Raw genomic sequence first — 144,179 nt, 5'->3', positions numbered from 1 at the left:
GGGTGCTACGTGCACATCGAGGCTGCTGCGGCCAACAGCCCCTCAGCATGCCGTTGAACGCTTGTTCCCCTTCCGCCGGGGGCACCGAGCTTCCCTCCAGTGCCTCCCACCACCCGCCCTGCAGCAGCAGCACACAGGTGCCAGCACATGCCTGCACCTGGTTTCCCTTGCATCACTTCGCCAGAACCTTCCCCACCTGCACCTTTCTCGCCGTTAGACTGGGCAGGGTGCACAGTGGCGTCTCCCTGCATTTCTCACTTCCAGTGACCTTGAGAAAGTTCTCCCTTTTGCACTCGATGTTTGTCAGTTTGCTGGCGCTGCTTTTTTTACAAGTCCCTGTAAACGTAGTGGCTGAACACGACACACATTTATTCTGCTACAGCCTCGGGATAGGTCAGGAGGGGCTTCCTCTGGACGTTCTGCAGAGAATTTGCGTCCTTGTCTCTCCAGCATCTAGACGCACCGCACTCCTGGGCTGGTAGCCTTGTGCCTCTGATCCTGTTCCTGTCCTCAAATCTTGTTTTCTGACTCTACCTCCTGCTTACAAAGACCCTCGTGATCATGCCGAATCCACCCAGATAATCCAGGATGACCTCAGGGTCCTGAACATAATCACATCTGCAAAGGACCTGTGGCCACACGTGGTACCATGTTCACAAATTCCTGAGATTAGGACCTGGATATCCCTGGGTCGGGGAGGTCATCACTCTGCCTGCCAGAAACGCCTTTCGTATGATTTGTCAGTTTTTCTGTCAGGTTTTCTGCCTTTTTCTTGATGATTTGCAGAAGCCCTCTGTGTGTTTTAACATAACACGATCCTGGTTATTTGATGAAATACTGCAGATACATTCTCTCTGCACGGCGTAGGTTCGTGAACCCTGTCTGCGGTGAACATAAACTATTCACATGGACTTTAGATTCTTTTTTTCAACGTCGTGGACTGTGCTTTGGGAGTCTCGTTTCCCCACCTACAAAGATCCTTACTAAGATTATTCTAGCTTCATTTTTAACATTTAAGAATTAAGTTACCTGGAGTCCACCTTTGTGTAAACACTCTGACATAGTTACTGGTTCTTCGTTTGTCCATGCAATGATTTTCTCACCTGGAGTGAGGACAGCAGTGGGGCTTCAGGGACTTCTGCAGGGCCCTCCTCCTGCCCGGCAGCCCGGCTGACACCACAGTGCTGGCATGGCCCACGGCCACCTCGCAGCCCACCTGGCCGCCGTGCCTCTCGTGGTGGAAAGGAGGGAACTGGCTGCACCGCTGCTTCTGCCCTGCGGGAGGATGTGTCTGTGTCTGGGACATGCCTCTTGGGATAGTCACTGGGCTCCTCCGGCCAATGCTCCCTTCCATTACGCAGACACCCAAAGCTCACGGAATAGTAGTGATACATAAAGACCACTGAACTCTTCCCAGACAAGCAAGTGAATGATATTTTCTCCACTTGGCATGGACCAGGATGTGCTCCCCCTAATACAAATGGGTAAATAGGTAAATGGGGTAAATAGGAGCCACAGGCTACTGAGAACCTGCAGGAACAAGAGAAACTGTAAAACAGGGCACAGTTTCCCTTTAGTAAAGGAATGCTACATTTGTAAAGAGAATTTCCATTTGTGCAAGTTGTTTCTCTGCTTTAACGAGGACTCTGGACGACCTTCCAGGAGGGAGACTCGGGTGAAATCCGCAGAGCGAGCCCATTGAGCACCGTGTCCCCTGCCTCTCCAGGCCAGCCTCCCCAGTTGCCACTCTTGCCTCTATTTGAGCTACGATGGCATGCATGCCCGAGCTGTAAGGGCTGCTCTGAGCACCTCATCCTGTGGGCATGCAGGACGCCTGTTGACAGACTGGTTTTCTTCTCTCACCCTGTGTCCTGCCAGTCTGACAGGCGCCCAGCCACAGGGCCTGAGATGGGTAGACGAAAAAGACCCCTCTTCCCCCATGAGATCTCTGTGGGGCCGGGTTGCCTGTTCTGTGCATGTGCCATGGTGCACACGGTCTGCGAGCTGCCCGGCCTCTGGCCTCGGGGTGCAGGCAGGTCAGCGCCAGGGAGGCTCCTGTGATGGCCCCCTCACTCCCTGACCTGTGAGGCAGTCTTTGAAAACCCAAGTGAAATAAATCTGCCTTATTTGCCAAGTACCGTATTTCCTATGGAAGAAAGTAGCTTTAAAAATCAGATCCCAAGGGCAGCCCGGGTGGCTCAGCGGTCTAGTGCCCCCTTCAGCTCAGGCTGTGATCCTGGAGTCCCGGGATCGGGCTCCCTGCGTGGAGCCTGCTTCTCCCTCTGCCTGTGTCTCTGCCTCTCTGTGTGTGTGTGTGTGTCTCATGAATAAATAAATAAAATATTTTAAAAAATCATTTAAAAAAATCAGATCCCAAATGACAGGGGCCCAGGAGGGTATGTCTACCTGTCGTGGTCCAGGCTGGACTGCAGGTCAGTGACCGGGAGATTCTGGAGTGCATTGGAGACATTTTACATCTTCTCTTTTCCCGTCCTCTGGCTTATTCTAACCTTTTAGCACAGCATTTAAAATAGGGTGGGCGGGGCAGCCTGGGTGGCTCAGCGGTTTAGCACTGCCTTTAGCCCAGGGCCTGATCCTGGAGACCCAGGATCAAGTCCCATGTCAGGATCCCTGCATGGAGCCTGCTTCTCCCTCTGCTTGTGTTTTTGCCCTTCTCTCTGCATCTCTCTGTGTCTCATGGATAAATAAATAAAATGTTTTTTAATAATAAATTTATTTTTTATTGGTGTTCAATTTGCCAACATACAGAATAACACCCAGTGCTCATCCCATCAAGTGCCCCCCTCAGTGCCCGTCACCCATTCACCCCCAACCCCCGCCCACCTCCCCTTCCACCACCCCTAGTTCGTTTCCCAGAGTTAGGAGTCTTTATGTTCTGTCTCCCTTTCTGATATTTCCTACCCATTTCTTCTCCCTTCCCTTATATTCCCTTTCACTATTATTAATATTCCCCAAATGAATGAGAACATATAATGTTTGTCCTTCTCCGATTGACTTACTTCACTCAGCATAATACCCTCCAGTTCCATCCACGTTGAAGCAAATGGTGGGTATTTGTCGTTTCTAATGGCTGAGGAATATTCCATTGTATACATAGACCACATCTTCTTTATCCATTCATCTTTTGATGGACACTGAGGCTCCTTCCACAGTTTGGCTATTGTGGCCATTGCTGCTAGAAACATCGGGGTGCAGGGAAAATTGGACATCCACATGCAGAAGAATGAAACTAGACCACTCTCTTTCACCATACACAAAGATAAACTCAAAATGGTTGAAAGATCTAAATGTGAGACAAGATTCCATCAAAATCCTAGAGGAGAACACAGGCAACACCCTTTTTGAACTCGGCCACAGTAACTTCTTACAAGATACATCCATGAAGGCAAAAGAAACAAAAGCAAAAATGAACTATTGGGACTTCATCAAGATAAGAAGCTTTTGCACAGCAAAGGATACAGTCAACAAAACTCAAAGACAACCTACAGAATGGGAGAAGATATTTGCAAATGACCTATCAGATAAAGGGCTAGTTTCCAAGATCTGTAAAGAACTTCTTAAACTCAACAGCAAAGAAACAAACAATCCAATCGTGAAATGGGCAAAAGACATGAACAGAAATCTCACAGAGGAAGACATAGACATGGCCAACACGCACATGAGAAAATGCTCCACATCACTTGCCATCAGGGAAATACAAATCAAAACCACAATGAGATACCACCTCACACCAGTGAGAATGGGGAAAACTAACAAAACAGGAAATCACAAATGTTGGAGAGGATGTGGAGAAAGGGGAACCCTCCTGCACTGTTGGTGGGAATGTGAACTGGTGCAGCCACTCTGGAAAACTGTGTGGAAGCTCCTCAAAGAGTTAAAAATAGACCTGCCCTACGACCCAGCAATTGCACTGCTGGGGATTTACCCCAAAGATATAGATGCAGTGAAACGCCGGGACACCTGCACACCTAAATAAATAAAATCTTAATAAACAAATAAAACAGGCTGGGTGCTCAACAAACATTACCGACCAGTTTGACAGCCCAGGTAGGGGAGAAGTGTAGGACTCAAGGGGAAGCCTTTGAGGTGGTTCATACATTCTGACATCCGTGGGCAATGAGAATTGGCAATGGCAGGGTGAGTGGGAGGGAACAGGAATAGAACAGAAATGGGGAAGTCATTTCTTATAGACTCACGCAGGACCAGCTGGGGCACACTACCCCCCAGACCCCCCCGGCCGCCCGAGTGATATCCATCAGCTTCTCACGAGGTCCTCTCTGCGAAGTAACAGTGCAGTGGAATTACACAGAAGGACAACAGGGCAGATGACAAGATTCAAAGCAGGTGTGTACCATCCTCGCTGAGGAGATGCCAGGGGTGGGGGCAGAGGGGCTTTGATTTTAAGGAGACAGGGGGCAGGTTTGTGGAGTGTGTCAGGTGTGGGGGAAGTACATACAGCAAACAGTGCTCAGCTATGAGGAGGTGACACAGCTGAGACCCCTGCAGGCATGGTCCTCCCCAGGCCGGCCCTGTGCAGTGGCTGCTAGGGAAGGGCTAGCAGCTGGTGGAGGGGCCTGGGGGGGTTGCTGTCAGCAGTGGTGGGGAGGCTGGCGGCCGGGGAGGGGGCACAGCTGATGGGTGGGAAGGGTGCAGGCCGCCAAAGGAAACCTGGGAAGCAATACCTCCCCTGGTGGAGGCAGGAGCCCAGGGTACGGCCCCATTGGGACGGCTTGCAGGTCAGGAGAGCTGAGGAAGGTTGTTGGCGGACGTGGAGGAAGGAGGTCTTGGGGAGAAGCAGCTGGGGGGCTTCGGTCTTGTGTTTTCCTTACATCATGTTGCTTCCATTCGGGAAAGATGCTGAGACCTCGTTGCACCTTCCCCCTAGTCCTCACCAACTTCTATTTACACAGTTGTGACTTAATGATAAATTTATTTTTAATGAAGTTGTAAACTTGAAAAAACAACCGTCTTTAGGATTTGGTGGGGGAGTTTCCAGACAAGGGGTTTTTCTGTCATCCTTGAGAATTCCCGTCACCTCCCAGCCTCACTGGGTCCATTCAGGCTGCCCGCGGTGCCCCACCACTGCCTCCTTGGAGACGTGCCAGCTCAGCGTCGGGGCTGACGACTGTGGGATATTGAACAGGATTGTCCTCAGCCAACGAACCTCCCCCACTACCCCAGGGCAGGCGGTCCCACTGCCCAGAGCGTGGGGTGTCTGCGAGCTTGCAGAAAGGGTGCCCATGAGGCAGTGGGATGCACCTGCTTCTAGCAAGGTGGGAGGCACCTGCCTCCCAGTGTGGAACCCCCTCCCCGCCCCGAGTGCAGAAGGTCCTATACCTGCTGTGGACACAACCAGGGTGCCTGGGGCAGGACAGGCAGGGCCACCCACTTACTCAGCGCCCGCTGCAGCAGGGGAGGCAGCCGGGCTCACCTGCAATTGGCAGACACTGACCAGCAGACAGAGGACTGGGACCTCTGCTATGGGAAAGGGCAGGGCCAGGGAGTGCAGGGTGCCCTGATGTAGGCCGTGGGCACAGAAAGCCGTGCCTGGGCCAGTGAGGACAGTTGTCCTCACAACTAGCTCTGGGGACACCTGTGGCTTCCGATGGTGGGGCCTAAGTTAGCAGTGGGGACAAACTAGGGACGCTGTCAGTTATTGATCAGTTGGGCCAACTGTCATAGGGTCAGTGTGGGATTTCCTGGGTGGATCACTAGGGATACAGGTATGACTTCCAGCACACTGGGCCCTGGGGATGGTGACCGTGGGGAGCAGGGCTGGGTCCCCAGGGTGGGTGACTATGGGGGACAGGGATGGGCCCCAGGGCTGAGGGGCAGGGTCTCTCCCCAGCCTGGAGTGACTACTGGCCTATCCCCTCTGTATCTCCTTCTGCTCTGTGTTCTTGCAGGCAGTGCCTCCAGGAAGACATAGCACTCTGCTCACATGTCTGCATTTGTGTGTGTGTGTGTGTTTAATTTCAATTTGCCGACATATAATCTAACACCCAGTGCTCATCCCATCACATCCCCTCCTTAATGTCCATCACCAGTGACCCCATCCCCCACCTCCCCTCCAGAGACCCTCAGTTTGTTTCCTAGAGTTAATAGTCTCTCATGGTTTATCTCCCTCTCTGATGACTTGCCATTCAGTTTCCATTCCTTCCCCTATGATCCTCTATGCTGTTTTTTAATTTCCACATGAGTGAGATCATATGATAATTGTCTTTCTCTATTGACTCATTTCACTCAGCATAATACCCCCCAGTTCCATCCATGTTGCTCTAAATGGTAAGTAGTCATCCTTTCTGGAGGCTGAGTAATATTCCATTGTGTATATATATCACATCTTCTTTATCATTCATCTGTCGAAGGACATCGTGGCTCCTTCCACAGTTTGGCTGTTGTGGACACTGTTGCTATGAACACGCCTGCATTTTCAAGCCCCGGAGAGAAAGCCGGAGAGGCCAGGCCATGGACATCACAAAACCACCGCATGGAAAGACACAGCCGTCCTTCTCGTTAACACCCTCCTCCAGGTCTCAGGATATGAGCCACAGCAACAATCCATTCTTTAAGATAAAGCCGGAGGCTCCGACTGACCAGTGTCTCTATCCTCACCAATTTCTTCGAGAGGACTTCCCGAAGCGATTTCATACCAAGTGCCAATCTTGGGGACCTGTTCCAAGCAGACTCCCCTGCACATGACGGGGTGGTTCTCCAGGGAAATGCTGGGGCTGCCCTGATGATGGTGTGACAGGGCGCATCTGGCGTGGGGGCTCCCCGAGTGGCCCTGTGCCCTGCAGGTGGGAGAGTGTGGGGTCAGTCCCCAGGGCCAGGCCCTGGCTCTGATGTTAGTGAAACAATAGCCGAGGTCTAACACGCAGATGTGACTATGTTTGAGGGAACATGAAAATCAGGCCTAGTTGGAGTTTACAGCCTGCATCCTCAACATCACCTTTGTGAGTAAAAGATTTACCCAAACGTTTATAAAATAACCCAAATCCTGTTACAGATCAAACAGCCCTCCCTCCTGTGCTCTGCAGGGCAAGAGCTTTCCCTGAGCCAGACTGCAAGAGTGGCAGGTAAGCCGAGGTCCAAAAAACCCTAATTCCAGAGATCACCTCTTGCACCAACATGTCTGAAAGTCAACATTTTGTGTCCTTCTCCTAGAGAAATGTCTCACTCACTTGCCAACCAAAGCATTTCTGAATGAAAAAAAGTAATGTTTTCACACAAAATTAGCATTTCAAATGGTAATTTAAAAACGTCCCAAAAATAGGCCTGTGGATTTTATACTCACTCTGAGGATACAAGTATGTTTTCTGAAGGCTCAAGCTCACTTGTGTCATGGGGTCACATTAACAGTGGAAATGAGAGCACAACAACTCTGCCTGGAAGAGTCCTCCTCTGAAAGGCATAGATGGGCAACTGTTCCCAAGGAGGCCATTGGCGGGTGGCAGGAGCGTGGAGGCTGAGAGCAGGGCCTCCTGGGAATGGTCCCCAGTGGACGGATTGTCCAGGCTGGAGCCAGGCAGAGAGAGGGACCAGCCTTGATCCCGACCCGTGTCCCACTGTGCAGAAGGCGCACAGTGTGCTCAGTGACTTTGTACGAGGCATCTTCTAGAGAAAAGGTGTTTGTGATGTATTTTGAGGCCCTGAGACACAAAATAGAAGGAAGATTGGACATTGCAATTAAAAGGCTGTTTCAGCTGGTGGCCCGTACCTGTCGGAGACACTCAGTGGTTTACCTGAGCTGAGCTCCACCGTAAGACCCATAGGAAAGCCATAGAAACACAAATACACACCCTCCTTTGCTTTCAGCTTCTTGTTAACTTGGGCAGTTCCAGGAGGTAAAACCTTCTGTCCTGCAGAACCCCAAGTATGGCCACCCTGTGTCTGCACTGCCCTGGGCTGCACCGGCCGGGCTGGCCACCTCTGAGCTCAGTGCAGGTGATCATGCGTTGTCTCATTCTGTTTGTGCAGATCGGCCTCTCCTACCAGACTGGGAACCTGAGGATGCTGATGCTCCCATGAAGTTGATCTCCCTGCTTCCCAACACCAGACTCCCTGCTTCTCTCCTGGTGCACCAGATTCTCACACACGTTCACACCAGCATGTCTGTGTCTGGGGTTTCTTTGGCATGCAGGTTTTTTCTTTTAATTTTAGGTTGAACTGAGTCAGAAACATTGTCAAGGCTTCAGCAAAAGGCCGTTTCCAAAGCCATGCAGTGTGTAGAACTACTGGGTAAGGGTGGATCTTCAGAAAGATTTTAATCTCTTCCATAAGCTCAAGAAAATCTCGGTAAAACTTGGCCATTGCTGACCTGTTACATTACTACTCGGTAAGGCAAGTGCAAATATTCAATTTCTATTTCAGGCAAAATGGCATGCAGGTTTTTAATTGGCTTATCAAACTCAGGGACCATTAATGTCAAGAATGGTCCTCTGTAAAAATGAGTGGGAAATATCAGAGAGGGAGACAGAACATGAGAGACTCCTAACTCTGGGAAACGATCAAGGGGTGGTAGAAAGGGAGATGGGCAGGGGGTGGGGGTGACTGGGTGACGGGCACTGAGGGGGGCACTTGATGGGATGAGCACTGGGTGTTATGCTATATGTTGGCAAATTGAACTCCAATAAAAAATTAAAAAATAAAAACAATTCAATAAAAAAAAGAAAGAAAGAAAGAACGGTCCTCTGTTGTCATCCTTCCACATAAAGCTCCTGGAACGTGGGCCTGGACTCACTACACCCGTCACTAGGGCCACCCCCACTCCCGGCTGGGAGCTCACAGGTCCCCACGTGGTTCTGAGGCACACCAGCCTGGTAAGCACCGCTCTGTCCTGTCTGCCTTCTCCAGATAAAACACTAAGACCCACACAGGTACCCCGGCCACCTGCAAGTCCTGTGGCCCTTGATGACCAGGACCTTCTAATGCCCACACCAAGTAACCTAGGATAACATTCAGGAAAGCCCACACTCAGAGAATGACAGGCAGGAATTTGTAAGGTGACTGCACCATCAGGGCGTTAAATAAAGCCTTCCTGATGATCTGCTATATAATGTATTTATTAGTGCCATGGGCTGTGTTTTTGTTTTTGTTTTTGTTTTTTTTCATGGGCTGTGTTTTTAAAAAGAAAACATCGCCAATGATGTCTCTGACCTGCTGGGTTTGTGTGTTTAGGGTTCTAGGACAGATTCTTTTTTTTTTTTTTTAAACATATTTTTTTTAATTTTTATTTATTTATGATAGTCACAGAGAGAGAGAGAGAGGCAGAGACACAGGCAGAGGGAGAAGCAGGCTCCATGCACCAGGAGCCCGACATGGGACTCGATCCCGGGTCTCCAGGACCAAAGGCAGGCGCCAAACCGCTGCGCCACCCAGGGATCCCTCTAGGACAGATTCTTTAGTTCACAAGGAACAAAATGCTGTTTGGCCTTCAAGCCTGTTTCCAAGGTCTGGCGACGGGACCTATTCTCTGAAAGGACAGCCCAAGGACAGCAAAGATGACTCTATCTGGCACCCCGGCAAACCATGGATTTGTTTTCAAACGGGAACTCTGTGCCACACCCCGACTGGTCTCTTTATCTCAGTGGGTAAATTTTGCCTCCCAAAAGGTGGAATGTTTCGACCTTCCTGTCCTCCCGTGGAGATCAAGCCCTCTCGCCAGCACGGAGGTGTTGTAAAGCCCTGGTTGTGCTTTGTGACACAGGTCTTCCGCGAACCGTGTTCAGTAGACGAGCGTGACCACAGTGACCTCTGCTCTTCCTTCTTCTCAGCCGATCCTGCCTCGGAGAAATAACTCCTGCCTGTTGTCAAACCTGTGGGCACCAGCTTGCCCGTGGTTAGTCCCTGAGCTCATCATGTGGGATTCCTGGCTAATCTGTGCCGAGGATCAGCACCCCGAAGGCGCCCCTGTGGCCCCGTGTCCATCCCTCTCACATGGACCTTGACGTGCTTTAACTTAAGGGACCGAATTTAGCTCCAGAACAAGCTGGGAGAGTGTGTGCAAAACTGAGTTAGGGAGGAAATTTGCGGGGAGACCAGGAGAGAAGGCCGCTGAGTTGGGGTGAGCGACCTGCAGAGAACTGCAAGCTGTGAGCAAGACCTTGCATGGCAGGTGCATCCTGCCCTGACGACAGAGGTGCAGGGAGACGTCTCAGGAGGCCTCCTGGAAGGGGTCTGTGTGGCCCACAGTGCTGGACGACAATGAGTAACGGGAACCCCTGCCATGGGAAGGAGGAGGCTGGCCCAGCTCCTCAGGCTCCCAAGGGCCAGGCTGTGGGCTGGCGGGGGGTCTGCCTGTGGGAGGCGGGAGGGAGGGGGACCCCCCAGAGCACCGAGGGACATTGTGAGCTTGTAGCCCTGCTAGAGATGCAGATGGGCTCCAGGGGGAGGAGCGGACCCCGCAGGGCCTTGGGAAGCCCTACGGTTTCAAACCACAGAACCTTGTGGAACTAGGGCCTGTGCCTCCTGCATTTGAAGTGCCAAGGTGCTCAGCTCGGTTATTAAGTTATTGCAAATTGAATGATGTCTAGCGGCTTTGGGCTCTTCAGAGTCTACCAACTGGCCTACTCTAAACGAGCATTATTCTGGTAAGCAGAGAAAAATAAATAATTTTTTTTAAAGATGGTGAGTATTTTAACACCAATACAGTAAATGTATCACTATTAAGCTGAATGAGAAGGAACAAGGAAATTGTAGACGACTTTCAAAAGCACGGTGGTAAAAAGGAGAAGGAAGAAAGGAAGGAAGCAAAGGAAGGAGGGAAGGAAGGAAGAATGCCGCCCAGACAGGGCCAAGCCGGGAAATGCAGAACGGAAGGAGCGGGCGGAGGCCGTGTGGACGGGCTTCGGCTTCCGGACGTCCCCTGCCAGAGCTTTCTGAGCAGGCTCTGAGGCCGCCGGGGTCACCGCTTTCTCCGAGTTTGGAATTTGCACAGAGTAGGAAGGTCAGCAGCCCCTGTCGATGGCTCTAATTATTATCCTGCTGTTTTTCTTCTTTAAAAAGATTTTTTAAAAAAATATGTAACATCTTTAAAAAATGACACATCCAATGGTGAGATGGGATTCACTCATGGGTCCGGGGAAGCCGGCGCTGCGGACCGTCAAGTCTACCTGGTTCTTCCACACAGGACGTCGTGGACACAGTGCAGAGGGGTGTTTCCTGCACTGCGGGGTGCGTCAGTGTGTGTGTGTGTGTGTGTGTGTGTGTGTGCACGTGTGTGTGGGGTGTGCATGTGTAAGTCAAGGTGGGCAGAAGGCCCTGTACGTGTAAAAGCTGCCCCAGCTCCATCACCCTGCCCTGGGTGAGCCCTCGCAGAAAGTGTCCCCATTTCAGCTTGAAGGAGGTCAGGACACACACCCCAAAAGTTGCTGCTTGACGACTTTGAGCAGAAGGCATTGGAAAAGCAGCTGGCACCTGGAGAGGCTTTCCCTGAATGTCCCTCCTCTGCCTGAGGACAGACCCCCCACAGGAACCAGTTGTGACCAATCACCTCCCTGGAGTCTGACCCACCCCAGGCTTTGTCACAGAAGGCCACACTTCCCCAGTGCTCTCCCCAGGGCCCTGCGTCTCCTAAAGTCGTAACTCTCCCAGAAAGCCCCCCAACCTCACCCCCAGTGAAGCCAAGGCCCCAAACCACTCTGCAGTCCAGGGTCGTGAACACATGCCCCTCTTCTCCTGTCACCCTTCCTGTCTCAGGGTCCCAAGCTCTAGAGCCCAGGAGGGTGTGGAGTGGGAGGGCCTTCCTCCCCTACAACTTCCTAAGACCCCAAAAAACGGTGGCCAGCAGTTCTAATGCCTGCCCCCCCAGGCCCTACCCTTCTCTGCCCATCTAAGGACAGTGTGCAGGCTCTGGGGCAGCTTTTACTGACTGGTGCCCACTGTCAGGACGGGTGGAAGCAGCAGGATTCCCACTGCCCTCTAGGGGATGCCCCCACTGCCCTGCTGCCTGACAGGGGCTGCCCCAGAGAAGGAACAAGACCAATTCTGGGAGACTTGGTGCAGATGCAGAGCTTACAGCTTGCTGCGGGCGTGGCCCAGACAGCGGGTGGTGGGGTGGGAGGTGTCTGCGGGGAGGGGGACCAGAGGCCAGGACAGCCCACATCCCGCATCCTGACCCGCCCCGCTCCGCTCCCCGCAGGCCTGCCCCAGCTCCATCTCCTGCTTGTTCTGATCTGGGTGTGGATGTGGATGCTCAGGATGATCCTTCAGCAGGTCCTTGGATGCTGGCACTAGGGCCCCAGCGCCTAACTGTGCACCAGGCACGACTCCGAGGTCCCCCCAGCTACCCAAGAGGTAGCACCCAGGGTTACTCCAGTCCTACTTATGCATGAGGGACCCTCATCACAGAGCCAGCAGCTGGTGAAGCTGCCTCCCCAGGTGGGCTGCTTGGCTTACCTCCGCTCTCTTGTCTGCCACAGCAGCTTATTTAAAAATGCATGTTTCTGAGTTTCCGTTTTTTAAAAATGTATACATATAACTAAATACAGAATAACCTTTTTAAATGATTGTAATTTAAAAAGGAATAAGGGATGCCTAGGTGGCTCAGTGGTTGAGAGTCTGCCTTCGGCTCAGGGCTTGATCCCAGAGTCCAGGGATCAGATCCTACATCGGGCTCCCTGCATAGAGCCTGCTTCTCCTCCCTTTGCCTATGTCTCTGCCTCTCTCTCTCTCTCTCTCTGTTTCTGTGCGTGTCTCTCGTGAATGAATAAAATCTTTTTAAAAAATTAAAAATAAAAATAAAAAAGATTAATATGGCTCCTGTTAGGTAAGATGTGGGCGATGATTCAGATGAGGCACCAGGCACATATGTGCTTTGGAAGCAAAGCCTCTGTGGTCAGCAAGGGCACCTCACCCTCTTCTTGGCACTGTCGTGTGTTATTACGCTCCCAACATCTCCTTTCCAGGAGTGACAAGAGGCGCTGGCCTTGGGTCTGGTGACAGAAGGGGCACACTTACTGAGCTTAGGTGACCATCCAGGCAGCCTGGAGGGAGGCGGCTTGGGGGCCAAGGGGTCAAGGCCCCTGTGCCCTCACACTTACTTTTGGGATAGGAGGGTGATCTCCCCTCTAACAGAGGCTGTGTCCCCATCCCTTGGCCCCTCTGAGACATGTGTGCTGAAGGTGGGAGGGGCTCCATTTGCATGACCACTGTGGGGGTCCAAGGCCCACACACCGAGAGGGAAGTAGAGTGTGTACCCCAGGAGCAGGTGGGGGAAGGAAGACACGAGGAGGAAGTGTTGGTGGCTGATGGCTCTGTCAGACCAACCTCACAGGCTTCTCGCTGAGGGCTGAGGGCTAGCCAGGCCATCAGATTCACCTGGGGGTGGTGAGGCATCTGCTGGGACACAGGATGGGGTCCCCCAGAGACCAGGCAACACAGGCCCCACAGGGCCGACGCTAAAGGTCAGACATTGAAGGGTGAGACCTGGGAGGAGCCTCACTGCTCAGGGCTTGTGTTACAGGAGCACCAAGTCTGACCCAGGTCAGTAGGAGCAGGTGCTTTACAATATGCGTTCCCGTGGTTTGCCCAAAGTCACAGGCTTAGTAAATCAAGGGCAAAGTTATTTCTATTTGCAAGGGATTTTTTTAACCCGAAAAACAGAACAGTGCCAAATCAGAAAACAAATTTCACATAAACACATATGTGTTTGTGATATTTTTGGTGTACATTATGTTTAATTGCAGGAATGTGAGTTTTTATATATTTGTCATCACTAGGTATATATTTGGATATAATTGCTGAGGTCACTGGAGGGTTTTTTTACCTGAAACATAAGAAATAAATCAGAACAAATCAATCATTTGAGCCTGTTGTCAATTTTCTCTGTGCAAATTCTTTATAGAGATTTCTTAAAAATTCAAAACAGCAAATGCTCTGTGAACATATTGCATATGTAATTCATGGATATACAGTATATGATGTATATGTATTGTAAAAACTTCCGTCACTACAAAAATGGGATCTCATCACTCAGTCCCGCAGCATCCTCCCCAGACATGACAGTGTGAAGTTCCCACCTTTACTGTCAGTTCCCACCTTTACTCCTACTCACACTGTTAGAAATAGTGGACCAAGCAGAGAGTATTTGTTTGGCATGGACTTTGTTCTCAGCCCTGTGCTAGGAACAGATGTATGGGAGCTAGAGACGGTGTGACGGGGACAGACCGTTATTTTAATTTGTACCCGAAGTGAAGGAGCTGGGAGCACAGGCTGGCAGGCAAGCCTGCATCGCGGCTCCTGGGCCTCTGAGGACTGCATCCAAGACAGGAAACACGGCCCACTTCGATGGAAAACAGGATTTCCAAGTCGAGAGGACTGGCAGTCTGCTACCATCTCCGGCCTGGTCTAGGAACTCAGTCTCTCCTGAGGCAGCTCCTTTAGTCTCCAAATAATTTTGGTTGCCAGAAAGTTTTCTCATTTAAAATTAATTTTGCCAGAATAACATCTCACCAAATTGAGCCTTCAGACGAGAATGGCAACTTTGACCGCTGATGGATTTTCAGGGGCTCTCTCAGCTCTTCCTCCTAAGGAGGGCTCAGTGCATGGAAGGTTCCTAACCACATCTCTCTGGATACAGAAATGAATTCTTGTGTGTAAAGCTGTCTTTTCGTGACCCAGGATTGTGTGAAGTGCACCACTTAGAAAGTCTAATAGCATGACTTAATTGTATAAACATCATAAGGGAGTGAGTAAGTGGCCCAGGGGTCAGATTGCCAAAGGAGGTGGAGAGTGCTGCTCAGAGGTCCAGGATGCCCAAAGCTCCACACAGATGATGGCCACCTGTGATAAGCACAGAAGATGACCACCACAGAAGATGGCACTCCTCTTGCCTGCTGCTCAGGCCTCCTGGCCTTCCACCTCCTGCCACCCTGGAGATCCCGCCCTGCTTGCTCTCCTAGAAATAACTGCAAGTGCCGCTTAAACTATTCTGGAATGTAGCCTTTTGATCTATTAAGTCTGGCCTTCTCTGTGAGACCTTCCTGGATATGCAGGGGGTTACAGTGTCACAATGATTTTAAAAGCACCGAAACGTGGTTATAGCAAACTGAAAGGAAACCAGCAGTCTGAGCACAGGCCCCAGCCCCTCCTGCATGAATAAAAGGATCTGTGTTATTTGTTGAAGTGTTCTCAGTTGGTTTTCCATGTTTTGTTTGTAGTGTCCTTGAAAGCGCTGTGTTTGGATCCTGGCTTTGTTTTGTAACCTCTGCTTGATGGTGTTTGACTTTTCTCAGTGTTGTGTTTGCACTGTGTTTATTTTGACAGGCCCCCATGGGACCGTGGGTGCAAACTCGCACGGTGTCCGTAGTACATGCCATCACCTCTGCCACATTGTCTATGTATGGCTGTTTCTTAAGACTTTCCAACCCGAAGGCCAAGCCTGTTTGACCTGGTTTGAAAAGGTGTGTGTACATATAAATTTTTAACATTCTTATATGTTCCCAGGAAGAAGTTCTTAAATTTAATCCCTACTGGTTATTCTTTAGTAAGTGTTCTGTGCTCTCACATGATTTTGTAATATTTGTGCTTGGTGACCCCAGAGATATTTGGGAGTGGGTGGAGTAGGTATGTGCATGACTGTTTATCTCATGATCCTGGTGACCTACTGAGAATGTAAAGTGAGGATCTGTGGGTTTGTTGCCACATGGTCTCACTTTCCAGGTAGCTGGCTACTATTTAAAATTTGGCTTATCCTGCTCAGCACCTCAGCCCTTTCCAGACCTCAGCCACTAACCCTGTAAGGACCCCGTGCCTATCTCCAGTGGGTCTGTTCTTAAGGCTCTTGTAGACCTTTCCCAAAGACAAACTCAGATCTGCTTTTCATCTTAAATGTTCCGCTGCTAATCACTACTGGAAAAACCCCAAAAGTACCCTTGATTATTATTATTATTATTTGTAGTAAAGTTACAAACCTTAAGAAAGTGTTTACAAAAGCCTAGGATTCTGGATTCCTTTTATAAAATATATTTTTAAATTACTCAAATAATACACGAATCTATATTTGGTGTGAAAATATAGGCAATATTGTAGTGCATAGAGTAAAAAGTTTCCCTACACAATATTGTAGTGCATAGAGTAAAAAGTTTCCCTACACAAATTAAGTTTCCCTACACAAATTTAGGAGAGTTTACACATTAGACTTCTGATAGCTATTCACAAAAAGATCAAATTTGCCTCTCAAAGTTTGAACCAGGAACACCTGGGTGGCTCAGCAGTTGAGCATCCGCCTTAGGCTCAGGGTATGGTCTCCAGGATCAAGTCATGCATTGGGCTCCCTGCAGGGTGCCTGCTTCTCCCTCTGCCTCTGTCTCAGCCTTTCTCACTGTGTCTCTCATGAATAAATAAATAAAATCTTTAAAAAAAATTAAATTTTAAAAAGTTTGTACCATTTACACTGTTGCCAGTAGCTGATGAGGGCTTCCTTACACTGTTCCCAACACTAGGTATGTCTTTATCAGTGTTTGTTCTACCCACTTTGACAGGCGGGGATCTTCTTATATTAAGTTTTAAATGTTAATTCCAGGGCAGCCCCGGTGGCTTAGCGGTTTGGCGCTGCCTTTGACCCAGGGCGTGATCCTGGAGACCCAGGATGGAGTCCCGGGTCCGGCTTCCTGTGCGTGGAGCCTGATTCTCCCTCTGTGTCTCTGCCTCTCTCATGAATAAATAAATAAAATATTTTTTTAAATAAATAAATGTTAATTCCAGTATAGTTAACATACTATTATGTTAGTTTCAAGAATACAATGTAGTGGCTCAACAATGCGGTGCTCCCCTTCATCCCTTCCCCTACTCCACCCATCCCCCACCCACCTCCCTCTGGTGACCATCTGATTGTTCTGTTCGCTAGAGCTAACGTTGGTTTTTTGAGTTGCCATTTTTCTTTTGTTGTTTTTTTTTCCCCCTCTTAATTCCACATCATATGGCATTTGTCCTTCTCTGATTTTACGTAGCATCCATTGCTAGGTGGATATCTTATTTTGGATTTCCCTGATCACAACCGGATTTGAGTATCTTTCTGTATTTCATGGTTTGGCTCTTTTCAGAGACAGGAATGCAAGTCACTTTGTACTCTGGAATGTGTGAAGAGTCTCTCCTACTTCTGACTTTCGGTAGAGGCAAGAGATCCTCTGCTTCCAGGTAGGTCCCCTGACGGTCCAGGCTGGGGCCCAGGCCAGTGATCGTAACCCGGTCTTAGCTTAGCTCAATCGCCTGTAACCTACACCACGTGTGGCACACGCACACATCTTGTCTGTCAATGGTCAAAAGGGGCTGAAAATCCTCTAGGTGCTCAGGCCCCAGAACCGCAGCGGGGCCTCGACGGGCTTCTGCAGGGCGAGGGGCCCGGAGCGGTCCTCCAAGGCCTGTGCACGGCCCAGGGTGACTGCGGCTCGCGTGACTCCGACCCGGCGGCTCTGGCCGTCCTGCTGCTTTCCCTGGACCTCCTCCACCATGGATCCTCCCAAAGCTGCCCCTGCCCTGTGGGGGCCTGCGTCTGGACACCGCCATCCGCCTCTGGGGGCCGAGGGCACAGCCCCAGCGCCAGGCTCCCGGTCCCGGGGCCCGCGCACACCTGCGGCCGCGCACACCTGTCCCCCCGCACACCTGCCGGAGCCGGGGTCCGGGGTCCGGGGTCCAGGGGGGAAGGCAGGCCGGTCGGCCGGACGCCGGGCGCCCCCACGCCCCGGGTCCCCCGCAGCCCCGGCCCCTCGAGCCCCGCCGCAGCCCCGGCCCAGGCCTCCCGCAGGGGTCGCAGCAGCCCGCGCGCCGCCTTCCCTCTCGGGGCGGGAGCCCGGCGGGCAGAGGGCAGTGGGCATGCGCACTGCGCCCGCCCCGCGTCCGGCGGCCGTTGCCATGGCGACCGCAGCCTGGCCACCCCGGCTCCGCCCCCGCGCCGCCGCCAGCCGACCTGGCCGCGCCCCGCGCCCGGGGTGAGGGGTCGGCCCGGGTCCTAGGGCGGGTCCGGGGTGAGGCGGGGCCCCGGGAGGAGGGGCGGCCCGGCGCGGGGGTCCTGGGGTAAGGGGTCACCTCGGGGTGCGGAGGGCTCCAGGGGGAGGGGGTCCCAGGTGTGAGGGGGAGCGAGGGAGGGGGCGGTGCGGGGTGGGGAGTCCCGGGGGGAGAGGGTCCGCTTGCAGGGGGTCAGCCCGGGAGGCGGTGGCCGAGGGTGAGCGGTGGCCGGGGGTTGGGGGCCGGGATGGGGGCAATGAAGGTGAGGGGCGGGGGGCAGTTCGGGGTGACCGGGTCGCCGCAGGGGGGGCCGGGGTGAGCCCCTGGGGGGCGGCGGCCGGGAGGGGCGGGGTCTCGGGAGGGGGCGGGGCCGCGGCGGGGCCGGGGTGGGGGGGAGCGCGGGCCCGGGGGCGGGGCGGGTCGGGCCGGGTCGGGGTCCCGGGCGGGGAGGGGGCGGCCGCCCTGGGTCGGGGGCTGTCCGGGGGCGCGGGGCGGGGTGCGGCTGCGGGGCTTGGGGAGGCCGGGCGGGGTGGGCCTGCCCCCGCCCCCGCCCCCGCCCCCGCCCCCCCGGCCCCGCCCCGCCCTGCCCCACTGGCCGCGTCCCGGTCCCGCAGGAGCCGCAGCCCTGAGCGTCCGCGCGCTGCGGGCCGGCCGAGGAGGGGCGCGCCTGGACGCACGGACCCCGGAGCCGCCCCGGAGCATGTGGAAGCTGAGCCGGAGCCGGGTGCTCTTGGACGAGCCCCCCGAGGAGGAGGACGGCCTGCAGGGGGGGGGGCCGCCCGCCGCCGCCGCCGCCGCGGCCGCGCAGGTAGGGGAGGCCGGGCCGGGCCGGGCGGGGGAGGGGGAGGGGGAGGGGAGGGGGCCGGGGCGGCGCTCCCGGACGGGCACGCACAGGTGGCGCTGCGCAGGTGGGGCCCGGGCCGCGCCGCTGGGGTCCGCGCGGACCCTCCAAGTTCCCGGGCGCTGAGCCCACGTCCTCGGCGACCCCCCAGCTCGGGAGCCCGGGGCAGCGCCTCGCATGCTGGCCGGCTGGCCTTCCTGCCCGAGTGGACCTGCCCGCCGGGGCTGGGGGGCGCCGGGGAGCTGGGGGGGGCGCCGAGGGCCTGCCCGCGACCTGAGCGAGCGCTCGCAGACCGCAGGCTTGTTGGCATGAGTATTTCCTGTCCTTAAACCTTTGTCTGCAGGAAGAAGGCAGGTGTCCTTCGTACGGAGAAGGGGAAGAGCTGGGAGATATGCTTGGAATGCTCAGAATTTTTTAATTAAAAAGGATCCCAGGTGGAGCCTGCGTGCGGCGCATATGTGCACCCCTCCCCCTGTCCAGTGCAGGGTTCTTTTTCTCGCCCTATGAAATTTAGGTCAAAACTCAGCTCCTTTTTTTTTTTTTTTTTTTAAATGACGTGGGTCATAAAATTTCTTTTTTGTTGTTGTTAAATGTTTGGAAAGCCCTGCCGCTGCGCAGACTTTTAGGCAGTGAGTGATGACCGGTTATCTTTTGTGCGGAGGTCGTTGGGTCCCCACCTTGCAGCCTGCGGGAGTCCATCCCGGAGGCGGCCCTGGCTAACCCTGAACCGGGGCTGCGTCCCACCGGCCTGTCCCGGGGCCTCGGGGACTCGGGGACGGTGTCAGCGCACATCCTGCCTATAACTTCTGTAACCCCGAAACCTGCGGACTGCCCCATCCCCATCCCCATCCCCATCGGCAGCTCTTGAGCCTACCGTTGGGGACTTCTGTGTTGTTTGCGCCAGTGGGATTATTTAGCACCTACATCATTGTTACCGGTCAAAGACCAGAAGTGTTGTTTCTGGAGGAACTCTCAAAATGTAACTCAATCCTTGCTGTGTTCTGCTTCCATGTCTCTTAATGAGTCCTAAAACCCCATTTTCTTTCTTCTTACAGGATTGTCATCTTACTTAGCTCACAGTGTATTTTTTTTCCTATTTTAATAGACTTCATTCTTTAGGTACCCCGCAAAGTTGAATGGAAAAGACAGAGCTCCCCCACACTCCGTGTCCCTGCACATCCACAGCCCCCGGCCACTGTCAACCTCCTGTTTGTTGTAGTCCGTGGCCTGCCATCATCCGGGAGTCCACCTGATGCACACTGGCGTTTACTCTTGGAGTGGTTCTTCCCATGGATTTTGACAATGTAATATGAGATACATCCACCATCAGAGTACCCCACAGGATAATTTCACTACCCTAAAAACCTCCTTGTTCTCCTGACTCATCCTCTACCTTGTGTCCATGGTGTCATCTCTTCCGGAAGGTCATAGAGTTAGAATCCTACAGGATGGCCTTCTCAGACTGGCTTCTCTTGTTTAGCAATATGTGTTCGCAGTTCCTCTGTCTCTTCTTGGCTTGAGAGCTCTTCTTTTTAGCCCTGACATTTCGTTGTCTGATAGTACCACATATCCACCCCCTGCAGAAGGGTGTCGTGGTCATTTCCAGGTTTGGGCCCTTAGGAATGAGGCTGCTTGCTGTAAATACCTTCGTGCAGGTATTTGTGTGGACATCAGGTTTCAACTCGGTTAAACGCCCAAGAGGGACCGCTGTCCCCAGGGTAAGAAGTGGTTGAGTTTTGTGAGAAACTGCCACTGTCTGTGTCCAGCCAGAGGTGAGTGCGAGTCTCTGCCAGTCCCTCCTTGGCCTCGCCAGCACTCACTGTGCTCAGCGCCCTGGATGGGGCCTCTGATGGGCACACAGTGGGGTCTGGTGGCTTCTCTTTCCCTGACGGTGCGGCATGTGGGGCAACAGTCCTTTATCAGAGATGTCTCTGAAATATTTTCTCCTAGTCCGTGGTCTGACTTCTTCTCCTGCCAGTGTCTTTCACATAGCAGAAGTTTAAAAAGTTTAATTTTATTACTGCATTTTGGAAGTTTTTGATTTAAATGTAGTCCAGGTTGTCAGTTGTTTTTTGTTTTTTGTTTTTTTCATGGATTGTGTTTTTTGTGTAGTATCTCAGAAGTCATGGCTGTGCCCAGAGCCATTGGGGTTTTGTCCTGTGTTTTCTTCTGGGAGTGAGATGGGCTGTGCTTTTTGGGTTACTTTGTTAAGGGTGTGTGTGGCTTAGTGTGGAAACGCTTTGCTGTAGTAACTGTGATGGGTTAGTCATACTCCACATTGAGTTAATCCTGCAGGAGTGAAAAAAAAAAATCCTGCAGGAGGGTTCCTTCTTATCCCAAAGCCAGTTCTTCTTAGAGTTAAATTTTAAAATTCATGACAAGTCTACTGTAAAACTTCTGCCTACAAAATTTTATTTTAAAGTTAAAAGAAGTGGGAGTTAACAGTGGGGAGGGATTGGTGGATCTGTTCAGGCCAGCAGACTCATTAGCTTTGTCTCCAGAAAGTCAGCGGCTGGGGGTGGGGGGGTGGGGGTGGTGCTGCCCTGCTCTAGGACCCCATTCGGTTGGCATTCCTGTCTGCCGGTCTGTTTCCCTGGAAATCCGGTCACATGGCTATAATCTGTGTTTTGTTTAAAAAGAAAAAAGTAGCTTAATGCTAAGTTTGAATAAGTTTGAGATGTGAGGTGTGCAAGGTCGGTTCTGGGATATAGGTAGCACTGAGCTGTTACCACGGTAGTTGTAACACCGAGGACAACCGCAGCTGCTCCTCTGCTGTTGGTCCCTGTTGTCATGAACAGGCACTTGATTGTATTAAAATCTAACAATAAGGTTTGTAAAGTGAATCAGTCACGGCAGTAGTTTAAGAGGCAAGTTTTCATGAGTCTCATGTTTATTTAAAAAACATGTTCTGCACATAGTAGTAGATTTTCGGATGTTAAATGTTAGCTTTATTTACTTATTTATTTATTATTTTTTATTTTTTTTAAATGTTAGCTTTAAATTCTTCCCACTTTCCGGTAGGAAGTCTTGTTGCTGTGTTGTATAGCGACCCGTGAGAAATATTTATGCACATACGTAAACGTATGTTCAAAATCATACATCTGCTCTCTGACTACAAGCTTCTCTGCATCCTAAATTGTCCCCTCAATAATATGTGTATTACTGGACCACTTTCTCAGTACTGTGGCCGAAAAGAATTTCAATTTTAAGGCTGCATAATATGAAATGTCAGAATTTAATGGGGTCTCTTCTGATGGATATTGAGGTTGCTGAGCCTTTTTAAAAACATCTACCTGTCAGTTTGATGCGTAGCAGAGAGGGAGGTTCAGAGAGGCTCCCCTAAAGGCTGTTGATATGGTTCTTTAGCTACCTTGAGCTGGACTGTAAAGGGCCTTAGCTAGCTTTAAATGAATGCCTGTATTTTATTTTAAAGATTTTATTTTTTAAAAAATGAAGATTTTATTTTTAAGTCATCTCTATACCCAGCGTGGGGCTTGAACTCACAACCCTGAGATCAAGAGTCACACGCTGCACAGACTGAGCCAGTCAGATGCCCCTAAATTAATATTATTGCCTTTAAAAACAAACCTCAGAGAATGTTTGCAATATTTTCATGTTAATAATTTTAGGAGGGGATGCACCAGGGGATGCTCAGTCAGTAAAGCGTCTGCCTTCTACTCAGGTCATGATCCCGGGTCCTGGGATGGCGCCCCATGTCAGGCTCCCTGCTCAGTGCAGAGTCTGCTTTTCCCTCTGCCCCTCCCTGCTGCTCATGCTCTCTCTCTCATAGAAATAAATAAAATCTTTAAACAAAAATTTTTGAAGAGGTTCACAAATATTCTACATGAAGGTATTCCCCCTCTTCCTGCCCCTAAATCAGAGAACATTCTAGCTGTTTTTTAACCTGCTTTGGAGATAGGAAGAACTAAGGGCTGGCAAATCTTAGTTTCATTGACACTAAAGTCATCTCTTGTGATGGTAGGAAGGCTCTTTGAAGCTTGCTGTGATGGAGTTTGGGAAGAAAATAACCTAGGTAGTTGCGAGTTCTCTGAACCCCTTGTTCAAAAGATACGTGCTGTGGGGGATGGAAGGTGTATTGGGAAGAGGTGAGCTTTTAGTACAGAACGTGGGCTTTACCAACCGTTAAACACTTGCAATCATACTGATCTATGAAGAGCTTCTTTCTTGTGTATGTGGTATATGCTTGTGTGGGTAGATTGACTTCTTAGGGAGTAATCCCCTGTTGATGACCTTTAGGAGGTTTACTTCTAATCCGTTTCTGTTATGACATGGAACGAAAGTCACTTCACTTGTCTGAGGGTAAATTTCTAGAAGTGAAGCTAGTTATCTCAGGGAAGGGGAAGAGGAGTCAGAGCTGGGGAAAGGTAAATCAGTCCTCCCCCTTCGATTCAGTTAACTCATCACAGAGTTTGAGGATACTCTTACTTTGGTGCTACCTAACAACAACAAAAAAAACAAAAATTTTCTAGTAGATGCATTAAAAAATTTTTTAAAGGTGAAATTAGTTTCAGTGCAGTTTTCTAAACCAAAGTATTAATTATATTAATATGTAAGCAATATAAAAATTTGTGTGGGGCACCTGGGCGGCTCAGTTGGTGAAGCGTCCGGCTCTTGATTTTGGCTCAGGTCATGCGTGATCTCAGGGTCGTGGGATCGAGTCCCCCTCTGTGCTCAGTGGGGAATCTGCTTGAGGACTGCTTTCTCCCTCTGGTTCTCCCCCACTTGCCTACATGCTCACTCTCTCACACGTGTGCTCTCTCAAATAAATAAATCTTTAAAAAAATTTTGTGAATAAGATATTTTTTCCCATACTAAGTCTTTGAAATCCGGTGTATGTTTTACATTGATCAGCATGTCTCAATTTGGATGTTAGCATTTCATCAAAAATACTTGATAAATATTTAGATGTTATAAAATTTGCAGTTAAAAACATAGATTGTCTTATCCAAACACACTTAAAACTTTTCCAGTAACTGAGTTGAGTATATTTTTATTTTATTTTATTTTATTTTTTTGAGTTGAGTGTGTTTTTAGATTGACATTTAGATCACTAGAAATGCAGTTCCTCAGTTGTGCTAGCCTGTGCAGCTAGGGTTGTGAGTGGACAGCACAGCTCCCAAATTCGCCCACATTCAGAGGACCCTGGCCTACAGGGCCAACAGGTTCTGGTGCTTGCTGGCCCCTGGGGCCTCCCAGTACTTAGCCAGGCAGGTCCTGAGGCCGAGGCCCTGTCCCTTAGCACATTGAGTGATGTGAGGACAAATGATTTGGGCTTGGTGTCAGGCCCCCTGGGCCCTGGCCTACTACTGTGTATGATGTTCACCTAGAAATGCTAGTGTTAAGCATTTAGGTGAAAACTGTTACTTCTCTAAGAGTTTAAAGTCCTAATTGATAAGCTTTACTTTCACTGTTTTTTACTAGAGTTTAAGGTAGCATGACTTAGAATATTCTTGAATAACCCCCACTCCGTGTCCCAGTGGCATTGGGCTGTGTGGGTTTCAGCACGAGATGAGATGGGAGGGACCGAGCAGAGTGCCTGTTGGCTGCATCTCCCTGCGCCCAGCCCTTCCTCAGATAGGGGACCCCACAGCTAAGTCGCGGGGAACAAAGACCCAGTGGGGAGCATGGCCTTTGCCTTACATCTGGGTTTGGGGTTAAAGTGGGTTGTAGGGGCTAATCAACCCCAGTTTTAGGAATAAAAACCAAAGACTGAAGGTCAGGAGGGCTCTCACCTGTTACTTAAGAACGAATCCAGGTCCAGACTTGGGGCAGCCACAAGAACTTGGTGGCCTTTGCTGATTTCCTATCTGTCCGCGGCAGGCGGATTGTTTTGCTTGCGTTTCATCACACATCGAGTGTGGCCTTAGGGGTGTGGGTAGTCAGAAACCTGAGTTTTCACCCCCGAAAGTCTTCTCACCTGTGCTTATCCAGATGCTGAGGACAGGAGGACCCAGGTGGCGGGGCAGAAGCAAGGTAAGCACACACGGAGGTGGGCTTTTCACGTCCCAGGGTGCTAATGCGTGTTCTGTAAGGGAAGAAAACTGGGTTAGCTTCGAGTCTTGTAGGTGGGAGTACGGTACTCTGGATGAATTCCTTACTGTCTAACCTCAGTGGCTGAGAGTAATTGCTTCTAGTGTTTGGAAGCTATTTTGAATCCTCTTGTGGGTGCTTGTTGTGGTATGCAGGAAGTGGAATACTTAATAGAGATGTTTTTAGAAATAGGTGACTGTCTCAGTTTGGGGGATAAATGCCAGCTCCTGCCATGTGCCGGGTACTGTGCTGAGCACTGTACGTGCATTATTGCCAATCCCCACGGTAACCCTGTGACGGGGCGCACTCAGTCCTTGTGCCTCCCCGATTCGGGACTTACTCACCTGTAGGGGGAACCTCACGTGAGCCGCCCTGGCCTAGATGGTGACCCGTGCACCTGCTCCTGGCCCCGCCGTCTCAGCCCAGCTTGCACACCACTCGACAAGCCCCGTCTCCGCAGCCTTGCTGGCGCCTGTTTGCAGTCGTTTTGTACCTTGTATTGGTGAATTTGCCGTTGTGAACGGCCCCCAAGCGGAGCGTGGAAGTGCTGCCCAGTGTTCCTTGGGGCGGGAAGGCTGTCGTGGGCCTTACGGAGAAAACACTCATGAAACAAGCTTTGTTCAGGTGCAAGTTCAGTGCTAATGAATCAGTCCGCATGAAGTAAGTGTCCGCTTACAGAACACACACAAACAAGGTTATGTGTTAGTTGATTGATGGAAATGTGACCAGAGGCGCACAGAAACCTGACCCTATCTTTCTCCTAAGAACAGTGATTCAGGAGTTGTAATTCAGTGCTCAAGGCCACTTTTACTACAGCGCTACCTCCAACAATGACAATTGACAGTATTTGACATTCAGGGAATTCAGGGAGGCTAAAACCTCGTGTAAAGTTGTGTAGTCACAAACAGAAATTTGAACCCAGGTTTCTCTGGGGTGTATTTATATATGTGTAGAAGGGTGTGTGTGTGTATGTGTACATATATACTATATATAGTATACAGATGTATATACTATACATATATATATAAGTATATACACACACACACTTTTTTCTAAGTAGGCCCCACACCCAGAGTGGGGCTGGAACTCACGACTCTACCGAGCCAGCCACGTGCTCAGAGTGTATGTTTTTTACTACACTGTGTCTCTTATTTGGTTACCATAAACTTGTGATGCCATTTTTTTTTTCATTTTCCAAATATCGATATTTTATATAAAGAAACACTTTAGGGTTTCAGTGATGAATGCCTTAGGGAAACAGTGGTGACGCTGCTCTGGCTCCTGTCCCTGCATATAGCACAGCTTGCTTTTGTGGTACCTAAGTTTTGTACCACTTGAGTGTTCATAGAAGTCCTCCGTGGGTGGTAAGCCGTCCTCTGGTGAGTTAGCAGGTGAGAAGCGTAGGCCATGGTGAGAAAAGAGCTGTCATGTGGACTCTCCTCTTCTTTGTACACCACTTTCTTTTTACTTATTTGAGGAGGAACAGCTAGAATTTAAAGTGGCTCTTGAGGAAGGATATCGCGAAAGGCACAGCAAATGCGGTTGAACTGGCAGGAGAAGTTTGTATGGTGGAGATCTGGGAAATCCCCATTAAGGAGTTCAGATTTTGCCTTTTAGGTAAATATTAAAGATTTATGATGTACAGGGAATACTTGTCTAAGGAGGAGGGACTAGAGGCAAATGCAGGTAAAACAGGTTGGATTCTGGTGTGGCTGCCCGGATGTGAAAGGAGAGCCGGAGTAGTCAGGCCGGAAGAAGTGAGCTTGCCCAGGTGCGTCACGGGAGTCTGTGCCTTGGGAGGTGAAGGTCGAGGCCTGAGGGGTGACTGGAGAGATCAGGACCAAGATGTCACCTCTAAGAGCAACAGGGAAGTCCGAGGGCAACGTGGCTTTAGGAGCAGTAGGATGACACCTCTGACTGCCAACTGAAGCGCCTAGTGGGTGACGTGGTGAGGGCGGACACGCTGAAATGCTCATCACTTATAGCACGATCAGGACTCTGCAGGGACCGGCTCTCCACTTCAGAACTCGTAATTTGATTGATAAATTCACCGGAACCAGGGAAAAGCAGTACATAGCAAGGCGTGTTGACAAAGTCCTTGTCAGATCCGGGTCTCAGTTGTGTCACCAAGCTTGTGAAGTGAGGCAAATAGCTATTCTGCATCCTAAACCTTGTTACTGTAAAGGGCCAGAGAATAAATAGTTGAAGTTTTTCTGTGGCCACATGGTCTCTGTCATCTGTCACTACAGCTTTGCAGTTGTAGCTGACAAACAGCCATAGAGTGTATGTAAATGAATGAGCTTGGGTGTTCCAATAAAACTTTATTTACAAAAACAACTGGGTCAGTCTGCAGACCATTATTTGCTAATCTCTACTTTATTTTTATTTTCATTTTATTGATGTATAGTTGATATAAAATATTATATTAGTTTCAGGTGTACAGCATACTGATTCAGCATTTCTGTATATTGTGGCATGATCACTGCTCTAAATCTGGCCACCCTGTGTCACCATACCAAGTTGTACGGTGTTACTGACTATATTCCCTGTGCTGTACATCACACCCTCTTGTCTTAATATTTTATAATTGGAAGTTTATACCTCTTCTTCCCTCCCCATTTGTCCCATGGCAACCGACAGATTGTTGTCTGTATCTATGAGTCTGTTTCTATTTGCTCATTCTTTTTTCTTTTTTTCCTTTTTTTTTTTTTTTTTTTTTAGATTCCAAATAGAAGTAAAATCATATGGTCTTTTTCTGACTTATTTCACTTAGCATAATATGCTGTAGGTCCATCCATGTTGCTGGAAATGACAAGATTTCATTCCTTTTTTATAGCTGAGTGATACTCCATTGTGTGTATGCGAGTACACCCACATCACATCTTCTTACGCATTCATTCATTCATCAGTGTAGACTTGGGTTGCCTCCGTATCTCGGCCATCGTAAATAATGCCACAGTGAACATCAGGTACATGTGTCTTGTTAGAGGTACGTTATATTTATATCAATAAACGTATTTATTCATTATTATTCATTATAAAGGATAAAACTCAGAAACACCCACGGGGAAGAGATGAGTGGGCAAGGTGTAGGGAGAGGGGTTCAGAGCTTCCGTGCCCTCTCTGGGCATGCCATCTTCCTAGCAGGTGGATATGATCACCAACCTGGAAGCTCCCCAGACCCTGTCATTTAGGAGGTTTTATGGAGGTTCCATTACCAAGCATGATAGATTAAATCACTGGCCAGTTTCCAGGGCTTTCCCTCCTGTCGGTCAGGGGAGGGGATGGTGGCTGGTTTTCTGGTGACCAGTCCTATCTAGCCCCCTCCCCAGCCATATCATTAGCATACAAAAGGCTGTAAATTCCAAGGGTTTTAAAAGCTTGTGCCAGGAAACCAGGACAAAGACCAAATATTTTTTACTCTGCCACACCCAGTATTTGATATAAATATGTATGAATTTCAAATTAGACATTTTATCAAGATCGGTAAATGATTTAAGAAATTTAAAAAATAATAAAATGTCTGTATTTCTCTTTGTTTTTCCCCCTCTTGCTTTTATGCCTAGAAAGGCATTTCCTTCCCTGAGATCAAATTCTTTTAGTTCCTTTATGGCTTCATTTAAAAGGAATAACTCTTTCATCGGGGTGGTATTTATTTTGCTGTCCACTGTATAAATAAGGATTTAACTTTTTTCCCCCTCAAAATAGATTACCAGTTATTTTAAATCCATTAAAAAATTATTCTTTTATCCTCTTTTTGATGCCACTTCATTGTGTACTGAAATCACTATAGGTTGGGGTCTGTTCTCTGGAGTTCTGTGTGTTCTTGGCCTCTTCCTACAGTGCTGTGCTGCGTTTACTAACTGGGGCTCCGAGGTACCTATTATTAGACTTGAAAATGTCTGTCCTTCCCTGTTCACTTTTTAACTGGTGTGTCATTGAGCCGGGTTTCTATTCTTTTTTGTTTTTAATAGGCTTTATTTATGGGAAGGGGGGGGATTGCAGTTTTAGATTCAGAACAGAACTGAGGGGAAGGTGCAGGCATTTCCAACAGGCTGCACCCTGCCAGCCTCCCCACCATCACCATCCCCACTGATCCAATGAACCTGTGTGGACATGTCGTCATCACCCAGAGCCCACGATCTACATCAGGGTCACTCCTGGCAGTGCACGCTCTGTGGGTTTGGATGTGTGTGTGATGATGTTGTCCACCACTGTGGTACCATATAAAGTAGTCTCACTGCCCTAAACCCTCTATGCTCTGCCTGTTTCTCTCCTATCCCTAGCCTCTGGGAACCATTCATCCAACTGCCTCTGTAGTGTTACCTTTTCCAGAATGCGGTCTAGTTGGAATCATGCCATGTGTCGTTTTTCAGATTGATTTCTTTCACTTAGTGTCAGATTGACACTCCTCCATATCTTTTCATGGCTTGAAGGCTCCTTTCTTTTTAGTGTCTGGATAGACCACAGTTTATTTATCAGCTCAGCAACTGAAGGGCATCTTGATTTGCTTCCAAGTTTTAGAAATTATGAATGAAGCTGTTATAAACACTCATGTGCAGGTTTTTGAGTGGAGATAAGTTTTTGACTTGTTTGGGTAAATATTAAGGAGTGCAGCTGCTGGATTGTAGGGTGAGAGTCTTTAGTTTTGTAAGAAGCCGCTACACTGTCTTCTAAAGCGACTGTACCATTCTGCATTCCCACCAGCAGTGAGCGAGAGCTGTTGGTGCACATCTCCACCTGCGCTTGGTGTTAGGAAATGTTCTCCGTTTTGACGGGTCTAACTGTTGTACAGTGGTATGTCATTGTAATTTGCAGTTCCCTGATGACATATGATATTTTTATTTATTTATTTATTTATTCATGAGAGACACAGACTGAGAGAGAGGCAGAGATACAGGCAGAGGGAAAAGCAGGCTCCTCACAGGGAGCCCGATGTGGGACTCCATCCCGGATCCCAGGATCACAACCAGAGCCGAAGGCAGGCACCCAACTGCTGAGCCTCCCAGGCATCCCGACATACGATATTGGCCATCTTATGCTTATTCACCGTCTGTAGATCCATAGTTAGTGTGTAATATTTTCATTGAAATAAATGTGCCGTGTGTCCTCTACTGTTGATGAGCACACCAGCCCCGCTAAGACTGGATGCCAGTTAGCGCTGCCTTCTTTATTACTTCTGTTCGCACACGGAAGTGGGAACCGGTCTTGTTTTTGTATGAGAAATAGGAATTTACCTTTTTAGTTTTGCTCTGTATATCTTCTTTGATGAGATGTTTGTTCAAGTCTTTTGCCCATTTTTAAATTGGGTTTTCAATTTTTTCTTATTGACTTTTAAGAGTTCTTTGTATGTTTTGGACAATAGTCCTTTGTCAGGTATGTCTTTTGTGAGTATTTTCTTTCAGTCTGTGGATTTTCCTCTCCTTCTCCTGAATTTTATCTCTGTTCTTGTGTCCTGCCCTCCTGGGGGCCATGGCGCGGTGCTGGTGTTGGCAGTAGCTGACTGTGTCTCAGGAGACCTGGGGGAGCGCAGTGGCCTGGATCTGGGTCTTCTGGGGCCACCACAGATCTCGTCCTCCATCCCACCGCGAAGTCACCCTACCAGGCCGGCAGAGTAGTGTAGGAAGAAATAATGTTTTTCACTGTCATCTGCCATTTCCAAAGGTGATTTTATCATCATCATTTACTCAAGTCTTCTTTTTAATATAATTGGTTAAGAGTATATGCAACTTTTTAAAAATATTTTTTAATGTTTTTTTGAATGGCTTTTTCCCTGTTGTCTTTAATTGTAATAAAGCTACTTTTTCTATTTAGCCATTTCCTTAGGTCTAATGGTTCTTCACTTGATGCTTTTCCATTTTTTCATTATATAGTCTCAATAATAATAATTGTAATTCTGTTTCCAGTAGTTTTAACACATTTCTGCTTTATGCCTTATACTGATTAGAACTTAGAGAATAATACTGAGTAAATAATGCTAGAGGGCTGTTACATGTTCCTTCTGACTTCCCTGGGCTATGCTGGCTAGCATGTCACTTACTTTAAACATGCTAATATATATGCTGCCTTGATAATAGTGACACTAGTAGTTCAATTCAGAGAGAGATTTCATAGTATTACAGATACAGTTTTTGTTTTGTTTTGTTTTGTTTTACTGTCCCAGGGATTGGTTAGTGAGTATTTAAAAACCCTAGAAAGTGTATGTCAGAGAAAATGCTTAGAGTGAAGATGAATTGGGGAGGGAGCAGTGCTGTCACTGGTCAGAGGTCACTGCCCTTGGGTTCCTGAACTTCAGGCTGAGGACAGGTCCCACCATGCTTCCAAGCGGCTAATTTTGGCCCTGAAGCCTGACCTGCATTCCCAGGATTGATGGTGTCTTTACTCAGACCTATTAGCTAAAGCATAATAAATTCTGAATTGTAAACTTCTCCCTTTTCTAGATTTTTGTTTCTGGGTAAATTCCATCAAGTTTCAGTCCATTCATTTTACAAAACGACAAACTTCATTTTCAGGTCACTCTTCCCCCTTAGGAATGAACTCCGTCCTGCCCCCTGGTGTCAGCTACAAAGGGGAGGGTGGGAGCAGGCTGCGGGGCCACGATGTCTGGCTCCCTGAGCCTGTGCTCTCAGGTAACACGCTTCCCCTGCTCTTTGGGGCCTACCAGTCGCCCTACCCTTGGTGCTCCAAGGAGAGTGCTGAATAAGGAACGGAGTTGATTGGGGAGGGGAGGAGAAAGGGCTTAAGGGTCCATTTTACTGATATATTCCATCAATCATGGTGTGGCTTTGTAGCTAAGTGGGATTCTTCATATGTCCACACATTTGGGCTAACGTACTGTTTTCCTGGAGTCAACACATTTGTCAGAGGCAACTTGATCTCAGGATTGGGACAGAGAAGGTTGATCTAGAGCAACAATGATTTTGGCAACCTCTAGCTCCCCAGTGTCCTAGTTGTATGTGATCTACAGAAGCACTGGAGCCCTCCTGCTCCTGGTGTGTCATGGGCATGTATGTGGGATCCAGAGCAGCCTTGGGGGGCCTCCCGCCCCTGGTGTGTCATGGGAGAGTGCGTGTGGGATCCAGAGCAGCCTTGGGGGGCCTCCCACCCCTGGTGTATCATGGGAGAGTACGTGTGGGATCCAGAGAGGCCTTGGGGGCCTTCCCGCTCCTAGTGTGTCATGGGAGTGTGTGTGGGATCCAGAGAGGCCTTGGGGGCCTTCCTGCTCCTAGTGTGTCATGGGAGTGTGTGTGGTATCCAGAGAGGCCCTGGGGGCCTTCCCGCTCCTAGTGTGTCATGGGAGTGTGTGTGGGATCCAGAGAGGCCCTGGGGGCCTTCCCGCTCCTAGTGTGTCATGGGAGTGTGTGTGGGATCCAGAGAGGCCCTGGGGGCCTTCCCGCTCCTAGTGTGTCATGGGAGTGTGTGTGGGATCCAGAGAGGCCTTGGGGGCCTCTCGCTCCTCGTGTGTCATGGGAGTGTGTGTGGGATCCAGAGAGGCCCTGGGGGCCTTCCTGCTCCTAGTGTGTCATGGGAGTGTGTGTGGGATCCAGAGAGGCCTTGGGGGCCTCTCGCTCCTCGTGTGTCATGGGAGTGTGTGTGGGATCCAGAGAGGCCCTGGGGGCCTCCCGCTCCTCGTGTGTCATGGGAGTGTGTATGGGATCCAAAGAGGCCTTAGGGGCCTCCCGTTTCTCCGTCACTCTTGCAGCATTTTGTATGCAGCTAGTTCTCTGTATTAAATCTCGTATTTAGAACAAATAGTGTTTCATGTTAATTGTGTGGAAGCTTTGTAGGCACTGTATGTGCTGGTGACCATGATGGGAACATATATAACAGTAATGGTGATTGACACTCTTGCTCAGGCATTAATACATGAATAAAATGAGTAATACATACGTGATATGATTATGAACTATTTGCTGTTGTAAGATTGCTCTTAGGAGTCTGCTTTTGAGCTATGAGCAGATATTTCAGGCATTCTGCTCCTAGAATTTGACTGCTGGTCGTAGAGGTGAGATCTCTCTGGACCTGAGTTTGATATCATCCTCTCACAGCATTTTGCAAATAGAACGGTCTCTTTTTTCCCTTTTAAACAGCTTTCTTGAAATATCATTCACATAGTATTCAATTCATCCACTTAAAGTGTACAACTAATGGTTTGATATATTCGTAGATGTGTACAATCTGTCAGTTTTAGGACAGAATTTTTGTGACCTCAAAAAGAAACCCCATCCTGAAGCTATGCAGTCTACTATTTCCCCTCCCCATGCAGCTCTAAGCAACCATTAATCTAATTTTGTATCACAAAGATTTCAGTCTATTTTTCTGGGCTTTTTCCTGACCTATTTCACTTAACTTAATTTTTTAAAGATTCAATCATATTGTGCATTTATCAATACTTCATTCTTTTTTATCGCTAAATAATATTCTGTTCTATCAATATACCACAAATATTTGAGCTGCTTCCACTTGTGGCTATTATGATGTAAACATTTGTGTAAAAGATTTTGTGTGGACCTATGTTTTTATTTTTGGTGGGTGTATATCTAGGAGTGCAGTTGCTGGGTGCCGTTAAGAGTGGATATTTGTATCTGCCCCCTCCCCTAGATTCATATGTTAAATCCTAATCCCCAGTGCCATGGTGTTAGGAGCTGAGTCCTTTGGGACATGGGTAGGTTATAAGAACCCTCCTGCATGGGCTTAAGTGCCTTTATAGAAGAGACCCTAAAGAGCTCCCTTGCCTCTTTCTGACATGTGAGGACACAGTTCTAAGACCACCATCAGTGAGCCCTCAGCAGACACAGAACCCATTGCTACCTTGATCTTGGACTTCCAGACTCCAAAACTTGGAGAACACATGCCTGTTATTTATAAGCCACCTATCTCTAATATTCTTTTATAGCAGCTTGGTGAACAAAGCTGGGTCATACGGTAGCTCTGTGTTTAGTCATAAGAACCTGCTGGACTGTTTTCTATGGGTGCCACACGCCCACCAGCAATGAATGAGGGTCTGATTTCTCATCCTTGTGGCTTCAAAGTAGCATGTCATTCTGGTTTTGATTTGTATTTTCCTGATGTATTGAGTATCATTTCATGTACTTGTTGCCTCTGTACAACTTTCTGGACAGGTGGTTATTTTGGTGCTTTGCTCATTTTTAAAAATTGGGTTTTCTTTTCATTATTGAATTTTAAAGTTCTTCATATGTTCTAGATTTGAGTTCCTTATCTGATAGTATGATTTGCCAATATTTTCTCCCATTTTGTGGTTGTCCTCACTTTCTTGATGGTGTCCTTAGAGGCACAATTTTAAAAAATTATGATGAACTCCAGGTTATCTGTTTTTCTTTTGTTGCTTCTGGCTTTCGTATATTATCTAGGAATCCTTTTCCAAATCCAACGTCTTAAAGGTTTGCCCCCTATGTTTCCTTTTAAGTGTCTTATAATTTTAGCTCTTACATTCAGACCTTTGATCCATTTTGAGTTAATATGTATATGTGGTGTGAGGTAAGGGTCCAGTTTCATTCTTTTGCATGTGGCTCTAGCAGTCCCAGCATCGTTTGTTGAAAAGACTGTTCTTTTCCTATTTGATTGTCTTCACCCCCTTCAAGGAAATCAGTTGGACTTAGATATATGGGTTTGTTTCTGGATTCTAATTCTCTTCATCTATTTATTTATTCATGTGCCAGTCCCACACTTGTCTTGATTGCCATTGCTTTGCAGTAAGTTCTTTTTTTAAAATAAATTTTTTAGTGTAGTTGACACAAATTGTTACATTCATTTCAGGTGTACAGCATTGTGATTCAAGTGTGCTCACAAGTGTGTCTACCCTCTGTCACAATACAGCACTATTACAACAGCACTGACTGTATTCCCTCCGCTGCGCCTTTCATCCCCGGGATTTTTTCATCCCATCCCTGAAAGCCTGCACCTCCCACTCCCTTTCACTCATTCTGCCCATCCCCTTTTCCCTCTGGTATTTATATGTGCTTTTCGTAGTAAGTTTTTTTTTGTGTGAGTTGAGTCCTACTTTTTTTGAAAAGATTGTTTTGACTATTGGAATCTCTTGTGATTCCATACAAATTTTAGAATCGCTTTATCATTTTCTACAAAGGAGTCAGATAGGATTGTGATAAGGGGTTGAATTGAACCTATAGATCAGTTTGGGGACGTTGCTATCTTGACAGTGTTATGTCTTCTGAACATGATATGAATTTCTGTTTATTCAAATCTTTTAAAACTTTATTTCAATAATATTTTGTAGTTTTCAGGGAAGAAATTTTCAACTTTTGTAAATATTCCATTTAATGTGTTTGTCAATGAAGTTTTTTTATTTCTTTTTTGATTGATCATTGCTGGTGTATAGGAACACAAATGATTTTTGTATATTGACCATGTATTCTCTCAACTTGTTGAACTTATTATAGTTCTAATATGTTTTTGGTGGATTCCTTAAGATTTTCCATGTAAAATATGATGTTATTAAAATACAGATAGTTGTACCTTTCCTTTCAAATATGGTTGCTTTTTATTGTATTTTTTCTGGTTGCTGGGCTGGCTCCTTCATCACAGTGTTAATTAGAAGTAGTGAGATAGGAATACTTGTCTCGTTCTTGATCTCAGGGAAGAAGCTTTCAATATTTAACCACTTAGTATGATACTAGCTATGGGATTTCAAACTGAGGAAGTTCTTTAAAAAAAAAAAAATCATTGGGACGCCTGGGTAGCTTAATGGTTTAGTGCCGCCTCCAGCCCAGGGTGTGATCCTGGAGTCCCGGGATCGAGTCCCACATCAGGCTCCCTGCATGGAGCCTGCTTCTCCCTCTGCTTGTGTCTCTGCCTCTCATACTCTCTGTGTCTCTCGTGAATAAATAATTAAAATCTTTAAAAAAAAAAATTGATTAAAAAAAATAGCACAAAACATAAACCAAACACTTAAAACTTATTGCTACCATACTTAGAGCCTACAGTGACAGTTTTATTATAACTCTATATGCAAATTGTACTTGAAACTTGAATGGACTACTTTCAATTTATATGTTTAAATAACATGAGATAGTAGGTCAGAACAACAGACTTTGCACTAATGACCATACATAAAAGTGTGTCTTAAAAACACTTAAATAATTTCTGGTTAGGAAAGTTACATGTGCTCAAGATAGGGTTTATATAAAATTTTTACACACATATATAAGGAAAAAAGTAGAAATAATTTATAACACTCTACCAGGGGAACATTCTCCTCTCTTGCTAGTGTGTTGAATGTTTTTATCATGAAAGGGTGTTGGATTTTATCAGATGCTTTTTCTTATCTATTGAGATAATTATATAATTTTTGTTTTTTATTTTCTGGTAATGATTTTATTATATTGATTTTCATATGTTGAACCAACCTTATATTCCTGGGATAATTCCTACTGAGCCATGATCCATAATTCTTTTTAATGCATTTACATGTAATAGTATTGTTGCTATATCCAGTTGATATCTGCCATTTTACAGTTTGTTTTCTGTGTCTCATGTCTATTTCACTTCTCTAATTGCATTGTGTATATTTTCTCATGGAACATTTTCATTTCTTCTTATTCACTGTCTGTAGTTTTCTTTTTATCTGTATCTCCAATATGGTTTTTCTCCCACCAACTTCATTAATGCTGTTATTGGCAAATAATGATACATGCATTATGTCTGTGTATGTTATAGGCCCAACATTATGTTGTATACATATTGTATGCATTCTTTTTTATGAAAGGTGTGAGAAGAAAGAAAAATAGGCACTTATGCTATGTTTTATGTATAATTAAATAATTATCCTACCTGTGCTCTGTTTTTTTTTTTTTTTAAAGATTTTATTTATTTATTCATAGACACAGAGAGAGAGAGAGGCAGAGACACAGGCAGAGGGAGAAGCAGGCTCCATGCAGGGAGCCCGACGTGGGACTCGATCCCGGGTCTCCAGAATCACACCTCAGGCTGCAGGCGGCACCAAACTGCTGCGCCACCAGGGCTGCCCCAGTGCTCTGTTTTTTTTCATGTGGATTTCCTTACTGTACGTGTTATTTGCTTTCAGCTCGAAGGACTTCCTTTACTGTTTCTTGTAAGGCAACACAGTCTTGCAAACTTGTTTGGTTTATTTCATCTTTCTTTTTGAAAGATAGCTTTGTTGGGTAGAAGATTTTTATTTGACAGTTTTTTGTGGAACTCTTTGAATATATTATCCTGCTTAAGGCCTCCATTGTTTTTTCTAAGAGGTCATCTTACTAGAGTTTCCTTGGTAAGTGACTAATCACTTTTTTCTTGCGTTTTCAAGATTTTCTCCTGTCTTTGTGTGGGGTAATAAAAAAATATATATCTGGTCTTTGCCCCTGATTCCTAGCATGGAGGCTGTATAATCCTTGGATTTCCTCAATGTTAGGAGTTTTTGTTATGCTAATAAAGTGACTGAAGATGAGAGTTATCAGAAAGGGCAAGTTTGTGAGTAGAGGCTGGAGATTGAGTTCTGACTTCTAGCCACTGATTTAATTTTTATGCCCATGTGATAAAACTCCGATAAGAACGTTGAGCACCCTGATGACTCCTGGGGAGTGATGAGCTGGCCCTGACTCCTTAGAGGAGGCCCAGGAGGCTCAGCATTGCCTTCCGGGCCTCCTCCTCTGTGTCTCGTCACCTCACTGGCAATGGTATTGCCCAGTTGTTTGTCTTATACAGCTGTAGTCTTAAAGTGTAGTGATCTCCTTCCTTCTGTGAGTTTTTCTTTCAGTTATTGAACCTGAAGGCATTGTGGGAGCCCCTGAATTTATCCCTGTTGAGTCAGAAGTATCCCTGGCCCTGGATGCCTGAAGTCAGGTCATTCCTGAAAAGGACTGAGCCTTCACTGTGGAGTCTGAGACGAACCCTGAACTGTATTATGGTGAACCAGCTGGTGGTGAAACAGAACACTCTGACTTTGTTTTAGTATGTGTTGTGTTTGTGGATCTCTGTGTTCATCCTAGTGTAGTTTGTTAAGCTTCCTGGATGTATAGATTTTTGGTGTTTGGTGAATTTGGGAAATTTTGTGTTGTTTCTTTGGAATCTCCTTACTAATTTCTTTCTCCTGCCTGAGGTTTCTGTTCTGTATGTGTTAGTATCACACATTTCTCTTAGGCTCTTTATTTCTCTTCATTCTTGTTCTCTCTGGTTTTGGGCTTGCATAATCTATTATCCATCTTCAAGATAGATAATTCTTCATTTTCCAAATTAAGACCTACTGCTGAGACCCTCCAGTACATTTTTATTTCATTCATTATACTTCTCAACGTCAGAATTTCCATCTGGTTCTTTTTGATATGTCTGCCTCTTCAGTGGTGTTTTGTATGTGGTGCAATGCTGCCATCAGACCTTTATTTTCTTCTTGTGGTGTTTCCTTTAGTGCTATTAAAACATATTTATAATGGCTATTTTGTTGTGTTGTTGTTGTTAAATCCAACATCAGGGTCTCTCACAGGCATTTTGTGTTGTTTACTTTTCTTCCGATGTATGGGTCATATATGCTTTTTTTTTTTTTTTGGCTGCTTCAAAATTTTTTGTTGGAAAATGGATGTTGTATTTTATCTTTTAAAACTGAGGAATAATTAACATAATATATTGGTTTCAGGTGTACAGTGTGATGATTTGACATCTGTATATATTGAAAAATGATCACTACAGTATATACACAGTTACAAAATGCTTTCTTCTTGTGGTGAGAACCAAAGAATATACAACAAACAGTATTATTAACTACTGTCACTGTGCTGTACGTTACATCTCCATGACTTATTTTGTAGCTGAACATTTTCCTGTCTATCTTTTGACCACCTTCATTCATTTTGCACCCCCATCCCCAGCCCTGGCAGTCACCCATCTAGTCTCTGTATCTAGGAGCTTGTTGTATGTGTGTTTGTTAAGATTACACATACAAGGGAGATCCTAAGATGTTTGTCTTTCTATCTGACTTATTTCACTTTCACTCAGCATAATGCCATCAGGGTGCATCCATGTTGTTGTAAACGACAAGATTTCCTATTTTATGGCTAAGTAATATCCATTATTTACACACACAGACACACCTCGTTATACCATTAATCTTCTGTTGGACACTTATGTTGTTTCCATGTCTCGGGTGCTGTGAATAATGCTGCAGTGAACATGGGAGTACAGATACAGGAGATACTACAAAAGTTGCATTTTTTTCATTTCCTTTGTATAAATACCCAGAAGTGGAATTACTGGATCATATGGCAGCTCTATAACTTTCTGAGGACCCTTCGTACTGTTTTCCCGCTGCACCAGCTTGCATTCACACCAGCAGTGCATGAGGGTTCCTTTTCCTCCGCATCCTCCCCGTCACTTGTGATCTCTTATCTTTTGGATATCAGCCTTGAACAAGTGTGAGGTGGGATCTCATTGTGGTTTTGATTTGCATTTCCCTGATGAGTGATGTGGAGCATCTTTTCATGTGTCTATGGGCCGTCTGGATGTCCTCTTTGGAGAAATGTCTATTCAGATCCTCTGCCCATTTTTTTATTTGGATTGTTTGATTTGTGGCTGTTGGGTTGTATGAGTTCTTTCATATCTTTTAGATATTGCCCTTTATCAGGTAGCAGATCTGCAAACATTTTCTCCCATTTGGGAAGCTGCCTTTCCATTTTGCTATTAGTTCCCTTTGCTGTGCAGAAGCTTTTTAACTTGATATAGTCCTGCTTGTTGATGTTTGCTCAGGTCAGGATTGCTTTGGCAATTTGGGGTCTTTTGTGGTTCCATGCAGATTTTGGGATTGTTCTATTTTTGTGAAGATACTGGACATTTAAAATACTTGTGGTAGCAACTCTGGCTACTATCCTTCTCTTCTACTCTGGTTACTGCTACTATTTTTACTTCTTTGAGGAGTAGCTGGATTGTTTAGGGATGAGTGTCATGCCCCCCCCCCGCCCCCCCCCCCCCCAGTGTTAAATGTCTCAGGGAGTCCAGCTGTGGGCATGCCCACATCACCTGGGATGGGGAGGGACCATTCCCTCTCTTTCTGACAACATCTGGCTGTTAAACTCCACTAATTGCCAGCTGATTGCTCTTGTTATTTTCAAAATATGCTGGGTATGAATTTCTCTACAAACCAGTCACACTGGCTCCTTAGAGGAAATCATTTCTGAGGCTTCTATTTGATAATGGCTCTGAGTCTAAGGGGCCCCTTCTGAGTTTATTCTTAGTTCTTTTCTGCAAGCTAGCTAGGTCAGTCTAGCATGTATCAACCTCCCTGGCTCTTGAGAGCACCCTTACGTATAAATTTCTCCGTGCTCTGTTGCAAATGAAGTCAATCCCTTTGGGAAGTGAGTCTTTTTCTTCCATAGCTACAAATGCTGCTGCTGTTGCTGCTTATAGCTCTGTCTTATGTCCTGCTTCTCCCCCAGGTGAAATCTCTGAGCCAGGGCTCTAGAGATGGAGGTGGAGACCATAGCAGGCTTCTCTCCGAGTGGTTCCCTTATCCTAGGAGCCTAGTGCTTGATGAGCTGCGCAGATACCTGGGGTCCTCTCAGTTTGCTTCTCCCTGTGTGTGCAACTACCTTTTAAGTTCATTTTTATAGCAGTAACGTAGAACACTGCTGTGATTTATAAACCATAATTACAGCTTTGGTTTGAGTTTCACACATGTTTCTTTTGGCATCTTTATACTATTTGGAATTCTTCTAATTTGACATTTAGTATAGTTAGGTTCTTACTATTATTTTGGTAGTATGATTGCAAATGTAAATTTTAGTATCATTAGTGATTATATGATTATATGATTAGCTTCTCATCCAGCTGTGGAACAGGGGACTAGAATTTAAAAGTTTTGGCAGGATTATGGACCCTCCTTTTACTTGCATCCATAAACTGACCTACATAATAGATAAGAAAATAAGAAAGCCCAGGGAGCAAAAGGACGATGGTATTTCGTTTGACCATTTTGCTTTTTCTGAGCATTCCTCCTTCAGTAGATCTAGATGCTGCTGTGGGTCACGCTGCCCCTCTTGCTGCTCTGAGAGTTGTACTGCCTCCAGGAGTGGGGTGAAGGCCTTTGGTGGGTAGGGTGCCTGGGAGTGCTGTGCTGCTCACGATACTCCATGCAGTCCAGGGACGTGCAGAGAACGGCAGGGGTGGCACTGTCAGAGGCAGGGAGGAAGGAGAACCAGTGCCCTGCCTGCTGTAGAAGGTAGACGTCGGTGAGATGTGTCCGTTGGTGCCACGTGCCAGGCTGAGCACAGGGGACTCCTGGAGTCTTGGGTTCCTATATTGACAGTATCCCTCTGCCCTGCCCCACGCGACAGTGGAGAAGGGCCCTGGAAGGGGAAGGGCAGGAGGAAGAGAGGAGCCCGCACCCACCTGTCTGGGCTGCTAGGTTTGTGTGGACCTTGGCCGCGGCTTCCCGTTCTGGGCGAAGCTGCCAGCACTGCTACAGGCTCACCTGGTGAGGCCCGAGCCTTTGAGGGCTGTTTGTTGGAGGGTGTTTACACTTTGTTTCTTGATTTGTGTGCTGTTGTGCACAAGTCTGGCCTTTGAGAATAATCATTTTTTTTCTTTTATTCTCAGCCTAAACCTCCTTGAAGTATTCATGATCTGATCACGTTGGGTTTTATCTGCTTTTATATATTCTCACTGCTGAGATCAAGGAGGAATTCAGAGACTTTATTGGAAGTAGGTGGGATTTTTCCACTAGTTTCAGGAAACATAGCAGTTAAATTCCGTCTGTCTGAAATATTTCTAGTAAAAAGAAATCTCCATATTTTGGATTTTGGTTTACAAAATAATGGATCACTTTTCTTCATTGGGATTGCTTTTCCTAGTTCCTTACAAGCAGAAGAGAAGTTTTAAGCATCTTTGTTTTCGTCTGTTCTGCCTGCTGTAACAAAATACCAAGGGCTGGGTGGCTTAAACCACAGAAATTAATTCTCACAGTTAAATTCGTGTCTCCCGGTTGTGGCGACGGTCTCTTCCAGGCTGCAGACCTCTTGCTGTGGCTGTGTCCTCACGTGGCAGTACGTCTCTATTCTTAGGGCACCAGCCCCGTGGTGGCAGCTCCACCCTCATGAACTCCTGCCTCCCGAGGGCTCCACATCTGAACACCACCCCCATGGGGGTCAGGGGCCCAACACCTGAAGGTTGCAGACCATAGCACCATTCGTCACTGTGAACAACCGCGCTCCTCCTCCTGAGAGGCCCTCCACCCCTGGGTTTTATAGGAGGACGGGCATAAGGACCCTGGGCCAGTGAGTGCCCAGCAACAGGTGTGCGTGGGTTTGTGCAGAACATCTTGTGCCCTTGCTGAATTCGTGGCTCTCAGCACCTGTTGAACAAAAGAGTATTTGTTCCAAGGAAGGCCACAGCCAGGCTACTTTACAGCTGTGGGCCCATTTGCTCGGTGGGCAGGCGCTCCACGTGCATTAGTTCCCGTGTTTGGCATACGCAGTTACATCACGTTAGGATTTATATTGTACATAAATTGACTATTACTCTTCATTTAAGAAGGTTAATTTTCATTTCCACAAAACACTTTGCTAAACAATTAGACGTGGGAAATAAAAATCCCCTCTTCCGCACTCTCCAGATTCTCCTTGCTCTCAGGAGGTAATTACCACTGTCAGTGAAGTAGGTATTATACAGGACATAAGGGAGAAGTTCCTAGGGATGGGAAGTGATTTAAAAATGCTGCTTCAAAGCTCTGAATGAATTATTACTAAATTTAGGTTCCAAAATGTGCATTAACACAGAAGACAAGTTCATTTGTCTTAATGATTGTCTTGTCACTGTCTTCAAGCACCAGTTTTTGTGTGTTAGAGTTTAAACGGTACCAAGATCTTTAGGTTGATTGTTCTAAAATGTGAATGGTAGTATACAAAGTGGGTTAGCTCAGAGTGTAGACTGGCTACACTGAAGGGATTGACAGGTCACCTGTGGCTAAAGAGGTGACCTCTTCCTCCTGACAGCATGTGGGTATTAAACACAGTGTGTGGGTTGGTTTGGGACTCTCTGCAGGGCCCCCGATGCACTTCTCTGAGCACGACGTAAACTAGATGCCCTCAGCTTACTGAAGAGCTCTCAGCTCACTTGTAAATATATATATTAGGGACTCTGTTTTCTCTCACATTTTTCTGGCTTCAGGACTCAGTAAAACACACTTTTCTGGCTTCAGGACTCAGTAAACACGTCATTGCTGTATCCCAAGGTTAAATGAGAGAAAGAGAACTAAGAAAACAAGGACCATGTTGCCCCTAGTGCAGCGTCTCAGCCTGTCAAAGGGAGTGTGAGGAGTGTGAGGAGCCCCACTGTGCGTGCTCGCAACCCAGGCCCTGGGTGTTATACGGAGATTGGGAGAACGGAGATTGGGAGAACGTCTTCTGGCAGCTGAGGGGCAGGGCCCAGGGCAGAATAGGAAAGCTGTTTAAATGACCAGAAGGTCAGCGGACAACAAAGATGCCTTTGAGCTCTGAAGGCCACACGGTGTCTCTTAGGAGCCTTTGTTTTTATCTCTACCAGATACATGAAACTTGCACAGATAACCTGATATGGCTGGGCTGAGACCTAGTCCCTGTCTCAGGTCACCATCGTCTCCTGTAAACAAGAAGATACTTTCTGTATTCAGAAGACTCTTGCTTTTCCCATTGTTTTACCCATTTTTCTACTTGGCTGTTTTTATTTTATTTTATTTTATTTATTTATTTATTTATTTATTTATTTATTTATTTATTTATATTTTTAAGTTGAAGTCTTTGGAATTTTGTATAAGTTTTAATTTTAATTCTAGCATACTTAACATGCAGTATAATATCCTTTCGGTTGTGCAATGGAGTGACTCAAGACTTCCACACAACAGCCAGTGCTCATCCACACAACAGTCACTCTGCTTAATCTCCCTGTTTCCCGCATCCCCCCATCCTGCTCCCCTCTGGAAACCATCAGTGTGTTCTCTGTAGTTAAGAGTCTGTTTCTTGCTTTGCTCCCCCACCCCCTCTTTTTTTCCCCTTTCCTCATTTGTTTCTTAAACTCCACATATGAATGAAATCATATGGTATTTGTCTTTCTCTGACTGACTTATTTTACTTAACATAATACTCTTTAGCTCCATCCATGTTGTTATAAATGGCAAGATTTCATTCTTTTTTATTGTAGGATAATCTTCCTTTGGGTATACAGAACACATCTTTATCCATTCATCTGTCCATGGACACTTGTGCAGCTTCCATAGCTTGGCTATTGTAACTAATGCTGTAATAAACATAGGGGTGCATGTATCCTTTCTGATTTTTACATTTTTAAAATATGTATTTATTTGAGAGAAGGAGAGAGCATGAGCGGCAGCAGGGGAGGAGCAGAGGGAGAGAGAGAAGCAGACGCCCCACTGAGCAGGGGCCCCAATATGCAGCTCCATCCCAGGACACTGGGATCATGACCTGAGCCAAAGGCAGGCGCTTAACTGACTGAGCCACCCAGGCATCCCATGTATCCCTTTGAATTAGTGTTTCTGTAACCTTTAGGTAAATACCCAGCAGTGTAATTGCTGGGTCAAAGGGTAGCTCTATTTTTAACTTTTTGAGGAACCTCCATATTATTTTCTATGGTAGCTACACCAGCTGCATTCCTACCAACGGTGTAAGAGGGTTCCCCTTTCTCCACATCCTTGCCCACATCTGTTGTTTCCTGTGTTGTTAATTTTAGCCATTCTCTCAGATGTGAGGTAGTATCTCATTGTGGTTTCCCTGATGATGAGTGATGTGGAACATCTCATGTGTTTGTTGGCCATCTGTATATTTTCTTTGTAAAAATGTCTGTTTATGTCTTCTGCCCATTAAAAAAAAAAAAAAGATTTATTTATTTTAGAGAACAAGCACTTGTGCATGTGGGGGGAGGGCCAGAGGGAGAGAATCTCCAGCAGACTATGTAGAAATGTCTATTCATGTCTTCTGCCCATTTTTTTAAAAGACCCCATTTATTTATTTATGAAAGACACAGAGAGGCAGAGACATGGGCAGAGGGAGAAGCAGGCTCCGTGAAGGGAGCCCAATGCGGGACTCGATCCCAGGACCCCAGGATCACGCCCTGGGCTGAAGGCAGCACCAAACTGCTGAGCCACCCAGGCTGCCCTCTTCTGTCCATTTTTTAATCAGATTGTTGGAGTGTTGACTTGTAGAAGTTCTTCATATGGTTGAATACTAACCCTTTATCTGTTATTTGCAAATATCCTCTCCCATTCTGTAGGTTGCCTTTTAGTTTTGTTGACTGTTGCCTTCATTGTGCAGAAGCTTTTTATTTTGACGTAGTCCCAATAGTTTATTTTTGCTTTTGTTTCTCTTGCCTCAGGAGACATAGCTAGAAAAAAAAATTGCTATGGCTGATGTCAGAGAAATTATTGCCTGTGCTTTCTACAAGGACTTTTATGGTTTGGGGTCTAACATTTAGGTCTTTAATCCATTTTGAGTTTATTTTTGTGTATGGGGAAAGCAAATGGTCCAGTTCCATTCTTCTGCATGTGGCTGTTCAATTTTCCCAGCATCACTTGTTGAAGAGACTATCTTTTTCCCGTTGGATATTCTTTCCTGCTTTGTTGAAGATTAGTTGACCATATAGTTGTGTTAGTTGTGTTCAATTCTGGTTTTCTATCCTGTTTCATGGATCTATGTGTTTTTGTGCCAGTACTGTACTGTCTTGATGATCACAGCTTTGTAATACAGCTTCAAGTCCAGAACTGTGATGTCTCCAACTTTGGTTTTCTTTTCCAGGATTGCTTTGGCTGTTTGGGGCCTTTTCTGGTTCCATACAAGTTTTAGGATTGTTTGATAGGGATTGCATTAATTCCATAGATTGCTTTGGGTAGTATAGACATTTTAACAGTATTTGTTCTTCTAATTTGTGAGCACAGAATGTCTTTGCATTTCTTTGTGTCATTTTTTTTCTTTCATCAGTGTTTTATAGTTTTCAGAGTAAAAGCCTTTCCCCTCTTTGGTTAGGTTTATTCCTAGGCATCTTATTATTTTTGATGCAATTGTAAATAGGATTATTTTCTTAATTTCTCTTTCTGCGGCTTCATTATTGGTATATAGAAATGCAACAGATTTCTATATGTTGATTTTGTGTCCTGCAACTTAACTGAATTCATTTTATTAGTTCCAGCAATTTTTTTTGTTGGAGTCTTGCATATACAAAACAGGTTTCGTATATGTAGTATCATGTCATCTGCCAATACTGAAAGTTTACTTCTTCCTTTGGCTTCAATTTAGATGCCTTTTATTTTTTCCTGTTGTCTAATTTCTGTGGCTAGGAGAGGTCAGTGGATTTTTTATCATTATATATGGCAGTTGTCCCAGTATTTTTGCTTATTTTTTGTTTTTCAGATTCAAAAAGAACTCTTAAGTTAAAATTGAATCAAGCAGTTCTCCACTTGTTCCCTCCCCACCATGATTTCTGCTCTCCAGAATTTATCACTTTTAATATTTTAAGCTATTTCTCAAGATCTCTGACTCCCATGTTTCCAAGGTCAGTGTTCAATCTACATTTTGTGGAGTCAGTTCTGTAGAGACCGGCACACTCTTGTGTATAAACAGATTCCTCCCTGCTCTGGCATTTTAAAGCTGAGCACTCGGAGGACGAGCTCCTGTAGCAGCAGAGACGTCTTTCATGGGCTGGGAAGTGGCTCTCTTCTCTTGTTGTGGTTTCTTGCTTTGATAATGTTAGCTGTGACACGACATTCTAGATGCAGTTGTTTTCCTTAGCCTGTCCTGTTCTGGCCTCCGCTGCTGCCCAGGGGCATGCTGGCTGTGCGAGCTCTTGCCGAGCTCCTGGAACCGTCTTGCTCAGCAGCCGCCCCGCGTGTGCCTCTGTGCTTCCCGTTAGCGTGCTGTCCTGTTGTCACCATGTACGCCTGGGTTTGGAAAGAGGTTTTGTCTGAACCAGGGGTGCTGCTCCACGTCTGCTTTCAATCCGGGAACGTTCTCCACCATTCTGCGAAACTTGTATCAGATGCGGTAGGTAGTATCTTGACCCTGTCTCTCAGTTTATGTTTTCATTTTTCCTGTTCGGAGCGTTTCTCTCTCGCACTTCGCGCTCCCATCTGACTTGGCATCTCTTCAGTAACACCTGGTCCCTTCACTGTGGCCTCTTCCCTGTCTTCCCTGCTGTCCTGTCCCTCCACGGCCCTCCCGTGGCACCTGCTCTGGGGCTCCGTCCCGTACAAGGCGCTGGCACCTGCCGGTTCCATGGACGGCGCGATGCAACCAGTTTTCTCCAGGATTGCCCATTTCTCAAGAACTTCAGTGTCTAAATATAAGACTGTCGAGAGCTCTCTAACTTAGAACAGCGTGAAGAATGATTAGGCTTTCTAGATTACACCGTAACCGGAAGCCTCGGCGGGGTCCAGCTCTCTCCGGAGCCTGTTCCCACGTGGGGCGCTCGGGGCTTGGAAAGGAGGCTGCGGGGTACCTGCGGCTGGTGCTGCGCGGGGCCAGGCCCTTCGGGGGGAACCCTGGACTCGTGTGTGCAGCCCACAGGCAACGAAGGGGACGGGCGTGCTCCCTAATTCACGCGCACGAATCACTCGCACCAAGTCACACGCTGGCTCGCACACCTCACACCTCACACCTCGTGAGATAAACTGTGACACTGGCCTTGAACGCCGTCACCACATAATTAGAACAGCATTTTCCTAACACAACATGGGGATACCTGGACTAACAAAGATTTTCAGTTTTCTCCCCTGACATGAATTTAAATACCTTTCAAAAGTACACACATTAAATTACTTTTATTAAGCATTGACATTACACCACATCTGGACTAGACCCGTGCCTGCAGTTACGTGGCATCAATGGAACCGACCAGAACGCTGGGCTGTGGACGTCGTCTCCAGGGGCCCTGCGTTCCTTTCTGTTTTTCATGGGTACCATTGAAACGCTGTGGCTCCTTCACCACCACTCAGCTTCGATGTGGTTTTTCTTGCTGTGGTAAAAATTTGTGGGTTTTTTTGATTTAAAGTTTGTATTTATTTATTTGAGAGAGAGACTGAGCAGGGGGAGGCGCAGAGGGAGAGGGAGGAGCAGATGTCCTGCTGAGCAGGGAGCCCAACATGGGGCTGGATCCCAGGACCCTGGGATCATGACCTGAGCTGAAGGCAGACACTTAACCGACTGAGCCCCCCAGGTGCCCCTAAAATGTGTGTTTTGATTATGCTTTGGACCTAGAGTTGCAGCACGGCAGCCTGGGCTACGGAAGCCATGGCTTTGTCAGTTCTGTCAACAGAAGCTTCTGGGTTGCCCATGATGCTGGTGAAGCTGAGATGAGAAATTTGCATGGGCTGCATTTAGATAATTGAAACACTTAAAGCCAGAATTTTATATTTGAGGAAAAACAGAAGAAAATGCAAATGACACTGTTTGGTTTTCAAGTAACTTTGGGACATTTTGTTTAAAATTTTAAGATGATGAGTTGTAAGATTGAAGTCTGAGGATGGTGCTTCAAGAAGTTTCATTTGGTTGCATGAGGGCCTGTTTCCTGGAGCAAAGACCTGGAGTTTGCAGGCTCACGGGCTCTGTGTTTTGTGCAAAGGAGACACAGCTGGTAGGCAGCAGTGGGCGTCAGTGGAGGGGCCTGATCACACGTGCTTTGAAATAGCCACACGACGTTCAGTTAACACCATTATCTCATGTAGAGAAACGTGGTTTTTCTGCTCATGACAAGAACTTTTAGGATCTACTGACCATTTCAGATGTGTCGGCAGCAAAGCTGGCTGTGGTCCTTGTGCCACGCCTTCCGTCCCAGCACTGGTTTCTCTTCTCGCCGGAAGCCTGTACCTTTTGACACCCTCCATCCAATTTCACTGCCCTAACAAGTGCGATCTTAGAGTATTCGTCTTTCTCTAACTTATTTCACTTAGATAATCCCTTCAAGATCCATCCATGTCACAAATGGCAGGATTCCCCTCTTGTTTATGGCCAAATAATCTGTTGTGTGTGTGTAGCACATTTTCTTTCTGGTCAGTGGACACTGAGGTTGTTCCCTTATCTTGGATCTTGTGAATAATGCTTCCCTGAAAGTGGGGGTGCAGGTACTTCTTTGACTTAGGGTTTGTGTCCCTGGAATCAGTCCCAGGAGTGGGGTTGCTGGATCACATGGTAGCTCCATTTTTAACTCCTTGAGGAGCCTCCACACTGTTCTCCAGAGTGGCTTGCATTCCCACCAACAGTGTTAATTGGGTTCCCCTTTCTCCACAGCCTCACCAACACCTGTGGTTTCCTATTTGACTCTAGCCATTCTAACAGGTGTGAGGTGGTGACTCAGTGTGGTTCTGATTTGCATCTCCCTGATGATGAGGGATGTGGAGCACCTTGTCATGTACCTATATCTCCTTTGGAAAAATACCTATTCAGATATTTTGCCCATTTTTAAATAGGATTGTTGTTTTTTTATTACTGAGTAATGAAGAGTTCTTTTAATATTTTGGATATTACCACATTTTCAGATATATGGTTTGCACATACTTTTTTCCCATCCTGTAGGCTGTTTTTTCATTTTATTGATCATTTGTTTCGCTGTGTGGAAACTTTATAGTTTCAGTTGTTTATTTTTAATTTTGCTGCTTGTGTTTTAGGTGTTGACGCTCCAAAAATCATTGTCAAGACCCACATCAAGAAGCTTTTGTCCTGATTTTTCTAGGGGCTTTATGGTTTCCACTCTTAAATTTAAGTCTTTAATCCATTTCTAGTTAATTTTTGTGAATGCCTTAAGACGGTAGTCCAGTTTTCTCAACACCAGTTACTGAGGAAACTGTCTTGTCTGCATTGATTATTCTTGGCCTCTTGTCAAGTAGTAGGTGACTGTATATGGATAGGTTTATTTCTGGGCTCTTGATTCTGTTTGTGTGTCTGCTGTTATGCCAGTACCATGGTGTTTGGATTAATAAAGCTTTGTAATATAGCTTGAAGTCAGGGAGTGTGATACTTCCACATTTGTTTTTCTTTAGCAATATGGTTTTGGCTGTTTGGGGTCCTTTGTGGTTCCATACAAAATTTTAGGATTGTTTTTCCTTCTTTTGTAAAAAATAAAAAAATAAATGGCATTGAGGTCTTTTAGGGATTGCACTGAAGTATAGTTGACTTTGGGTAGCATAGATATTTTGACAATATTAATTGGTACAGTCCATGAACACAGGATACTTTTTCATTTATTTCTGTCCTCTTCACTTTCTCCAGTGTCTTGTAGTTTTCATTTTCAGTGTAGAGCTCTTTCACCTCTTGGTTAAATTTATTCCTAAGCATTTTATTGTTTTTGATGCTGTTGTAAATGGGAACATTTTATTTCTTTTTTGGAAAATTCATTGTTAGCGTAGAGAAAGGCTACTAAATTTTGAATGTTAATTTTGTACCATGCAAATTTACTGAATTCATTGATGAGATCTAACAGGGTTGGGTTTTTTTGTGTTTGTTTGTTTGTTTGTTTGTTTTTGGAGTCTTTAGGATCGTCTCTGTATAAAATCAGATATTCTGCAAATAGAGACAGTTTTATACATTTCTTTCCAGTTCTGATGTCTGTTCTTTTTCTTGTCCAGGACCAGGTTGATTAGGAGTGGTGACACTGGGCATCCTTTTCTTGTTCTTGGTGTCAGAGGAAAAACTTTCAGCCTTTCACCATTGAGTAGGATGTTAGCTATGGGTTTATCATTTTTTACTTTTATTATGTTGCTACATTCTTTCTATACCAATTTTTCTTTAGTCATTAATGGGTGTTGCATTTTGTTAAATGCTTTTTTTTTTGCGTGTATGAGATGATGATATGATTTTTTTCTTGCATTCTTTCATTTATGAAGGGCTGTGTTTATTAGCTTACGTATTTGAACCATCCTAACATCCCAGATATATATCCCACTAGTGAATGATTCTTACAATGTGCTGAATTTGGTTTCCTAGTGGTTACTGAGAATTTTTGCATTGGTATTCATCAGGGGTATTGGCCCATAATCTTTTCTTGAAGTGTCCTTTTCTGGCTTTGCTGTCAGGATAATGCTGGCCTTGTAAAATGAATTTGGGAGCATCTCCTCCTCCTCTGAGTTTTTGGAACAGTTTGAGAAGGATTGGTGTTAATTCTTTTAAAATGTTCGGTAAAATTCACTGGTGAAGCCAGCTATTCATGGGCGTTTTTCAGAGACTTTTTTTTTACAAAAGATATTATTTATTTTAGAGAGAGGCAGACTCCATACCCAGCACAGAACCCAACTTATTAGGGCTCAATCCCATTACCCTGAGATCATGACCCAAGCTGAAGTCAAGAGTCAGACATTCACCTGAGCCACCCAGGTGTCGCTGGGAGACTTTTTAAATTATTTATTTGTTTATTTGACAGCATTCAAGCAGAGGAAGTGGCAGGGAGAGGGAGAAATGACATGGGGCTTCATCCCTGGGATTATGACCTGAGCTACCAAAGGCAGATGCCCAACCGACTGAGGAAGGGGAACACCTGGGTGACTTTTTATTTTTAATGTTTTAAAGATTTTATTTATTCATAAGAGACACAGAGAAGAGGCAGAGACACAAGCAGAGGGAGAAGCAGGCTCCATGTGGGCAGCCTGATGCAGGACTCAGTCTCAGGACCACGGGATCATGACCTGAACCAAAGGCAGACACTCAACCACTGAGCGACCCAGTTGCCCCTATTTTTAATTTTTTTAAAAGATTTTATTTATTTGAGAGATACAGAGATAGTGACAGAGACAGAGAGGACACAAGGGGGAAGAGAGGGAGTAGTCAACTACCCACTAAGCAGGGAGCCCATTGTGGGCTCAGTCCCCTAGGATCATGACCTGAACTGAAGGCAGACACCCAACTGACTGAGCCACCCAGTTTTATACCTTTTTTTTTATATACTATTGTGATCAGAGAAGACACTCCACATGTGCTTGAAGAATGTGTGTTCTGTTGTCAGAATGTTCTGTGTATGTCTGCTAGGTCCATTAGTCTACAGTGTTCAGATCCCGTCTCCTTATTGAGTCTCTGTCTAGATGATTCCTCATTGAGGATAAGGCATTAAATTCCCCAGCTATTATTATATTACTGTTTCTTTTTCCTTTTAGCTGTTAGTTTTTGCATAATATATATAGGTACTCTATCGTGACCTAATTTATGACAAATACACCTAGCTCTCCAGTAAAAAATATACATATATATACACATAAGTACTCTTATGTTGGATGCATATTCACAATTGTCATGTCTTCTTGATGGATTGTCCCCTTTATTATATAATGACCTTTTCTGTCTCTTTTTACCATTTTTAAGGTTTATTTTGGCTGATCTAAAGATAGCTACTCCTACTTTTTTTGGTTACAATTTGCTTCAAGTATCTTTTCCCATACCTTCAATCTCAGTCTACATGTGTCTTTGTGACCAAAGTGAGTCTCTTGTAGGCAGTGTATCTTTGGATCTTGTGTTTTTATTTATTCAGTTATTATGTCTTTTGATTGGAGAATTTTATTTTTTAATATTTAACTGTTGGTAGATAAGGACTTACTATTGTCATTTTGTTGATTGTTCTCTGGCTGTTTTGTAGATACATTGTTCCTTGCTTTTTATCCTGCCTCCCATTTCTATATTTTGAGGTCTTTTGGTATCAGTATGCTTTAATTTTTTATAATGTTCTTTAGTGTAATTACTACAGGCTTTTCCCTTGTGGTTATTGTGAGGACTTAGTAAAATATCTGAAAGTTACATCATCTTGTTTTAAACCAACTAATGACAACTTCAGTAGCGTTCCTAAACTCACACTTTTACTTCCCGTCTCCTTCACATTGTAGGTTATTGAGGCTACCATTTACATATTTCTTACATAGTGTATCTAATACAGAATGTTATAGTTATGGTCATTTTTACTGTTTTTTTAACCTTAAAGTTATAAGTGAATGATGTACTATGACCATATTATAGAATCCAGCAACTAATCGAGCAAAGGTAAATTGACCTTTACCAGTGAGTTTTATGTTCCCTTCTCATGTTTTTATAATGTTAATTGGCATTTCTGCCTAGAAGATTCCTTTTTAGTGTTTCACGGAAAGCAGGCCTAGTGGTGGTGAGCTCTGTCCACTTTTGTTTGTTAAGGCAAGGATTTATCTCCCTCATTTCTCAAGGACAGCTGTGCCAGGTATAGAATTCCTGGTTAACAGGGTTTTCTTTGTAAATAATTTGAATACACCATCCCATTCTCTCCTGGCCCAAAAGTTTCTGGTGAGAAATCATTCCATATGAGGTTGGTTCCTTATATGTAACTTGTCTGTTTTTTCTTGTTGCTCCCAAAGTCCTCTCTTTGTCTTTGGCAATGTAACTACAGTGTATCTCACTGCAGCCCTACTCAGGTTCAACGAGTGCGAGGTCCCCTGCACCTCATGAATCTGCACGTCCATTTCTGTCCCCAGGTTTGGAAGCTTTGAATCATTATTGCTTTAAATATACATTCTCTTTCTCTTCTGGAATTCCTGTAATGCAGATAGTATTTCTTTGTCTGTGCCCCGTTAATTCCCATAGGCTTTCTTGATGCGTTCTTCTTTTTGATCTTCTAGTTGGATTGGGTCATTTCTTTTTCTGAATTGTCAGGTTCACTTGTTGAAGCCCTTGAATTTTTCTCTTCAGGGATTATATTATTCAGTTCTGGGCTATTTCCTGGTTTCTTTTCATTTTGCTTGTGCATTGTTAAAGGTATTATTCTGAATTTTCTGTGTGATAGTTCAAAGATATCCAATATATTGTACTTGGAACTTGGAATCTTGTGGGGCCAGTGCAACATGTGCTTGAGGGCGTGTTTTAGATTTCATGCTGCCTCCAAAGGTCATCTGGCCTCTCTGAATATGTTTGGTGACAGGTACTTCTGCTAAGCCACCTCAGCAGAAAGAATTTTGGTCAATTATGGATGATTTCATAGCTTTTTCCTCACGGAGTGTGAAGTGGGGTGCAGCTGAGGTGTGCACTAAAGGGGGATGCCTTGTTCTATGCTGAAATGCACTTCCTCATTTCTGCAGCCCAGGTTCTTAGTGAACACATTGTTTTGTTCTCATTTTTTCGGCTGTCCCTTCTTCCTGAACGCAACCTTAGCTGTAAAGAACTCTGTAGCCCCAATCCAGTGTCTCCAGGAGGCACTGGGCCTGTCTGGCCTTTGCTACAGTGTCCTGCCCCCAGACAGGATGAACATGCCCCCACCATGCCCCTAACACAGCCCACACTTGGGCCCCAGTCCAGGAGGAACTCAGGTCCTCATAAACAGCCCCGGTTGCTAGTGTCCTTGAGAATGACATTTGGGATGGAGGCTCCCTTGAGGTCAGGCTGGGCCCGCTGGGACCTGTGGGGTGATTGCAGTCATGTCATAGGCCAAGTGACATCCCCTCAGGTCCCTCTTGGCACCAGATACAGAAGATACCAGCGTGGGAGGCAGCAGTAGAGCTCAGTTTGGGAGGGGTGTTCAGGACCACAGAGTCAGGTGCCAAGAGGGCCCCCCTCCCGGCTGTGCACGATTCCATCTGCCCTCAGTGTCACGGGTGCTCACTGTGGGGCTCCTCTGCTTTGTCTGTGTCTGTGCTTCCATTTTGCATCTTCTCCAGGTAGTTTGGTGGGACTTCCGCCTCTTCTAAGTACTCACTTGCCCCAGTTTTACGTCTGCTGTGAAAAGACCCCACAAGCCGCTCAGCTAACCTGTATCTTCTCAGACACACTATAAAACAAAGAAACATTTGTCCCTGTGATGAGCATTCTCTGCTATGCTGCCAGTGCTGGTTCCTCTGTGAGCTGCAGTCTGGTCTTCAGACCACCCACCTTCCAAACCCCCACCACACACCCCCTGCGACCACCAGTCTAAGTTCTCTGGGGAGGAGTTTGGTGATTGGGGCTCTATTTTGATTCCACGTGTAGGTGCGGTCAGATGGCACTGCTCTTTCTCTGACAGCACAGTGGTCTCTGTCCATCTGTCTCAGATGTAGGACTTCCTGGGTTTTCATGGCCAGTAGTCTGTCATGTGTGCCAGGGACCCTTCTGCTGCTCTTGGGTCTGCACTGCACTGATGACTACAGCCCTGCGTCCTTGGCCATGAAGGCTCCTGTCCCACACACCGAGTCCCACTGGGCAGGCCCCTGCGCCCTTGACCAGCACGTGCTGTCCTGTTTCCCGCCGAGCTGCCTTCATTTGTCAGGAGTGCTCAGAGGATGGCTGGGGCTTGTGGTCTCATGGTCCACTGCCCCGTGAATGGTCCATATGAACAGTGTCTCAGCCCACGTGGTGCATGTCCTTGGGGCAGCTGAGGGGGCAGGATGTGGTGGGGACAAACATCAGCCCGCGAAGACCCATTACCCTTGCTGCCTGCACCCAGCAAAAGTCTCTGCCAAGTATTTGAAATTCAGGGAAGGAGCCTGTGAGCACTTGGCCTCAGGGGAGGGCCTGACTATGGGATAGAGACCGATTCCATCAACACCCAGCAAGCCGATGTGCCTCCGTAAGGATGCGGGGAGGCAAGAGGGCCCTGGGCCCAGCAGCCATGCTGCCGAGGGTGGCCCCTGGCACAAGTTGGTCCCCTGGGGCCAGCAGGAGCCTGCTGGGAGCTGCGGGGACTGGGTCCGCAGCAGAGATGTGGGAAGACCGCTCAGCAGGCAGTAGAGCAAGACGGCGTGCAGGGCAGTCCCTGTCGGAACCTGGAGTCCTGCGGGGGGTGGTGCCGGACGCATGGGGCTGGTCACCTGTTTCTTTCCTACATCAGAGTTGATCTTTTTCTAATCTTCTGTTAGGTTCAAGGAGCAAGTTTCCGAGGTTGGAAAGAAGTGACTTCTCTGTTTAACAAAGACGATGAACAGCACCTGCTGGAAAGATGTAAATCCCCCAAGTCCAAAGGGTAAGTGTCCGTGGGTTCAGGTGGGAGGTCTCAGAGGCGGCAGGCACGTCATCACAGCATGATGAGTGTTGGGGCTTCCGTCCTGGGGAGTGGACAGAAATGCCCTGCACTGATTCTGATGCTCTGGAGATGAGAGAGTGAGGTGTACCCCTGGAGAAGGTCACAGGGGCAGCCACAGCACCTCGAGAGGTCGTGGGACAAGTGAAAGTTTCCCAGACGAGCTCTTGAACTCAGAACTGGAAACTGGGGCAGCCCAGGTGGCTCAGCGGTTTGGCGCCTGCCTTCAGCCCAGGGCGTGATCCTGGAGACCCGGGATCGAGTCCTGCATCGGGTTCCCTGCATGGAGACTGCTTCTCCCTCTGCCTGTGTCTCTGCCCCTCTCTCTCTCTCTCTGTGTCTCTCATGAATAAATATTAAAAAAAAAAAAAAAGAACGGGAAACTGAACTTGGCCTTGAGGCAGCCTCTAGCCATGCTTGAGATGTTTGCTAACTTGAGAAAATTAAGGGAAAAAAGTTAAAAATGCAAAGGATTACTGAGCTTTATAAAAGACTTTAGAAAATTGAGTATATTTAAACTGACCTATTGCTGTTTATTATAAATGGAATTTTTAAAAGCATATTTAAACATGAGACGATAAATTCAGTGAGAGTTGCTTGCGTATAGTGAAGAATGGTGCCTTAAAATACGGTTTTCATGGTTTCACTAATGTAGCGGGTAACTCTTCTTTACTAATTTTAATTAAAGTTTTACATTATAGATCTGTGTTCACTTTCTAAGTGACTTAAACTTTTAAAAAGTGTTCAGTGTATAAAGTAGACACTGATCGTGGCTCTGAGGTCACTGGGTCACCAACACCAGCTGTCTTGTCTCCTACAGAACTAACTTACGGTTAAGAGAAGAGCTGAAGACAGAGAAGAAGCCTGGATTTTGGGACAATTTGGTTTTAAAACAGAACATACAGTCTAAGAAACCAGATGAGATTGAAGGTTGGGAGCCTCCAAAACTCGCTCTTGAAGATGTGACGGCCGATCCCCCAGGGGATGCGGCGAGCGGCCGTCCTCCTCGGCCAGGCTGGGAGGAGGACAGCAAGAGCTGTAGCAAGTACAGCAGCCTGGCGAGCTCAGGGAACAGCTCCCGCTGGAGCCTGCGGTCGGCGGGGAAGCTGGTGGGCATCAGACGGCACAGCAGAGGCCACCTGACGGACAACTGGGAGGAGCTGGAGTGACATGCACAGACCCCGTGTCCCCAGACCCCCGGCGTCACCCCCATGTCTTCTTTCTGTCTGTCTCTGTGCAGGGTCTGAGGTTGCTGCATCGTGCCGTGTATGTCTGTATGTCTGCCAGTCCCCTGGTCTTCCCCGTGTGCCCACGTCTGTTCACCTCCGTGGGCCGACGGGAGAGCCTCAGCAGGTAGCGGCCTCGCTGGGAAGTCTGCAGACGCGGGTGTGAGCATCTGTGCGTGCCGTCCTTCCCCAGGCTCCCCGTCCCCCACCGGGATCCCTGTCTCCTGCATGTGGTGTCCGTGTGCGCCTGTGACACTCGCCCGTAGCTGCTGTGCGGGGCGCTCCTGCGTTGCCAGAAGCTTGACCTCCAGCTGTCAACCCAACCTTCCAAAGGTCATGTTACATTGTGTTCACCTGGCAGATTAAACTTCTTTTCATGTTAAATACCAGGGAAGCCGGGGTTACATCTGATCAAGCACGAAACGCCACCTCGGCAGAGCATCTTCATCTCTGGCCCTGGGAGGAGTCGTCTCCAGGGCGCACGGTGGACGGTTCTTCTAGGGTTTAATCCTACCTGTCCTGACCTTTATGTTCTTCTGAAAACATGTTCTTTGATTGCAGGTTAAGGAAAACCATGAAGTGTGGGTCAGTTTTACTTAATACTCAAGTTGTTTTTGGAAAATACTAACTTGCTGATGGAGTTAAAACTGTATATAAAATACTGCAAGTGCCTCTTTTCTATAACGTCCAGGTGTTTGGTTTCCAAAGCGAGCAAGCTGCCGCGGCCCCGGCTGGACGCCAAGGAAGGGCAGGCCACGCTCTGGGCTCGGATCTCCTTGGCAGGACGGCCGTGTCCGCAGGCGGCGCCCACGTCAGTCTCAGGCAGTGGTGGTTTGAAAGAGAAGCTGTAGGGGTTTGGGTTAAACACAGAAGCCTCCAGTGACACCTGCACGCCTCTGGTGGGCAACGCGGTCCTCCAGTTGCTCCGCGGGCACATCTGTGCCGCTCAGCCAGCGCCGGCCCTTGGCGGGACTCCCAGTGGTAATGTCATCAGTCTGTCCTCCGTCCATCTGTCCATACACCTTTTTTTAATAGAACAAGTAGCTTACTTGACTGAGTTTTTAATGGGGGGCCTGTTTTAAGTGGCATTAAATTAATCCGTTTTGTTAGAACCTTGAGATGCCGGAGGCTGTGTTTTGTGATGCTGGTGGTGGTCAAGTTAACTAGCTGGAAAGCCTTGTCTCCTCAGGGAAGGGGTTCAGTAGGTAGCCTGTGGCCCCGCTGCCGCTGGAGGCGCAGGGGAGGAAACCCCAGGTCCGGGACTCTGGGGCGCGGGCCGAGCGGAGTCTGGACCCCGAGACCCGCCGCACGTTGCCGCACTCGCGTGTGGGGACGCTAAGTGCCTGTAACTCACCTCCGTGCGAATCTGTGACGCAAGGCTGGCGACACTCCTTCCTATCGTTTCTCAAAATCTGAAGACAAAGCCAGATCGGAGTTGGAATATGCACTGTAAATCACATTTTTCTTATCTACCAAGATTAATGTCAAAATAAGCTTTTTCTTCTGTTGAATCTGATTAAATAAGTATGTTTGTGGTTTTTAATGTATTTATTGATGTGCTTTGGGAGAAAAGTATTTTTTCTTGATAGAATTTACCAAAGCAACGCTGTGCTGTTCACAGGTCAATGAGAACGGGGTTTTTGTCTGATTCTGTGAACACACGACTTCACTGTGCAAAGGGCGAGTGGTCCGTGTGCCTCCTACTGTGCTCACTTCGTAAAGGACAGTGACTGGCTTCGAAGGAGGTAGAATTCATTCTCAGTGCTGAGGTCTTAAAAAAAAATAAAAGTATTGTTCATTTCCTCTTTTGTTATTAGTTTGCATGGTTATTGGCATCCACTTTGGGGTGAATGCTTCCGGGGACTTTTGTCACTAAACGCTGATGGCACTTTTCTTGATCCCTCAAACCTCATTTTAAAATGCAAACAACACATGTAGACTTTTTCATAAATAAATGGCCAATTTCAACATAAGTTTTCAAGACGTATCTTTTGCATGTTTGACCTGTCTGCTTTGTCCGTCTGTCCGTCCGTCTGTCCATGAGGAACCAGGGGACGCCTGCGCTAAGGGCTGTTTTACAGTTGGGTAAGAGACTCAGGGGCACAGGGGAGCTTTCCCTTCAGCCGCGGCTAAGAAACCGCGAGCATCCCAGCAACGGGAGTACTTTCTCTTTCGAGAAGATCACCATGTCTTAGGAAATAGTCTTTGAGGAACAGTGACCTGCTCCGAGAAGACAGGCAGGGACCCCAAGAACCAGGGATGCAGGGCCAGCGGGGCTCTGTGGGAAGGAGGTGTGGGGGGCACTGTGTTCCTGTCTTCCCCCAGGGCCTGCCTTGTCTGGAGGAGAGCTAGTCCGTGTACTATCGGCGAGGAGGCCTGGGGGGGCCCCATGTGGCCCTGCACCGTGGGGCGGGGGCTGTGGGTGGCCAGGGAGCTTTCTCCCAAGTTACTTCCAGCTACTTACCCATATTCTGGTTCTTATGCTGATTCCTCAGTGGGTAGTTCTTTGCCGGAACAAAAGAGCAGCAGGCAGGGCTCTATTCAGGAAGCTCGCCCCTACACCCCACCTGTTGGGTCCAGTGGACATTGGTTTGCTGGAGCTGCGCCCTCCTGGAGGATCCCAGAGGATCCGCTCAGCCTTGCCACAGTATCCCAAGAACAAGGGGATTCACAGAAACAGGGCCGAGGGTGGTCTGTGTCCCGGTAGCATCTTCCAGCAAGCCTTCCCACTCAGGCTCCCATTTACCACCGCAAGCTCTGGAGGGTCGCAGGATCTGTGCTCCCCAACGTCAGTTCTTGGGGTGCTTGTGATTTGTTGTGTGTGGGTGCCTCCCACACAGTGGTGGACAGTCGCCCCTCATGAACACACTCCCAGGCCCCAGCCGAGCCCTGCAGACACTGCTTGCTCCTTGCACGCACCCATAACAGGTAATTTAGGATCTACACACAGTGGTGGATGAACAGCCAGGCCGCAGTAGACGTCCTGGGAATGCGTCCTTCTCAGATACCCCACCGTCCTGAGCTCAGCCTTCGTTCTGTGAGGACAGGAGAGGACACGGTGCTGTGAGAGACAAAAGGAGGGGTGACAGGCCTCAGGCTGCTAGTGGCTCTCTGATGACATGGCAGGAGGAGGCGCCCCAATGGTGTCAGGGGCTGGAAGTGTTGCCGCAGAGGCCATGAGCCTCGGGTGACCGTAGGGCCAGCTTTAACGTGGACGCCCAGCGAGGCTCCCCTGAGTAACTCTTCAGGCAGCCGCGCAGCAGCAGATTTCAGGAGCACCCACGCTGCGTGCTGGGCATCTGCTTCCTCCTCTGCAGGGGACTCCGGCAGGCCTTGCAGTCCCTCGGGGCGTCCCCCACTTGGTCATCCGGCACTGGCGGCTCCCTCTCCATCGCTCTGGTTGGCTGGGGGAGCCCTGACAACCAATCCCACTTCACTCCCTGCGTCCCCTGGGGCACACGGTCTGGTTCGTTCCCACTGTGGCTCAGATGTGCACCGGGGGGGGGCAGCGGTGGCGGCAACAAGGACTTCTGGCAGCAGGTGCGGATGAGGGTCTGCCCCATGGGCTGATGGAGCACGTCACAGAACGCTGGTGGCCGTGACGAAGCTAACTACCCCCGTCAAGGGCTCGAAGCAAAGAGGCTACATTTGGAGGTAAAAATGCAGGCTGCCCAGGGGCTTCTTCTGTTAACAGGACTCTAAAGTCAAACCCTTCCTCTTCCAAATGTCTTTATTTTTGAGGTGAAGCGTTGGTGGCGCCTCTGCATCGCTGAGATGGTGGCACGTGGTCTCTGGCTTCGTTCCTGGACAGTGGCCCTGGAGCCTCCGAGCACCGCCCTCCTCTCAGTGGAGGGCTTGCCTGGCAGGGTATCTGCGCCCCAGCCACAGTCAGGGGTGCTCGGGGGCTTCCCGTGACGGGCCTGCACCGTCCCGCAGTCAGGCACGGCAGCAGAGCCAGCGCCACGTCCCCGTTCGTCCTCCACCGCGTCACGGACGCAAGGCTGCTCGTCGGTCAATCTTGGCAACTTCCACCCATGGCTCTTCTTCTTCCCTCTTCACGAACGAAGGAAGCACATTCTGTGACGGGCAACCTGATTGTGACTAACTCAGTAGCCGGCTGGGCTATTTCAAAATGTAGGTACATTTATTTAAGCATTTAAAAGTAGACTACAAGCGTCAGGACGTCTCAACCCTAAATGCTATCAGCATCAGCACGCACTTCGAAAAATGAGGTTATTCCCCTGAATCGCTACTGTATCACCAGCTCAACCAACAGAATTACTGCTTCCCTATAACCGTATATATGCAGATTTTTCCAGTCGGCTGGAAAATGTCTCTTTAGCTCCTTTAACTTTTTCCTCAAAACCAGGATGTGGTGCATGAATTGAGTCTGGTGCCATCTACACGGCATAAATGTTAAATACAGCAAGTGACGGGTTAGGTAGGTGTCCCCACAGCAGTGGAGGAGGGGCTGAAGGCCAGTCGGCCCCGCCGGTGCCTTGGGAGGTGTGCTGCTCGCCGTCACAGCTCCCCGGGGTGGTCGCCAGCATCGGGCCACACGCCATACGTTTCTCAACTGCCCATGGCTTCCTACAGGGACTGCACACCCCAGCTCGCTGCCTGGTGTCAGCCAGCGTGCCCCCCGAGGTTCTGGTCACACTGCGAGACCCTTACAGCCTCTGCCTCCTGGTCCACAATCTCTCCTGTGTGCTCTGGCAGCAGCTTCACTGTCACTTTGAGTGGAAAAATGTATGTAGTTAGAAATTAATGTCTTTGCATGGTTTTCCAGAATTGCAGGTGAGTTACTGTCATTTGAGTATAAAGGTTGGGTAGAGTGGTGGCTTTCCAAACAAATGATTATTATTGATCTCTCTGGGATTACTTTTATTGACTGTAATTTCCTTTACTAAATCAAAATGAGTGTTGGGGTTTTAGGAAAATACGGGATTTTAAAAAGTGCAAAGTTTAGATAAAGCTAACAAGTCTGGAAGCAAATGGCATGATGGGAAACACCATTCACTCATTGGAGTTTTGAGAATGAGGTTTCTTTTTTTCCTTTGGAGACTGAAATTTCAAAAGTCTCCTCCCTGGAGACTTCAGAACTGTTTCAGGAGGCAAGCTGGAGACACCACAAGTTTCTTAAAAGCTTAACACAGAGAAGCAGTGCTCAAGAAAGGCAGCTTTCCTGAGGAACCCGTGAGGAGAGCTTGTCTCGTAGGAGACACACGACTCCAGGCACTTGAGGAGGGCATCATGTCCTCACAGTTCTGTTACGTTTGGGAGTTTAGGGGTCTTCAAAAATAATATAAAATACTGGGAAATTTTATCTAAATATGAATAAATCCCTCGAGTAGAATCATGGGCAGCACTTCAAATTTTCTATGTTGGCTTTTTAAGAAAGATTTTTTACAATTAACATATATTACTTTTGCACTTAAAACAAAACAGGTAGTAAGTACTTTAAAAAGCAAAATCTCAAACATAGAAAAGAAAATTACAAGTAATGAGTTGGCAAAACTATAGCCTGCTAGCCAAATTTGGGCCACCACATGTTTTTGCATGGCCCACAAGAATTATTTTTACAGTTTTAAATGTTGAAAAAACTTAAAAGACTCGTATCTCATGACACATGGGAAGTATATGAAATCCACATCTCTGTGTCCATAAAGTTTGACAGGAACACGGCACACTCACTCGTGGACAGGCTGCTTGCATTACGGTGTTGTAACTGAGCAAGTGTAAGAGGGAGCATGTGGCCCACAAAGCCCAATATATTTCAGAACAAGTTTGCTGAGCCCTTGGTATAAATTCCTGTGTGTACCCATCCTTCTGGCCTGAGTGATGATTCAATTTTGTTTTATCTAGGTACTCCTGACTGAGCAATGATGTTAAGAGTCAATCCCAGGGATGCATGGGTGGCTCAGTGGTTAAGCGTCTGCCTTTGGCTCAGAGCACAATCCTGGAGTCCTGGGATCGAGTCCCACATTGGTCTTGCAGGGAGTCTGCTTCTCTCTCTGCCTGTGTCTCCCTCTGCCTCTCTGTGTGTGTCGCTCATGAATAAATAAATAAAATCTTAAAAAAAAAAAGTCAATCCCAGACATCCTATAATTTCATCATCTTCATGTTGTTTAAATAAAAACCAGTTAAGAATCCATCAAGAGGATATAACTAATTATAAAAATACCTGCAGCCAACAGTGACAGAATTGTGGGAGGAAGCAGGCAGCTCTAGGATAACAGTAGAGATGTCAATCCTCTACTGGAGAGGATAAAACCCACCGAGCGAAAATTTATTACACACATTAATAGAATGAGGGGAAGAACATGGACATTTCCATTGATGCAGAAAAAGCATTGGGTTAAAAAAAAAATAACTGATCCAGAATAGAAGAAATTTGCCTTCACTTACTAAGGAACGGATAAAAAGACCTTACACTTACTGAATGAGACTCTCATTCAGTCTGAATGTCCACTCTCACCACTCCTATTACACATCATACTCAGTCTTTGCCACAACAGTTAGACAAGAAAAAGAAAAGGCATCTCAACAGTAAAGAAGTCATATTATTTGTTTATATATGGTATGATCTTATTTGTAGAAAACCCTAAAGATTCTACCAAAAAAATTCCAAGAAAACCAAAAACCACCATCATAAATGGAACAGACAAGCTCAGGCAAGTTGCAGGATACAAAATTCAATATAAAAACAACAGTTGCATTTCTTTACGTGAACAATGAGAAATTGCAAAAGAAAATGAAGAAAATCCCATTTATAACAGCAACAAAGAATAAAATATGTAGGAATAAACTGAGTCACAGAGATTAAAGTATTGTACACTAAAAACTATAGCATGTGGCCTAAAGCAAGTAGACACAGATAAACGGAAAGACAGCCTGTGCCTATGGGCTGTATGACTTTCTATTATTAAGATGGCAACACCACTCGAGGTGATCTGTAGATTAAATGCACTCATCAAAAGCCCATAGTGGTTTTTGCAGAAATAGAAAAAAATCCTAAAATTTACATGGACTCTCAAGGAATCCCCAAATAGCCAAAACAATCCTGAAAAAGAGCAAAGTTGGAGGACTCACATATCCTCATTTCCAAACTGACTATGAAGCTACAAGAATGAAGAGAGTTTGGTCCTAGCATAAGAACACACAGACCAATGGGAGAACAGAGAGGCTGGAAATAAACCATCACATACACAGTTATGATTTTCGACAAAGGTGCCAACACCATTCAGTGGGGGAAACAGTGTTTTCAACAAATGGTGCTGGGATAACTAGATATCGTAGAATGAAGCTGGGCCTTAACTTACACCATACACAAAAATTAACTCCATGGACCAAAGACCTAAACATATAAGCTAAATAAAACTGTAAAAGTCCTGGGAAAAAAAAACAGGGAGAAAGTTTCATGACCTTGAATTTGTCAATGATCTCTTAGATAGGAGACAAAAAGTTCAGCCACCAACAGGACAAAGGGAAATGGACTCTATCAAATTAACACTTGCATGCATGAAGGACACAACAGTGAAAAGGTGACTTTCAGAATGGGGGGAAAATATCTTCCAGTCTCATACCCATAAGGAGTTAATCTCTAGACTATACAGAGAACTCACGCAACTCAACAACAAAAACACACAACTTGACTAAAAAATGGGCAGAGGATGTGAATAGACATCTCTCCAAATACAACACAGAGATGGCCATGTGAGAAGGTGCTCCAGACCACTAATCACCAAGGAGATGCAAATCCAAACACCAGGAGACACCACTTCACACCTGTTAGGCTGGTCACTGTATAAAACAACCAACTCCAGAAAATAAGTGTTGGCAAGAATGTGGAGAAACAAGCACTTGTGCACTGTTGGTGGGATATAAAATGGTGTGTCTGTGGAACATAGTATACTAGTTCCTCAAAATTCGATTAGCATGGAATTAGCATCTGGTCCACCAATTCTGCTCATGCGTATTGCAATGAAGAAGTGAAAGTAGAGTCTTGAAGAGATACGTGCACACCCAAGTTCATAGCAGTCAACAGCTGGAAGCCCAGGCAATGTCTATCCACAGCTGAACAAATCAAAACCTGGTCTATCCATGCAACAGAACATTATTCAGCCCTAAAGAGTCATGAAGGCCACAGCATGGATGGACCCTGAGAACATTATTTTAAGTGAAACAAGCTGGTCACAAAAGGACAAGTATCATATGATTCCAGGTATATTCTGCATCCAGGGTAATCCAATCCATTGAGACAGTAGACGGTGGGGACTGGATAGGCGCCCAGGGCAGGCAGGTCCTAATGGCCTTCCTGGTGCCTGTGCCCAGCCCTTGGGCATTTCACTGGGCAGCGTCTAGTGCTGCACAAGGTAGGAATGAAGGGTGGAGGGTGGGGTCATGCATGCATCTGCACACAGTTCATGAAGGAAGTAACGTTACATCTCATAAACACAAGAGCTTCTGCCTCTTGAGACTGGTTTTCAGAGGGCAACACCCCTTCCTGCTGGTAGTTATGGAGCCAAGCAGCAGAGTCCATGTCATGACCATTTATCTTAGGGTGGCCTTAGCCTCTGAAAGAGAAAGGATTTTTCAAGAACGAGACCACTCCTTAGTAACCATGACTCATGCGGAGTTCTACCAAATGTTTAAATCGGAATTAACACCAATCCTTCACAAACTCTTCCCCAAAACAGCAGAAGGACCACCTCCAAGGCAAGCTCATCTAAGTCTGCCAAGACGTCTTCACCCTGACACCAAAACAAGATGAAGGCAGCACCAGAAAGCGCAGACTAATGTTTCCTTAAAGACAGCCTCAGGATGACAATAGCAAATCAAAACCAACAACTGTACAAAGTGGCACTTGAGCCCAGAATGCAAGGATGGTTCAATGTACAAAAATCAACCGTGGGGCACTGGGCTAGCTCAGTCAGCAAAGTGTGTGACTCTTCATGTCCGGGCTGTGAGTTTGAGCCCCACGTTGGGTGTGGAGATGACTTAAAAATAAAATCTTAAAGAAACAACAATCAATCAATGTGATTCACCACAGAAGCAAGATAAAGAATGAAACCACACAATCTCAATAGATGCAAAAACAAAACAAAACAAAACAAAACAAACACCTGATGAAATCGAATACTCTTTCATGATTTAAAAAAATCCTCAAAAAAGTAGGACTGGAAGGTTTAGCCCCGACCAGATAAAGGCATCTACAAAAACCACACAGCCAACCTCACAGAGAGAAAAGACAAAGCCTTCCCTGACATCTGCTTCTGCTGCAAGCTCGGCACTGCAGGTTCCAGCCCGGGCAATCAGGGCGCCACACACAAGCTGCTGGTAACCACTCATGAGGAAATGACACAACTACCACTAGATTGAGTTTGTCAAGGAGCCCAGCAAGCTCACAAGCACAAAACACAGAAGCATTTTATGTGGGTGTTTGTATAGGATTCTAAGGGCGGTATTTATGGCACAAGTTGTATGCAGTCAGATCCATAAACGTTGTCCTAAAGCAGACCTGGTTCTCAGTACAGAGACCTGAGCAGTCAACTGTGGTACGTGGTGAGCTGTCACAAAGGCCACCTCAGTCCTCGTGTCCATGGACCAGGAAAGAAACATCTTTTTGTGCCTGGAAAGGGGCGAGGGGAGGCTGCGTCTAGATGGACTTCCTGGCTGGCAGTGCCTATTGGGGCCAAAGGGGTGAGTGTCCCATGTTGAGGATAACCCGACACCTCAGCTGGGTCCTTTTAGGGGCTGAAGGCATGTGAGACAAGGTCCTTGACTCTCCCCGTTCTGACCTCTGGGAGGTCCCCCAACAGACCCATATTCACAAACACCATTCCAGTGTGTGATTTCATGACAATTCTGCACCTCACCCTGTCTGTAGGTGCCTGACAGCCGCCATGATGCTGAAAAGCCACCACCGCCCCCAGCCCAGTCTCACACGCACATCTGGGCCTCGCACACCTGGGCCTTCCGTGCACTGCAGGGTGTCCTGCCACATCCGCTGCCTGCGGCGCCGAGATACCAGGACACAATGGCAGTGCTCATGAGAGCTCAAGCTTCAATGTCCTCTTAAGAAAAAATTAATACAACAAACCGAAAACAGGCAAAGAACATATATTAGGTAACTTAACAAAAAAAAAAAAAAAAAAGTTGGTAACACACCTTATCCTTCACTTAGAATAACAGTGCAGGAGAGAGGACTCCTCCTCAGACTGTGTGGCACATCAGGTTCTACTCCTCGTCAGTCTCAAGGACACAGGCAGCTGCAGACAGGCTCTTGACAGGCTGCTCATCAGTTACTCTGGTTAACGATCAGCATCCTGCTGGCCATGAGGGTAAGTAGCCAATAAAACCCACGTTTTCAAAAATGCTTTTGAAAAAATGGCTGGTTGTAAAAGGAAAAGAGATGAACAGGACGCCAAAGGCATCAGGACAAGCTCCGCCTGGCCCCACAGAGGCCCTGGGCTCCACGCCGCGTCCACAGGGAAGTGGTCATCAGGCGGGAAGCACTTCGCTGGCCCTCGGCACCAGTTCAACACAGACGGTGATAGTGAAAATCCAGAATTTTTATTTACAGATACGCAAAACTGCAAACCATTTCAATACACTTAGAAAAAAAACTGAAGGAGGATGGGCTCACACTGCTCTCCCACGACCAATGGGAGGGGAACAGTGCTTTGTGGCAGAACAGTGATGATGGGTGACTGTATATATTCTCTCATACACCTTTATTTTCAAAATTATCTAAAATAGACATGCATTATTTTAAAAATAGGTTTAAATCAATGATATCAAAACCACTGACACTACTTTTTCAGTAAGATGCAAAATGGATGAAGTCAGATGAGCAGATAAACAGGATTTATTACTTTGTCCGTGATAGTGACATGGAGGCTGCACCGGCTGCCGTGCCATCCACACCTGTTGGCCACAGCCCACGTGCACCGTTCACAGCCTGACCACTGAGCTCAAGGCTCCACCTGCTGCCCAGGTCCACTCCACATCCGAACAAGACTCACTTGGACAAAACCAATGCACTTAAAATACATATTAAGAAAAATAAATATTCTGCACCCCATATTTACAAGGATCAATTGTTCCGTCCCCTGCCCCTCATTACTACAAAATCAGGAAACTATGATGTGACATTAAGAAGCACAGTATTAGCTGTTAGTGTCAGTCCCACACAGAATGTGGTGCTAAGAATCCAGAATCTTACTGAACTATATTTATAAATACACAATGTTGCAAACCTTAATGAACTTAAATGAAGAGGATTTTTAGAAAGTAGAAATGATTTTGCTTGGGTTCCCCAACTGCCTTTCAAAAAACCCCACACCACAGCCCTGCCACACCCACACGGGGAGGGGAGCAGTGTTCTCCGTGTTGGCGTCCCCCTGGCTCACTGGCTGCAGCGCAGCAATGGCGAGACGGCAGCAGGCGGGGCGCCTTCAGAACTTGAACAGGTCAATGAAGTGCTGTGGAGACACTGGCATGAAGCAGCTGTCAGGGTCGGCGGCGGTGCAGGGGTGCCCCGAGTCCTGCGGGAGGAGGGAGAGGTGTCACCACAGGGCGGCTGCCAGCGGGCGGTCCTGACGCACCCAGATCCCACCACGACGACGCATGGAGGACACACAGCAGCAGTGTTACAAAGACAAAGGCAGCCACGGGGGTTGTCCCCAGACAGGTGGCCCCAAAGCTCCCTTTCTGCGCTGTCCCTCTGGTTCCCGCCTGGTCCCTGGACGCCCGCCCCAACAGCTGGGCGCCCCCGGGGAGCTCGCACTCAGCTGGAAACCAGGGTCCTATTTATCAGGAGAAATGACTAATGGAATAGGCGTTCTGCAAGGCTGACAAAGAACACAGGCTGGAGGGAGCTGGGGGCCACGCTGCATCGGCCCACGAGGTGCTGACATGTGCACCGTGGCTGAAATCTCACAGACACATCTACCACGCCCCTAAGGCCGGGCCTGCCCCTCAAGCCCTGGCCCACGGGACATCCCGTGAGCTGCTCGGGTGGGTGGTTCCCGAGGCAGGCTGCACATGTGCCGAGAGCCCCGGCCGGCGGGGGAGCATGCAGGGGACGCGACTCGAGGCCTGGTCTAGGAGGTACCTTGAACAACAAAGCAAGGCGGCAGTCCTTTGAGGTCGTGGAGAAAGAACCGGGAGGAGTGCAGGGAGGGGAGAGAAAGGAAAACCAGTGTTAGAGAGAGCAGGCTGCTCGCAGCATCCGGTGTGATGATGACGATCCACGTGTGGATGAAACCGGCTGGTAATGGAGCTGGGCCGTGAGCACACGCAGAAGACAGCATGTCCCCGCCCCCCATCCATCCTGAAGATGGCCCTGAGACAGGGAGGAGTACTGACCGGACTCCTCAGAACTTCACACAACACACGCAAAGTGAGGCTGATGTCCCCACAGTTTGTACGGAAAACATTTCTAACACATCTTGGAAAGTCATTTATTCTCTCCCTCACATCCCAGCATCTGCTTTGCCACGTGCCCAGGAGTCACGCAGCCACTCTCCACCTTACTTTCCTTTCTGCTTATTTGTGCTTTGTCAACGCTGTGTCTGTGCCAGCCTGCTGCCTCTGCCACCCTTGCCCGCCACCCGCTGGGGTCAGGATGAGTGGGACCCCGCCCGCCTGCTGCAAGCTGGCCTCACTACAGAGACCAGGGCGGGCCACTGGTGCAACCTGTGGGCACAGCACTCAAGCAGGTGCAGGAACCCGCTCCAACACGTGGGCTCTGCTGCTCATCGCGGATCTGCTGAGACGGATCCTGATTCTACCAGAAACCCCAGACCAGCAGCGTCAATACCGGCTGCTGCACGTACTTGGGTGGCAAATGCACCAAGACAAAGAGACACAACACAGTCTTGACCCCGAGTCCTGGCCTCTAACTGGCTTCCTTCCGTCCAGTCCCCAGCCCACCCCACTGGAGTTTCAGGTAGTTGAGAAGGACAGAAATCCAGCTGCAGAGCAGGCAGGAGAAGGAACAGAGCCGCCGTGGAACCACAGAGGAAGGGTGCCTTCCCAGGGGCCTGTGAGGCCCAGACCAGATCCCACTTGGGCACAGACTCCAACAGCACGGTGAGGTCCTCATGGTGGGTGTGCATTGGTGCCAGTGATACTCCCGGAGGAGGAACCACATTGAGTGGGTCAGCCTGGTCCCATCAGGTGACACGCCCACCCCCCACTCCTCTATGTCCACAAGCACCTGCTGTGTGTGATGTGCACACCACCCCCTCCCGTGGTGGGGCCTGCACCCTGGGACTGGTGACACGGGCCCCCTCGCACCGGCCAGTAGCCCCACTCCCCGACTGATGGGCTCGAGGACTCACTCGTCAGACCCAGTCAGGAACAGGCCTGCTCCCCGACGCTCTGCCCTCAAGGAACCGTGTTCTACAAAACAACTACGACTGTAAAACATGGAACACGTACTGTCTTTTTAATTCCGAGATGAGAGTCATACTAAAACAGATATCAGGGACTGAGAAATAAACCCTCATGGCACTCGCGCACAGGGCATAGGAGAGGTGCTGCTGCTTCCCTTCCCTGTAGTCAGTAAGCCTCCACTGAAGTAGCGCAGGAATCACGCTCCACACCACTGCACGCTCTATCTACATGTGCTCTGAGGAGAGAAAATCTCAAGTGCTCGTCTCTGTTCCAACAATCTAGAGCTTGCCATGCGATCCATGTAACAAGTTACAGGTAAACGTAGAGCAAAAAATAAGCAGGGATGGTGTGACCGGAAGTCAATGGCCATCCCCCCAGGAGCACCGGGTGGGGGGGGGGGGGGACGCCCATGCAGGATGTGCACACGGATCACACTCGCCTCCGAACGAGCTGGGTGATCTCACAACATAAACGTGCTCACGGTCAAGGAGACTGTGACATGAGCTCTCCTCCCGACCGTGAACAGACCGAGCCCGGGTCTGTGTAAGGGGAGGTCGCAGGGTGAAGGGTGTCCAGTGTCTCGGGTACTCCGACTACAAGTGTGAGTCAGGAGACTCTGGTTCAGCTTTGATCAAACAAGGAAACCCCGTGTCTCTCTGAAAGGCTGTCACCTCCGTGTGGCAGGGGCTTGGCATGAAGGGGAGTCACAAGGAGATGCCAGCAGAAGGGTCACTAGGGGCACAGGGCCCCGGACTGGACGCCAAGCCTGGGGTACCCGCTAAGGAGCATTAGGTTTGTAAAGCACAGGGACACATCAGCCCGTTTTTCTCAGGCTCAGGGCTGGCATGGTGCCCAGAACCACTGACAGGAACCCAGCACTGACCCAGGACCAGGTGCCAGGCACCCCACTGCCCCTGGGGACACACGTCTTACCAGCAAACATCTACCAGAGGCAGAAACACACACTTCGCTTCCCAATGTTTCCGACTCAAACCACAAGCTGTGTTTTACTTCCGTGAATCTATTGCCCAGCCCCAATATTTGGTGTCCTAAATCCCATTTTCTCATTATAATTCCCCATTTTTTTTCTACCATGACACCTAAAATAGACACAAAGAATCTGCCTCCCCAACACTGAACCGTCCGAGATGGTTACCTTCCAGAAGAGGATGCTGCAGTGCCGGCAGAAATGCAGGGTGTCCCCATACTGCTCCCTGGGCGGGTAGTGCTTCTGTAGGGCAAAGTACATCAGCTTCCACTCCACGTGGCCCTTCTCTGAAAGGATCAGATGTCTACAAAACTGACAGACAAAATTCCGTTGAGAACCAGCAGATGGTTTCACAACATGTCAGTGACAACACGACGTGGTGCGTGGAACATCCAGTTTTGTGAACTCAAACGCCCACGGACCAAATCAGTGAGGAACTAACCATATGAACCACTGCGTGTGCACGGTGGGACAGCACGTGGCAGCTGTGAGCACTCTGGTCTAGACTTCCCCACAATCTCTAGTAAGGTAAAATTACGTCACACACGCAAGGTATCTAAGAGCCTGTACCTAGAACACAGGAGGAACACTCGCATCTCTGTAAGAAGGAGACAACCCGACTGTTAACAGGGCAGGGGACCTGGTGCAGAGGTGGCTGGGGTGCCACACTCCATCACCAAGGATGCAGAATGAGGTGCACGCCTGCTAGGCCAGCTGCAATAGAAAACCCAGTAACCATGAGCCCTGACTGGTGAGGGTGCGGAGACGCCGGAAGCCACGTGCACGGCGGCCGGCAAGGTGCAGTGGTGCAGCTGCTAGGGGCAACAGCATAGCAGCTCCTCCAAACTGACACCTGCAGCATTTCCACTCCTAGCTGTCCACCCAAGAGAAATGAACACAAACATCCACACAAAAACGTGTATGTCCTCACAATTGTAGGATCCACCAAAGCCACAAGGTGGAAAGAACACAGACGTCCACCAGCAGGGCAATGGCCAGCGGAAATGGGGTCCGTGCACAGAGCAGATGCTGAGCAGCTGTGGAGCGGAGGGTGGCACTGCAGGCCATGGCCGGGGGGCGACAGATGGCCAGCAGCATGGTAGCACTTAGAGGGACGGTTCTCCAGACCAGGGAACTGTGCCAGGCTGGGGGCAGGTGAGGGGCCATGTAGGGCGGCCGTTTGTTCCTGAGGAGATGGGGCACCATGTGAAGAGGGCAGAACATGCGGGAAGGATTTCAGCCTTGGGAAGTGCACCCATGGCCAGAGGCACGTTGTGTGTCTGTGGAGAAGCCCGAAGGGGCTCCTGGGGCCGTGTTGAGGGAGGAGGGCCCCAGGGGTTCAAACATCACCCGGCTCCTCCTGATGGCAGCCCTGAGGAGCAGGCCCCTGTTTACAACTAAAGACCGTCACCTGCACACCTACATCACCTCACGTGGGCTCTGAGGGCCGGTTATGCCCTTCCCATGGAGCAGAGGCACAGGCTCCTGTCTCTAACAGAACCAGAAAAGAGGACAGGTTGACAAAGGAGCAAACACAGCTTCAGGCCCAGCTCCAAGGATGTGCCTGTCCTCAAGTACCGTGAAGAGAAGACTCCCATCTGTGGGCTCGCTTCCCAGCCTGTCCCCCGCCAGCCCCACATCGTGCCACAGCTCCTGTGGGGATGCCCGGCAGCCACTGTTCCCAGTGTGACCTCATGCCCCTTGGCCACTCTGTGGGCAGGTGTGCTCCCTCCCACCCTGCTGTCAAGTCGTTCCCAACGTACTTGTCTTCCTTCAGCATCTCCCTGTCCCTTACTGAGCCCTGACACACAACCTTTTTGGAGACTGTTTTTATACAGAGCATGTGCAGGCCAGGGTCACCCGTGGGCACCGACCGCTCACGATAAGCATCGACAGGAAATGCTGGTGCAGGGTACCCGGGTTATTTAAGGACATGCATGGACTCATAAATGGCCGGTGGACCTTCTCCAGTTCCCACCCTGGAAAAACAGCGAGGCGTGACTTGGAGCAGCCACTCAGATGTATCCCAGCCCAGCAGACCCGCATCCTCCAACATCCCCACCAGCACCGTAAAGCCAGCACCCAAGGCAAGCCTGACCTGCCTCCTCCATCCTGGAGAACCTTCTCCTGGCTTCTCCCATCCCCCCCTCCAAACATTTCAACACCACCATCTCCTATGCAGAGGTTACAAGTTAATACTTCTTCCCAGCTCAAGTTTATCCTGACTTGTTTCTACTCCAACAAATCTACCTCAGTTTTCTCCAGGATCCCCGCAGGCTCCCAACAGCTAAACCCCATGGACTTTTGCTGAGCTGATGGTTCAGGACCCCTGGCAGCATTTCTGGGCTCTCAGGGGCCTGTGCCCCTTCCACCCCTGAACTCAGCTGCTGGAGCCACCTTCCTCATCCAGCTGAAGAGCGATCCCTGCCCGCTGCCCTCTGGACACCTCACAACAGCTCACGCACCTCCTCGTCTGGTCCCCAGGGTGAGAGCTACTGAGACTTGCTGCACCAGCCAGCCCCAGTGCCCTGGCTTCTCCTCTGACCACCCCCCTCCTCCTGGAGGGGGATGGTGTCTTGGATTCCATACTCTGCTCCCAGCTCTTCTGTGGCTCTTCTAAGCCTGCTGGGAAAACCCCAGGACCTGGTATGGTCACTGCACCCCCATCCACGAGACTCTGAGGGCTACAGACAGTTTGCTCTGCTCCGTACCAAGGCAACCTCTGTTTACTCAGACACCCCCACCCACCCCCATTCCCCCAAGAGTGACAGCCTCCCCTGGGCCATGCATCCACAGTTCTGTCCTCCTGCCCTTCTGTCCCAGCTGCACCCAAACCTGTCTCTGACGGGATGTGCTGCATCAGGCTCCTCAACCTGTGCCCTGCTGCCCTGCACAAAGCAGATGCCCCACACGTGCGTGTGACTCTCACAGAGCCCCGCAGGAGGAGTAAGCACCCTGGAATGCCTAGCGGGCCGCACACAAACATGCTTCGAGCTAGTCCCCAAAGCTGGGTCTACAGGCATGGGGCACGGCCAGGGGGGCTGGGAGAGCCACGTGTGGTCACTAGAGATGGGCGAGGGGCACATGCCAGCCCCCCTCCACCTGATGCTCTGTTGTGGCCCCGAGGCCACCACACTCACCTGCTGCTCGGCAAAGTGGTACTGACACAGTCTCTTCCACAGCTGCCTATCCTCGCTGAGCACGGATAGCGTTGGGGTCACCTGGCCGAGCGTGACGATGTCCCAGCCGTCGGAGAATCTATACAAGATGTTGTTGAGCATGTGCAATGGGAGGTCACTGAGCGTGAGGCCATCATTCACCTGCTGGAAGGGAAGTGGACAGCATCTCACTGCACATGATGCCTGGGAGCATCAGGCTACAAGAGGGCCTAGTGGCCAAGTGAGAACAGGTGCTTCACGACGTGACACCACCGAAGAGTTATGACCAAAGTGTCACCATCCCTCACACTTGGCAGCATGAGTCCTGTGCCCCACACCTGTATCCAGAAACAGCTGGCCACATGGGGACCCTGGAGGATAGGCTGAGGGGAACAGAAGCTAGTCTGTACCCTCGGCTCCTCCAGACCCCCCAAGTGCAGGATTCACTCGTCAGACACGACACCAAGACCAGAAAGAGAGACGGAGGGCCTGTGGACAGAGGAGATGAAGCCACTGACCTACCACCAGGGCTCCATCCAGCTGTAAGCATCTGATGTCATATGGAGAAGCCGCACCCTCCCTCCCACAAGCCTGCAGGTGTGTCCCTGAGAAAGGACCTGTGCATCATCCTATTGGAAGGGAGGGGACAAGAGGGACAGGAGGGGAGAGAGGGGAGGGAGAGAATGAGAGGGCGAGGGAAGGGATGGGAGGGGGCGGGATGGGACAGAGGGGCAGGATGCAGACTACAATGTCTCAGCCCCAAGCTGGGCACACACCCCGCCCCCCACCTCTCACCAGGGAAATCTCCCAGCAACAGACGGGGCAAGGTCTCTGATGGAGCATGGCCAAGGTTAGATAAGCCTGCTCGTCCTGAGGACTCGGGGACGCCTGCACACCTGGCCACACCTGAACGCTTCTGACATGGCTGAGTGTCCTTGCCCTCAGTGGTCAGCCCTGAGGACGACTGGCTTCTTCCTGGTTTCTGTTCTCTTTAGCTCTTGGAATAAACCTGACCAGAACGACCTACACAAGTGCACCATCTTCTCCCCCAGTGCACTCTGCTGGAGAGCCACACACAGCAGTGAAGGACCGCAGGGACATGAGCAGTCCTGGCATCCCCACATACAGTGCACTTCCATGGAGAAATCTCTGGGGTGGGGTGCGATGAGGTGATGAAAGACTGGCTGTGCCATCTCTGTGTCCTCATCGCTGCCATGTGGCCGCCCTGACAGAGAAGTGCTCTCCTGGCACTGTGTGTGTGGGGAGGACGTAGCCCCTCAGCCGTACTCCCAAGACATGTGGTCCTCGGCACTGGCTGCCAGTCTATGGAACAGCCCAGTGCCCCGGATGTCACTTGCTATGTGATCATGTGTCATTTCAGATCCTGCCATCCCACTGGCACATGGACCTGCACCCCCGATCAGCTACATGGTGTGAGCAAGGACAAGGGGCTCACACGGAGCATGTGTGGTTACAGGGTCTCGCAGGCCGGTGCACAGCAGAGTGCACACTGAAGAGCACACATGTGTGCGTGTTCCCTGGCCAGGTCTTCACACTGTTACAGGAACAACTCAGACTTGCTGCTTTGTGCTTCTTGGAAGAGGAGCTTCCACATCACATAGGAGCTCATAAACATCCTGCTGCTAACATCACGAGGCTCATCGGGGTACACGAGGTGGTAGGAAAAACCCTGGATGCACAAGGCATGAGAGCCTGGTGCTGCAACACCCAGCCCTGTGGTGGCCGCCAGCAAGATAGCACAGCAGAAATGCCAGCAGTTTCCTTCGGAACAGCTATGACTCGATGTGAAGGGGCATAAGCCGTCTGGCTGGACAGTCTGTCGGGGGCCACAGGGCCTTCAGCTCAGCCCCCCACTGCCTAGCTAAGCCATTTCTCATCAGGAACCCTGTAATCGTAATCATGTCACCATGTGTGAAGGAACACGGCTTCGGGAGGTCTTGCTAGCACACCAACCACAGCGATCCCCATTCTCATGGAAGCTCTTCTGTCCTCATGCCAGGCCTTCACGCTACTGTAGCGCATAGGCGACTGAGGACAGAGGACCTGGCGCATAAGGGGCCACTGAGAGCTGTTCCACTTCCTGCTCATCGCTGCCTCAGGGAGTTCTCACCACTTTCCAGCAGACAGTGGTGGCCAGGGGTCTGTCTGCATGGGCTGCACCTGACTCAGGTGCCCAGGACTCATGCACCAAGGCCCCTCACGCACATGGGCTGGCCTTACCCTTGAACACACACAGCCCTTGCCATCCCAGTCAGGCTGCTCGGCTCCCAACGTACAGTGACCCCGAACTCAGGTTCCCATCAATTTGGCCACAGCTCTCTTCCCCACAAGGCCTTACGTCCCTGGTTTTCCAGCTGCTACTGGAGCCGCCACACTGGCTCACAGGCCCACACCTCCACTGTGAGGAGTGAGCATGACCATCACCTCCAGCTGGGGCCACAGGGGATAAGGCCACAGGAAAGCCAGCTCTGAGCGTGCAGCCAGGCCCAGGTCAGGGGGTCGTCCCCACTGCTGCCTTCCCTCCATGCGTGCTCCATGCTGGTGGGAATGAAAGGAAGACCCTAAAGGAAGCCAGCGCCTTCTTGGTCCAGGAGCTGCAGAGGTGAAGAGGAATGACCCTGCCTCAGCTCCTTCCCCATTGTGATGCGTCCCAGCCCAACTCCACAGCTTCTCTGCCCTCCTGCCCATAGTGAACACACACTTCTGTCTAAATGATACACAGCAGCAGCCCCGCCTGCAGCTTCCCAGCCACAAGCTCTTGCTCAGGACCCTGACCACAGACCCCTGCTGGCTGCCTGCCCCCAGCTCACTAGCTGCAGTGGCACTGCCACACAGGCTGGCCACATGAGGGACGAGGGGGACCTGGGTGCGTGGCCTGGCCACTTGTATGAGGCTTCCACACCACGTGCGTGTCACAGACAGACCTTCCAATTACAGCCTTCAGCCGTGGGGGGACAGGAGGTGTGTGACAGCTCAGGGCACTGCAGGACCACGTCCAGACCTACTTCTGTTCAGTCTGCATAGTGCTCACAGACATTGAACATCGGAGTACTCATGACTTCAGGCCGTAATTAAGGAACCTCTCCTCTTCTGTAAATCTCAGGTTTAGATGGTAAATAGCTGAAAACTAAGGCTTTCCATGATCACTTTTGAAAATATTTGGCTTTGTGTGAGGCCTGGGTGAGCCAGCACCGTACATCCTCTAGGAGGGCAGTCTGGAGACTGAAGGGTGATCTCTTGGGCACTGAGAAATGCGTTCCGTTTATTCTTTATCTTACAGAGTCCCAGAGAGGCACAAATCCCACCTGAGATGCTGACTGGAGTCAATGGTGTTAACACTCCTGCTGAAACTAGCTCTTGGAATAAACCTGACCAGAACGACCTACACAAGTGCACCATCTTCTCCCCCAGTGCACTCTGCTGGAGAGCCACACACAGCAGTGAAGGACCGCAGGGACATGAGCAAGCATGAACCCTGGAGTTGCTGGCAGGGCAAGGCACCCATGACTCACGGGCAGTTGTTTTAGCCCAAAACATCTCATTTTCCTGGAAGGCAAATCAGCACACTAACTCAATACCTGTTCTCCTCTCAGAAGCAACCATCTCTACTGTCTACCCAAAAGCAATCTAAGCTATCCAAGGGCCTTCTGGGCCAAATCCATCTGAAAACAAACATTCCAATAAGCCACCAGCACCTTTCACGCATGAGTGTGTCCCTGTACCTTAGTGACCTGCAGGTTCTGCAGCTGCTGCTGCCAGCGGAGGATGGTCTCCAGACGGCAGATCCAGATGTTGATGTTTCCCACCAGCACAGACTTCCCAACCCCTCTGATGAGGATGCAGAGGGTGGAACTCAGGTCCTGGAGGAGGTCTTTGATGAGACGGGGGTTCTGGTGGTCGTCGAGGACTGGAACGCACAAGAACACACACAGCACAGATGAATAGAGTGCATGGGCACCCATGGAAGTGGAACGGGGTCCTAACCCCCAATACACACGAACTCAGGGGGCACTGTGTGCAGGAAAGGGAGCCGTCGTGAAGGGATGGACCCCACATCCCACACACTTGTGCTCAGAGTGGAGTCCATTAACAAAGATGAAATTGGATAGGTGCCAGCACCAGGAGCAGCCAGGGTGCAAGGGGAGGGGGTCAGTGCAGGACCACAGGACCTTCTGGTGGCAGGTGGACAATGTGCTTAATGCAGCCGAACTGTGTGCTTACAAATGGTTAAAACAGTAAACTCAAAAATGTGTATTTTACCACCATAACAATGATCTAATTTCACTGCAACTCCAAACTGGCATCTTTTTTTGAGATACCACAAGTATGATGAAATTTAAAAGAACATTAAATATTTCCTGGCTGCATCTACAATTTTCGCTATAAAATTGGCAGTGTCTGTCTCCCTTTATACTTATCCTGACGAGCTTACACATGTAATCAGCAATTCACCTACATACATTAACTCACTGTGAAACTGAAAGTTCTTTTTACAACTGGCCAGTAAGTGACCAAGATGGACTTAAATTAAGAATAAAGCCACAGGCTCGTCTGATACCTTAGTGACTACGCCATGGCCACAGCCACAGTTATGGGGTCACATGGCTAAGGTAGACAGACCAGCTACCTCAACGAGGTGAAACTTCTCTAAAACCCAGGGATCCTTCACTGTCCTGTGGTAATAGCCCATCCCAACACGACAGCATCACTGGACATCATTGCTGTTGACAACATACATACTGAGGAATGAAGAAGAGCCCCATCTCCTCGCACTGCACTTGCTATCAAACACGTGGTCATCATCTTACCCTTCTGAACAATTTTGTCCAAGATGTTGAAGTAATTCTTCTGTGCCACACCACTCAGCGAAGTTAACTGGGATTTGGCAATTAGCTGCAGGAGCTGAGAGGAGAGGAGGTGCGTTACATAATGTGGAAGCAAAAAACCCGCCACCAAGCTGGCTTGTCCCCTCCAGAGACCCCACGCCTGTCACCGAGCTGGCTTGTCCCCTCCAGAGACCCCATGCCTGTCACAGTCTTTGGCGATCAGTTATTTTTGAGGGTGGGACACGGTTTCAAAGGGCAGACTCCAGATTCATACCTCTGTGAGTTCTCCTGAACACTGTCTTTAAATGTTCCTTAGATCCACCTTTCCCTTTGCTGTCTCCCATGGCATCTGCAGCTGGGGGACCTTCTGTCTCCCCCTTACATTCACCCTCTCTGTGTCCTCCTTCCCATTTGTCACACCCCTGCCTCCTCTGTCACTTACCCTGGTTCCCAGTGTCCACTCCTCTTGGGCCCCTCACCTGCCCCACCAATGCCTCCTGTGCTCCTAAGGACCCCGGTCTAATTCCCCACACCCCCAATGGGGTCCGACTTCACAGCTCCACTCCTGGACAATCGGAAATACCAGGTGGCGGTGTCACGGACTCCCTGACGCACCTCCCTAGTGGACTCACGCCTCTGCTCATACCCTCTCCCATACCTGTTCTACAGGACCTCCCAAGCTCCTCACCCCAACAATGCTGCCCAGAAAGCTGCCCTCCACAAATAGGATTTTCAGGGAACCCAGAGCCAGGCCTCCATGGCCAAGTGGCAACACACCTGTTCAGAAATGGGGACCATTTCTGCCAATCGCAGCTGCTTTTGGTAATTACACCTGCCTGAACATGGGATTCTCCACCCTCCCTCCTGTTCACCTTGCTGGTTTCTAGAAGGAGAAAAGAAACCCAAGTAGAATGCAGCAGTCCAAAACTAATATTTTATATAGGAGGATCACATGATGATCTTGGTGGAAATCATCCTGTGATCTCTAATATGCTTCCATAAGTGTCCTCTGCTACAGCGATCACAGACACACACACTGCAGGGCATAGCCCTCAGGTCCCATCACATCAAACCAGACATGCCTAAGACAGGCCCAGTCCTGCTTCTACTCCTGATCTTATCACCCATGTGTCGCTCCCACTTGCCAGCTTCAAACAGCCTTCAGTGATTTAAAACTTCATAATGTGATCATTTAAAAATCTTCTCAATTTAACATTTAACAAAAAGGGAACATGATTGAAACTCTGTAACACAGAATATGCTAAGCAGCCGTCATGAGCCAGAGGAGAACCATGACCCTGACCCTGGATGCGCCCCTGCAGTCTGAGCTGCTGTCAGGGGACCCTGTCCCTCTGCTCAGAGGCCAACAGGCATCACAATGACATAGACTTGGGCAGATAGTTTGTGAGTCAGGGTTCCCACTTCTTGCTTTGTCCCTTCTCTCCCTCTCCTTGGGAATTAACATCCTCAGGCCTTTTGTCTTATTCACAGACTTCTAGAAGTGGCGAAGAAAGGACTGCTATTTCATTTAAATTATATTGTGTCACAATTTACAATTTTACTCTTGTCACAGGACCCCTCGGTGGCTCTGTTCATCATGCAGGTTGTCTCACCGATAACATGGCAGGCGGACAGTTAAAGCTGGCGCTGGTCCCCGTAGACCTGTGACAGGGACATTTCAGGTTTCTGGAGGACATACTTCTGCTGGCCTGCCCTCTAAAGAACAAACGTCTACACTCCCAGTGTTCTCATGCCAGGACATACCCATCTACCACAATCATCAATTTATGCCACATCACTTAAAAATGTCAGAACTACAACATCGAATTTAATTTTACTAAGGTCAAAGTGTCAAGTCCGTTGAAGAGCACTTCTTTTGACTGTAAACTGACATCTCGCAGAATACTGAATGGAACATATGTGTTTCTCAAAACCACAATACTATTCTACTAATATACAATTTTAAACAAAGACACAAATAAAAGTATTTTCCAAAGGTGACAGAACGATAAACAGGAAAGTCAGGAGATTCAACCTCCGAGGCAGAAGTCAGCAGCAGAGATGTCCACAGGTGGTGGCATGTCGACTGCCGGACCGTCAGGAGTGTCCTACTTGTCAAGTCACACACTAGATGCATAAATGCCCATGGTAGTACCATACTGTACTTAACATATTCTGTAGTGAAGTAAAAATTAAGAAAAAAACAGAAAGCAGCCATCTCCATGGGGCCTGCACTGTCATTTCTCAGTCCTTCCTCTGTAAAGAATCTAGCTTTTAGGGGAACTCACATATTTTGCTAGTATGCTTTAATCCAACACGGTGTGTGGGGAGAAGAGTTAGCAAACACTTGTAGTTAGAAGCCAATTCTCGAATCGACAATAGGAAGATTTAAGGAAAATAAAGGTTTCGTCCTAAGGAACACAGAAGATATCCTTTTGTAAGTAATCTTAGTTTTATAATAAAAAACAAACTTTCTCCATTTCTAAATACCCAGTTTCCTTGAAAGGAGAAGAAACCATAGGTTCAGTAAAATAGCCAGCAAAAATTTAATTACTGTAGAGTATCCTACAAGCCAGTTTGTACCTTCAGCAGAACTCATGGTAAATACCTAGCAATGGTAGGAAATAACTGGCCTAAGACACCACACAATTCCCATCAACAGTGGCTCGTTTGTCCCTGTTCGCCCACTCTGGGGAGGACACCACCACCACCACCACCACCACCACCCGACCTCCAGGTGCTGGTCGCAGTGCTTGGGGTGGGGCAAGAGGATTCCAACATGGTGATCACTTACCTGCGACCAGCAAAGGTCTGGCTGCAACAGGATTGGAAACCTTAGAGTCCTTTTCAACAGTCTCACTGACCTCAAAAGGACACTATTTCAAGATGTCATAGGGCACATTTAGGAAAGTCCCTTGTTTTCTTTGAAAGGGAAAGTTCCTAAAATTAAGAACAGTGAGGTCTTACACAGTCAAGTCTTCTCTGTCGGTACTTGGGCAGCGGCGCATGTGGTGTCCCCCTGGCTCCTTGTCCCCGCCTGTCTCCCATCCTTACATCTTGGGGCATAAATGGCCCTGTCCACAGCTGTGGCCCCTTTGTCCAAATCACCCTGAAGAGATCGTGTAAACACAGCCGACACAGAGCAGGATATGATTTAATTAGCGCACTCCCCATGGCAGCCCTTGGAGGTAGATACTAAACCCATCAGAGGCCCAACATGCGAGGTTCAGAAATGTGCCCAGGACCCCCGATAAGGAAATGAGAGAGACTGAACGCCGAGGGGCAGTGAGGCTCCCAGCCCACTACCCACCTCTACCCCTCCCTCTGTGCATCAGTATAAACTGGGGATGCTACAGTCCTCCACAGAGATTAGGAGAAAGCTCAGAAACATCCACATTACAAAATATTCTAGCCAGAGAGGGCTTTTGACTTATCCTCACTGCTATTTAAAGGGAAGGGCCCTTCCCATTGCACCTCAGTTCCCAGGGGCCACAGAGGAGAGTCCTTCCCGCCTTGCCCTGGCTTCTCATTTTAAGGCTCCATGTAGACACACTTTTAGGGATTGTTATTCCACCCCGCAGAGTCACTACTTGGATATATTTCCTAGAAAAAGTGATAATTCTGATTATTCAAATGCAGCAGGAATGTGGAATGGTCAGAAGGGAAGTACCCACCAGTAAAGGACATAAGTGAAACTCCAAAACTCTGAACTTTTCATGTGGGCACCATGGGCTAGCTGTAGGCCTTTGGAGGTGTCCTGGGTATGAGCATCCTTGGCCATCCACACCACATCTTTACTTGGGGGCTAGAGCCATGTGATCCCAACTTGTTTTCTCCTCCTGGTCCAATTCCTGGACAACCCCTTACAGAAATCTGGTTTCCGCCCTTTAATGAGTCAGGAAGCTGCTGAAATTCTCTTTCAGAACACTGTATGTGCTTTTAGAACATACCACCTCTGCAGGGAAACACCACTGCCCCAGGACACGCTGTCCTGTGAGACACCATCTTACCTGAACTGGAATCTCCCATGACCCACTTCTCAGTGACTAACCTGATGGATTCCTTTGTTAGCCACATAGAAACATAGCCATTTAATGAATATTTTCTCCTCTCCTAGTGTGATGAGGGATTAACAAACTCCTCTCACATGATTGCAGGATGAGTCGGGGCCTAAGACCACAGACGCTAGGTCTGCAGACATCCTGTCCTTGACCACACCTGTCCCTGAGCAGGTGACGAGCCCTGGGGAACGTGGAATGTTTGTTAGCAATACCACTCACCACGTATGTCTGTGATTAAATTGCAGAGGGTGCACTCAAGTTTCATAAACCTAGGAAGAATACAGTACAGGACCTGTCCTCAACATCACAGAAGTGCTGCATGGAAATCCCACAGGTGACTCAGCCTTATTATGCTGGGAATGACAGACCAACTCAAGTTGGAAGAAGCTAAATATTAAATTTACCATTACAGAGAAAAACAGATGTTCCCATGAAAGGTTTTAAATAAAGTTTAAGTTTCAACCAAACTGTCCATATATAAGACAGGTTCCAATTACAACTGCACAAAGAATTAAAATGAAGAACCAACTCTGACACTATTAGAAGAAAAACACTGTTTGTCTAGGAAAATGTAGGACATAGCAAGCAAGGAACACACCTGTCTGGAAAGGAGCTTAAGCTGCATTCTCAGTATCACAGAATAATACCTGGGACTTAAAATTCTGTGCGTTGCCACAAAAATATAAATAGGCAGGCACATTTGTTTAGGAAAGAGAACACTTCCTGGAGAATAGCCGAGAAATGGACAGTAGCCACCTGTGGGGGAGAGGGAGGCACATTCCTGGGGGGAGGAAGGAAACGTACAGCCACATGGGGCCATGGAGGGGAGGTACAGCCACCCATTGGAGGGTGGTGGCGGTACAATGGCCTGGGGCCACATTCCCTCATGAGCATATACCGTCTTCTAACTACAAAGCCTATCCAATTAGAGAATCACCACATGGAAGCAGAAGAAGGTAAATAACACACCAGAGATAGTGGCAAGGCCAGAAGGACAGACTTCAGGTACACTTTCCATGTAACACAAATTAAGGCATAATCACTTTATGCTCCTGAGCAGATTTTCCCCACGGAGTCCCTACTTTAGGAAATACAGCATATCCAACATTTGCAAGTTTCAACTGTTGCCCTGTGTTGCTTTCACAAATTTCCTGAAACATACATATAGCCCTTCAACCCACTGTCCCCAGATGCTGCCCCACTGTCCACGTATGCCTGGTCCCCAGAAGCCACCACCTGTCCTGAGGGACCCAGCAGTCTGCTGTTCTCCTGGGACTCTGCAGGAAACAGGACACAGGGGGTAACCCAGACGCCTACAGGATGAACCTGCTTTGTGTTACTAATCCCTACATCTTTACATACTGCTGTCCTGGCTGCCAGCTACCTGCCAGCGCACCTTCATTCCACCTGGATGGAGGTGGCATCACACTGGGCACTGGGGGCTCTGCAGTGAGCAAAGCTGGTGGAGTCCCTATGCTCCTGGGGCTCAGGGGAGTCTGGCAGTGATGACCAATGCACTGGACAAATGACCAAACCCACATCCATGGGCTGCCCACACAGGAGGGAGGCCCTGACTGGGGAGGTGGAGCCTGGGCATGGCTGGATCTGCAAAGGCCCATCTCCTTCAATGTGGCTTCGCTCACAGAGAGGACAAGTGTTGATGGCAGAGTGTGGCTGGAATCTGGTGTAGAAGATTCTCTGAAAGTGCTGGCTTGCTACATTTCCAAGTGTGTGGCTGATTTTCTTAAGTAAACTTTTCAAAATTCCACCAAATCTGTCTTTATTTTAATGAAAGTAAGCTCATAAAATTGACCAAAAATGCATTTAATTTACTTATACATGACTTAGAAATGGGTAAGTGAAAGTCAGCAGAATCATGGATCAGATATTAAGAACTGTTCACTCACCAAGGGTCAAATCCAAGCTGCAACTTGACTTGTCTTTTTTTATTAATAAGGAAATTTCTCAGGGCATATTATGAAATAATAATTGCAGATAGTTAATAAGAGAAAAATTACTACTTAGTGAAAATATTTCAGTTTGCATTGACTTTCTGGAAGTAAATTTAATAGCTCAATATTTTTTTTAATTTTTATTTATTTGACACACAGAGAGAGAATAAGCAGGGGAAGTGGCAAGGCAGGGGGAGAGGGAGAAGCAGACTCCTCACTGAGCAGGGAGCCCAAGGTGGGGCTCGACCAGAGAACCCTGAGATTATGACCTGAGCCAAAGGCAGATGCTCAACCATCTGAGTTCTCCAGATGCCCCTAACAGCTCAATACATTATGCTAAGGCTATTTAGTAACTGGCCAAGACAATTGTCACGAACTATTATAAGAGGAAGAAGCTGGTTTTGAATAGGAGGTAGGTTTGAAGAGCAGTCTGACATCATGATGACTGATTAGCCTGAAGCTAGTACGGGGCAGCACGCTCATGAAGTCTGAACACGGATGATGAAGGATAGTGATCTCACAAGTACGTGCACAAGGTCTGGGGCTGCCAGTGCTATGAGTGCTGGTGTGTGTGCGTGCTAGCCTAGAGCAACAAGTGGTGCTTGAACTCATGCTCCCCAGCTGCGTGGATGCAGGCACATGCACCTGCCCACATGCATGAATTCAGGAACCTGCCCTGGTGCAGGAGAGTGGGACAAGCTCCTACCAACCTCCCAGAGCTCTCCAAGGCACTGCTCACTGCCACTTGGAGGCATCCCTGGAGCTCCTGCCAGCATGTAGGTGCGGCGGTGACACATGGTTCAGCCCTAATCCTAGGACAGCTATGGGTGTCTGGAGTACATGGCACCTAAAATTATTTTCTTTTCTATAAAAAGTTGAGTACAGCTTGGAAAAGCAACATTAATTCCTCAAAATCAGAGAAAAATTATGGAAAAACTATTAAAGTAACCTAGATAAGAAAATGTTTCAGGTATTAACAGATAATGCCAGGAATGGTCACACCTCCACTCAAAACTACTTATCTTTACCTCAGCAACACAATGTATAACTGGACGATAACTAATAATTTTTATTCAGGAAATGTAATAATTATTGACTAGTCTCAGTTTAAAATTGCTGACTTTAGGAGAACAAAAGGATCTCATATAGAATATTCTTCCTTTCTTTCATACACATCCTCAGGAAAACCATCCCTGAACACCTTTACAAACATAAGGAAACTCTTTATCAAAGGTTTCAAAACCACTGCTGCCTCATATCTTGCTTACATGTGTTCCAACATCAATGAGTGCAGACAGCTCAGCATTAATTACGGGAAATCACCTTCCTGAGAAGAACACAGGAATCCTCCTAGCTGCTGATGTAGGAAGAGCTGCTACACACATTTAAAGCGTCACAAAACTCCACTCAGTGGCTCCTGAGGTCAAGGTCATCTGCCATCAGCACAGGTCAAGGAGCACACGCCCTGCTAGGCAACAAGAAGAGCACCTCACAAAAAAAAAAAAAAAAAAAAGGAGTACCTCACACCCAAGCACATGGAGACGCTGCATCTCCGTGAGAGGGTGGCAGTGAGCAGAGCTGAGTCGGGGAGGGGGGTCCCAAGCTACTCTGGAGGTGAAAACATAATGCAACTGGGAGAGAGGAGAGCCGGCATGGGCAGGGGAGGTGCCAGAGGGAGGGAGGGAGCTAAGGCCCCACAGCAGGTGTCTGCAGTGGCACGTGCACTGATGCACAGCATCACTGACGGCTGGTGTCTGTCTTTGCTGTTAGCAGAAGGTGGACATGAGCAAATGGGCTCTTTGGAAGCCAACCCTGCTGGTCTATGGAGGGGTGCACGTGGGCAGGGGTGGGGATGAGAGGTGAGGTTCCTGCTGGGCAGTGACTAAGCCTGTCAAGCCTCGCACACACGGCCTCAGCACCTTCTCGGGTCACCAGGTCCCGTGCACACCATCTCCACAAGACAACTCAGAGACTGGCGGTACTTCTAGAAGGGCACGAGACCATTTCAATTGACAATGCATGTGACACATTTTAATTTTAATACTTATGCATTTTGTAGGTATCAGAAAACAATCAGTAGAGGAAACATACAATTTTACAGCTATTATGGTTAGGGTGAGGCTAACGCTGGTATTTTCATTTTCAAAAACATGAAAGACACATGAGGAAAGGCTCTTCAGCAGGCAAAAGTGCGACATGCAGACAGAATGAACAAATAGTGAGGAGGATCAGGCAATAGGAAGGAAGAACACTGGCCCACAGATGTGCCTCATCTGAGCACAGAGTGGTCACGCCCCTGCACAACTCCTAGTCCACCCCTGCAATGAAGTCCCTCTACTTCTGCGTGGGGTGCTCAAAAGTGGTTAGTAGGACACAACAACTCAGGGTGTCCCAAACTTGAAGATGGTGCCGCGGAGAAAAATTTACTAGAACAGAGACCTCTGTGCTAACACACTGTTTCCTGGCCCCTGGATTCTCGACACTCTGAACTGGATGAGTCCAAATGCAGTGCCTCACCCAGAGATGGTGAATGACAGACGTGCCCCATTGGCCAGTGCGTGCATCAGAACACACCCCATCGGGCCCCAGTGCACAGGACTCCCAGGAAGCACGTGGCACACAGGTGCCCTGCATGCTGGTCACATAGGACACCCTGGCAAACTCTGGGGCCAAACCAAACACGTACTATTACCTCAGGTATAAAGTGATTTAACCCCGAATATATCTGTCCTGCCACTAATACTACTTTTTAAATTTTTTTAAAGATTTTATTTATTCATGAGAGACAGAGAGGCAGAGACACAGGCAGAGGGAGAAGCAGGCTCCCTGCGGGGGAGCCCAATGTGGGACTGGATCCCAGGACCCCAGGATCACAACCTGAACCAAAGGCAGATGCTCAACCATTGAGCCACCAAGGTATCCCAATACTTTTCATTTCCTAAAAAGCGTTACAAGGAAAATATTTCTAATATCTCAGCCCTATTAAAAACCCAAAATTAACGTCATCACAACCCATTGCTTACATTTTGTCTACAATGCATGTAACACATGATATACATTCTTTTTGAGCCAAGATAAAAATTTCCTCTACAAATAGATCATCAACACAATCAAGGCTTCTGTGGAGATCCACTGTATATCAATTCCCTTTTTCCTACCAGCTTGCTGCTTGTCTATGAAGCAGAGTTCATACTTGTGAGGAACACAGAGGAGAAAATGCACGTGAAATCATGAGGCCGGAACCTCAGGAAGAGCCTGTGTGCGCCCTTCTGGGTCTCCCACAGCAATGCACCTATGTGTGTGGCTGGGCGAAACCTGCAACGTGATATGCCCCTGGGAGAAAGCGTGTGGGACACCAGGGCAGGAGAGAACCCCACTATTTCTGTCACCCCGAGCTCACTCTTCATGTTCTGTTCTGCTACCAAACAAGCACAACTTTGCACCAATGCCAGAAGCGTCTTAAATATTTACACTTGTCACCTTCAAAACCCAGTCCATCAAGTGTCATCAAATGGCTTTTGAAACGGAAGACTTACTTTGACCACGTAAGTGAACCTTCGAATATCCTGAATTGCACTTGAGAAGTCTAAGCGATTGAAAGCCTCTCCCAAAGTACAATAGCCATGCCTCTGGAAAAACAGACACAAAACAGTTGAAATCCATCATCAGTCAATTAGTCAAAATAAAGTGACAGTTAATGCGAATTAGTCTGTGGAATTTTTTTTTAATTTCAGCAAAGGGCATTTGTTTTTATGATTTATTCTACATTTAGATTAGCATGGTGTAAAACCGCAATGCTAAATATAAGTCATTTATAATCAGGACATTATACTCTGCTATTCTTACATCACTACTGAGATAAAGCCAAATATGTATTAAATAACTTGTTGATTTCTCTGGTCGGGATGAGCTTGGGAACTGAAATCACAATGGGATATGTTCTGAGCTAAGCACCTACAGATACACAAATCATCTGCCCAGCTGCTGTGAAGATGTGTCTGCTGCAGACACACACGTTGGAACACCCAACTCCTCTGTGGGTCTGGAAGGTGCCCCGTGCACAGGACCAAGGCCCAGAGTCAGGGGGTGACTATGTACGGTTTCCAGCTGGGGAAACCCCGGAGCTGGTTGTCAGACAAGACGGGTCCCAGAGTCCAAGGGAAGACATGGAACACAAGGGATGTGTTCTCAGTACTGAAAACACTGCCATCTACTTCAGCTGTGCATCCCTCACAATATATCCTACATTCTACACAGTTTGCACAGGGTTGTATCCGAGGTGTCAGGACTCATTTCAAACTCCATCTTCTGTATTTGAAATCCTGAGAGTATATAGAGACTTTCAAGTCATAGTTGTGGGGTTAGAGGAGCTGGTGATAATCCTAGACACAGGAGGTGACAGATTACCCCTCGCATCTCTAACCGATACCAGGACAGGGGTTAGCAAAGCAGCTGGAGCGCACACCTGAGTCTCAGACCTAGGATGTCCCATGAAGGTTTATTTGGATTTGTGCCCAAATCCCAAGAACAATCCTAATATGTGCACAAATCAACAAAACACATGTTTTTAAAACAAAATACATTATTAATGAATATCTACTATATGCAAACTGTTTTCCTGGGAGCTGTGCAGGAAGCAAAGGTTAATTATAGATTATAATCCGAAGTCAATCACTGCTGACATCTCTACTTTAATTCCCTTTTCTTCGCAATGAACAGAGCTCTAAATGCTGGTACAGACACAGACTCCTTCCCAGGCAGCCACTCGTGTCACCGAGGCCTCTTCTTTTTTGGGGAATTAAATCTGATTCACAGACTGTAAAACACATGTTTGGGCCACATGAGCCCACCTGAGTCTGGTGGGCCCAGAACCACACATGGAACCTCAGAGGCTATGGGGCAGCCACAGCAGGCCGTGCAGACCAGCAGGAGAGGTGCCTGGTCTGCAGCAGGTGCTAAGCCAGAGATGCAGCTGAGTACAGGAAGCCCAGAGCCCCCCAAGCCTGGCTGTGTCCCTGTCCCGGGGCCCACACAACACCTCTGCAGACTCACACTCACACTATGCTCCCCTGAATGGGTGTCTACTCTGTACTTGGTGTGGTAACACAGCAGATGAAGTACTAGACAGTCTTTCAATAAGCCCCAGCCATCAGATTCTACCAAGCGCTTCTGACACGCCTCACTCAGAGCGTGTGTGAGCCTAGAGCAATTTCAAACCCACACAGCAGTTCTACCCATCACCAACAGGCCAAATCAGTCTTCTGGCTCAGAAGCTCCTAAGCTTCTAGGGAGCAGAGCCATAGCAGAACATCCATTATTAACACTTCTGGAATGTTATATCTATGCTAAACAACTACTCCCTAAATTATGCTCCCCAATTGCTGCAAAATACAGCAAATGAGTTTCTCATACTGCAAAATGAAGGAAGCCTCCCTGGATACTGAGCAGAGAAAAAAACAGAATGGAAGGGAACTACCCACGGCTCATAAAAAAAAGCTGCAGTCAAATTGGCAAAAGACAGGAGCGGGAAGGGCTCACACAGCTCTTGACAGGTTCAGACTTATCTACAACGTTGCATTGGTTCTAAATGGGGGCCACCAATGTTCTCACCACCCAAAGCGCATGGGAGCAAGGACACACATTGCAGCAGCACCAGAGGCTCACACCAGTGGCTTTTGGGGAGAGGTAGGGAAAAAATGTCAAACCATCTAAGGGTCCATACTTGTTCCAACACAGGCCTTTGGTGGATTCAGATTTGCACTGGGGACGCTAACCACACACTGCACATGCGCATGCACATGTACACACACGCGTGCATGCACACACATGCACACACGAATCACCGCTTCAAAGGTCCTATATTTTCATCTGCTAGAATGTGAATCAAAGATTTCATACTGCAAAAGAAATAATTTATTTAATATGACATTACATATTCAACAGAAGCACCAAATACACTCTTAATTAGAAGAGAATACTTACTTCTCTTGTGCTTTCTTTATGAACATAGATCCATTTCTCACGATAAAAACCTAGAATAAAAATTAACTTTGTTTTTAAAATCTGGCAAATCATTTAAAATGAAGATTTTTATGGAACTTCAACAGTTGTACATGCTAACAAAATTATCTGACATATAAATAAGAGATGCTTTCACTTGGTTAAATGTCAACAGAACTGCTCTATTTCCTGACATCATTTTAAGAGATGCTGAAATATCTTTACATGAAAAATTATTTAAGGCAGCCCCAAGTCTTTGTAACTTAAAAGAAAACTAGCACCACTAACAACTGTGGTAATACCAAACTATAAAACTATATATAGTTAACTACAAACCTGTGATTAGGAATTAATTCTGTGTGTCCTAATAATTCTTCTCTTGTTGCCTTTTTCATGTAATTCAGACCCACACCCAAGGACTGTGACACTCTATTCTCCACAGAACCTGTTCTTATTGAGTAGCCTGAATGCCCTAAGACGGTTCCCAGAAACTCCAGGCTGCGCCTCAGGAGGAATGCAGCCTGTCATGGAGGCAAGCTACCGCCAGGAGGCTCCCTATCCCCGCCCGGCCTACGCGTGTCCAGCCCTTCCTGGCCAGCTCTGGCCGGGTCTCCGACACAGGAGTCCAAAAGCAAGACACCTTGCAGTCTGGTCTCTTTGCTTGGGAGTGAACTGGTCACTGAACTCATGACCATTTTGGTCATTCAGATGCACGAGCTTCTTTGTAGGTTTTGCTACCTTTTGTTTTTGCAAATCTTACTAGTTACGCTGCAAATGGTCTGATAACCAAGTCAGCGGGCAACACTGGATACAGAGCTATCATTCACGCATTGTCTTTTATTTCTTGAGATAGCATTATCAGAATAATGTAGTATATCAATATATAAAACAAGTAAAAACATCATAAAATCATTAATAAAAATGATCTTACACTGAGTATTTGTATCATTTCTAAAATGATCCTTTTTCCTCTTTTTGGACGTGTATTTCTGTTCTTCATTACTGAATATTTCTTCATCGTCACTATTTAAGATACTGAAATAAAGATACATTTTATTAAATACTTTTACAGAGAGATATTCATTTGGCTTTTATTAAAAAAAAAAAAAAAAAGAGAGAGATAACATCGGTTTGCAATCCAGAAGACCAAAACAAAAATCATGTTGAATTCTGAAAGCAACCAATAACTCTGCAAGCAGCATATCACAGGTCTGAAGTTATGAGGTTAACGTCTCATCTGTTGTTTGCTTTGACAAGTCTGAGATCTATCCTGGTTATTTTGGGAATGTCATACCAGGAAGGGTGGAACAAGTTTCAGACTCTCTCAGAGGTTCTATACGGCCATCAATGGAGACTTCACAACAACACAGACATGATAAACACCACAGAAATGCTTTGGGGAGAGATCAGTGGGAGAACAGGATGCCCAACACTGAGTCATGATGCGCCATATTCCTGATCCAGCGTTCCCTTCATCTTCTGCAGGCTCACAGGCCTTACCAGCACCACCGCTGCACAGCAACGCTTTCCTAGGAAGCATCAACCAGTGCCAACTGTTATGACACTTAACTGAAGCCAGGTGAAGGAAATTGTTCATTTTCCCATAAGCGCATCTAATTAAAAGCTTTCCCTTTTTTTTTTCCTTTTGGCTAAAATAAGGAAACAATTTAAGGCAGTAACCAAACAACTGGAAAACATTTTCTTAAAAGGCAATTTATAGTTAAAAAAAATAACTGTACACAGCAGTCCACCCCCTCAAAAGTAAAGATGCTCACAATTTTTATTTTCAACACATTGACACTGGCTGGTTTTTGGTCTGGAATCAGGGGGAGGCCCTGTGGACAGCCGACAAGCTGGCTGGTGGAGGTCCGGGTCTGATGTTCAGGCCACAGGCTAATGCTGGAGGCAACAAGCTGGCTGGTGGAGGTCCAAGTCTGATGCTAGGGCCATAGGCTAATGCTGGAGGCAACAAGCTGGCTGGTAGAGGTCTAAGTCTGATGCTAGGGCCACAGGCTAATGCTGCTGATTCCCAGCACACTCACCGAGAAAGCGGTGATGGCTCCTCCACTCACTAGTGTTCACATTTAATGAACGCAGCTGCACATGCCAGGGGAACCCATTTATCACAGTCAGCACAGACTCCAACCACACTGACAACCGTTTGTAAATCATGACAAGTACAAGTATGTTTACAAAAACATGCAAAAGCTTCACACGCAGCGGTGGGAACTCGTGGAAAGTGGCTGGTCCTTGGGTGTCACATTCTGTCTCACACAAGTCGGCTGTCATGGATTCAGATCCTGAACACAGCAGCTTTCAAATCTGAAGAGCGCAGCTCTCCTAACTAGAGTCACGAGCACACCCAGAAGCGCAGACTGTTGCCTACAAATTGTGCCGTGTAAACCACACTGGATGCCAGACGAGGGGACAAAGGAGGTGGCCCCCTGCCCCTGCCCTGGAGGGAGCCCGGCAGACCCCATTCTACCCCGCACACACACAGCAGGTGTGGCTGCAGATGCTCGTCCCTCCAGCAGGTATATAACCGGCGGTGTGACCATGGCACCTGGGGCTCCCCATCCCTGCTGGGCTGTGCAGGCAGTAAAGGCGCTCATTGGACTGAGTCAGGCCCCAGGCCCAAACCAGTCACCATGCCCCACCTGGGTCCACACGGATAATCAAGAGAAAAGGCTCTCTACAGAAACTTAGATGCCATTTTCACAAAGTGTATCTTCAGTGGTTTTCATACTCACAGGTCAAAAACATATATATGAAAGTTGGTAAGAAAGAAAAATGCTTCCAAAATTAAAATTCAACATTTAATACTGTAAATTCAACAGTGCTTGATTTCACATGTACATAAGCCACTGACCGATCACATGCATAGGAAATGCTGTTATCACCTGTGGTTTCATGAGTGACATAAACATCACCAACCAGGATTTAAAAGTCAGCAGAAACTTCAACAACAAAAACCAAACAACTGGATTAAAAATGTGTATAGGAGGGCGGGGGGTGGGAGTGAATGGGTGACGGGCACTGGGGGTTATTCTGTATGTTAGTAAATTGAACACCAATTAAAAAAAATGTGTATAATGAAGACATTTCTCCAAAAACAACACACAAGGGGCCAATAAGCACATGAAAAGATGCTCAACATCACTTGTCAAGAGGGACATGCAAATGCAAACCACCGTGAGCAGTCAGCTCCCACCTCGTAGGACAGCTACGTAAGCTCCAGAAAATAACGAGGACACAGGAACCCCTGTGCTGGTGGGAATGAAGGAGGGCAGCCTGTTTAGAAAACACAGATTTGCAGTGATTCCTACAGAAACTGAGCACAGAACCACCATCTGACCCAGCAATCCCACTGCTGGGTATACACCTAAAAGAAGTGAGAGCAGAGTCTCCACAAGACGTCTGGACTCCATGCTCATACAGCTGACAGGGGAAGCCACCTCCTGTCTGTGCACACAGCTGGACAAGCAGAACAAAGCTGGTATTATGCTTATGGGGCATTACTCAGCTTAAAACAGAAGGAAATCCGGGCACACACTGGAACACGGGAGAACCTTGAGGACATCATTCCAAGGGAAACAAGCAGTCATAAGAGGACAAACTGCATGGGATTCTGAGTATCTGAGGGACCTGGGGTCGTGGAGCTCGAGGCATCAGAAAACAGCGGTGGAGAGTGCAGAGTCGGTTAAGGGGGCTGGAGCATCAGTCCTGCAGGCTGAGCAGTGAGGAGGGCGTGGGGACATCCATGCACTCAATACTCCGGAGCTGGGTACCTCCCACTGTAAAATGGTCTATGTCAGGTGTGCTTTACCACATTCCCAAGGTGTAGCTACCTCACGTCATCCCTATCTCCACTCACTTCCTGGCTCCCTTACCACCTCCGGTTATTCTCAGGCAAGCCCCAGATGGGACGTCATTTCAAGGGCAAACACCTCAGGATGATCCCACTGTGACTGGTGCGGCTAGTAGCTCTTCCCAGACAGGCTCCCCTCAGGCAGGATGCGGAATGTCCCTGACGCCCTGCAGTGTGCATACTGCTTCTGGAGGAAGCCCCCCATTGCTCCCACCACGTGGGCAAGGCCACACACTCAGACCAGGGAGCCCGTCAATCTGGAGCTGTACCTGCGTCTCACCGACTCCCCACCCCTTCCCAATCACCCCTGTTTTTTTCTGAGTATGATACAGATTTAGAACATTCAAGATAATCCATATGTTTTCTCATTCATAGGGTTTTCCTTAGAAGGGGAAGATGTAGCATCTTCCCAACTGCGTGATGTCAGAACCCTACACACTGTGTGAAACCAGGCACACAGGGGCCCCTGAGAATGTGGCCCCTGAGAACGAGTCTATATGCTCACCCCAGTTCCTGTGCATGTAACCTTGTCCTTCCTCAAACAGGTTTTGTGCCCCTTTCTCTACCTCTTCTCCTTCCTTTAATGGGAATGTTTGTTCGCTGGATATGTCCAATAGATCTCTCACCCTGCCCTCCATTTTCAAAGTCATTTTCTCTTCATGCTATTCAGCTTGGGCGCTTTCCATCCCCCATCCCCCAGATCTTGACCCGTTCTTCTGCACCCTCTTGTCCGCTGCAGTTTTCTTTGCTGTGACCGTATTCTTCAGCTCTGACTGGCTCCTGTGTACACTTCCTACCTCTGCTGAAGGCCTCACCGAGTTCACCTACCTTCTCTCCAGCCGAGTAGACATCTGTAGGACTGTTCGTTAGTTCTTTGTCAGGCACACTGCTTTCCTCTGTTTTTATGTAGTTCTGTCACTGAGGTTTTCTCTTGTTCTTTTGGAGCATATTCCCGTATCTACCCATCCTGCTTGACTTTGTGTTTGGTTTTATCAATTAGGCACAATAGCTACTTGCCCTAAATTTAAGGGAGAGGAACTGTGTATGGTTGCCCCCCATGTAGAATGTGTGCCTGGTGATGAGGGCTGGCTGGACAGAGCTGTGGCTGGTGGAGGCTGGGGGTTTTGGGGGGGCTGCCCTGTGCGATGGTCAGAGGTATAGTGGGAGTGGATTGGGACAGCCCTGAGGCTCCCCACACAGAGGGTACCCTGGTGGACAGCTGAAGCTGAAGTGGCTACAAATGGTGGGATCCCAGGGCCCTCCCCAGTGTGGGTATCCCAACAGGACAATACATGAAAGGGAAGTGAGCACAGGCTGATGCAGTCTCTGGGCTCTTGTCCAGGGGATGCCCTGGCAGGACAGCCAAAGGGGTTCAACCAGGGTGCTCCAGGCTGTGCAAAGAATGGCCCGGCAAGGTGGCTGGGGGTCAAGGTGAGGTGCAGGCTGGGGTCTAGGGGCACTCTGTGTGGGGGCACCATGGCAGGACTGTTATAGCTGAAGTGGGTGCAGGCTGGGGTAGTCCCTGGGCTTTCCATACAGAAGGCATCCTGATGAGACAGCTGTGGTGGAGTGGGTACAAGCCAGGAAGTCCCAGGATGCTCAGTGCAGGGGGTGCCCTGGTAGGGTTGCTGGAGCCAAAGCAGGCATCAGCCGGGAGGCCCTGGAGCACCCTAGCAAGGCATGAGAAGCTGACGTGGTGAGGGTCTGGGCTGTTCCAGGGCGCTCTGTGCCTGTGTCACCTTGGTGAGACAGCAGGAGCTGTAATGAGCAAGGACTGTGCTGGAGCCCTCTTGCTGTGGCGGCTGAGGCTGGTATGGTCTCAGGGACCTGCTGGGCTCAGTGAGGTGGCCGGCCAGTTAGGACGCTGGACCCTGCTCCTATCCACATTATCAAGGGGAAGAGGAGCATAAACCATGAGGCTCACCAGACCCAGACCCAGCAAGTTCCAGCAGCTCCCCACTGTTTGGTAAAATTTTAAGGATGTCTCTTTTATAAGCTCATTGATCTTTTCAACTGTAGCTTTGTTCTGTACCCTCAAGCAGACAATGTGCTGGGGGGGGGGGTCCCTTGGTACCAGCACCCCCTGCTCAGGTCACAGCATCAGAGGTGGAGGCCTGTCCACTGCCACATCATCCTCTGTTCAGTCAGCCCTCAGTTCTTCTTCAGGAGGGACTGCTCAGTCAATAGTGGTGGGTATGGGGTGTCCCTGGAGGTGGGGAATCCAGAGTCTTCCTCTGTCGCCATCTTGGACCAGAACCAATCCTGAACATAACCTCATTTGGAAACAGGACCTCTGGTGATGTAATTAAGTGAAGGATCTTGAGATAAAAATCATCTTGGATCACTCATGGGGGCCCGAACTTCCATGGCAGAGGAGAAGGCATGGGGAGATCAGCAGAGAGAAGGCCAATGACCACAGAGACAGAGACTGGAGTGACATGGCCACCAGCCAACAGACGCCAAGACTGCAGCAAACACCGCAAGCTGGGGATGCCCCTCAAGGCCCGTCCACACTTGCATTTTTTTAAAAAAATTTTATTTATTTATTCATGAGAGGCACACAGAGAGAGGCAGAGACACAGGCAGAGAGAGAAGCAGGCTTCCTGCGGGAAGCCCAACATGGGACTCGATCCTGAACTCCAGGATCATGCCCTGAGCCGAAGGCAGACACTCAACCACTGAGCCACCCAGGCATCCCCACACCTCCATTTTGGACTTCTGGCTTCCAAAACTGCTAAAGGACATTTCTGCTGTCTTATGCCACTGATATTATGGTTACAGCAACTGCAGGAAATGACCACAGTTACCTCCCTTTACAATTACTCGAGGTTGATGCTGATTCTGAAAACACACATGCGCTGTCAATTCTACCATTAAATACACAAGCTATTGGGAAAGAAAATTCACCAGATGTGATGCCCCATCAGAAACATAAACCAAAGCAAACATCAGATACATATTTGGTCCTATTCCCCAAGATGAAACAAAGCACAATGAAGCCCTTGAACACAATCACCGACAAATGACTCAAGGCAGACTTGTCAGAGGCCCTGTGCAGTGGGGCCTCCTCACAGCAGGAGCTGGGCAGCATTTTGCTCCTCTGCCCGCCAGAGCCACGATCTCTGCTCTAACAGTTCTTCACGACGGTTTCGGTTACACATCGTTCATCAGCGGCTGCCTTTAAACTTAGTTTTTTATCCACACATCTCCCCACAAAAGACCAAAGGTTGTATGTTACCTTCTCCTGCTGGCCAAACGTCCACATTTACTTGTCTTCCTACTTACAGTCACTCTTGCTTCAGCAGGTTATTAGTCTCTCTTACAAAAAGATATTTTAAAAGGAAAAATACAACTTACTTTAATTTTTAAGAAAGGATTAAAAAACCTATTTTAAGGGTTAACACTTTATTCCTGAGTATTTCACACAACACACTTAAGGAATCTGAGGCAGACATGTTATAGGAACAGGAGCTGAGAAGGTGGTGGCCATGCAGTCCCACGTTTACCTGGGAGAAGCACTGGCCTCCACACACCACTTGGTTTAGTGAAAAAAATATAATTCTTCAGAGGTTAGGATGGCATTCTCACAGAGAAGGACTGGCAGGCAGTCCAAGGGACCCGTAGGATGTGGGGAGCACTCACCGACCCCAGGCACACAGCTGACCACTGCCTCTGGCCTGCTGTCCTACCTGACAGACTCACAGCACAGGCCATGATACTCACACAGCTACAACCCTACCAATTCCTCCCTGCTTCATGTCACAAAGTCGCACCATAACACGTAACGGCGAAGCAGACCCGACAGGAGTTCTGCAGCAGGGATCACAGGACAGAAATATGTTCAGGAGACAAATTCAAGTGAGCCACACATCTATCATCTAGGTACACGGACTCTTAAGGTAAGGGCCACAACGAAATTTATGAATGTATACCAATGCAGGGAGCGCCGAGCCCAGGAGCTAAGTGAGGAATCCACTACAGACACTGGATTAAACAGCCAGAGGCAAACAGCTGTCAAGCAAATACTACGTATTTGTTTGTGGGACTATGAGGCACAAGACGGCATGTAATGATTACATGACAACGTAGACAGAGAACACACGCTGAAAGTGTGGTGGAGGGAACTGGAGTGTGATCAGTAGCAAACCGCATTATTTACTGTAGGAACCAACAGTCAGTATTCCAAACAGAAGGAACTGAGGTAACGATATAAACGTACTACTGGGAAGCCCAGGTGGCTCAAGGGTTTAGCGCCACCTTCGGTCCAGGACGTGATTCTGGAGACCAGAGATCGAGTCCCACGTCGGGCTCCCTGCATGGAGCCTGCTTCTCCCTCTGCCTGTGTCTCTGCCTCTCTCTCTCTCTCATGAATAAATAAATAAACAAAATCTTTTAAAAAATTATAAATGTACTACCATCAAGGTGAAAATAGATGGAAAGACTTCCTAAGTACTGAAGGAGTGAAGGCAAGCAGAACACAAGATGACAGGCTCTCTTCTGTATGTGTACAAGGAACCACCCAAAGGTACATCTACAATTATGTCTAAAACACGGGTAACCTAAGCTAGACAGAGAGGAAGGATGGAGGGTGTGGCTCAGCTTTGGATGGGCTTACAGAGAAAAATCAAACACAAATACTGAATATGAGGAGCACACAACTGAGAATAATTTATGTGACCCAAGAGTAACAATGATCACAGGAAATTACAGTATTAAATTAGCATTAAACATATATATTTTTAAATATATATTGATAAAAACTTATAAAGTAATTTAGACATACAATTCTAAAAGCTAGAAAAAGAATACTAAAGATAAAAGCAAATACCACTAACTAGAAAAAAAGGTAGCACAAAAAATTCAAAGCTAGTTCTCTGGAGAAAACAATCAGCAAGATAAACTACAAGATAGCTTATCAGAAAAATAAAAGTACAAATACTTAAATTTCACAATGACAAGAAGAAAACTATAAAGACAAACAGAAAATTTTAAGACCTATAAGGGGTAAGCATTAGTGTAAGCATTATGATAAAATGCTTTGAAAATCAGAAGAAATAAAACTTATAGTTTTTAAATACATAAATTTGGTAAGACACCAATAAAAAAATCAGACTTTTTCCTTAGGGATAGGGATGTTAATTATAAAGTCCATTTACGAAGCAGCAGCAAGGAAGAAAAAGCAGACAACTGTGAACAAGAATAGCAATGAGGGGAAGCGTCTCATCCTGACACTGAAACACATTAGGAAACCTCGTGAAAATCATCTCCAGTTCAAGGTGACACAGGAGGCCACTGAACTCAACACCTCCCTTGTATATGTCAAGTCTCTGTGACCTAAGGAACGATTTCCTCTGGGGGGAGAAAAAGAGCCTGAACAACTCTTACACATCGAGTGAACAAGAAAGAACCTCCATGGAAGTGGGTGGGAGAGGCTGAGACATAGCCTCGTCATAAACGCTAGAGCCAGCACAGCAACACACAATCAGGAGCCAACTCAACAACCACAAGCTTATCCCTGGGGAACAAGGGATTTGAACCTAACATGGGGAACCCCAACATTTACAACTTGCATCTGAGAGTCAAGCCCTCAATGAGGCTTGATCTCTGGACACAAGGTCCCCCCTGGGGCCTAGCACACTTGTGCTGACGAGGAAGTGTCCAGCCTTTCTGTGAATGAGGTTTAACTGCCTTTTACAAGGCACTGCCCTGGAGGCAGGCACATAATTGAACACACATCTCAGGGCCTACTGACCTGCTCTCCAGAGACAGAGTCTGGCAGGCAGCTTACCTGTGCTTTCCTGCCTCATGTGAGGTCGCCAGATCACCTGGAAAGGAGTTTGAACACCCATCAGGCATGAGGCTTTTAGTGGCTGCCACCCAGGAGGCACGTCCAGACCCCTGGCTATGCGGCCAGCAGGACTTGAACTTGGGGTCTCACAGGACCATATATACTTGCTTACTTTAAAAACTGCTGCCCAAGGGTCCAGCCTCCCATCAGCCTGAATCAAGGTGCTGGTTGAGACGTGCCGCTCTGGAACAATGACTGGTTCTGGCACACAGTCAACTACTGGGAGCTGCTAAGAATCAGGTGGGCTGCCTGGACAACCACAGTGGTCTGAGAAATAACCAAACTGATGGCAGAACTGATGGAGAAGCTGCATCTTCTACATGAGGCTAACCCTTCAAGCCTGGGAGAGCTGAGTATTTCCTCTAAAACACAAAAACCCACACGGAGAGTTGAGTAAAATGAAGAAACAGTAGGATACTCGAAACAAAAGAAGATAAGCCTAAGGGAAATAACCTTAATGAAACAACGGTAAGTAACTGACCTGATAAAGTGTTCAGAACAATGGTCCTATGGTGCTCCCTGAGTTCGCAGGAAGAACCACTGAACAAAAAGAGGATTTCAACAGAAAATGTACAATGGTGCTAGAAGCCCCAGAGCTAAGGATGACAGCAGACACACAGAGAAAGCAGGAGAAAGGGCCAGGGTTAGTTCTGGACAAAGGGCTGTGGGACTCACCCAATTAGAGAAGCAAAAAGGAAAAAGAACAAAAAAGAATTGAGAACTTGGGGAATTATGACCACCACTAACATTCCCATCACAAGCGCCCTAGAAGGAGGACAGACAGAAAAGGGGCAAAAACACTTATTTGGGGCAGCCCCGGTGGCTTAGCGGTTTAGCGCCCCCTCCAGCCTGAGGTGTGATCCTGGAGACCCGGGATCGAGATCCAGTCCCACATCGGGCTCCCTGCATGGAGCCTGCTTCTCCCTCTGCCTGTGTCTCTGCCTCTCTCTCTCTCTGTCTCCGTGTCTCTCATGAATAAATAAATAAAATCTTAAAAAAAAAAAAAAAAAACACTTATTTGAGGAAACAATGGCTGAAAACCTCCTCAGTTGGGGATGCAAATTTAAGAGTTCCGGGAGGACGACCCCAAAGGGAACCACACCAAGATGCTCTATAATCCAACTGTCAGAAGTTATGAAGCAAGAGAAAAACAATTTGTTGTGTACAGGAAAACCCTGTAAAATGACCTGCAGATTTTTCAGTAGAAACTGTGTAGGCCAGGGGATCCCTGGGTGGCTCAGCAGTTTAGCACCTGCCTTCGCCCCAGGGCATGAATCTGGGGTCCTGGGATCGAGTCCCTCGTCGGGCTCCCTGCATAGAGCCTGCTTCTCCCTCTGCCTGTGTCTCTGCCTCTCTCTCTCTCTGTCTCTCATAAATAAAATCTAAAAAGAAAAGAGAAAAGAAAAGAAAAGAAAAGAAAAGAAAAGAAAAGAAAAGAAAAGAAAAGAAAAGAAAAGAAAAGAAAAGAAAAGAAAAGAAAACCGTAGGCCAGAGGGAGCGGCATGTTATGTTCAAAGTGCTAAAAGAAAAAAACTGCCGAGATTACTCTACCAATGAAGTTGGCCTTCAGAACTGAGAAAGTTTTACAGACGAGCAAAACTTAAAGGATTTAATCACCTCGAGACTAGCCATACAAGTGTTCAAAGAACTTCTTCAAGTGGATGTGAATGGGCACTGATTAATAACAGGAAAAATATGAAAACATGAATCTCATTGGTCAAGGTAAGTATATACTAAAATCCAGAATATTCTAATATTATAAAAGTGGTGGGCTAATTACTAATAAATCTAGTATAAAGATTTAAACAAAAATAGCAAACATAACTACAATTATTTAACAGATACACAATATTAAAATATGTAAACTGTGATATCAAAAACATAATGAGGGGATAAAAATAGAAAGCTTTGGAATAGCTTCTTTTTTTTTTTTTTAAGATTTTATTTATTTATTCATGAGAGACACAGAGATGAGAGGCAGAGACATAGGCAGAGGGAGAAGCAGGCTCCCTGCAGGGAGCCCTACGCAGGACTCAGTCCTAGGACCCCAGGATCACAACTTGAGCTGAAGGCAGATGCTCAACCACTGAGCCACCCAGGTACCCCTGGAATGTCTTCCAACTTAACTTGTTATCAAATTAAAATAGACCGTCGTAAATTGTTTTATGTGAGCCTTGTAGCAACCACAAAACAAAAACCTATTGTAGAAACACAAAAGATTAAGAGGGAGCAGTGCTTATATCACTATAGAAAATCATCAAATAATGAAGGAAAAGACCCAAAAACTACAAAACAACCAGAAGTCAACGAACAAAATGGCAATAAGTCCTTCAGTAATCACTTAAAATGAGGAAGAACTAACCTCTGCTATCACAAGACATGGAGTCCCTGACTCTGTATGCTGCCCACAACAGACTCACTACACATGGAAGGACATAGACTGAAAATGACACAACGGAAAAAGAGATTTCATGCCAATGGAAACCAAAAGAAAAAGCTGAGGGAAGGGATACAGACCTCATAAAACAGATTTTAAAACAAAGACTATAATAATGGACATTATTACATAATGATAAAGGGATCACTCCAATAAGAAGATACAACATTTATAAATATTTCTGCATCCAACATGGAAGTACCTAAATAAATAAAATATTAATAGATCTAAAGAGACAGGTAGCAATACAATAATCATAGAGAACATAATACCCCCAATTTCATCAATGGATAGATAATCCTGATAGAAGATCAATAAGGAAACAATAGTCTTAAAGGATATATTAAACCAGATGGGACTAACAGGCACACACAGAACATTCCCTCCAAAAGCATCTGAACACACACATTCTACTTAAATGCACATGCAACATACTCCAGCATCGATCACATATTGGGCCACAAAACAAGTCTTATTAAATCTAAGAAAACTGAAATTATATCAAGTATGTTTTCTGACCAAATGGTTAAGAAACCAGAAAGCAATAAGAAGAAAACTGGAGGGGATCCCTGGGTGGTTCAGCGGTTTAGCGCCTGCCTTGGGCCCAGGGTGTGATCCTGGGGTCCCGGGATCAAGTCCCACATCGGGCTCCCTGCATGAAGCCTGTTTCTCCCTCTGCCTCTGCCTCGCCTCTCTGTGTCTCTCATGAATAAATAAATAAAATCTTTTAAAAAAAAAAAAAGAAAAGAAGAAGAAGAAAACTGGAAAATTAACAGATATATGGAGTCACAACAACTGTTAACTACACAACCAATGGGTATTACAAAAAAACAAAAGAGAAGAAAACTTACCTTGAGACAAACGAAAATGGAAAACACACCAACACATACAGGATGCAGCAACAGCAGTTCTACAAGGGAATTTCATACTGATAAATGCCTATACCAAGAAATAAGAAAAATCTCTAACTTCAAATCTCAAGGAACTAAAAAAGGAAAAACGAATGAAAATGAGAAGAAAGTATGTATCAAATTTCAGAGCATTAATGAAATGCAATATAAAAAGACATAGATCAATGAAACAGAGGGTTTTTTTGCAAAACATAAAATTGACAAACCTTTGGCTAGACTCACCAAAGAGAGAGAGAGAGAGAGAGAGAATTAAAATAAAAATTAGAAGTAAAAGAGGAGACATTACATCTAATAATACAGAAACTACATAGGATCATAGGAGACCATGGGGAATAACTATACACCAACAAATGGACAACCCAAACGAAATGGATAAATTCCTAGAAACATACAACCTACAAAGACAATCACAAAGAAACAGAATATCTGCATAGACCTATTACTCATAAGAAGACTGATTCAGAAAATAACTTCCCAGTAAACCAAAGTCAGGACCAGATGGCTTCCCTAGTGAACATTTAAAGAAGAATTAAAACTGATCCTTTTCAAATTCATCACCAAAAAAAAAAAAAAAAAAAAAAAGATGAACGAATGCTTTCAAAGTCTTTAAGAGGACAGTACTGCCTTGATATCCAACTGGTCGAGAACACCATGAAAGAAGAAGCTTACAGGCCCATATCCCTGATAAGTATAGATGCAAAACCCTCAATTACATTTTAGCAAATGAAATCAACATAACAGAAGAATTACATACCATGATCAAATGGGGATTCATTCTAGGGATGCAAAGATGGTTCAACATCAGCAAATCAATTGATGTTGATACACCTCGTTAACAAAAGGAAGAATAAAAATCAGTACAACAGATACAGAATCATCTGACAATATTTAACAGCCATTTATACAAAAAGACTCAAGAAAGTGGGTATGGGCATCAAAACTGCAGTGAGCCATACCTGACAGCATGGCTAAAATTACCAAGTCAGGAAACAAAAGCTATTGGTGAGGACTTGGAGAAAGGGGAACCCTCTTGCACTGTTGGTGGGAATGCAAGCTGGTGCAGCCAACTGTGGAAAACAGTGTGGAGGTTTCTCAAAAAAATATAAATAGAGCTACCATGTCATCTGGCAACCCCACTTCTGGGTATTTATCTGGATAAGATGAAAACACACTGGAAATTACATCTGCATCTCAGTGCTCAGTTGCAACATTATTCACAGTAACAAAGACATGGCAACAACCTAGGTATCCATCATGGATACACTGATACAGAGGACAGGGTATCCATGCAATAGAGTATTTATTATTCAGCAGTAAAAAATCATGAGATCTTGGCATTTGTAACAACACAGGTGTTCCTTCAGGGCACTGTGCTGTGTGAAGTTGGTCAGATCCAAAAAGACAAACATTACATGATCTCACTTACACGTGGGATCTAAACACAACGACAAGCCATGCTCCCAGATACAGAGACCAGAGCGATTGCTACTGCTGGTCACCACAGCCAGCAGACAGGAACCAGGAGTCAGAAGTCACAGACTCCCAGGTGTGAGATATAAAATCCTGCAGAATGTGAGGCACAGCACGGTGACTAGAGTTCATGATGCCACCCTACATATTTGCAAGCTGCTGAGAGAGAGAATCTTAGAAGTTCTCATCACAAGAAAAAATGTGAACGTATGTGTGGTGAAGATGCTCATGAGCCTTACCCTGTGGTCACCACGTACCAAGTACAAACATCAAAACATCATGCTGCACACCCCAAACTACTCTCATGTTCTGTGTCAGTATACCTCAACTGAAAAAATGGGACAGGATCAGTGTGACTTGATAAATAAGTTATTGATCTATACAATGAATTACAGCATCATGAAAAATGAGGTAAAGTCAACACGTGCTGACCCGGAACTACTTCCAGGAAATGAAGTGGCAAGAGAGGGTGAAGTGCACAGTCAAATGAACACACACTGACAGCAGGAGCATAAATGAGACCACTCCACTGGAGCTCGAAAGATGCATCCTGGCCCCATGCCCTGGCCATCACAGCCTTGGGGGATGCCTGTGAGAACAAGAGAACCCCCATCCCCCCAGGGCTCCCTGCACGCCTCCTCCCTTCCAGCACATGCATCTGCTCAATCTGTCAGAAGCCCCAGGAGCTCCAGCTGCAACACACACCCAGAATCTGTGCCGTCACCCCCATCAACACCTCCACAGCCGCTTCTCTAGTGGGTCTTACCTCTACCTGTGCTCTGCCCTTGCATCCCTGCAGCCCATTTCACACTGCAGCCAGAACGAGCCCGTTAAAACCTGACGCTGCACTCATTCCCCCGTGCAGAACACCTCTGCCCACCTCAATTAGAGAGAAGCCCCATCCCTACAGCACATGGACAGTGGCTGTGCAACTGGCCCTGGCTCACTCCAGCCTCCAGTGTCCTGCTGCCGCCCCCATGGCACATGCTCCTGCCCCCTGGGAGGCTCCTCCCCACAGATCCCTTCCTCAGAGTCTACCCCATCCACATCCCTGCTGACCACCTCTGCTCCCTCACTGTTTTTATCTCCCACACTGACTTCTCCCCCTCACGGCACTTATTAAATGAGACAAGCCACACAGTGAAGATGTTCTGTCCACTTGCTGTCTGTTGCTCCAGAATGGAAGCTCCATCGGGCATGGGTTTTGGGATTTCCATGTTCTGCTGCACCCCAGCATGGAGAACTCCTCATCTGGACCGAGTGGGTACAATAGGACGTGAAATCAGAAACTGGACACATCTCAGGCCTGGCTCACGGAGGGCTCTGTCCATGCACCCAAGGGGCAGAGGGAAGACTCAGCCCACTGTTTGCAAGGGGTTCTTTCCTGGAGGGGACACAACAGCTGCGTCTTTCCTGCCTACAGGTATGGCACTCCGCAGCTCTCTGGCCAAAGGCCCTCACCCCGCCAGTGTGTGCGGGGCCAGGAGGGCTCACGCACACTCCGTTCATATGAGGTAGCTAATAACAAACACATACACAGTCTCCGATTCCAACACCTGAGGTGTGCTGGACTGAGGACAAGCCCATTGCCTTCAGATTCCCTGGTGCAGTGTGAGCTCAGATGCCCCCCACAAGACTCCGAAGTCAGAGGACCTCTGTCAGAGCCTTCACGAGGCTGGAGTGGCCGCAGCACTGGGGGCCCATCGGGCATGGAGCACATGGCCATAAACACAAGTCTCCTGAATGAGAGAAGGCATCAATGAGAGGCGCAAATGATCAGCTAGGGAGCCAGCAAAGGTCTGAATGAACTGATAAGAGGAAGGGAGGGAGGAAGGAGTGTGCTTCCGGTGGCGTCACGTGTTCCCTGGCGGGATTTCTCCCCCTTACCTTTCCTAGCTGCTCACGTGCTGGTTCATTTAGGGTTAGGAATTTGCTAAGTGGGCCAATTTAAAAAAAAAAAAAAGAAAGAAAAAGGAACGGAAGTGTAGGGTCCCGGCAAGACCATCGCTGAAACAACGGGTCAGGGAATATAAGGTGGACACAGGGAGGTGCAAAACGAGAGAGCTGGCCACATGGGAAAACAGGAGGTAGGCAGCCAAGGTGGTCATGAAACCCTCTGTGCTTCAAGGCTGGGAGGCCAACATTCATGGTTTTGGACCACAGAGCCGGGCCTCCGATGCAGAGGACCAGAAGCCCCAGTAATGAGGGGTCAAACCCTGAGGGGCCGGGCTATGTGAGTGCAAGACGGACCCTGAAATCATACTGGTCAGAGAACAGCCTCAGCCCCACAGACTCAAAACGTCCAGACGATACAGCAGCTATGTGGTTGGTTACCCACGCAGACAGGACGTGAGCTAAAGAACAACTCTGTCTTTTCTTACGACATGCTGCAGGACTGTATGACTTTTGTTGGTTTATAATGGGAAAAAAATGCAATATGAAAATAAAGTCAGAGATGGGCCTTCACAATCCATATGTAATCATTACTCAATGTAGCAGTAACAACAAATACTGCCCGAAACACTCAGCGCTGGTCTGACGCTGAAGCTAACTTACTACGTCACTTACCTACATCTTTCTTTCCAGTCACTGAAGACACAATCTAAGGCAAGCTGTAATGAGAAAGATCCAAGGCGAAACACCAAGATGACAGCCGGGGTGCTTCTCTGACTGAACAGAGGGGCATAGGAGTGTCTCTTCACCCAGGCACTGTGGCCAAGGGAGCACAGCCCACGACCTCATGGATGTTCCCCATCATCATGATCAGAGACTCCTTTTGCATTCTCGTAAGAGAACCAAAACTACAGCCTCTTTTCTTTTTCCTTCAGAGGATCCACAATTTAAAAATGCTTTTTATGGGCAGCCTCGGTAGCGCAGCGGTTTAGCGCCACCTGCAGCCCAGGGCGTGATCCTGGAGACCCTGGATTGAGTCTCACATCAGGCTCTCTGTATGATGCCTGCTTCTCCCTCTGCCTGTGTCTCTGCCTCTCTCTCTCTGTCTCTCTGAATAAATAAATAAAATCGTTAAAAAAATAAAAATAAAAATGCTTTTTAAAGAATTCAATTACCTTCATATATCCTGGGGCCTATTAGAAGTTGATGATACTTTCTATGGAGTCCCAAATTTACAATGCCTTCCATGCCTCTGCCTACTGAGAACCAAATGACCAAAATAAGCCTTAAAATACTCAAACTTGGGGGTGCCTGGGTGGCACAATTGGCACAGTGTGCAACTCTTGATTTCTGCTTGGGTCACGATCCTGGGGTCCTGGGGTCGAGCCTCATGACAGGCTCTGCCTCAGTAGGGGGTCTGCTTGCCGCTCTCCCTCTGCCCTTCCTCATGCTCTCTCTCTAAAGTAAATACACAAACCTTTTAAAAAAAAATATTCAAGGGCAGCCCAGGTGGCTCAGCGGTTTAGCACCACCTTTGGTGCAGGGCGTGATCCTGGGGTCCCAGGAGCGAGTCCCACGTCAGGCTCCCTGCGTGCGGACTGCTTCTCCCTCTGCCTGTGTCTCTGCCTCCCTCTCTCAATCTCTCTCTCTCTCTCTCTCATGAATAAATAAATAAAATCTTTAAAAAAAATACTCAAACCTGAATTGGAAACAATGGTTAAGGAGAGGTCAATAAAAATAATGCAGTGAAAAGACTTAAAAACCTAAAGGCAGGGATCCCTGGGTGGCGCAGCGGTTTGGCGCCTGCCTTCGGCCCAGGGCGCGATCAAGGAGACCCGGGATCGAATCCCACGTCGGGCCCCCGGTGGATGGAGCCTGCTTCTCCCTCTGCCTGTGTCTCTGCCTCTCTCTCTCTCTCTCTCTGTGTGTGTGACTATCATAAATAAATAAATAAAATAAAATTTAAAAAAACCTAAAGGCAAAGGGAGAAAACCTGAGGAGTGCCACCATGAGGGCAGAGCTGAGTGCCCCCTCTGTCACATCGAGCCTCCCAGGATAAGAAGCGCCTTCTTTCCACAGCCCCTCTGAGCCTGGAGTTACTGAAAATGGCCCAATCTGATGAAGGCTACCAATTCTCAGATACGCAGTATCTAGATGCAGCTCTTCAATGCCTTCCCTTTACAAAATCACACAAGATCTGTCCTCAGACATAAAACTGCGTTCCAACAATGCCCCGAGGGAGACATGGGGCCAGATTACTAATAAATATGGTTCTCCCCAAGGCAAAAACTCAAGGAATATTCGGCGGCTCACCTTTCTCCTTGTCCAGTCTATTTTCCCCCGCTGCCATCTGATTGCACGGACACTGCCACGGGCACACACTCATCGTCCCTGAGCGGTCTGCATCTGCTAGAATCCTGGTCAATGTGTGGCCCAGATGGTCTACCGCCTAGTGAGCAACCCTCCTCAGCAGGGGTGTGAGATGATTCCCCCGTATATCAAACTGCTCTGCAGCACAAGACACTGTAGTTCTACACATCTTTTCCACGAAGAACGAAGCACTAGAAATAGGGGTTAATGTTTGCTCCATCATCATTAGCCTCTGGAATATTGTGAATGTTGCTTGAAAAAAAAGTTTAATTAGGATTCGAAGTATGGAGGGGTTCACAATCCCTGAACTGCCATGGTGAACTGTGTGACTGCTTACCTATTTCCTCTGAACTTTTAATCCCAAAATGAGGCAAAAAGAGAACAGGGGGATATTTAAAAGTGTTCTATTTTCATGCCCATCACACACACACACACACACAAAAAAAATTAACAAAGTTGGTTAGAATCTTTATTGACTAACTGATTTTTATGACAATTTTCCTAGTTTTGAAAAGCCTATCCTAAACCAAAGAACCAGGAGCGCTATTTCTCAAAGATATTCAGAGGAAGAAAAGGTCATTTTACATAGTGATTTGAAATGCTGGTTACCTATGGTTTTATTTTCTTTTTGAAATTGTAGGATCAAGGTTAAATTGCTTTTTCTTCCAGGGAAAGAAAAAGATCAGACATTTGCTGCAGGGCTGGGTCATCCATGTCCTCTCCCCACAGGTCTGGCTAGACACACATTTTTGTGAAAACAAGGAAAAAGAGGGGAAAGACACAGAAAAAAGAGTGGGGAAAGAGACCACCTGGATGTCACCAGATACTGCAAAGGACGGAGCACTAGCTAATTCTCATTCCACTTTGCCCAACGCAGGCAGTCCACGGTTATGGTGACACGGCCGTGGCAGTAAGGGCATGTCAGTACTTCCACTACGTGCAGAGAAGCGCCTGTTAGCAAAGCTGGCTACTCAAAAGGACTCTGGAAGAAGTTTGAACGGGAGTGGGCAAGGAGAGTCCATGGGGCAGGGTGAGGGAGACAGGCGGATATGGAGTTCACCACACAGAGCAAATAGTCCTAACCTATGTTCTCTACATCTATGTGTACGCAGAAGACAGTTTGTTCTCAGATACTTAAAATGTGTGGGATGAAGGGGAGACCCATCAGGAAAAAAACCCACAGAGTCACATGAATCTCTCAGTGTAGAAGTGGCAACAGGGTACTTCATACATTATAGCTTTCTCACTCTGATGCGTCATAGCCCATTGACCCATCCTTGAATAGTGACATCAAGAACCTCCACAATGAATAGTTGTCACTGGGAGTCCACGTAAACACCAAACATTTCTAGATGCATTCAACCAAGTTTACATTTAAAGAATTTGCTATGAAAAAAAAAAAAAAAGAATTTGCTATGAGGGCAGCCTGGGCGGCTCAGTGGTTTAGCACCGCCTTCAGCCCAGGGTGTGATCCTGGAGACCTGGGATCAAGTCCCATGTTGGGCTCCCAGCATGGAGCTTGCTTCTCCCTCTGCCTGTGTCTCTGACTCTCTCTCTCACTGTGTCTGTCATGAATAAATAGATAAAATCTTTTAAAAAATTAAAAAAATAAAGAATTTGCTATGAGAACTCTAAGACAAAAAATAACTTTGAAAATTCACAGCTGTATAACATCTAATACCAGCAGCATATATAATTACCAACCTTATGTAAAATTTACAGCCATGAATATTAAATAAAATTCAGAATGGCAGCGAAATGCCACACAATATGAGTTCAATAAATATAACGTTATCTTTACTATAATCTGAAATATAAATTAACTTCTATTTAAATACTGCAAAAGCAATCTCTAGCCTAACACTACTAAATTTCTGTCAGAAAATCAGATGGCCTAAAGCAAAAATGAACTAATGGGACTACATCAAAATAAAAAGTTTCTGTACGGTGAAAACAAAAGTAAAAGAAAATGTACAGGATGGACTATTTGCAAATGACACATCAGATAAAAGGTTAGTATCCAAAATCTATAAAGAATGTATCAAACTCAACACCCAAACAACAAATAATGCAACTGAACAACAAGCAGAATGGGGTGCCTGGAGGGTGCAGTCAGTTAAGCATCCAACTATTGTTGGTTTGGGCTCAGGTCATGATCTCAGGGTCGTGGGATCAAGCCCGTGTTGGGCTCCAAGCTCAGTGGGGAATCTGCTGGAGATTCTTTCCCTCTGACCCTAACTCATGTGCACGAGCACTCATTCTCTAAAATAAATAAATCTTTTTTTTTTTTTTTAATGAGAAGACATGAACAGACATTTTTCCAAAGAAGACATATAAATGGCCAACAGACATATGAAAAGATGTTCAACATGACTCATAGGAAAATACAAATCAAAACCACAGTGAGATACCACCTCATACCAGTCAGAATGGCTAAAATTAACAAGATGTTGGTGAGGATGTCCAGAAAGGGGAACCCTCTTATAGTGTTGGTAGGAATGCAAGCTGGTACAGCCACTCTGGAGAACAGTGTGGAGGGTCCTCAGAAATACAACTACCCTACAACCCAGCAATTACACTACTGGGTATTTACCCCCAAGGACACAAGCAGTGATTCAAAGGGGCACCTGGACCCCAATGTTCATAGCAGCAATGTCTATAACAGCCAAACTGTGGAAGGAGCCACGATGTCCACCAACAAATGAGTGGATAAAGAAGATGTGGTGTATATATATACATACACAATGGAATATTGCTCAGCCATCAGAAAGGATGAATCCTACCATTTGCAATGATGTGGATGGAACTGGAGGGTATTATGCTAAGTGGAATAAGTCAGTAAGAGAAAGACAAATACCATAGGATTTCACTCACATGTGGAACTTAAGAAACAAACAAGCAAAGGAGGAATAAAAAGAGAGAGAAGCAAACCAAGCAAGAGACCCCTAACTACAGAGAATATACTGGGGGTCACCAGAGGGAGATAGGTGGGGGATGGGGGAAACAGGTGATGGGGATTAAAAAGTACACTGATGATGAAAAAAATAATAAAATGATAAAGAAAAATCATATTGCCCATCAGTTTAAAATACAGTTGGTAATTATGCAAATACCAAATAAAAACATATATAAAATCAATTACTAGACTCAAGAGGGCTTGAGATTCCTAAACCTCCAGATGTTCAAACACCACTTGTGATTGGCAGTTATCATACCATGCTTCTGTGTTTGTGCAATCTCTGACTTTCATCTGATAACTCCCAATCTGTCTTCATCTAGTGCTCCAGCCCATGGGGTGTGAGCAACTGTGATCCAAGTATCCTCCTCTTTCACCCTACTGACCATGATGTAGATGCCATGGGTAATACTCCACCTTGGGATAGCATAGCAACCACACAGAATGTCCTTCCATCCCTGACCAAAGTCACTACACCAACTCAGGCTTTCTAGAGAAAAAAATGGATTTGTTTTGTGCAAGCCACTATTACTACAGGTCTCAGACATATGCTGCCAAAACCAGATCTTGATTTCCTGAGGTTCCTCAGCTATAACATGAGGGTAATGGTAATCCTTCTTCTCAGATCACTGTAAGGTTCCTATGGGAAGGTTCCAGACAATGTACTAGGCTGAGGCTTTAGCTAAATAACATGTGGCTTCTCACCAGCCTTGTGTATGGGCAAACTCGGCCAATACAAGCTATGGCACACTGTGGGGACTTCAAAGCAGGTAACATCACACATGTGAAGCAGGCAAATGCTGTGGCTCTGCTTGGCCATAACTTACATGCTGTGACTGACATTACATGGGTTATTCTCTCTGTCAAGGTCCCGACTCCAGGATTCACATCTCTTCCAGCCATCTTCTGTTTTGATCCAGCTCCATCCAGGAGATCTCCAGTCCTGACCCAAAAATGGCATAGTTCTCCTATAACAGAAGGAATGTATGTGCAAATATAGTTTCCTGTCATTTAGAACATTTATTCATTAACTTAAAAGAATAAAGTTCTTACTATATAAATGTCTGCATATGCCCTAAATGCTGAGCAGACACTGGTGTTCATACAGCACCTGGGTAAGATGGACAGAGACAACTCTCAGCAGAAATTAGAAGCAACATGATGCATACACTGTATGTACTCCTGTTTGGTCAAAGCATACAGCGTAAGAGCGGGTACAGGAAGTGCTAAGAAGTGAGAATGGAGATGTGATCACGTCAAAGAACTAGACTCTGCTCTGAGGGCAACAAGGGGCCCAAAAAAGGAGCCTCGGCAGGCAAGTGATTCAATTCAATCTTTACAAATGGCTCCAGGTCACACTGTGAGGATGGAAGCTGGCATTGGCAGGGTGGCACCTGGAGGCAAGAGGAGTCGTTAGGGCTGGCAGCTTCTGAACACTGGCCCCCAGAAGGTTGGAGTCTCTGCAGCAGGACTAGAGAGGGTAGATTCTAGAAGCACTCAGGAGGCATAGTCAAGAGCAGTCAAGGACTTCTATCTCACACACTGTCTGGCTCTCTCAGGATTCCAAGGAGCCAGCCACCATGTTCTCTGTTCCCCCAAGGAAAGGCCCAAGGGGCAAGGAGCAAGCATGCAGACTGGCTGCATGTGTGCAGGGAAACCACAGGTGGCCAGATTTTAGTTTCTGGCACCAAAGAGACACCGATTTCAGTTTTGGAGGGCCTGTTAGATTTGTCGAACCCATGGTGATAAGCACTATACTGGAATCCACATATAAGAATCCTTGTGTAAAAATTATGACCTTGAAAACTGACAACACAGATATTATTACCTTCATAGAGCTTACAATTTAGTGAAAGCAAGACACCCAATACTAGCTCTTCTACTGCCTTGAGTGGTACCTCTTGCTCAGTGGTTTACAACCCTTGCTGTGCGCTAACAGTACAGTCTTGGAAGCTTTTATAAAATACAATGCTTAGCTTCAACCCCAGATCTGTGGGTGATGGGTACATGTATTTTCTAACAATGCCAGGCACACAAGGGAACTCAGTAAACACAGAGAGAATGAATGCATATACACATCCACCGTTCAGAAGAGAGAAGACTAAGGCTAGACAACAAGACCAGGAAATCCTCAGCATTCAGCTAGGAACCAAAGCCAGAGGAATGATACCACAACAGAGAACACATAGAGCCAAGGAAAAAACTCTAAGAGACAATGACAGTTAAGGGACAAGCAGATATATATGGGCCAAGAAAGGGAATTGAAAAGAAGAGCCAAAAAAAAAAAAAGAAAAAAGAAAAGAAAAGAAAAGAAGAGCCAAAGAGCTTGAGAGAGGAAGTAGGAAATCAAGAGATGAATGTATTTTAAGAAAGAAATGATTGACAGAGAGTAAAATACTATCAACAAGCTAGTACAGTAAGAATTGAAACAGTATGTAGTTGATTTAGTCACAAAAAGGTAGAGGATAACTCAACCAAAAATAGTTTCAATAGAGTAATGTGTTATATTAATCTCACATCCAAAGTAGACTTGGAGTATTTCCCTAATGTGGAGTATTTCTAACAGAGTACTTGAGAGACAGAAGTTTTCAAATATAATCTCCCAACTATATTAATTATAACTAACAAAAAATAGGCTATTAGGTAGACATTTATACTGCCTTAAAACAGACAAGTTAGAAGGAAATTCTAAGTCTTCAACAGTATTTCTGGGCCAACTCTAAGTGCTCATTTCCTTAAAGTAAAATATATGATGAACTCATCTTCCCATAAACCAAGAGGATCTCTAAACCCTGCTACACTTGGATTCCCAATAAGACCACATCTTTAACAGCCACATATTCATTCATTCAAATTATTTTAGAAGATCCTTAAAAATCATTATTTAAATCTCAGCACTGTTTTTATAAGTATCATCTTACAGACTTGTTTCAAATTACCAATCACCCTAAAATGCAGAAGCTACAACCACATCTGGTCACTGCATAGGTATCTAATAAAACTGTCTCCCATAGTATCCAATCCTCCCAAAGAAGGCAAGTGCATACCAGGATAGAGCAGATGCTGCTCACAGGGTAGTCTCATAAAACATATACGAGAGAAAAATGTCTGTGAGGACCACTGCTGATGGCTGCCAAAGTACCTCTCGGTATCATATATGGTGGATTCAGAAAAACTTATATTTAAAAAAAGTGGCAACTATTCAGAATACTGCTAAACACACCAAATATAGATTACTCCAACGACAAAGTTAAACACAGGCCAGATGTGTTATTATGCTATGTAATCCCTCCCTAAAGATGTACTATCTAGTCGAAGAACTAAATAGACAACAGCCACATCTTCTTTATCCATTCATCAGTGGATGGACATTTGGGCTGTTTCTGTAATTTGGCTACTATTGATAATAGTGCTAGAAATATCAGGAAGCACAAACCCCTTCAAATCTGTATTTTTGTATCCTTTGGGTAAATACCAGTAGTGCAATTGCTGAGTTGGGGGCGGGGGGGAGCAGATGGGTGATGGGCATGAGGGAGGGCACCTGTAATGAGCACTGAGCATTATGTGCAAGTGATGAATCACTAAATTCTACTCCTGAAACCAGTATTATACTGTATGTTAACTACAATTTAAATACAAATTTGATGGGAGTCCTGGTGACTCAGGGGTTGAATATCTGCCTTCAGTTCAGGGCATGATCCTGGGATCTGGGATTGAGTCTCACATTGGGCTCCTTCCAAGGAGTCTGCTTCTCCCTCTATGTCTCTGCCTCTCTCTGTGTCTCATGAATAAATAATTTTTTTTAAAAAATCTTTAAATAAAAATTTGAAAAAAATAAAATAAAAAGATAACAGCAAATGAGAAAATTCACACAAATAATATATGTAAATATATCTAAAACAAAAATATATTATGTATGTACTGAATGAGTGGTAAAGAGAATAACTAAAAGAAATTCAGAAAGAAAAAAAAAAAAGAAATTCAGTAAAAAGCAAATCATTTGGGACCTCTGAGGAAAAACCAGGGCATCACCTTGGCCTTAAAGCACGGTTAGATCTCAATTACATGGAAAGACAAGGGGAAAAAATACCAATCATAGAAATGGTGGGTAAAAAAAAAAAAACATACAAAACTGGGAATACATGTGACACCTTTGAGAATGAACAGAATTGAATTGGTTGGCTGAAATAGAGAAATCTTTGGGAAGGTTGACAGGTAGGTTGGAAAGGTGACCAGAAGCCAGATCACAGAAAACTTCAGTATCAAGGCCGCTTAGACTTTATTCTCCAAATAATTATGTTTTGGGGCAACACAGTGATATGAGCAGTGCTATTTTGAGAATAACCTGCCAGGGATTGTGGGGTGAACGGGAGGCAGAAAGCACAAGTCTTCAGGCGACAGAAACCTCCTGCCAACTCCTCAGCTAACAAACTTGTCTTAACACTTGAAGATGCACAAACATTGGCCTGTCTAGGTAAGCACTATGCCCACTCACCACTTAATACAGTTCTATTCAGGCCCCACAAGCTACTCCTGTAACATTTAAGTAGTTTTCACTGTGAAGTTAAGAATCAGCTTGGTGTTTTGAGTAAGATAACCAACTCTTTTGCAACTCCTTCTGTGAGAACTGAACATGGTTAGCCTGACATTTCAGGTGCTTGGTTTGTATTTATATGGAGTGGCAGGAATGAAGTGCAGCCCCATGGACCAGGGAAACTTAAAAGCCCATTTTCAAGGGTTTTTATCTTCAACACAGAGGAGAAGATTCATTTTGTTTTAGCATGTGGATTCCACAGACTTGACATATGCTCTTTGGATCAAAATGGAGCTTTATTTTAAAGTATAATCAATCCTATACAGGTCACAAACGAAGGCAGACTCTAGAAGAGTTACTATAAACAGTAAGAAAAAGCCATCAGGAAAACACAAGAAGAAAAGAAAAACAAGACACGGCGTAATCTGAAAGGCCTGGTATCAAATTTTCAAAAATACTCCCAACCTGAGACATCTAAATTTGCAGATTGGAAATATTACTACACTTTCGGAATAACAAACAACCCATCACTTTTTATGGAAATGTATTTATCTGCCCTGCTAAAAGACCTGAGTTGCTATAACTTTATGAACTTTAAAATCACATTTGTTTTGAAAAACTTCAAACACAAAAATAAAAGCAGGGGCACCTGGGTGGCTCAGTCCATTACTCATCTGCCTTCACCTCAGGTCAGGATCTCAGGGACCTGGGATGGAACCCCACGTCTGGCTCCCTGCTCAGCAGGGAAGTCTGTTTCTCCCTCTGCCACCCACCCCACCCCATATTCTCTCTCTCTCTGCCTGAAGTAAATAAAATATTTTAAAACATAAACTGACTCCTGAAAATCAAGCACGTAAGACCAACTACTCAGAGGGTGGCTACTCAGTTGAGAAATAGCTGGTATGGTTGGCAATTTTACCCACACTTCATGCTAACTGATGTCAGAGAGCACATGGGGCTAAACTCTTACAGATCTTCCCTTAATCTCTTCTTCTTGTGGCAGGAGATTGGGGTGGAATCCTGCAGAAATACGGGACTTCCCCAAGCCAAAGGAACTCACAACAGGAGAGATGCAGAACCAAGAAATGTCTTCCCTCAACAAGATGCATTTCTTAGCTGATGATCCTAGCACATATGTATCACACATGGTACCTGTCCTATCTCAGCCCCACACTGCCCTGAAAGACAGAAAATGTCACCATCCCCCTTTCACAGCCTTAATTCTCCATTTTATAAAAGAAACTGATGCACAGGGTGTGGCGGAGCTGGGAATCCCATTTCTGGATGGTCAGTCCAGGGCCCCTGCTCTGTCACTATACTTTTAACAATAGCAATTCATGAGCACCCTGTGAAAAGAACGGGTCATAAAGTTGTGAGGTTTTGTTTGTTTTTTTTTTAAGTGATACCTTGTTACATTAAGTCACCAGATGTAGTCTAAAGTAATGACGAATCTAAACATAAAAACACTAAGGAAAACATCCCAAGAAACACACTCTAATAAATTTTAAAAGGCTTCATGTATTTTGCTGTTTAAGTAAGAGGACAAGGAAACGCAAGTGGTACCTATATTGGTTCCTTCCAGACAATAACAGCTTTAAGCGCAGAGTTCAAGTTAATGCTGTGCACCATATACCCACCCACACAAGAAGTGACAATGTAGATAATAGTAAGGCAGTTTGGTGTTCAGCAAAAATAGCTGGCAAACCACTGTCTTTTCCTCTTCTTGCTTATGTTTCAACATAAATTGAGAAAACTTTTATCGTTCTGTGATAAGAAAGACTGGTCCCCAATTTCATAAGCATCTGATCTTTTACTGCTTTCTTATCCTTACAAGATTTCCAAATAACTTAGGGTCAAATGTGAATATGGTTTGTAAGTGCGGAGGAACTTGATCACCAGAAAATGTCAAGAGGCAGTGAACTGATGGCTGATCATCAGAAATGGAACTTTCTGCAAATTCTGAGAGGTGGTCACAGATGCTTCAGAGAAACAGAGACCAGGAAATAAAGAGGGGAAAATGCCATTTGAGGAGCATGAATTCTTATGAGAAAATGAGAAAATGTGTCTTATGGTTAGGGCTGGAGAATACAGATTTGGAAGAGGCAAGAAAAGAGGACTTCACAGAGAAAAGTAAGGATTCTTTAGATGCCTGAGTTTTCAAAATGAGTTGAATAGGCCCACTGAGAGTAGTGGAACCCTGTAACGAAGGGTGAAAGCGAATTGATGGTGAAGAGAAGGATGTACAGCCAAGGCATCAGCTGCCAGCTCAGGGAAGCAGCCTCAGTGAAGATGCTGAGCCTTGGAGAAGGCCTGGGGACCCAGAGCCAGGTTTGAGGAGGATGCTGGAGCTGTGGACGAGAACTGGAGATCGAGGGACAGGTTTTGGGGGGATACTGGAACTTTGGACAAAGACTGGGGACCGAGGGACAGGTTTGGGGGGATGCTGAAACCATGCACAAGGGCTGGGGACAGAGGACCAGGTGCGGGGAGGATGCTGGAGCCGTGGACGATGACAGGAGGGCAGGGCAGGTGAAGCACGGGCGGGGACCGGGACGGGGGGGGGGGGGGGGGGGGGCAGGTGGGGCAGACTAGGACGGGGGACAGGAGGGGGCTGGGGAGCAGGTGGGGCGCGGACGAGGACCGGGACGGGGGTGCCGGGGGGCAGGTGGGGCGCGGACCGGGGACGGGGGTGCCGGGGGGCACGTGGGGCACGGACGAGGACCGGGGTCGGGGGTGCCGGGGGGCAGGTGGGGCGCGTACTGAGGTCGGGGGTGCCAGGGTGCAGGTGGGGCGCAGACGAGGACCGGGGACGGGGGTGCTGGGGCGCACGTGGGGCGCGGACGAGGACCGGGGACGGGGGCTGGGCAGCAGGTGGGGCGCGGACGAGGACCAGGACGGGGGTGCTGGGGGGCAGGTGGGGCGCGGCCGAGGACCGGGGTCGGGGGTGCCGGGGGGGCAGGTGGGGCGCGGCCGAGGACCGGGGACGGGGGCTGGGCAGCAGGTGGGGCGCGGACGAGGACCGGGGACGGGGGTGCCGGGGGCAGGTGGGGCGCGGACGAGGACCGGGACGGGGACTGGGCAGCAGGCGGGGCGCGGCCGAGGACCGGGACGGGGGTGCTGGGGGGCAGGTGGGGCGCGGACCGCAGGGCGGAGGCGGCAGGTGTCCCCGGGAGGAAGGGCCTGGGGCCGCGGGCGCGCAGGCGGGAGGCGCCGGGCAACGTCGGGGGCCGCGCAGACCCCGAGGAAGCGCCCGCGGCGCGGGAGGCCAGGGGCGGGGGGTCGCGGGCGCGCGGGAGTGGGCGGCGGCCGAGGGCAGGCGGCGAGGGCGGCTGAGCAGCGCCTCCGCCCCCCGGCGTGCCCAGGGCCCCCGACCCTACCTGGCGCGGGGAGGGCTGGGTGGGGGAGAGGGGTCCGTCCCCACCTGGAGCGCGCGCTGCCTCAGTCCCCGCCGGGAGCGCGGACGCCCTGGGTCCCCACCTGACCGCCGAGCGGAGGTTTATTGCCGGAAGTCGCCCGCCGCCTACCGGGGAGCGCAGACCCGAAGCCCCGCCCCGGGCCGCGCTGATTGGCAGGTGCGGCTCCGCGTGGCCGTGTTGCTACCCGGCTCCCCGAGGCCGAGGCGTGCACATGCGCAGTGGACTCCGCGCCGCCTCCTTCCTGCGCGTGCCCAGTGGATGCGGCTGCGGCGGGGCGGGGGGGCTCGGAACGCGCAGGCGTGCTGCGGGGCGGTGTCCTGGCGGGGGGGGGGGGGCCCGCCTCCTGCCTACGTGCCTGCGGCGGCCGCTGCGGGGGTCACCGCTCGGGGCCGCGGATCGCAGTGTGCTCCAGCCCCCTCGCTGCTCCCCGAAACAACCCGAGCCTCGGGAAGGCGGTGAACATGTGCCCCCGTGTGCAGTTCCGTGCGCCCCGTTATCTTAGTCCTTAACCTTAGGGAGCGAGCATTTTCCGGTTATCTACAGCTTAGAGGATCCGATCGTTCAGTCCCAGAAGCCGGGAAACACCTGCGGATCAGCTCGCACGTGCGCGCTTCTTCCATCAGGGACTGAGAAGGAGGGTGTCAGCGGTCGGGAAGGGGAGAGGGGGATCAGCGGGTCAGGTGGCCGAGCTCGGGGCTGCAGGCCAGCTTGCGGGGGGGGATGCTGAGATGCTGCGGGAAGGAAGGGAGGCCTGACGCAGCCTCCGCCTCCTCTTCCCCATAAGTGAAACGGGGGTTTTTAAGAATCCAATGCGGGCAGATGCAAAAATATCTAAAACCATACCTGAGGGCCCTTGGGTGGCTCAGTGGTTGAGTGTCTGCCTTCAGCTCAGGCTGGGATTCTCGGATCCTGTCCCAGTCCCTGATCAAGTCCCAGATCAGGCTCCCCACAGAGACCTGCTTCTCCTTCAGCCTGCCTCTCTGCATTTCTGTGTCTCTCATGAATAAATAAAAATCTTTTAAAAATAGATAAAAAATAAATAAATGAAACCATGCCTAGTGCCTAGTGAGCAATGTATAAGTATTTGATCTTAGTATTTTTCTTTATGAAGTATATTTGGAACACATTGCAGGGAGCATATAGTAGGTATTTGCATTTGGAAAAATATTATTAAAATTATTTCTAAATGAGTGGGAAATATCAGTGAGGGTGACAGGACATGAGAGACTCCTAACTCTGAGAAACGAACAAGGGGTAGTGGAAGGGGAGGTGGGCAGGGGGATGGGGTGACTGGGTGATGGGCACTGAGGGGAGCACTTGATAGGATGAGCACTACGTGTTATATATTGGCAAATCGAACTCCAATAAAAAATGCCAAAAAAGCCAAAATAAGTTTTAAAAAATTAAATTATTTCTAATGTGCTTGTTATAATAGCATTCTTTGACCACATACTTTTAAAATAATGTATGTGTGATTATGGATGCAAGACAGCAATATTGCTTACATCCCCAATTTAAGAACTGCCATCCTCCTTCCCCCACTCCCTTTCACAGCTGCAGATGATTCCATTAGGTGGCTATATCATAGCCTTTAAAAATACTCTCCATGGATGGGCATTTAAGTTCTTTACAATATTTTGCCAAAAGAAATAATGCCCAATGAATAACTATGTATGGTTTTTCTGTTTATTTTAAAAATTGTAGTGGTGTATTTGCTAGTAAATTACTATAATTGGAATTGCTGTGTAGGGATAACTGCATATGAAATTTTGGTAGATATTGCCACCCACTGCACCATTATGGGGGCCATAAGAAGAGTATTAAATTTAGCCTAATTTGCCAACATCCACTTAACTCCTGAAGGAATTCCACTGGTGGATTGAGAGGAGACAAAGTAACCGTAGTCCACCTAGTAAAAGCTGTCAAGGAGGATTGCTCCTATGAAGTTCAGGTATGCCTGGGGTTTGTGGAGGAGCATATGCAGGAGGGTGCTCAGTGTGGGGAAAGTGACCTGGGAAAAGGTGCCTACTTATCCAAAATTGGACAGGCACTCAGTCCATCTAACAAATCCATTCAAGATGAAGGGAAACCTCACATTTCTTTGTTTGCTTTAAAATAACCCAATTCTGATAATATCCCAGGCTGTGGGAACACTGAAGTTGATTGCAGTCCCTCCCCTAGGATAGTGTCTCTCCTAGCAGGAAGCCAGGCAGTCACTGGTCACAGGTAGTGTGGGTGCCTCCATGCCTCCCTGGGGGCCCGGGGTGATGGCCAGCACAGGCCGCCCCCTTTGCTTCCTGAAGTGCAGTACACAGCCATCTCCCTGACCTCCCCAGCCGCTGCACAGAACAGGGTAAACATCCCTGAGCCTCTTGGCACGAGCGTGATGTAATCCCTCAGAGCTCAGGGAATGGTCTTTCTTCATCACACCCTCTCTGCAACACTTCTATGTAGTGGAATTTCTATGCAACATGTGAAGACTAATTCAGCTTTCCACACAGCAATAAGGCCAAAGTAACAAAAACCAAGCTGCATCACCAAAAGAAAGCCCAATTGACTTGATATAGAGCTGGCAGGGTAATGTACAGTGTCCCCAGAGTCTGTGTCATGCAGGCTACATGCTAAACACCAGGAGATGCTCTGAATACACACTTGAAATCTCCAGTTGTCAGGAGCTCACAAGTTAATGCAGATAGAGGACGGCAAATACGCAGTGAGAAAACAGCGTGATGAGGAGTACAAGGAGGTACAAAATGAGAAGGGAATTCAGGGGCAGAAACAAGCCCCTCTGACAGAGAGGCCTCCAGGAAGGCACTGGAAAGTCACATGGGCTGAGGCAAGACTCAGGCTCAGCCCATCTTTTTGTTTGCTTATTTGTTTTGTCTTAGTGCCAAGTCTCTTTATATTTCAAGTAGGGATTAGAATGAAATTTTGGGATTGTAAACTAAGCTGGAGGCAGGAGCACATGGTAAGTGTGAGACATCAGAATGGATGAAGACATGAAGACAACATGAAGACAACAGAGCCACCCAGAGGTGTCTCATCCACCAGCTTCTGAAGCTCTGTACTTGACAAACAAAACATACCTTCAAACAGGTTTGATCCAGGTAGTAACCTGTTTGCAACCCCACAAACTCTCATTCAGCTTCAAAAACCTGTATGTTCAGCCTAGTATGATGCCACAGCCAGGCTGACCCCACTGCCCAAGTGGGCACGATTCTGGAGCTAGAACACAAACGTGGGAGTTCAACAGACTTGGGACCATCATCTAGATGCCTAGACAGGCAACCTTGGGCAATAACAACCTTTGGGCTTGGTTTCTCGCCTGGAAGTGCAGTTACCACAATCTACCTCTCAGGCTATCAGGAATATTAAATATATTAAGTTTTGTATCCATGCATCCAGTGAACTTTATTTCCTTCTATTTTTCCTGCATGTTTTAGACAGTGAGCCAGTCTACATGTAAAATGCCAGGCTACCTAGAATCCTGCTTATAGACATATTTACATTAATACATATGGCCCCACGTATTCCACCTCTAGGTATTTATCAAAGCTAATTCAAACATGTTCACAAAAAGCACACAGAGTAGTAGCACTGCACTCATAGCAGTCGTTAGGAGAACAACATAGAGATCTATCCCCAAAAAAGTATATTAACAAAATTAACAAACTGTGGCACATTTGAGTAATGGAGTACTACTCCCTTGTATTAAAATACATATAATACTGCTACATGGGGGCAGCCCAGAGCGTGATCGAGTCCCACGTTGGGCTCCTTGCATGGAGCCTGCTTCTCCCTCTGCCTGTGTCTCTGCCTCTCTTTCTCTGTGTCTCTCATGGGTAAATAAATTTTTAAAAAAATTTTTTAAATACTGTTGCATGTAACAACACAGATGATAATCATGAATATTGTCTTAGTGAAAAGAATGCAGACACCAAAAACTATGTACTGTAGGATTCATAAGATTTGTTCATGTGAAATTCTAGAATAGACAAAATTAACATGTGGTGATAGAAATCCTGTCAGTAGTGGCTTCTGGGGCAAAGGGAAGGGACAGAGGCAAATTTCTGGGACTATGGAAATGTTAACTGTTGTTTGGGGCAAGAATCTGAACGTGTTAAATCTGATTTCCCATTTCACTCTGTGTTACACCTCAATAGGCCAGTATGTATTTTTTACTTTGGGAACATATTTTTTCTCTGACATATTCCTAGTCAAATTGTATGCAACGTATTGAATTCAAAAAAAAAAAAATCAAACCAACAACTGTGTTCAGTGCTTACCCATACCCAGAATCATATTAAGAGTTGTGAGAAATGCAGAAAATGTAGAAACCTTCGTTGACATCTAGAAGCGTGTGCTCTGTGAATAAGGAAGTATACTTCAGAACTGTTAAAGGACAATCCAAGATTTAAATCACAATTCAAAAGAACACAAGAGGGACGGCTGGATGGCTCAGTGGTTGAGCGTCTACTTTTGGCTGTCTGGGGATTGAGACCCACATCGGGCTCCCTGCATGGAGCCTACTTCTCCCTCTGCCTATGTCTCTGCCTTTCTCTCTGTGTCTCTCATAAATAAATAAATAAAATCTTTTTAAAAAAAAAACACAAGAAAGGGGCAAAGCAGTTGCATAAATGGGTAGTAATGTTTATAGGGAGTCATAGGTACAAAGAAATCTTTGTAACCCAGCAGAGTCCAAAGAAGATACTAAAATTCACTTTGGCAAGTGAGAGATAAGAAGCATTGTTTCATAACTGAGTACAGAATCCCACAGGGTGACATTTTTGTAACATCTCTTAGAGACATACTCACTTCCCTCTAATGGTAAATCCTGGAGAGCAGATACTCCAACCTAGAAATAGGGATGATAGATTTCTAAGTATCTCCCAGCTCCAGTAACTTGAAACTTTATCCACAACTTGAAGGGAGCATGTGCATGGGGTCCCACGTTGTACTTGGCCTGTCCACATGACCCTGTTTTTTAAGACGTGGGTCAACTCCCGTGTCTTTATGTAGCAACAACACTGATAATGACAATATTAGTGAGTAACATTCACTTAGCACTCACCACACACCAGGCTCTGCGCCAAATGCTCTGCTTGACTTACGCTCAAAATAACCTGGAAGGTCAGCCCTATTATGTCTTGAAGATGAGATCCCCGAGGATTCCAGGAAGCTAAGCATATTGCCAGGACCCTACAGTAGGTGGAAGTGGATCCAGAATTGACTTCTGGCTCTTCTAATCTAGTAACTGCTAGATTAGAAGCACCTTCCCCAGGCCTCTGCATATTTGTGCTCCTTTCCATTCACTAGACAACCAGAATATCTTGTAACTCCTCAGTTATTTAAATCCCAAGGCAGCCCTACCTCTGACCTAAAAAAAAAAAAAAAAATCTCAGTTTTTCATCAAGACTGCAAGCTCTCTGAAGGCAAGGACTCTACATTGCTAGAGCCCTGCAAATCTAACTGTGGAGAGGGGAGAGAGAAATGTAACAAACTGGCACCAATTATAGCTGGAACTACTTGATCTACACAATGCAACCATTGCTGAAACACTGCAATGGGTCCAGTCTTTAGAATCCCTTCAAATATGGTGCTGATGTTAGCATGTCACCTGAGATGATCTCCAAGGCCGCATGTGCTGGTGTTTCTGTGTTGCATTACATCAGATCTGAATAATGAAATAAACTAACAATAAATAGATCCTTAGAATGGAGAGACATCTTGACTAGGGAACCTAACCCGTCCTTGTAGATAAGGCCCACTTCTCCATGACTCCCATGCAGGTGTGGGGGGAATAGAACCCACACTGAAATCAAGCCTCCTACCACAAACACGGCTTTCTTTCCCCAACACAAGAGATGGGTTTCTGTGTCTGCTGTCATCCGAACCTGAAATCTCTAGGTGTTTCTCCCTATGTCCAAATGCTAGACCAACATGTATTCAGTATAATGGCTAAGGTGCCTGCAGCCTTTAACAACAGCATGTCTGGGCACTCACTGGGCTGGATCCCCAACAGCTCCAGACTTCCAGTCACTTTAGGTCACCCTGGTCTCTTGCCATCATCACTCTGTCCTTCTGCTTTATGGGGGTTGACTGACTATATCCTCCCAGGAGGAGCAGAAAGGTGCAGCCCTAATGGATGAGCAAAGTCTATTAAGGGGAATTACACAAGCAGAACAGCAAGGGCACTGGTGGCCCAGCAAGAAGCTATGAGGGATGGGAGGTCATCTGTCAGCAGAGGAGCTGAGCACTCCTGACGAGGATGGTCTCCATCCTTTTTTTTTTTTTTTTTCTTAAGATTTTATTTATTTATTCATGAGAGACACAGAGAGAGAGGCAGAGACAGGTATAGGGAGAAGCAGGCTCCCTGTGGGGAACCCAATGCCGGCCTCAATCCAAGGACCTTGGGATCATGCCCTTAACCAAAGGCAGACACTCAACCACTGAGCCACCCGAATGTCCTTAGATGGTCTCCGTCCTTAAGGTTAACTCATGTCCAAGGTAGTTACTGGAGCTCCAGCCATTATATCTACATTCTAGGTAAGAGGAAGAAAGAAGGAAAGAAGAAAGGCATATATGGATACTCCTAAAACAATTTTCTGAAAGTCCCACACAACATTTCTACTTGTATCTCAATCATGTGCCTACTCCTGGCTGCAAAAAAGAGTGAGAGAGAGAAGAACAGTGAACAAAGTCTCAGGGACCTGTGAGACATCATGAAGTGTACCAATATATGCATAATAGGAAAGAAGAAGGAAGAAAAAAAAAGAGAGAATATTTGAAAAAATAATAATATTTGAGAAGTCTAAATTTCCCAGTTTTTTTTTCAAAGATTTTATTTGTTTATTTGAGAGAGACAATAAGAGAGAGAGAAAGAGAAAGCAGGGGGAGTGAGAGGGGGAAGCAGATTCCCCACTGAGCAAGGAGTCTGATGCGGGGCTCAATCCCAGGACCATGGGATCATGATCTAAGCCAAAGGCAGATGCTTACCCGACTAAACCACCCAAATTTAGGCATCCCCTAAATTTCCCAAATTTGATGGAAAACATTAATCTACATATCCAAGAATCTCAATATGCAAGTTTTATCCCCAAGTGGGATAAATTCAAAAGATAGTCATCCTTAGACACACATAATGATTAAACTGTCAAAAGCCAAAACCAGAGACTCTTAAAAGCAGCAAGAGAAAAGCCGTACAAAAGATAGGAGACTAACAGCTGATTTCTCATCAGAAACCATAGAGGCCAGGAAGCAGTGAGAGCACATATTCAAAGTGCTGAAAGTAAGAGTGTTAACCAAGAAATCTATTCCCAACCAGATTACTCTTCAAAGATGGAGAGGCTGAGATATTTCCAAATAAACAAAAACTGAAAAATATATATAAATAGAAAAGCTGCCCTATGAGAAACACTCATGGGGGTCTTGAAGGCTGTGGTAAAAGGGCAGGATCTCAGATCCACATGAAGAAGTAAAGAGAATGTAGTAAATGCAGCTACAGAGCTAAATACAAGCAACAATACACACATGTGCATTGGTTATAACCTGTTTGTCCAGTTGTCAAATAACCAGGAGACCCTTGTCCTAATATGTGATTAAGTGCATTCCTCTGGGATAAGGAGAATACTAATGATGATAGTTACTGTTTTGGGGTGTTCCTTTATCAGTTAATGGGTGAAGGATTCCCTCTGGCCATATGGAAATGAGTTAATCTACTTAGCTATTAGAAGTTCAGCTATGAGACACTTTCAGCATTCTGGCAAATTAAATCCTATTAATTCATGTTTAGGAAATTTGAGAAAAGAAGGCACAGAAAGCTGGCAGCAATGTTGTAATCCATGCATGCAGAGGTAGAGGTGGGGCACCTGCGTGGCTCAACGGTTGAGCATTTGCCTTTGGCTCAGGTCATGATCCTGGGGTCCTGGGATCGAATCCCACATTAGGCTTCCCTCAGGGAGCCTGCTTCTCCCTCTGCCTATGTCTCTGCCTCTCTCTCTCTGTCTCTCATGAGTAAATAAATAAAATCTATTAAAAAAAAAAACCTACAAAAGTTTAAACTTCTAGGAGGGAACTGTGTAGAGCACTTAGAACAGATTAAAGCCTTCTAAAGTCCTCCTTTTAAGAAAATAAAAGACAATTAAAATGTGAATGTTTCTGCATGAATCTAATAGAATTAACTATCAACTTTCCTGTGAGAACTAGAAGGCAGAGAAATTTCAGAACCAAAATCAAATGTCTTCAACTAAACTCCAGATGGGTATTATCTATCCCACTCAAGCCTGGGGATGGGGGGGTATTTTTCTTCTAAATTACTATTACCCACGAGGTTGTAAAATGCTTTGGCCTCTCTTATTGGAGGAGGTACTTCCACATGTCCAGGGCATGGTAATTGGAAGGTCACAGGTGAGTCATTCGTTGACCTTGATGAGATTTAGGCATAGGTGAGGTCTTTCTGCTCTAGGACCCATGGGTACCATGTAGACAGATACTCATGGAAGTCCCAAAGGGTCAGTATGGCCACTCTGCTTGAGTGACTCAGTCAAGTGGTGCAAATGATGCATCACAGTATAAAGACATTAGCTTCATTTCTGTGTGTTGATTACACTGACTCATGTAGACTGGCTACAGCAGAAGTCAGACATTTATGCTTTGTTCTGCTTTTCAATTCTACATTCTTTTTAAGGCAATATGGATGTTCAATCCAAGTAGTGCAAAGCCACATACAAGGAAGTAAATAAGTGCAAGTCAGGAAGATTACTATTTCTAGATATTGTATTTCCCCACCAGGAGAAAAATCACACTGACAGAAAATATTCTGCTTGCATTATGAGTCAGCCAACCTCATGGGTCCATGGAAAATGGCATGTATTTTAAAGAAGAATCTTAAGGAAAAAACATTTTGCACAGATGACTCTTCTCTGCCTGAAGGACAATTGTGCTACCACGTGTCTAGAGCTATCAAACTCTGAAAGAAAGAGACAAAGGTTTACTGTCATTCATGCTATTACAAGTCAAGTCACCTCTTGCTTTACCTTTTATTATCCTGGGCTGGAAAGAAAATTGGCCTGTAGACAGTGTCTACACTGTGTTGTGTCTTGCAAAAACTGCAACTGAGTGAACAAGTTGGTAGGAGAACAGGTAATTCCCAGCTGGAGGGTGCTTTAACTTCCAAGTATCACACATTTATAAATAATGGCTTCCTCACCTTACCAAATCTTTGCTCAAATATCACCTCCTCATTAGACTTACCCTCAATATTTTAGTTAAAATTACAACCTCCCCCAAATACCCAGAAACCCCCTCACACTGCCCTATTTTTGTACCATTTAATTTACTGTATGTTCTACTTATTAATTACCCCTAACATGTAAGCTTTACCAGAGAAATGTTGGCCTCTTGTTCACAGATGTATCCCAAGCTTCTAGGCTGTGCCTGATAAGGAGTGGACATCTAACAGATACTTGTTAAATAAATGAATGAGCAAGCAAATGAATGAAACACATTTCCAATGCAAACAATGTTAAATATACCTGTTGTCATTCCAGGCCAAAAGATTCTATTGATGTCACAATATAACTGAAAGAACATACCACGAGTGTTGATAAATGAAGAGATTTACAGACTTTGTTGCTTATGTACTTAAGTTTGACATGAATATAATGTGAATATCCGTGTCTCCTCAAATTCCTATGTTGAGATCCTAACGCCCAATATAATGATGCTAGTAGGTGGGGCCTTTGGAAGGTGTGAAGGCATGAGGGTGGAGCTCTCGTGAATGCAATTACTGCACTATAAAATAGGCTCCAAGGGCCCCTGGGTGGCTCAGTCAGTGAAGCATCTACTTTCAACTCAGGTCATGATCCCAGGGTCCTGGGATGGAGCCCCACATCGGGCTCCCTGCTCAGTGGGGAATCTGCTTCTCCCTCTCCCTCCACCTGCCACTCTGCCTACTGTGCTCTCGCTCTCTCTCTAATAACTAAATAAAATCTTTAAAAACAAATTAATAGAATAGGCTGCAGGGAGCTCCCTTGTTCCCTTCTACCAGGTGAGAACACAGTGAGAAGGTGCTGCTGTGAACCAGGAAGAGGGTCCTCACCTCCCCATGCTGGTATTTTGATCTTGGGCTGCTCAACTTCTGAAACTAAAAGAAATAAATTTCTGTTGTTTAGAAGCCACTTAGTCTGTGGCATGATTTTATAGCAGCCCGAATGGACTGAGACAACATTCTCCTTACTTCTTTTATATAACTGTAGAACATTAAATATTGGTTTGCCAAAGCAATCTTGAGGAAGAGAAACACAGCTGGAGGCATCATGCCCCCTGACTTCAACTGTATCACAAAACTACAGTTTTGTGATCTACGTGTCTGTAGATGTAGACACCTAGATCATGACATGTAGATCAACAGAACAGTAGATATCCCAGAAACAAGTCCACACATCTATGGTCGATTAGTTTAAGATAAGCCAGGAGTATAAAATGGAGAAAGGACAGTCTCTCTAATAAATAGGGGCACTGGAGCATTACCTTATACCACACACAAAAATTAACTCAATGGATTAAAAATATGAACATGAGACCTGAAACCATAAACCCCCTAGAGGAAACCATAGGCAGAAAGCCAAAATCAACCAGTGGGACTACAGCAAACTACAAAGCTCCTGCTCAGCAAAGGAAACATCAATAAAATAAAGGCAATTTATTGAACAGAAAAAAACTGTAAATCACTTATCTGATAAGATGTTAAGAACCAAAATACAAAAAAAAAAAATCATTTAAAGAAAGAACCAAAATATATGAAGAACTTGCACAACTCAAATGTAAAGAAGTCAGTCTGAATAAAAAATGGGCAGAGGGGGCAGCCTGGGTGGCTCAGCGGTTTAGCACCGCCTTCAGCCCAGGGCTGATCCTGGAGACCCAGGATCAAGTCCCACTTCGGGCGCCATACATGGAGCCTGCTTCTCCCCCTGCTTCTCCTTCTGCCTGTGTCTCTGCCTCTCTCAATGTCTCTCATGAATAACTAAAATCTTAAAACAAAAAACTTGGGATCCCTTGGTGGCGCAGTGGTTTAGCGCCTGTCTTTGGCCCAAGGCGTGATCCTGGAGACCCAGGATCGAATCCCACATCGGGCTCCCGGTGCATGGAGCCTGCTTCTCCCTCTGCCCGTGTCTCTGCCTCTCTCTCTCTCTCTGTGTGTGACTATCGTAAATAAATAAAAAATTAAAAAAATTAAAAAAAAAAACTTGAAAAAAAATATGGGCAGAGGACCTGAAAACACATTTTCCCAAAGACCACATCCAGATGGACAACAGACAGCATGCAGCTGGGATGTCGCTGCTGGGCAACAGGGTGACCTCTGAGGGAGCCTTCACACAGGGCAGCGTTCCCGGGTCCAGCGGGGCCTAGGACCACCTCTGTGGTCTGAACTGGAGACTCCATGAAGACAGACAAGTACTCCCGTACTTGACCTTCTACAGGAGACATAAAAGAGAATCGGGCACAGAGTGATTAAGCCATGAATGTTGGTGGAGCAAAGCTTCATTGACTCAGATGTTACCACATTCTGGAACTTGGCCCGGGGTGGGCGCCAAAATGTGTACACAGGAGGAACAAACTCAAAACGCTAGTGGCTCTACTCTGTAAACACTGCTGTGTGCATGGGAAACATTTGCTTGACACCTATTAACCGTGTTGGTTTCTGACACCAAACAAGAGGACTTCTCCAGCAAATGCTGCCGGGCTCACCACGAACACAGTCTCTGAAGCAAACTATTAAATTATCCCTGTACGCTCAACCCATTGTCAACTTCCAGAGTACTTCCCACTGTGCCAGGAGGAAAATGATAGTATTTCAGACAGCATTTTGGTTAAGAAATGTGCAAAAATAAGAAAAAAAAAATAAAACCCTATGGCCGGGCCATGCCTGGAATGTTGCACACAAGAGTTGTCTGTGGTCTTCCATCTTCCAGAGGTGGGTCCTAGGTAATATAACTTGTGGCTTTGACATTCCTTCTGTGCTCTGTTCTCCCAAGAAGATGAGAAAGAGAGAGAGCTGAATGGAACTTCTCGTATTCACTCCGTCCAGGTTAAGATAGAAGACCACACGCCCATCTGAGCAATTACATGGCATATTTTGCCGAAGGGAATGGCAATGAGTCTTTGCTACACATCTGATCTCTCTAAAGAAAGCTTAATAAGGAGGGACACCTGTGTGGCTCAGTGGTTGAGTGTCTGCCTTCGGCTCAGGTCATGATCCTGGGGTCCTGGCTCTCTCCTACCTTCGGCTTGAAAGGACCCTGTAATTATGTGAGGCCCACATGGATAACCCAGGCTAATGTCCCACCTCACAGTCAGCTGACTGGCAGCCCAAATATCTTGCTTTTCCTCCCCCATATAACCTAACATATCACTGTTTCTGGGCATGAGGCATTGGAAATCTCTGGGGCCCTATTCCCCCAAGCACAGATGGGTTACTGATCTTCATGACAGCAATGGTCCTGCCCACGACCCAGAGTAGGAAGGAGGGCAGAGAACATTGCTGTGACGGGTCTGACACCTTCCATTGAGGCAGGGCTGTCCCAGATCCTCACATCAGCTGCCAATTCCGTGCTCCCAGCTCCATGGGGCACCCACCCTGCGCCCTGCACAGTTTACTCAATATCTATAAGTGTATGTTTCCTGTTGGTGCCACACAGCTCCCAAAATAAATACAGGCGTTGAGATACACAAGAATGCCATACAACGTCACAGCCTGGAGCAGGCTTCCCACAGACTCTTCCCTTTTAGTGGTTATCTTACTTATAACCTTTTAGTTATTAGACATGGGACAAGGTCACTGTCCCATAGTCCACGTGTCCGAGGTGGGCTATACCTTCTCCAAGGGCATATGCTTCTGTTCTGTTCCCGCTGGAGCTTCAAAGTCTTAGAACCTGCTCTTAGCAGGTGCTCTGCAAATATCTGTTGAACAAGTGACTGGAAGAATAGGTCACCCATTGAACGAAGGCTTGACCATCTGGAGATTAATAGCAGATGATGGGCAGCAGGAGGTGCACTATACAGTGAGCGTGCCACCAAACTGATGTCTGACCACTGAGCCTCATTGGATGGCAAGATCAACCCAACAGCTTCTGACTTCCCATCAGCAGCCATCACCCAGGGTGTGGTGGTGACAAGAGCAAGCGTTCAAGTCACAACCCCTAGGTCGGTTCTGTGACCAGGTGGACCGCGGCTTCCTCCATTGTAAAACAAGGATAACAGTGGTACCTCCCTACTTCAGTTGTGTGTGCTGATGTCACTTGTCCTCAGATGTAAAGCAGGGCATGGTGAGCAGGTGCATGAACCCCTGAACCTCACACTTCTCATTCTTCTCACCACCATTGTCAGCCATGTTCATGCTGATACCACAGCACGAATGTCACCCAAGGATCTCTGCCAGGAACTACAACTTTCTGGGATAGGGAAGGAGGGAAACTGGTTTTGAAAAAATGTGTCGGTGTGGTTTATATAAATGTCATTTAAACCTTTGAAGAAGAAAATAGAAACACAAAGTGAGTAGAGGCTGAGCAACGGATTATCCTGAGGGGGTGGGCTCAATCCTTGTGCTGAGTCTGTCCATACCACATGTGGTGCACATGGACCGGGCATGGGGTCCTTACTCCTCACACCCAGTGACCATCAGGTACCACCACAGGGATATTCGACCCTAAGTTGAGGTCCATTTCAACAGTAATAACAAGTTGTCAGGAGCAAACAATCTGTTTCTAGAGAGAGAAACATTACTAAGTTTGCTGACCCTGAAATAAAAGCACTAAATCACCCACCTCTGGGAGGAGACAGGGAGCCATGGTGCCCACTCCCCATACCCCAAGCAGGTCACCGGGGCCTTTGAGATAGGAGCAAGGAACTCCCAACACTGTCTCCACTTTCTTGGAACAGTCTGAGGAGATTCCCACGGGAACAAAACGTTGAAGGTCAAGCAGGATCCAGAATCTTGGATGTGTGGCAATTAGCACTTTAATGAATAAGTCAACTGTGACTACTGGGATGATAACCATCTCAGCTCTTACTGGAGAGCTGCCCTCTGGAAGCCAGAGCTTATAGGAACAACCAGTAGATAACACGAGCAGAGACTGAATCCTAGGTCTTTTTTTTTTTTTTTTCACATTATAAACCAGCCAGTTTATTATTCTGTAGTAAGTTGGATAACTTTTACCATGCAGACTGATGTACCTATATCAGCATGAACGGTGCATGTTCTTCCTAAAGCAGTTACATGGAAAACCAAGTTATTATCAAGTTACTTGGAACTATGAAATCCAAACAAGGGGAGGCCAATCTTAAAACCTACATCTCCTTAACAATGAAGCTAGGGCACATTTTAGGCACATTAGGGCACATCCACCACAGGAACAGCCCAGCCTCCAGAGTTTTGCTATTGCCTCTTCCTTCCCCATCTTGGCTCTAGCCAAGCACTGTCATCTACAGCTTTAGGATCAGCCAGCTTGGTCTCCAAGTCCTATTGATGCCCACTGGTTTTTATTGTTACCTCTACTGTTATTGACAGTTAAGGTACTGAGAGGGGCACATCAATTACTCCCATGTTCCAACTAGAAGACACAACAATTTTGTTGGGATGTTTTCCCAACCCCACCCTACTCAAGTTTTACCACCTAATGTGCTTTATAAAGGTTCTTCCCGTTTCCATTAGCACTTACACAGTACCTATAAATTCACCTGACTAATGTAACTTAATTCCTAATTGACGTTTTTAATCAGAGTTTTTATTCTTTCTCTTTCTTGATCAGTGATTTCCAACCACACAGGAGTTAATGAAACTTTTCTATTGTTCAAAGACTTTTTTTGATGACCCTTAATAGTACTAAATTGAGGACTGCATTTTCTTGAATCCTAGGTCTTATTTGAAAATCGTAGCCTACTGCTGGGTTGCCATATAGCCATTCATCGACCAGCTGAGAAAGAAAACTCGGCTCACCCACTATTTCTTCTCTTTTAAAAATATTTTTCCTCTAATGGCTTGTTTTCTAACTGAGAAACTTACTGCTTATACAGTGGCTTATTTCTCTACCAGTGAACTATTAATTGTTTAAATGTCCTAAGGTGACAGTGGGAAAAAGCAGACTCCTGGGGACTTCTCATACAATTGTACGTTCAGTTGAATTTTGCAGTCATGTGAATCAGAGGCTTTCTCATACCCAGAAATGTTTGGTGACAGGTTTAGGGATGGGAAGGTGCTCATGAAGTAAGAGTGCCCAAGGTTTCCAAACCCCAGGGCCGCCTTCCCCTCCTTGGCTTTTCCAGGACACAGCAGGCCCAAGAGCAAGATCAGGAATGAAAGGGAAAGACGTAGATTACTTGAGGACCCGTGACACACCAGAGATGAGGTTTGAGGGCAAACCCAAACATCAGTTCGCTCGGGCCACCCCACCCAATCTGAGAGAAGGCTCATCTTTGCCCCAGAGACAAGTTCTGTCCCATTGGTGGGGCCAGGTGGGTATCCAGGCTGATGGGCCCTCCAACAGGAAGCAGGCAGGGCCATCGCCATCTCCACGGTGGGAGGTACAACTAAGGTGAATCCAACATTTCAACTGAGAGTTTGCCCAACAGCAAGTGGCTAGGGGAAGGGAGGTTGCCACAGCCCCCCTGAACTTGGTGGCCTTTCTGCGGCTGGTTCTGCTGTCCTGCTCCCTCCCACTGGTCTTAAGGCTTAAGGCTTCAGTAGTGCCTCCTTCAAAGATCAATACTAAGCAGGTAGAAATCAGCCTGGGGCTAAGTGAAGGCCCTGGAAACACCTCAAACCATCAGGCAGGAAAAAGACACGAGGCAGAGGGAGAGCCTACACAACCAACCGTGACAGGAACAAAACCAGGCTGCCGTTTATTACTACTCTTCGCAGCCAAAAAGCAAGAACAGCAAGCACTGTAGGGAAGAAGGTAGAGCAGACTCTCATGTTCCTGCAGACGATGTCATTGTCCACATAGAAAATCCAAGACAATTTATGCATACACTACTGAGATTAGTAAAAGTTCAGCAAGATTGCAGAGATCAAGAGCAATGCACAAAGTTCATAGTATTTTTTTTAAGGGAAAAGAAAATGCAGAGTGATAATGTGAGGGGCAGGGATTTGGAACAGGTCAGAGACAGACATCTGGATGAATCCATGCCCCTTCTTCCCACTCAAACCAAAAATATGGAAAGCTTCATGAATTTGCATGTCATCCTTGCGCTGGGGCCATGCTAATCCTCTCTGTATCATTCCAATTTTAGTATATGTGCTGCCGAAGCGAGCACCATAGTATTTTCTTTACAAGTGCAAAGACCAGATGGGAAATGCGATTGGAAATGTGTCATTCGTTTGTCACTACAGCAAAATCTCACTTCATGGAGGTCATGAAGTTCCTATAGAAAACTGTCACTTATTGAAAGATATAAAAGAAACATTAAGTAAATGGTGAGAAATGTCAATTGCATGGATAAGGAAGATTCAGTATTTTATGTGAATTCTCCAAAATATATATATTCAATGAAAATTAAATCCGAATTCCATTGAAATACATGGGGAACCTAGGTTCTAAGTTCCAAAGCATATATGGTTCTACAGCATATACGGAAGAATATGTGTGGAAAAGCAGCTTAAGAAATGTCTGGAATGATATTATACCTGGAATTTGCAACAGAAGAATGGGGGGGGCGTGGAAACCAGGAGGAAGGCATGAACCTATAATCCTTGAAACCGGGCAGTAAGCACACAGGAGGTCACTGACTCTGGTATGTTTAAAAAGTTCTGTAATATAAGGTTTTAAAAAGTTTATGAAGAAATAATAGCTAAAACTTTTCCTGAAGAAAAAAAAATTAATTTAAGAGAAAGCAAACACATTATACAGGTAGAGTCACATATGGCATGTGATGTATTTGGGAATTTGGTGATTCCACGGAGGTAGTGTCCCAAGTCCGTGGGGAAACTGGGCACATTCCATATAGAAGGTAAGAGAGTGGAGTTCCATATTCAGAAATCCCATTAAACAAGACTCTTGGTTACATAGAAAATGAATAAAAGCCTAAATGTGACCAACCAAAAACTGGTAGGACAAAAGATAGGCAACATAGGACTTTTTAAATGGTTAACATCGTGTGAAAGAGGAAAAGCAGAATAATACACATAGCATGGTGCCCTGTCCTGAAAGTAACACCTTCAAAATGCAATTTTATATAATGGATACATGGAAGTACCTAACATTTTTTAAAAAGGAGTAAAAATATAGAAAGAAAACATACCAAACCAGTTACCACCATGTGAATAAGGATGAGACTTTATGTTGATGTTGTTTAAAGATTTTATTTAGGGATGCCCAGGTGGCTCAGTGGTTGGGCGTCTGCCTTTGGCTCAGGTTGTGATCCCAGGGTCCTGGGATCGAGTCCCACATCAGGTCCCCCCACAGGGAGCCTGCTTCTCCCTCTGCCTATGTCTCTGCCTCTCTCTGTGTCTCTCATGAATAAACAAATAAAATCTTTTAAAAAATAAAAAAAAGGGATCCCTGGGTGGCACAGCGGTTTGGCGCCTGCCTTTGGCCCAGGGCGCGATCCTGGAGACCCGGGATCAAATCCCATGTCGGGCTCCCGGTGCATGGAGCCTGCTTCTCCCTCTGCCTATGTCTCTGCCTCTCTCTCTCTCTCTATGTGACTATCATAAATAAATAAAAAAATAATAATAAATAATAATAAAAATAAATCTTTATTTTTTAAAATATTTTATTTATTTATTTATTTTAAAGATTTTATTTATTTATTTATTTATTTATGAGAGACACAGGGGGAGAGAGAGGGACCCTGATGTGGGACTTGATCCCAGGACTCCAGGATCATGCCCTGGGCCAAAGGCAGGCGCTAAACCGCTGAGCCACCCAGGGATCCAAAAAGATTTTATTTATTTGCGAGAGAGCGCATGTACAAGTAGGGGGAGGGACAGAGGGAGAGAGAATCTCAAGCAGATTCTGCACTGACCACAGAGCCTGATTCTAGGCTCAATCCCACGACCCGGAGATCACAACCTGAGCTGAAACCAAGAGCCAGGCGCTCAACTGACTGAGCCACCCAGGGGCTGCTTGTTTTTGTTTTTGTTTTTGTTTTAATTTTTTAAGTAAACTCTACCCCCAACGTAATTGCTCAAACTCACATCTCTGAGATGGAGTCTCACACTCCACCAGTTGTACCAGCCTTGGGCCCCTATTCCTTTTCTTTTAAAAAGCCTAGAAACACATCTGACGAGATATTTATGTAAATCTGGGTTATGAGAATATGACCGTGTTTTGTAAAGATTCTTTGTACTTTTCCTGTATCTCTAAAAAAAATTGTTTTCATTTCAAAATTACAAAAAAGGCAAAGAAATAAATCATTAAAAGGAACAACATCAGTAAACAAAATCAGAGTGAGGATCAGTAAACAAAATCAGATGCAGACAATGCCAAGGGCAGGGGAGCAGATGCCTGGGGGGGCTGCAGAACAGGACTGAGGAAGCAGCTGCTCTGGCTCACGCATGAGGGGAGGAGAATCACCGACGTGTCTGCCACCAGAGAAGCTGGAGGCACCGGGATAACATGCTGGGAAGCGCAGTCCTTGACGCTGGACAGACCTGGGGCATTGCCCTGGACGCCGGCAGAGTGGCAGAGTGGCCGTGGGGGCAAGGACGGATGGCTACGGAGACCCTAGGGAAAGGGTGCGGGCCCGTGAGGCTCTTAAAGAAGAGGACAGAAGAAATAAAAGGGGGGAGAGGAAGATGGGAGAGCAGAAAGCTATCTCAAAACAATGAAAACTTTTATCTGTCGATCTGCAACAGGGAAAAAGGTGATGCAGGAAGATTGACATCATAAACCATCTTAATTAAGTAACTGACCTTGCAGAATAGGGCAGGATGTGTGGCGCCCAGAGAGAACACTGTCCGTCTGGCGGGAAGGGGTGCTGGCTTTCTTTCCAGCAAGCTCCAGTGGCTCATGTTCCACCCTGGGGACACGTACATTCTCGCCCTACAATGCCTGACTTTGTTTAGTTGTGGTTCTATGGGGGTGATTCTTCAGCCAAGAATCTGCATTTCTGTTGTGAAATAACAACATTGGATCAGGTGAATTTGAAGACCTCCCTTGGCTTTATTCAGTGATTCTGGATCTGGGCAGCAGCCCCTTCCCCACTGCCTCCAGGCAGGCAGGAGGAGGTGGTTACAGAACAGGAGGACCTAAGAGCAAGAGGAAAAGGTGGTTCCCTGGGGGTCTGGCCACCCACCTGACCTCATCTCTCCTTGGGGTGGTGAGGGGACCTGGGCAACAGATGGAAAGAAACATTTCCCGACTGACAGATTAAGGCCACAGCTCTGGGAGAGGTTGAAACTGGAATTAGGTTGGGTATTAAGCCCTGGTTTGGGAGCTCTGTCTAAGTGACACCAACTCAGCCATCCAAGTGCCCCCAGAAAAGCCTGTTTTGATTCAGTCTGTCTGGCCTCTGATAAACTGTGCTCTACATATGGAAACTATTCTCTGTGCAGGTTTACCTTGGGGACCAGATTCGGGAAAGCAGAGTCTGAAGCAGAGTCTGAGCTTTGGGCTCAAAGGTGGAGGGACCTCCTGAAGCATCTAATTCCTGCAGACATTCCCAACCAGGGTCTGAATGGAGCAGCCTGCAGCAGGTGGGCAGGCTGTAGAGAAGATCCCTCCAGAAGCCAGAGCCAAGGAAAGGTACTGGGGCCATGGAGCAGATGGAGGGGGTCTCCCTCAGCCTGTTGGTGGTCTCAGGCCAAGAGGACAGGTGGCTGAGGAAGTCTCAGTGAGGAAGCACAGGTAATTCACAGGAGCCAACTGAGGGTAGCTGACTCTGCGAGCTGGGCATAATTTGCTTCTTGAATAGCTTAATCCTGGGCTTGCCCTCTCCACTGGGCCACGCGTGGCAGGAAAGCTCTGAAAGGACCTCCAGAGGTGGTTCCTCCTCATGGTTCATTCACTGTCAAGACTGGACCATGTGGCTCAAGCGATTTTCCAATACTTCACATCCAGTTAGAGAGAACCAGAACTCAGTTGTAGCTTTTATTGGGGTCTTATTTCACTCTTCTTTGTTGAGAAGATCAAATATCTAATATTTACGCTTTCTCCATTTAATTTTTTAAAATATGTTTTAAAATGTTTTATATAATGTATTTATATTTACATTTATATTTTACACTTATATACAATAGCCTGTTATAGTAATAATATAGGTAACTATACTGCATACCATATTTTATACTATAAATACTTTGTATACGTACAATATATGATACATAGTACATAATATGTACAGTATAATATACAGTATATATGGCATATATTACATAGAATATATAGTACATTTAATATCTTTATTAAATATTTATTAAATATCATTATTATCTATCATGTCATTTATTTTGCAATATACAGTAATAACTATATAGTTACATATTATATGATATTATAAATTACATAGTTGTAGAACTATATTATACACAATTACCTAATCATCATGATATATAATAATACAATTTGTCATATACGCGAGTGTGTGTATATCTGCATCCAAACACAATGTTACTGGGTTCATTCCATGGTGTCCTCACTGCCGAACTCATCTGGAGGACACTTTCTTGGGTCTTTTTCTTCCTCTGCTGGAATGTCAGGTCATGGTTCTTCCTGCACACCCCTAAGGAGGCTCTTCTGCAACCTTCTATGTCCCGGGCTCATAGTATCTCCAACGGTGACAAGCCTGACTTTGTATTTTCTCACATGTGGCATTTCTTTCTCTTTTACACAATGATGCAGCAAAGCGACTTTTTCCTCTCAAGCCCCCGGTATTTTTCCCACGGACAATATTAATCCCACAGATCACAGGAGTGGTGGCATCTGTAGGAACTCTCTTCTTGGGGCGCAGCTCATGGACAATAAACTGGCCACACACAACTGGAGGTGAGCAGCAAATGTTACTTTCTGTGTGCATTCACAATTGTGCTTCGTAGGTTGAGAAAACACCTTGTATAAATAAACTTGATGAGGTTGGGATTTAAAGGCAGGAAGCAGCTGGCAGCCCAAACGGCCTTTTGGTCTGTCATCTGTTTAAACACGCAGGAAGGGTCTTGTGAGCTTTAAAGTAAATACAAAGGCACATTTGAGCCATATATAAAAGAGACTTAAAACAAACCCTGCTTAATCCTTTCAAACGGTGTAGCTCCCCCAGCGGAAACAGACTATGCCAGTTAGATGAACATCTTGACAAACAAAGTGTCTCAGGGCCACACCACGAGGGGAGGTAGGTGTGTTTATTCAATGAGATCCTCCGGAGGAATGCCAACTGCATTTCTGAATGCACAAATGTGCCAAATGAAGGCAGAACACTAGGCAGAGGAGATGCCAGTGAGCGCCCCAAGGCCTACGCAAGCAATAAGGGAAAAGTAAAAATGGAATTTCACAGCTAGCATCATGTAAGGAAATCTGCTGGATCTTTTAATATAACCAATCAACACAGTGTGCTTCGTGTGGCTACTGATGCAGCTGGCTTTAGACGTGAAATGCCAGCCTCACAGGCAAATGCTTCTCAGGAGTGAAATTTGTATTTGCGCCAGGCGGTATTGTTGATGACAGGCATGGTGTTGTACCGCAGAGTAGAACTGGCCATCCTGCATGACTGCAACCCATGCCCACTGATCAATAAGTGACTCTCCATGTCCACCACCACCGCCCCAGCCCAACAGCCTTCACGCCACTCCCATTCTGGGAAATCTGATGATGTGCTCAAAATTGTTGAACATGCTGCGCAATTAATTTTCCTAATTATGTAACTTTGCGGACACATCAAAAGAAGCATTCTGGAAAGTTACTTAAAGTGAACATATAGGGCATGATATCTCACTTGTGAATTTCATCAGTGGAAAAGACATAGCTTCATTGGTATTCGATGAAGTTTAATCATATTAAGTTATTACCACAATTAGGCATACAAAGTCACCAATAAACATTTTGCTGAATTCATTAGCAGATGTGAAAAGTCACTGAGGAACATTTAATCTTATAATGCTCTCAGCAAATCAGCAAAGAAAATGCCAGAGAAACTTGCATATACGATGCTCTTGGAACTGGAAAATGTATTATGTCCTCTGCAGTAGGCTCTCGCTTCTCCTCATGGTCTGGGATGACATCCTCTTGTTCCAGGGGCTGCAGGAAGAGGCTGGCTCAAGAGCCAGCTTCTCTGAGTCCAGGCTCTGCCATCTGCCTGCTGTGTGAGCTGATGGCAGTAAACGTAGTCAAGATAATGTTGTTGTGAAAATTAAATTAGTTAATATATGTAAAATATTCAGAATGGCACTGGGGGGAGGCTAGTAATAGAGGAGCTGGTTATTATCAGCATTATTGCATCATGGTCATTGTACAGCTCTTCTCTGTAAATATTTTTGTGTGATCAACAATGTTTTTGTTGTTGTCTTTGTTGTCTTAGTAAAACATGCCAAAAGCATACACTGCAGATGTGGCAAATTTCACAAAAAATTGGTATTAATGCTTGGCACAAGATAACAAAGCATGAGTTGAGGCAGGCCAGACTATGCTATGTTGACAAACAACTGGGAAATGTTTGTCACTGGAAAGAGAGATCACTATTACATGGTCTTGCCACATGCACATCTTGTCTGAACTGGAAGGCTCCACCCTGTGTGCTCACAGGAGGTGCTGGGACTCCAGGTTCTTTCATGACAGAGCAGGACTAGAGAGACACTGTACATTTTTCCTGACTTTGATGTTTCCACTTGGAAGTGATATGCATGATTTCTGTTTCCATTTCATTGGTTAAAGGAAGTCCCACAGAAAGATATAGGACAGAGAAGGGAGGGAAGCCTGAAACATTTGGGGAGCAGTGACTCCCTACTCATTTTAAGCTGAGGTTTGGCTCTCACCTACCACATGCAGAAACAAATAGACCATATGGCTCAACAATAGGGTTAAGGGCTCCCCATCCTGGTGTGTCTCCAAGAGAACTGT

General features: G+C 46.8%; 2 protein-coding genes and 1 non-coding gene across 8 annotated transcripts; 1 reads left to right on the top strand and 2 right to left on the bottom strand.

The window, feature by feature from the left end:
- The first annotated feature begins 18,564 nt into the window (after window positions 1–18,564).
- TDRP (testis development related protein) lies at window positions 18,565–58,997 on the top strand. Its single transcript, XM_038573949.1, has 3 exons — window positions 18,565–18,775; window positions 55,638–55,741; window positions 56,619–58,997. Exons 1-3 carry the CDS (start codon window positions 18,668–18,670, stop codon window positions 56,965–56,967), a joined length of 561 nt encoding a protein of 186 aa, XP_038429877.1. The 5' UTR covers window positions 18,565–18,667; the 3' UTR covers window positions 56,968–58,997.
- Window positions 58,998–63,574: 4,577 nt separating this feature from the next.
- FBXO25 (F-box protein 25) lies at window positions 63,575–130,666 on the bottom strand. Of its 6 annotated transcripts, none has more exons than XM_038573945.1 (11): window positions 130,519–130,666; window positions 114,015–114,155; window positions 92,366–92,469; window positions 91,417–91,466; window positions 88,971–89,063; window positions 79,404–79,497; window positions 78,318–78,502; window positions 74,557–74,739; window positions 71,585–71,728; window positions 69,143–69,169; window positions 63,575–68,573 (listed from the first exon to the last, which is right to left on the bottom strand). In XM_038573945.1, the coding sequence occupies exons 2-11, from the start codon at window positions 114,146–114,148 to the stop codon at window positions 68,484–68,486; spliced, it is 1,104 nt and encodes a 367-aa protein (XP_038429873.1). In that variant the 5' UTR covers window positions 114,149–114,155; window positions 130,519–130,666; the 3' UTR covers window positions 63,575–68,483. The 6 variants fall into 6 exon arrangements, with proteins under 6 accessions (XP_038429873.1, XP_038429875.1, XP_038429872.1 ...); XM_038573947.1 differs by lacking the exon at window positions 130,519–130,666 and adding an exon at window positions 121,199–121,308; XM_038573944.1 differs by lacking the exon at window positions 130,519–130,666 and adding an exon at window positions 121,143–121,299.
- A 6,675-nt stretch (window positions 130,667–137,341) lies between these two features.
- Window positions 137,342–137,448, bottom strand: LOC119866013. Its single transcript, XR_005378952.1, has one exon. It is a non-coding gene; the product is annotated as a U6 spliceosomal RNA (small nuclear RNA).
- Window positions 137,449–144,179: the final 6,731 nt, after the last annotated feature.

The sequence above is a fragment of the Canis lupus genome, chromosome 25 (assembly GCF_011100685.1).
Source record: "Canis lupus familiaris isolate Mischka breed German Shepherd chromosome 25, alternate assembly UU_Cfam_GSD_1.0, whole genome shotgun sequence".
Taxonomy (NCBI): domain Eukaryota; kingdom Metazoa; phylum Chordata; class Mammalia; order Carnivora; family Canidae; genus Canis; species Canis lupus.
The sequence above is the reverse complement of the archived record's forward strand: the minus strand, read 5'-3'. Positions and strand labels throughout refer to the sequence as shown.

Coding starts and splice junctions, on each gene's coding strand:
- FBXO25 (XM_038573945.1), bottom strand. CDS start 114,148: ATGCCATTTTTGGGTCAGGACTGGAGATCTCCTGGATGGAGCTGGATC. Junction 91,467..92,365: donor AAATGATACAAATACTCAGT/GTAAGATCATTT, acceptor TTTTTATTCTAG/GTTTTTATCGTGAGAAATGG. Junction 78,503..79,403: donor GGACAAAATTGTTCAGAAGG/GTAAGATGATGA, acceptor TGTGCGTTCCAG/TCCTCGACGACCACCAGAAC.
- TDRP (XM_038573949.1), top strand. CDS start 18,668: ATGTGGAAGCTGAGCCGGAGCCGGGTGCTCTTGGACGAGCCCCCCGAG. Junction 18,776..55,637: donor CCGCCGCCGCGGCCGCGCAG/GTAGGGGAGGCC, acceptor ATCTTCTGTTAG/GTTCAAGGAGCAAGTTTCCG. Junction 55,742..56,618: donor AAATCCCCCAAGTCCAAAGG/GTAAGTGTCCGT, acceptor TGTCTCCTACAG/AACTAACTTACGGTTAAGAG.